This window comes from Anser anser (assembly GCF_964211835.1).
Source record: "Anser anser genome assembly, contig: HAP1_SCAFFOLD_76, whole genome shotgun sequence".
NCBI lineage: Eukaryota > Metazoa > Chordata > Aves > Anseriformes > Anatidae > Anser > Anser anser.
Genome location: NW_028153992.1, coordinates 336817 through 480422, shown reverse-complemented (window position 1 = coordinate 480422; position 143606 = coordinate 336817). Strand labels below are relative to the sequence as shown.

At 41.6% G+C, this 143606-nt stretch overlaps 4 protein-coding genes and 2 pseudogenes across 6 annotated transcripts; 5 read left to right on the top strand and 1 right to left on the bottom strand.

Annotated features, from left to right (window-relative positions):
• Positions 1 to 9708: 9708 nt before the first annotated feature.
• LOC310891007 (uncharacterized protein C6orf52) lies at positions 9709 to 12076 on the top strand. Its single transcript, XM_083853314.1, has 4 exons — positions 9709 to 9906; positions 10088 to 10283; positions 10810 to 10855; positions 11674 to 12076. Exons 1-4 carry the CDS (start codon positions 9836 to 9838, stop codon positions 11808 to 11810), a joined length of 450 nt encoding a protein of 149 aa, XP_083709440.1. The 5' UTR covers positions 9709 to 9835; the 3' UTR covers positions 11811 to 12076.
• Positions 12077 to 17463: 5387 nt separating this feature from the next.
• On the top strand, positions 17464 to 41053 carry LOC310891004 (nuclear pore complex protein Nup153-like; annotated as a pseudogene). The gene is made up of 8 exons: positions 17464 to 17601; positions 20041 to 20251; positions 22070 to 22318; positions 23530 to 23669; positions 23752 to 23874; positions 25710 to 25805; positions 38828 to 39446; positions 40848 to 41053. The product of its transcript is annotated as a nuclear pore complex protein Nup153-like (transcript).
• A 4620-nt stretch (positions 41054 to 45673) lies between these two features.
• LOC310890996 (uncharacterized protein C6orf52) lies at positions 45674 to 47935 on the top strand. Its single transcript, XM_083853307.1, has 3 exons — positions 45674 to 46144; positions 46671 to 46716; positions 47535 to 47935. The coding sequence occupies exons 1-3, from the start codon at positions 46085 to 46087 to the stop codon at positions 47669 to 47671; spliced, it is 243 nt and encodes an 80-aa protein (XP_083709433.1). The 5' UTR covers positions 45674 to 46084; the 3' UTR covers positions 47672 to 47935.
• Positions 47936 to 53285: 5350 nt separating this feature from the next.
• LOC310891003 (nuclear pore complex protein Nup153-like) lies at positions 53286 to 77277 on the top strand (annotated as a pseudogene). The gene is made up of 10 exons: positions 53286 to 53462; positions 55932 to 56145; positions 57957 to 58205; positions 59409 to 59548; positions 59631 to 59756; positions 61938 to 62048; positions 62186 to 62224; positions 62324 to 62338; positions 75044 to 75668; positions 77072 to 77277. The product of its transcript is annotated as a nuclear pore complex protein Nup153-like (transcript).
• Positions 77278 to 81556: 4279 nt separating this feature from the next.
• Positions 81557 to 84145, top strand: LOC310891002 (tRNA selenocysteine 1-associated protein 1-like; the record flags this gene model as incomplete). The annotated part of the gene is made up of 4 exons (XM_083853311.1): positions 81557 to 81585; positions 82160 to 82355; positions 82885 to 82930; positions 83749 to 84145. 4 exons carry the CDS (start codon positions 81557 to 81559, stop codon positions 83883 to 83885), a joined length of 408 nt encoding a protein of 135 aa, XP_083709437.1. The 3' UTR covers positions 83886 to 84145.
• A 5566-nt stretch (positions 84146 to 89711) lies between these two features.
• Positions 89712 to 116629, bottom strand: LOC310891001 (nuclear pore complex protein Nup153-like; the record flags this gene model as incomplete). Its single annotated transcript, XM_083853310.1, has 7 exons — positions 116588 to 116629; positions 116259 to 116312; positions 113843 to 114001; positions 112690 to 112742; positions 109874 to 110000; positions 107774 to 108247; positions 89712 to 89816 (listed from the first exon to the last, which is right to left on the bottom strand). The coding sequence occupies exons 1-7, from the start codon at positions 116612 to 116614 to the stop codon at positions 89712 to 89714; spliced, it is 999 nt and encodes a 332-aa protein (XP_083709436.1). The 5' UTR covers positions 116615 to 116629.
• Positions 116630 to 143606: the final 26977 nt, after the last annotated feature.

Below are 143606 nucleotides of genomic sequence, written 5' to 3'. Positions count from 1 at the left end.
GTTCTTTTCCCTGTTCCACTTGGAGGGAGTGAGCGAGTGGCTGTGTGGTGCTTAGTTGCCTGCAATGGTTAAACCACAACTTTATTTAAGTTATTAAATTAGAGGTAACGTGGTCATATGAGCCTCACATAGAATGAGCCTAGGGTGCAATAATTGGCATATTATTGCAATAAAATAAACATTAATCTGTTCCAGAGTACTTGAAATATTTTTTGTACGGTTTGAAGTAGACAGCTGCTTTAACATGTTGAGGTGTTTGCTGAAGTTCTTGGAGTATCATTGGGCTGAGTTTGCCGTTCTTCAGCTTCCTGGCTTGCTTTTCCGTGCATTTAGACCTAAGTAGCATCTCCAGCTTTTCCTCTCAGTTTCTGGAATTTGGTTTTGAAGATATTGTCCTATACCCACTTGGAAACTTCCCTGTGTTTTATTATTACTTTTATCTGCAAAATAACTCAAACATCAGGTTTTTCGACGTCACTGCGGGACTTCTGTTGGGTAGTGAATTCAAGTAGTTGTTGCTCTTAAATATAAACCTTTAATTCTTTTGAAAATACAGATACAACCAACAAGTACTGTTAGCAGTCCTGAGTTCGCATTTTCATCTCCAGTTGTGAAATCTACTGAGGCAGAAGTGCTACCTACGTCTTCTGTAAGTAAAATAATAAAGGAGCTTGACTTTTTTTCTTAGGCATTTAGTAGGCTGTTGCAGAACACTAAAGCAGAATCTGCCTTGATGGAGAAAAGTATGTAGGCTTCTGGCTTATAATTTGTCATTCAGCATGCGTGCTACAAATGTGAAGAGCAGCTTTCAGATTTGGTTTTGTGTGTGCATTCGATTGAAGTTCCTGTGGCTTGAGAATCTGAAAAACCTCTCTTGTTCATAGCAGATTGGGTTTACATTTAGTGTTCCCGTTGTAAAATCGGCAGAACTTTCTGGACCCAGTGGTACTCCAGTGACGCCCTTTCTTACCCTAGGTAACTGAAACTTTAGCACTTCAGATCTGAAGTGCTGATTTTCCTTTTTTTCTTTATTAAATCTTCAATCTGTCCTGTCTGCGCATGCTAGCAATTCCAGGCAGTGTTGGACTTCTGCAGTATTTTTCCAGTGACAGATCTGCTTTTATAATTTTTGTTTTGTTTTGTTGCTTTTTGTTTTGCTTGTAATCATAAAGCATTGCAAAGTAAGTAGAATTTGTGAAGATTCTTATGTGAGAAGCATGAAAGCTGGAAATTCTTGTTTCTAACAAAAGTGAGTATAATCTGCTCTAACTAGGTCACATTGTGAAAGCTGGTTTTGTTTTCTTTTGTTTCAAAAGACACCACCACCTCAACCAACATCAACACACAGAAAGAGGAGGTCAAAGATTTTGCTGGTGGTCCCTTCACCACTGCCCACGTCTTAAAGGAAGGAAGCGTCTTAGACGTTCTAAAAAATCCTGGTGAGATAATGAACTCCTTTTAAAAAGATGCTGCAAAAAATACGCTAGCATTTTTTATTAAAAAAAAACCAACACACGACTTATGGTTAATAGAGTATCTGCTATAAATATGAATGTAGGAGAGCATTACATTAAGCGCTGCGTTTGTTAGGGTGCATCTGCCCCCTTCTATTCTAAGTGGTGTTTGTTGCTGGAAGTAAAACTGCAAGATGAAAAGCAGATGGGTTGCATCTCCTTTACGTGTTAGGATGTAATTGTAAATGAGGTACTAAGAGAATTAGCCAGATAATCGGTGTTTCATTTTAAGTAAATACAATTTGTGGAATTGAAAAGGAAATGTTTGTAAAACTCAACACTCCTGTCCCACCTTCAGCCCAGGTGAAGAAAGAATAGGAAAGAGCTTCAGTTCCAAATACATGGCGAAAGCTGCGAATCTTTGGGCCTTAGCTTACAATGGCTCCTGTGGATTAAAATTTAAACTGCAAACAGAAGTGGAGTGTTTTACGTTAAAAACCCTTTTCTGAATTTTGTTTTTAAGCAATTGCAATTGTTTTCAACAGTTTCATAAAGTGTGTCTGTGGAAAAGATATCTTTTAAGAAAAAGGGCTTTATTGAGTTTGATCTTTTCCCAAAAGTCTTCTTCTAACTTACATACTTGTTAAGAAGGCAGCACATTTCTCTACTGGAAAGAGCTAAGTGAGAGAAAATACATTGTGCATTTTGTTTAAGGAAAGACCTCTGAGTGAAGTGACATTCACTTTCTTTATCGGTTTAAAAGAAGCAGAATCTAAATCCACATTGTTCAAAGACTTCATTTTTGACTAAAAAAAACCCAACAAACCACAAAACAACTATGTTCAAGGTAGATTTACAAGCAACTTGAGCTGCTGTTTAAGATGCATTTCCTTTAGTCTTTCTGTATTAGTAGCTTGTCTTTCCTGTTAAAATTGCCACCTTTTAAATAAGGAGTTGTCCTGTGTCCGATGCATTTTGAAAAAGATTATAGAAAATTAGACAGTTGTTCAATTGTCTTGAGTTTTTATTATTTAATTAATATTCAGCATCTGTGGGAAAATACCGTACGGATTGCTGCTCCGAGTACAAACTTCTGTACAGTTACTGGAGTAGATTTGAGTCATCTGCTACGGAAGGAGGAGCTTTAGAAATTTGATTCGATTGGGCATCGCGTCTTAATCAAATTGTATTATTTCCATTCCACGTTGGACTGTCAGATTTCAGTCAGCTACTGTCTGTTTGTACTTGTATCGACCAGTGAAAATGTTGATTTAAAGCTTGCTTGGAAACAAAGAGTTAAATGAAGCTTTAACGAAATGTTCTGTTGTGACCCAGTGCAGCAGATGAAATTTCATCCGTTTAGATAAGATTTCTGGGGACTTCCTGTTGCGCTCGGTCTGAATGTCTAGTTGTAACCATTGGCACCTGAGTTGAAATTTTTGCCCTCTAGTAAAGTCACTTAGTTACATGTAGTGAGGTGCTGCGCTAACAGGAAGACTTTTTTTTCTTGCTTCCTAGACTTTGGATTGTTGAAAACACGCTCTTCTACGTCTGCACAACCTACAACAAGCACAGTGGTTTATACTAGGCCTGCAATAACAACTTTTTCTGCAGGTAAAGAGACTTCTAAACAAGCATCGCACTGGCAATCTGATACATGTGACCCTTTTCTGCAAAACAAAGACATAAAGGACAAATGTGTAACTTGTCAAGCTACTAAAGCGTCAACAGTTGAGAGTATGAAACAGACAGTAAGTTCAAGTCAATGCGACACCTCAAAGCCAGCAGCGCCCCCAGCAGGGATGCTGGGCTTTGGAGACAAATTCAAAACAGTACCTGGAACGTGGGATTGTGATACATGTCTTGTCCAAAACAAACCGGAAGCTACAAAATGTATAGCATGTGAGACACCAAAACCTGGAACGGGAGTAATGCCTGCTCTGACATGACCAGTGGTCACAGACAGCTCGGTGACAGTGACATCCTCCTCGAGCAGCACTGACACAACAGCCACTCTGGGCTTTGGAGACAAATTTAAGAAGGCGAAAGGCTCTTGGGACTGTGGAATATGCCTTGTACCAAATAAGACGGAAGATAACAAATGTGTAGCCTGTCAGTCTGAGAAACCAGGTATGGTCCTTTTTTTCCTGTTGTTTCCATCCTAGCCTCTGTGAATCTTGTACAGAATAAAAGTACGTTGCATATATGGAATATTTTAAGCAACACGATTCCCAGGTACGGTTGATGGGTTAGCGGCTGTCTGCAGGATTGGTTTACAGGCACTTCAGAGGTCTCAGCCCAGGTTCCAGCCTGTCGCATAAATTGAACTGATTGTGAAATGTATTAGTACGGAGCTGGATCAATGCAGATACCCCCGGCTTTGCAGCTGGTGAGGGAAGATGGCTGAAGTGGGTGACTTAATTTAAAAACAACATAGTGATTTTTCACTGGCGAAAATAACAACTCCATAGAAAGAGTTAAAAATTAGTGTTTTTCGCTTTCAAAAAATAAGTAAAAAAAATTACAGAATGTGTCCAAAATGCCTCTACTCACCGTTTGTATGTAATTGAGGGGAGATGTGAAGCCAGATTTCAAGACAGTGTAGTCTTAACTAGTCTTAAGCTAAAGCAGAGAGATGCCTATGAAGGTCAGTGGTAGGCTTCAAGAAAGCGAGTGACCCGCTGGGTAACTTCTTCAGGGCAGTACTGGGTTGTTTCCCATTGTGTGTGACCGTAATTGATTTTGAGCGTGGTTGTATTGTTTTTAAAATACGATTCTAATTTTAACTTTGACTCTAAATGTCATTTAACATGCCATTACATCGAAAAACACCTGTGCGAATATATCGTGGAAGAAACAAATTAAGATGGACTAGACCGGGCTTTTGTAATCATCCTGTGCGGTAAGACTGAAATTTCATGAGGTAAGATAATGGATTTCAGACAGAGTTGATTCTCTTGGACTTCCAACCTCTGAGCGGTCAGTCGGCATCTTTGTCTGAGGCTCTTGCCATTGCAAGGAGGAATTTTGGAAATGAGGGGTTTACTGTGACCATGGTGCAGTGAATTGCACGGTTACGTTGCACTTGTCAAGAGGAAGAGCGATGCAAGTAATACTAGGATAAAAGTTTTCTGCGTGTGCTGTGGAAGGGAAGAGCCATTCTTGTCTTTCCGGTTTTGAATTTGAAGCGTTATCTTCTGCTTCTCTCTTAAAAGGCACCTTTTTTTTAAAAGGCACCTGTCAGGCCTCTTTATGGAGGTTACACTGTGGTCAACAGCAGCAGAAGCTTGTGTGCTGAACAGAGTTGTGTGTTGTTTGGAAGCTTTGAGTTCCACTCTGGTTTTTTTGTTTGTTTCTTTGTTTCTTTGTGGGTTTTTTGGTGGCTTTTATTTTCTTCAGGGGCGGGGGGGGGGGAGTTGCGGAGTAGTTTTGAACATTTCTGTGGGATTTGACAAATCAAATTTAAAAGTTAATGTTCATTTTATAGTTCATGTTCAAACAGGATGGTTAACTGTCTTGTTTGTCTCACAGAGGGTCCAACACCTGTGACCAGTAGCAGTGCATCTGCATTTTCTGCTCCTTCTGGAGAATTTCTGGATTTAGACAAATTCAAGAAGCCTGAAGGAAGCTGGGATTGGGAGACCTGCTTGGTTCAAAACAAAGCAGAGGCCACGAAGTGTGTAGCCTGTGAAAGTGCAAAGCCAAGCACCAAAGCAGAGCTCAAAGGTAATACTTAATGATTAAAACGAGGATGCATATTCTGTGATTTATTTTTTGGTTTGCTCTGATTTTTTTTATTTTCTTACCTGTTAAGCACAATTATTTTTTCCTTTGAGGTGTGGCAAAATTATTCGTTTTTCCTGTAGGAATATTGCCTAGATAACATCTGTTTCCACACTTTTCCCCAAGAATAAGTTTATCCTTTTTAGAGAAAAGCTTTCATTAATGACGTGCTTGTTCTTTACATGCCCTACACGTTGTTCATTTGGAGTTCAGACTAAAAACATGATCTTTCAAAGAAGTTCGTATACTTTTTAAAGCCAGGTGGTGGGCAGAAAACACAATTGTGAAAAGTTTTATGTAGAGAGGAAGCATGGGGTTTTCTTGTTTGTTTTACTGTTTGGTTGGTTGTTTGTTAAACAGTTTTGACTGGAAAGATCAGGACTAGAATGTAGTTCAAACCTTCATGTACTGCAGATACACCGTGGGTTACGGACTTGACATTCACTTATTTCTGCAGGTTTTGGTACTGCGACTGCGTCCACAAAATGCTGCCTTGCCATCATTTACATTCGGTGTTCACTCAGAGTGTTCAGGTGCAGAGTCTGCAGCTGCCTCACAGTTTATTTTGGGAAGGACAGAAGAGAAGCAGGATTCTGTCACTACTGCTGCTCCGTTAGTGTTTGGAAAGAAAGCTGACACTGAAGAGTCAAAGACACAGCCTAGCTTTTCAGTTGGGAAGTCCGAGCGTACAAAAGAAGAGAGCACAGCAAAACCTATGTTCAACTTCAGTTTCGTTAAACCATCAGAGAAGGAACCTGAGCAAGCAAAGCCAGCTTTTTCATTTGGGGTCCAAACCAGTACTTCAGGTAAACAGAGTATCTTTTGTCTTCACTTGTGCGCTTATGTCCATCAAGTAAGACCTCTGAAACCATACTAGAAAAAATCTGCGGGATTTGATATGTTCATGTACTAGAGCTTTAGAAAAAGTTTAATTCCTATATGCAGCATGTCTTCTGTCCTGGTTATTGATACGTACGCAATTAGTAGCAATCCCTTTTTTGATCTCAACACTAGGTTTAGACAAAAAATTGCGACACCTTAAGGAACCTGTCCTGCATCTCATACAAGCACAGAAGTTGCAGTGTCTCAATGCTAGCAGTACAGTTGGTGGTAAAATCTTTAGTAGGGTGAAATAGAGGCCTCACACTTTTCAGAGAAAAAAAGAGATGAGAGAGAGTATCTTATTCCCACGTACTTGCAACTATGCTGCAGAGTGTACTGCTGTTACTCTAGTGCTACAAAGGTCCAAAAATCACTGAACAGTTATTAGCCAGTTTTGTATTCCTTTAATTTGTTGAAAGACTGCAGTAGAGGATTGAAGTTTTTATTGAGGATCACTGTGTGGAAAAATTCTGATTGTTAAATGTCATTTGTATGACTTAAGAACCGCGTTTTGGAGTACAGAATTCAGTATTAATTCCAGAAGGGGTAAGGGAAAGGACATTAGCTAGTAATCCCGAACAAAAGCAGTGTATAGAGCTATACTGATTTTAATCGCAGTATTCTTACAGTTGGTCTGTTACTGAACAGATATGTTTTGGGGAGATATGGTGGCCAGGGAGGCGTGTGTGTTTGTGTGCTTCCTCTTCTAGTTAAGGTTCTGGGGTTTGGTTTAGTCAGGAAAATTCGATGAGGCACCTTGTGTAAAAGGAAATGTTAACCAGCATTTTTCAACACGGTGTAGTCCCTTAAAAGTGTCATAGATGAAAAGAGGCCATAACCGCTGGGGGAAAAAGTTAGTGGGAAACTGAGAGCAGGATCACATTCAGTAGTGAGAGAGCAGCAGCCTAGGGAAAGCTGATGAATGACTGTAACAGATAGTTCTATTTTAAGTGTAAAACAACACTCAGTACCTTATAATGGTGGTCTTACCAGAGGGTTCTTCTCCATGGCTCCTAAAAGCACGTCTTGAAGGCATTCGAGTGCAGTGAACTTAAGCTGTAAGAGTTGGGCTGGTAAGCTTGGCCTGATTTGAAGCTGTAGGCACGGGGCTATAATTTCTGAACAGGCTACAAAAGAAACTGTACCACTGTGCTTTTCAGTGCTCCGTTTAGCAAAGCCATCAAATTGTTGCAGGCAATTGATGTTGTTCTTCTAAGAGCACCTGAAAGATATTTTTGTTTGAAGAGTTCAGAGGTACCGGTTAATACTGGTTCAGATAATTACAGCCAGCTCTTGGTGTTTGTGACCAATAAAGTTTGTGGCTCCAAAAGGAGTGGGTTAGTGCTAACTGATTAACTGCTGTATATGCAGAAATATGGAATCTGATTACTTACGCAGAGAGCACTTAAAATGTATTGTTTTGCTGGCTCTCAGTGAGTTGCATCTTAATGCTACCAAGGAATAAGCTTTTTGCTTCTGGCCCAAGTTTTTTAATTTGGTGAAAGCCTTTTCTGTGCACGTGCACATGCCAGAGAGGTTGCTTAAGTAATAGAAGCTATAGTAGCTGCTATCTTCTGTTTTTTGTAGAAGACAGAAACTGAATTCGTTAGCTTTGTAACTGTTATGCATACCAGAATTGGTTTTCTCCCTTTTGAAAATAGTAGAGGGTATGCCTATGACAGATTTGGTGAGGAAGGTGATCAGATGAGGGCACTGCAAGACTGCCAGAACGCACCAGGTCTGGGGGGAAAAGGAATCCGGCTGAGCATAGGAATTTCTAAAAGGTAACCAAGGAGTTGTGCATTGATACAGTTATTCTAAATAATCAGATTCTTGTAGCTCTGCCTTTGGAAAGTCTGTGGCCCTTGCTGTAGTGGCTGTACACAGGATGCAGTCTACAAAACCAGAAATGCAGAAGTCCTATGTTTTGACTCCCTGGATTCATCAACCTGCTTCAGGATGGCTGGGGGAATCCAACTGTTAAGTCTAGCCAGACAGCGCAACTTGGGCTTAGCTGCCATTGCAACCAGCCTTGTTTCTCAACGGTAGCAAAGCTGAATGCATTGGTAAATATTTTCAGGTTTGGGCCTGTATAAGGTAGAAGGGACAACAAGTGGTTTTATATGCTAGGGAGTTCTTGTTCTTAGAGCTTTCCCTCTAGTTTGAGAGAAGCACATAACTAGTTTTACAGTGGGTTGACAGGAAAGAAGTGGGGGGAAAAAATGGGAACGCAGGGAGAAAGCCAAAGGCGTTATTACTAGAACAGGTTTAGAATGCTATTTTTTGCTTTTCATGAGCTTAGGGCAATGGGGAGTTTAAAGCTTAGCACTTCCTGAGAGGGTTTCTTACTCTACCGGCTCAGTTCTATCACTTATTTAAGGCAATTCAGGTCTCTGAACGGTTAAAGAATTGATACCAAATTTGATGAACTTTGATCCAGGATACTGACAAAACAGGACTTCATATAAACAATTTCAGTATGTTCATGAGGTTAGCTTGTGTGTTCTGTTAAATAGTAAAAAATGACACTTCTGTTTCTGTTTACCTAGCATAATTCTGCAAATGTTGCCTCCTTCTGCTTTAGAATGGAAATGCTCTTCTCCAAGAGAGCACTGTCCAAACTTCTTTGCCAAAATTTTTTGATTAAATTAATATTGTTTTATTTTGAAAACAAGAATAAGCCACAAACATGTTTTCTTGCTTCGGCTATCCAGAAGAACGTCAACAGTATTTTCAGATTTTCCTTCCCTACACAACTGTATGTAGGAAGAGTGCAGTTGGAAGCAGAAGACCTAAGATGATGTATCTTCTGTTTGTTTACTACAGTAACAAGACAATGGATTACCTCTTTATTAGAACTTGTGTAGCTTTGCAGTATTGAAACAAATGTAGGTATTAAAATACACATCAGTAATACGTTTCTGAATGGCTGAGTACCGTGCTCTCTTAGCATTGAAATACCCAGCCATTGGATTAGTTTGTCCCTCATGTTTGCTGAGTTTGGAAGCTATTTCAGAATGCCTTCAGCTTGTATTCTTCCCCAAAAGCATAGAACTCACTTCTCTGCATCCCCAATTCAAGTCAGAGAAACTGGGCACTGCAGACACAGGAGGTCTGCCTGTACAGAATCAGTGAAGACAAGTCTAAACAGCGGATTTTTTTGAATATGCAGCTGGGTTATCTGAATGTTCTTTATGCAGTGTACCTCAGTTTTAGTACAGATAGCACTTGTCTTGGTTCTTGTCATTAGTCTGAAGCTGCCCCTGAGAAAATCTTGAAAGGGAAAGTAGTGAAAGCTAATCAGCTGGCCCTTTCTTCTTAAGAACCAGTGTATTTTGTAATTCTCCCACTAATAATAAGGCGTCACGCTGGAGAATCGCGATTGTGTTGTTAAGCAAGACTGACTTCACCTGAGCGGTATAGTTGGCAGCTGTTGAATGTTTAATGGACTTTAAACAAACAAAAAAACTGAGCAGGTGGAGGTAGACATGGCAAACTGACAGGCAGCGTCAGATGCTTCTTTGAAATGGATAATCTGACTCCATTCACTTCTTTCTGGAAATAAGATCTAGTAATTAACCAAACAAAAGATAGAAGGGTTAAGACTGCATCTTTAAAGCAGCTGTGCTTGATAAATGTCTCTGGTCTTAAATCAATCTTTAGCAAAGCACAGAGACTTAGCAGCAGCTTGCTTATGCCAACGCTAAAAATACTTGATGTGTACAGGTAACCATGTCAAGGCTCTGGAGTTAATCCATGACAACAATTCCTTCTGGTATTGGCAAAGGTGAGGATGCTTGCTTCTATAGAAATGAGGTTTTGAGCTGTGACTTAAGCTGTCACTTAGGTGACTGTTTAGGAAAGCTTCCTTTTAAGCTTTGAAGTATGTAAGCTGACAAATTGTTTAAGTTCAGAACTGGGTTTACAGTCTCTTGTTCTCTGACTGTATGCAACTTCTCATGTTTCAGACTGAAAGCAGAATTGCAGCGGTACCAGTCATACAACTATAATGATTATTGCCAAGATTACCAGAACTACCACTCGCAGAGGAGTTACGATGCTTACACTGACTACAACTACAGCTCCTATGCTCCCTATGACAGCATGCAAGCTGTTGGAGACTGCTCTTTAGGAGATTCTTTAATGGCTCCAGCTGTTTTTGAGGTAAAGATAGTGCACGCTTGCTGTAAAGAAAATATTTCACAGATAATATGTTGTACAGATTTGTGTGAATCAGCAAAAAGAATCCGAAGTTGAAAACATGCTTTCTGCTTAGTGTGAAGTTAAAAGAGCAGATTCCATTCAGAGGTGTTTGTATTTAAGTGCTTAAATAGTAAATCCATAGAATTAGTGATTTATACACCATTATTTGTTCACGCATACCAAAGAATGGTTTTGACAGCATAATTGCGTACGCTTCTTCTGTTCCTGTTCTTCTGATTTGCTTTGCTTAAAGCAAATTAAACAGTTGTTGTAAGTGGTCTTATCGTGGTCAATGTATTAGTTGTGACCTCCGGAAGTCCCTTCCAACCTGTACTGCAATATTGGCTTTCTTCTAAAAATAAGTAGATAAAATGCCATCTATCCTTGTAGTTGTAGGAAGAAGGAATGGATTGAGACTGCAGCACTTTGAATCTGTGATGCTTTCTGAAATGAGTTATGATTAAACTTAGCCTTTTCTGTCTTTCAGGAATCTTCAGTTATGACTGCAATCGGTGATGACCTAATTACTGACGGTAATAAGGGTTCTATCATTGTCACTTGAGTTTAGCCATCCTTGTGCCTTTTAACAATACAAGCCAACCTCTACTGGATGAAGAACATCTTGAAAGTTCAGCTGAGGTCAAACCTCTGTGGGGTTGATCTGCAATCAGCTGGGGTTTTAAAGCTGATACAGCATACACTGACCGCATCAAGTAAAACGGGACACTGTCAATGCTTCGCAGCAGGTTTCTTGTACCTGTGCCTTCATTCCCATTTGAAAATGGTCTAAGACAGAATTTTGTTCTTTGTATTGGTTCCGCTAAACAGATTTTATATTAGAAACTCAGTAATATGCAAAAGCTTTGTTCTCCACCCTGAGGTAAAAGCTTATGTTGCAGATTCCAAAAGGAGGATTCAGCTTGCACTTACAAATACGGTACAAAACATATTTGTGTCCTGGAAGGTTTGCAAAGTTCCTCACGTGGAGGCATTTTGTGTTAGTGTTTAGAAACTATCCTATGTAACGTGTATTGCCGTAGAAGTGAATTAAATGACTCTTGGGAGGGTTTCATGGCTGATTATCCTTAAACGTTATCTTTACTATCTTAAACATTGTCTTTGTCTTTATCTTGAAAGACAGTTCTAGTCCCAGCCTTCTAATATACAAATTCCCAAAAGTTGGAGTTGTGAGGCTCAAAATTTTAGAGGACTAAATACCTCACTAAAATTAGTAGATCTAATAGCTTATTACACTTAGCTTAAAATACATTTTATTAGCCATTTCACATGAAGTTTTTTTGTGCGCATGCCTCAGATTTGATACTTGGACTTACCAGGCTTTTATTTTCAGATCCACAGCTCTACTTGGATGTTGATGAAATGAACAGACAATTCACGGAGACAAGCGAAGAACTCTACGATTCACTCATGAATTGTCACTGGCAACCTCTGGATACGGTCACTTCTGAAATCCCCTCTGCTATTTAAGTGTCTTCTAGAGCATGACCGTTAGGACCAAAGTGCTAAAACTACATTTCTTCTACATTATTCTAGCTCATAAGTTTTAAAGCACAATGATAGGTTGGGGTTTTTTTGCTATGCTTTTGACAGTTTCTGTAATCTTTTTGTTCATCACTCTCTTCTTGGAGCATCATGAAGTCATGTAAATATTCGAGAAATGTAAAGAGGTAAATGGGGTCTTATCTTAAAGATAAGACTTGCCTGTGTAAATAAAAGATTTGTTTCTGCAAACCTGCCAGCAAGGGATTTTACTTGTACCTGTGTGCAGCACGTTCTCTTCCGGCTTATGGAATTTAACAAGGTAGTAAGGGTATTTCATCTGTCTTTATTTTTATATGGGCATTAGGACACAAGCAAAATCTAGCTTCCCCTTGTTTTCCTGGTTCCTTAGGTAAGCGACAAGCCAAGCCTTTCATGTGCTTGCTTAGACTGGAAGTATGTATGGGAGACACTCACAGGCCTTGCTATGGAAACACCTGTGCCCACTTTTTCCTGCAGGCTGCTGGCTCTAACTGTACTACTGATACATGCTAGGTCAGCTAAAATTGGCTTATAAATAGGGTATGTTAAGCATATGGAAGTGTAGACTTCAACTGCCATAGCTACAAACATCCCGTGGAATGAGGATGATGTCTGCTGGCACTCTCTGCATCAGCATTCAGTTTTCCCTTGCCCTTCTTACTGTTAGACTTCTCAGCTGACGCTTTACAGCGAAGAAATTGCTACAACATAATCCGTGTTCTTAAACCTAAAAAAAAAAATCTTGGAGAAAACAACTTGCTGGTTTTCCCTCCTTGCTGGCAAGGAGAAAAATAGTCCACCAGGAACAACAAAAAAATCCTAGTAACAGCTCCTTAAGTTATACCCTCTGCTACCCTCTCTGATTGCTCTGGTCTTCCTTCATTCGTGGTAATGAAGTTTTTAAAGCTCTGGTAGAAGGATGACAGCACTCAAGTCAAAGGAGATGAGAGCAATGAGGAAAGCTTTGCTTTAAGCTAGAGCAGTCTTGCGAGTTGCTGCCTTTATGCTGTTCTTATCTTGAAGGGTACAGAGTCTTTTCCAGTCATAGGGACTCCATAACCCTATGAGTATGGAGAAATAGTTGCTAATTAACAGTGTGTATAATAAGTAAGTGAGGCTGGAAACAAAAGAATATTCCTCCAAGAAAAAAAAGGAAGCAGAAATTACTGTACTTAATAGCTGGGGAAGCTGTTAAAGCTAGTTGACACAGTTCTGGTACTGCCGTGTGTGTTTTGGGGGCAACATAAACCATAATTGCTGTGATGGCAGGTAAGAATCCAATTCTTTTTTATGGCTTAGTGTAGTCAGTGAAAGCAGTGGTCCTAAGCTGCATGCTGTTCTTAAATGTAATGCAAATTCTCTTTTGTGACTCCTCAGTACTTCCAGGTTACTTGTAGCTGATCACCAGCAACTGCTTCTGTTAGCTATTAGCTGTTGGGTTTTTGCTAGGAATACTTTCAGTCCTGAATTGAAATGATGACATCCTGAAACAGAAGAGGCTCTTGGAGTATTGTAGGAAGCACATTCTTCCTGGTTCTAGTGCAGGTGTACACGTAGGAGGAGACAGAAGGCAAAGAACCTCACATAGGTGGAGGGGGTGAGATGGCATCACAGTTAGAGCTGTTGCAGTTAACTCTTCCCAAAGCATGAAAGCAACGTGGCTGGGAACAGGGATTTGTTGGGTTGCTTCTTTGTGTGAGCCAGGGAGTCTTTTGAGGGGCAGATTAATAAGAATATGACACAAGGTAGAGGTAGAATAGATGAAGCAAAGAATCTGGGTGTGAAAAGGGTTGCTTGTACGTGTCTATGGAATTGTTTCAGGGGACTGAGCTGGGGCAAATTCAAGATAATAGATGCAGCCTCCTTGAATTTGGATGGCAGTGCTGAAGCTTCAAAACCTTACAAGGTTTGATGCCACTTCAATTGTAGTGCATAGCTGTGGTACTTGAGCTCAGAAGTGCAAACTGCACAGGATTTTTTTATCTATTTTCTTCAACGTGAGCAGCAAAACATCTTCCAGGAATGTGCCTGGGTGCTACGCTGCTTTGACACGGCTTGCTTTGCATCACCAAACACAGTAGTTAGGTTGCATCGAGTACTTTGTGGAAACATTCATTGTGTTGTCACCCAGAAATGGGATGCTACAGATATGTGTTGGCCCGGCAGTATCAGTGCTGGTTTTTGGCCTTTGAGAGGTTGGTCCATAACATGTGACCTGTGTAACGAGAGGCCCACATAGATTGGTGACTTCATTAAGTCTGATGCTGTGGTGGTGTGTGACCCAAGGCCCTGAACGTCAGAAAATCAGGCTGTGGCCACCTATTTTATGCAGACTTTGCCTATTAACAAGGTCTCTACACTGTACGTTAGAGACGTGCGCCTCCTTTTCCGGACTAGATAGTGAAAATACCAGTTTTGTAGTTCAGTGAATGAGATTGGTTGGGCTGTTTGTTCTCCAGAGCTGAAAAATGTTGGGAGTGTATTCTCTTGGAGTCCACAGAAATGAAAATGATGAGAGGAAGAGAACGTTGGTTGCAGCCCGCGTGCTGCTGTTATAAAGTAGTTCTCTGATGTCTTTTTCCCTCTGCTGAGACTTATCAGCCTATCGTCCTTTCCTGTTAGGAGCGCATACCTGGCTTGGGATGGTGTGCGCAGGGCAGATTCTTTACCGTAAGAGCACAGTGAATGCCAGACTTCTTCCTGTACTGCCGTGTTAACCCTGAGTCACAAATTCAGGAAGCAGTGATTGCATCGGAACTGCTAGAATGCTTTGCGGAGTCTTTTTACTGGGTAAACTTCACAGCTGCAGTTACAACTTCCAGCCTGTGTTAGCTGAACACATCGTACTGGTGCCCGCCATCAGTTTGACAAAGATGGGATTGCAGTAGGAACTTGCTTTTTTCCTTCTTTTTAATTAAACAAGTCTTTGAAGCAACTTTTCCAACACCGCCATACTTCACTTCTTCCAGTTATTTTCTGTTTTACTTAGCTGAAATGTTTTTTTTTCTTCCAAGCTTGAGGAAGTTTTCTACAAGAATGTCCCGTAATGATTTCATAAACTCTTTTCGTTGTACCTAGCTGCAACAGAGAGTGCTTTTATTCAAAAACCTGCTGGTTTTCTCTTCCAAGAAGTAGTGGGGTTTTTCCTATCTCTTCACTGATGGGAAAGGCTGTAGGACAGTAGCTTGAGGGGCTACTAATGCTGTCATCAGTGAGCCGGGAAAAGGCAGGAGTCCGAAACGGGTAAAAAGTACTTAAAAGGATACCAAAAGAGTAAATGGTACTTAAGCCGTGGATGTTTCTTTTTGCAGGGATGCTCTGGACTAACCGCTTCTTTCTAGCACTACCTCAAAGTAACTTGCAGATAGAACTCACAGGGAAGGTTGATCAAATGGTGATGATCGCTGTCATTCTGCTGGACACGCAGATACTTGCCTTTCGTTTTGGCTCATTTCTAATACCAATTAACTTCAGTGCCTCGCGTTAATAGACACCGTTTGACTGCATCGGCAAATGTTTCTGAGTCGTGAGTGTCATTAAAGGCCTGTCACCCTATGGAAATCCTTCTAAATAAGAAAAATGGCATTTAAATAAATAAATAAAGCAGCGTTTGAACTTATGAGCAAACCTAGCGTAGCTGCCTTTGACGCTGATCTGGAGGAGAAAAATCACGTTATCACACTACTATGGTTGCCTTAATAGGTTTGGTGTACATGAGGGAGGGAAGTATTATGTGATGTTTGCCTAGCTATTACATGGCCGATGCAGGAGGGGTTTTAGTCAGTTCCCTGAGCACGTATTGTTGCAGAAGTCGGTGATTTCACTGCCCAATGTCTGTTATTAAGGGCACGATTCATGTCCCGTTATCGTTTTTATTCTTTATTTATGTGTTTATTTTCTGGGGCGGCGATCTGTCACGATGCCCATCGTTCCCCTGCCGTGGGGTAGAATTTAGCGTGACGACTGCCTCCCGGACCAACGGGGCCACGAATCCGGCCTAAAACACTGCTTGTGCGTTGGTTGTCGGCGTGGGGGCTGTTGGTTGTCGGTGCGGGGGTATCGGTTGTCGGTGCGGGGCTTTTCTGACGAGCACTGTGGGCTCGGGGCGCCGTCCCACGCCCGGCGCGGTGCTGCGGCACACCAGCGGTCGGCGCCACGGCGCGGGGAGGCTCTGGAGGTGACTCCTAGCCCCGTGCTTACGGTGGCCGGGCCGGGGTTCATTATGGCGGCCGGGTCCTGAGGGCGGGAGCGGGAGGGCGGCGGGACCGGGACGGGACCGGGGCGGGGCGAGGAACGGGAGCGGCAGCGGGAGGGGGGGGCGCGCGTTCCCGTGAGGGGAGGGGGCGCGCGAGGGAGGGAGGGGGAGGGTGTGAGAAACACTCCGTAGCCAATAACTTGGGCTCAGGCGAGGAGCTCGGCGAAGCAGGAATTTATTCGCGATCGCAGTGGCGGGCGTCCCGTCCGTGCGAGGACTACCGCACACCAAATTTCCCTGGTGTATTGCCAAGCACTTCCCCGTGCAAGGGCTTACCATACACCACATTTCCCGAGACTCTTCCTTTCTCTCCCTTATCTCACGCTTCGTCCGTCTCCGGCCGCGCCCCTCGCGGAGCTGCGGAACCGCGGATCAGGACTCCACACTCGCTCCGTACAAAAGTACGTCTCAATCACACGGCACACAGAGTCTCACCCGACCCCCAAGGCAATACTTCCTATTTCTTACCTTGGTCTGTGCACAGAGTTACCGGATCAATTCTCAAAGCCGGAGTGCCTGCCTTCTTCCCTTCCCCACTCCTTCACGGATCCTGCCTCTTTCATCAGTCTCGGGCCCTCTGTCAGCTCTCCGCAGAACCGCCGCCGTCGATGCACAGGACCGCTGAAATCAGCGGGGCATGCCTTCCTGCTGCTGCGGCGGTGGGGCTCCCCAGTAGGCGACTGGCTCCCGGACGAGCCCCCAAATTGTGAGAAACACTCCGTAGCCAATAACTTGGGCTCAGGCGAGGAGCTCAGCGAAGCAGGAATTTATTCGCGATCGCAGTGGCGGGCGTCCCACGAGCAGGAGCGCCCCTGCTGGTTCCAAAACCCAGTTTATATACTTTTTGATGACGGGACCCTCCCCTGTTTCCCCACTGAGGGGGTGATCCAGGCTCACAATCTGTCTGATGCTTCCCAGACAATGCATGGCCTTCAGTTGCCGGCCTGTTAAATTTCGAATTTCTTTCGACTTTTTTACTGGTTGAAGCGGTAATGGTTCTTCACTTACCTGACTTGACTCAACACCGTGATTTTCCCCGAATTGTTCTACGGAGTCTGGTTGTCTGCATTTTACAAGGTCGCCTGCTAAGCGTTCTTATCGCTGCAAGCACACCTCGATACCCCATTCCTTACCTTTAAACAACGTAACTCTGCAAAAACAACATTTTTATTCCCACGAGGGGCAGGGCAGGCCCCGCGGCGCGTGGCGGCGGGGGGCGGGGGGGCCCCGTGACGGCACCGAACGCGGGGGGGGGGCGGTATGGCCTCGGGCGGCGCGACCGGTAGCGGCGCGACCGGCAGCGGCATGGCCGGCGGTGGCAGGGCCGGTGGCGGCGGGGCGCCGGGCGGCAGCCCAGGAGCCCGATCAGGAGGAGGAGGAGCAGGAGGAGGAGGAGGAGGAGGAGGAGCGGCCGGCGGCAAGGTGAAGAGGCGGCGCCACCGTTTGGGCGCCGCGAAGCCCCCCTGTGCCAGGAGCAAGCGGGTGAGGAGCGGCCCCCCCACAGCGGGCCCTTCCCCCTCAGCCCGCCAGTTACCCCCTTACTTACCCCCTTACCTTACCCGCCCCTTTATCCCCTTAGTTACCCCCTACCCACCTCCTTACCCCCTTAGTTACCCCCTCGACCGCTTAGTTACCCCCTTAGTTACCCCCTCAACGGCTTAGTTACCCCCTCAGTTACCCCCTCAGCCCCTTCCTAACCCCCTCAGTTACCCCCTCAGCCCCTTACTTACCCCCTTACCCCTCTACCCAGCCCATTACCCCCCTCCTCCCCCTCCCCTTCACCCCCAGCCCGCTGCCCTCAGGACCCCCAGTGCCACCCCCAGGGCTTTCCCCGCTCCCTGCACCCCTCCTCAGCCCATCATCAATTCTCTGAACGTTACCTGCCAGGCTTTGCTTCTCGTTTGTGCTGTAGGGTACAGCAGGTTGATGGTGAAAGCGGTCCGTCAATTCGGGGTGTGAAAATCCCCGTGCTGGAGGGGGGACGCGCCGAGATCCCTCCCAGCAGCTCTTTGCTAAGAAATGTCAGGACGCCCAGAGAGATGCTCTGGAGATGCCCTCTGCACATGTTTGTTCAGCCAAAACCTCTCCGCTATTAAATGAGCAACGTAGCTGAGGGGATTGATTATCATATGCAAAACCAAGGGAGCGCTACGCATGGATAGCTGCTCATTTAGGTTTTTATCACTTGCAGAAATGCCAAGTCCCTTATACCACATATTGACAATCAATCTTGTCCATCTAAAGCTGGCCTGGAAGGGCAATGCAAACATTCCCCACGCTTACAGAGCAACCGTTGAAACCTCTGGCTTGAACAGTGCATTAATGTTGAAAGTGCCATAGCTTGCGTGTGCCGACACTGTGTAGCTAACTGATAAACCTTACACGTGGATTGAAAATAATCAGTGGAGATGGTTTTCTAACTTTTCCATTGTCTGTTATCTCTGCGTGTTTTCCAGTAGGTTTATTTAAAGAGTGTGCCAGAGCAAACACGTGCGTGGGGATATCTGGGGGATTCTGCACAGAGAATGGCTGCTGCACATCCAGCGCAGATCAAATTAACAGTAACTTATCGGGGAAGAATTTTAATGATTTGATAAATAGACAAACTGATAGGTGTTACATGTGTGCATTTATTATAGCAGTTAGCTTTGTAACCAGACGAATCGTGCAAATGTTCATAACGTAAAAGGACGAGCTTTGAGCAGATAGCTTGCTTAGAGCATTTGTCAATTAATTTCAGTTTATTTTCAATATCATGTCCACTCTGCAGAAGGTTCTGTGGCTTAATGTTAATTGTCTCTCAGTGATGCAATTGGGGAGGCACGAAAGCGACCGATGCGATTTTGTGAGGTTATACCTCTGGTTCTGATCCCTACCCCGCTGTTTTTCTCATCCTTCCCCCTACAACTTTAGTCGATAAGTCGATTCTTAGAAATACTTAAATAGATGTGTTTTGTGTGCTTGTGATCGTAATTACAGCCCACCAAACCCTCTGTCTCTTACCATTAAACTCTGAAGGTGCCTGGGCACTGTAGACAGTATAGTTAGCAGCTTCAAAGTTCCTGGGAACTAGTCCTGGATCTAATTTACTTTTTTTTTTTCCCCCTGCCTGCAGGAGGGATGATTAGCAGGATGCCTAGCTCATGATTGTCAGCTTTCTGGATATTATTTTTTATTATTAATTTTTATTATTAATTATATTCATTTATATTAATGTATCTTTTATTTAACCGTAGTTCCTGGGGCTTTCGGTCAGGTGGGAATTCTCCGATCGTACCCGATGTATGCCGCAGAGTCAGTCTTCTACAAAATACAGCAACAGCTTTAGAAGGCTCTTGCAAGAGGAGGTGCTGGTGCTATAGCTATAGCTGTGTTTCTTGCAGGACATCTTCTGGGTTAGCCTGACTGTTGAGAGCAGAACTGTTTTTTGTGCGTATAGTCACTGCAATTCAGCATTACTAAAATTGAAAATATTTAGATTCACTGATTTTAATGGGTAGTATGGTCCTGACTGTCGCAGTAGATAATTGCTGAACTTCTGGTTTAGTTGGTTTTCACGGGAGGGTGCGAAGAGGAAGAGTCCTGGAACAAGTCTGTAGGTCAGGAGCTGTTCAGGCGTAGAGTTTCCTGATAGCCTTGCAGATTGACGACCTGCTGGTGAATTTTGGCAGAGGTTTCAAAACTTTGAACCTTGCCAAGGTCACTTGGAAGTGCAGACAGTGATAGGTAGTTGTAAATCAATCTTAGGTGAATTTAGGTTTACCAGAAGTGTAGCGATCCTATGCCAGGGATCAACCTCGTCGTCGTCTTCTGAATATTTGCTGTATAATATCTGTCTTCAAGGTCCGTGGAAGGTGGTATCCCAGCATATGCTGTTGACTGCGTTTCTGTAATTAAACAAGTGTTTTTTCTTTCAAGCAGGGAATAATTAGCAGAATGACAGAAACTGTGAAAAATATTGTACCGGCCTGGCTGCAGAAGTATTTCAATAAGCGTGAGGAGGAGTGTGTAGACAGAAATGAATCTGCAAACCAGGAGGAGACTCCGGTAAACTATCACCACGATTATTCAGATGAAGATACCAAAATCGATGAGAGATTCACGCCTGAACCAGCAGGAATTAGTAGACGAGGTATGTGAAAAATCATTTGGAATTCTGGCCATCTGTATTTATTCACAGATTTCTAGTTTTGAATCTGAATTTCAAAAGGAAATTGGAATGAGGGTTTTGACAGAATGAAAAAAAAAAACAAACAATCAAAAAAGTCGAAACAACTGTTTGTGAAACCGTCTTAGCTTTAAACTGTATACACAGTTACGAAGCATACATCTTATGCTCTTGGAAGGCATCAGTTAACTTTAGGTACTCTATTAGCCAGGTGCTAAATGCTGAAAATAAGTCATTTGCAAGTGTGCTGGGTTGCATTTTCCATCTTTTAAAAGATATGGAATGAAAATCTGTCTAATTGCCTAAGGCAATTAAAAAAATTAATTTGTTTTGCAGTCTTCGAAACAAAAGACTAGATGCTAGAATGGCAGAGGAAAATTCCGTCTCGTGTCCTGAGTTTGTTTGTTTTGTTTTGGTTTTTTTTGTTCTGGGCTTTGATCAATTTAGTAAAGTTCCTTGTTAACTTGATGGTGAACTGGGGAACTTGTGCACGGATGTGGTTTATGAGATTATTATCCTTAAAATATTCAATAATTTTAAGGTCTACGCGGGGGGAGGGGGTGTCTTTGAAAAGGTATTTGACCGTTGGCAACGAGGTTTGCAACTCCTTTACCTCATGAAAGATTAATTTGTCTTATATCCAGTGCCTCTCACTGTTCCTGTAGTCCTGTTGTATAAATTTGCATCTATTCTTATTTGAGTTTCTCTTAAATTAGCTGTTTTGGGGAAGTCAGCTTTTAATAAGTAAAGAAGTTTTGTCTGAGCGTGCGTAGGTAACCATAGATAATGTGGAAAGTCAGTTGCTTCTGTTGTTGGCAGAATCAAAAAATAAGGAGGAAATATCTTTGCCTCCAATCTCATCTAATTGTAAACAAGGAGATTGATGGCTTTCTGTGTAGCTGTAGCTTGGGAATGAGTTTGGAGAAAAGAATAGAGAAGGTCTTCGTGACTGAGGAACACATGTTGGCTTTCCTATGTAACTGCGTGAAAGGAGCTTTCATTAAGAACAGCTGCACTGCAAGCTTGCTAACTCCAGGAGATCAGGAGCAGGTGGACACCCTGGAACCTTTTGCAGCTTATGTTGCTGTCCGTGGGTGTCGAATACTATGCTTAAGAATAAGATTTTTTTTAGCAAGATAGACTTCAAGGCCACCTATTCCAGGCCACTGGCATTGTTTGCAGACCCTTTGCTTCAAGAGGGAAAAATGCTCATCTGGTTACTTGGGTCAACATCCTTGTCCCTTGGGTCAAAATCCCAATAGTTAATGGGTAGGAGATGATGTTTTGCCTCTAACGTGAGCTGATATGGAAGAACTTGGGAAAAAAGTACTGCAAACGTTCATTTTCATGTTGTGTATTCAGATTAATGTAACCTTTGTTCCAATATTATGGAAGCTGCAGTGTTATCTGTAATTTACCGTGTAATCTCAAATTTTGTAAAGCTTATTGCAAGCTGTACATGGGAGAAGGAGTATATATGTTTGATTTAGTGAACGGCCAAGTCAGCGTTAGAGCATTTGAGCACGGGGTCAGAATGTGGTGTTGTAAATCCTCATAGTTAACTACTTCTGGATGCAACATTAATACTGTGTATCGCAAGCAGTGTTGTTGTTGTAGCCAGACAGTTAGATGCAACCGTATCTGGGTGAGGAAGAAGTTAAATTTGGCTTCTCTCTTTTTGCGCTTAGAACTTGGCAATAGCATGGCTGTCGATAGGAAACAGGTTTTGGCTTCTGTGAGCTTGTCTATAGCAAAGCTAATTATCTCCCTGTTCTTGTCTAGAACCATCCACAAGTAGATCAGCACTGAACTTCCCAGTTGTGTTAACAAGGCCCTCTCTTCATCGGAGCCGTCTGAATTATACCATGCTGGATTCTCCTGTCCCACCTTGTCAGCCCTCGACATCTTCTATATTTGGCATTGGCAGTCCTAGGCTGTCCTTGATAAAAGAAATAGAAGATTCTACCTCTCAACAAGACGATGATAACATCTCAACAACCAGTGATTCCTCCTCTAGAGCATCTGATGAAGGTGATTTTTGTGTTCTCTGTTTAATTGACTTTTTTTTTAATGTGAAGTACCTTGCGTTCTTTAATATTCCACATCACCTTAGTAAATAAAATAGGTGAATGTCAACTTTGGATGCGAGAATTAAATTGAATTTTTAGTGTTTTAGAAGTATATAATCCTATCACCTTTTTAATAGAAGCGTGCTTTGGAATATGTTTATGATACCCTGATGTTAGAAAGAGTCAATGCTGAAATATACACGTTCAGCTAGGTTATATGTAAATTTTGAACTGGGACGGTAGGAAATCAGGCTGACTTGCCGTAGCTTGACAACTAGGCTGATTGTCTAGAAGGAAGAGTGACTCAGAATATCTAACAGACAGCTGGTTAAATGTGAATAAGTGCAGGTGACAAATAGGAACACGAGATGTTTTCCTGTGTTTCAGCAAGAGAAGATAAAGAAACTACTCTGACATAAGCTATAGGCTGTTTTTTGACCTTTCTTGGTAGAAGGCTTCAGCTGTCAATACTTTTCATGTCTTTTGCCAAATTCATTGAGGAAAGCACACCATTTTAAAATAAAAAATAAGCATCGTGTCGATGTAGGTTGGTACGTAGGTCTTCTCGCTGAAAGGGCGAACAGCAGGTTTGCAGCTTTTTCTAGTCCCCCATATAGACAGGGACTGACGTGTGCTCAGCAGGTTTTGCAGAGAACTTTTGTACAGCTGAGTAGTAGAGTAGAGTTGCTGGGCTTTAGCAATATAACCTGAGTGCACTAGAACTTTCTGGTGTGTCTTCGTAAAACATACATGGGCAGAAGATCGTTAACTCTTAGAGCAGCCTTTGGGGAATCTTCCAGGTTTAAAACCTGTGCGATTATGATCTGTGCTGGCCTCCAGCCTTTTACCAACACAGAAAAAAGCTTTGTCCGTACAAATGCACTGATGTTTATGCGGTCCTCTTTTATCTTAGCCTGAAGGAAAAAAAATATCTGCATTGGAAGCACAGTATTAACTTGGTAAGATTGGTGAAAACTACTTGCAGCTCTGTGAACAGTTTTCAAGTTTGTAGGTGATACTTGGTTTTCAGTCTGTACGTGAAGTTGATCTATTTAAAGAAGCTGAAGTCATGCTTATTTTTCTGTATTGAAGAACTTGAATTAGTGTGATCTTTATTGTTAAAGTTCTGTACGTACGAGAGGCATTTACATCTAGCATACGTCATTTTGGCAGATGTTGCAGTTTTAAAAAATACTTCATCGTCACTGCTCTGGCCCACAGAAGCTGAAAGAACTCATTCCCTCTCGCAGCATTCTGCAGCTAGCTCTAAGAAACCTGCATTCAGTTTATTTGTTTTTGGAGGACTGTGTCCTGTAAGTACTGCACAGTATTTCTTTTAATCAGTTTGAATGTGTACCTGTTTTTCTATCCACTTCTCATACTGTGTTTCCGTAGGTACGTGGAAGCACGTCTGTTTTTAAGCAAAACCAGCTTGGGTTTTCTCCATTTTACCCCGGAAAGACGGCCTATGGTTGTGCAGCTGTAAGATCAAGGCAGCGAAGAACGGAACCTTATCGGGTATGACAAAAGTAGTGTAGTATTAGTAGTCAAATGTAGTAGTCAAACCTGGCTAATATTTATCTGTGGATCTTCTTTTCCAAGCATGCCTACATTCATGCTATGGATATGTTGTATAAACCTGCAGTCTTTGAAAATATCTAAAATCAACTTTGCTGATCCTTTGTTCTTCTGGTACACAGAGGCATGCAGGACTAAATGCAGTCTCAAGATAAGCAGTAACATGCTTTCTGTTTTGAACGATTCATATAGTTCTTGGAGAGAGTTATTTGCCCCCAAGTGTTCTTGGAAATAGCAAATAAAAACTGCTGACAACTCTGATTAGCTAGAGCTGAATCGAAAAGGAAAGTCAAGTCAGGTTTGGTAGGAATGTATTTAAATGAAAGTGACTTTTATCGATAAATCAAAAGGAATTTGAAGAAAATGAAAACGCGGGTTTGCTGGCTCTGTTCTGACAGTCCATTTCTGCAACGGAAAAAGGGCAGTACAAGTACCTCACTTACGGGAAACCTTGAAACCTTGTGGTGCAAAGCTGGGAACCCTCTTTGGTCGGCTATTTTTGTTTTTTACAATATTACTGCATTATGGTAAAAAGAGAAACCAAAATACTAGGCTTTTAAAGGAGAGAGTAGCTTGCTTCTTGCTGCTTGCTGTGAATGACAGCAAGGTACTAGAGAGTCCAGCGAAGGGCCACCAAGAAGATCAAGGGACTGGGAGCACCTCTCCTCTGAGGAGAGGCAGGGACTGCTGGGCCTGTTTAGCATGGAGGAGAGGAGGTTTGGGGGGATCTTATTGGTGTATATAAATACCTGAATGGATGGTGCAAAGAGCATAGAGAGCCATTGTGTTTTCAGCGGTGCCCAGTGCCAGGTCAAGAGGCAACAGGCACAAACTGAAACGTGAGGCTCTGTCTGAGCATCAGGAAATGCTTTTGCACTGTGCGGGTGATGGAGCCCTGGCACAGGTTGCCCGGAGAGGCTGTGGAGTCTCCCTCTTTGGAGGTCTTCAAGAGCTGACTTGACATGGTCCTGGGCAACCTGCTCGGGGTGGCCCTGCTTGAGCGGGGGGGTAGACCAGGCGATCTCTAGAGGTCACTTCCAACCTTAACCATTCTGTGGTTCTGTGAGTCTCACTTGTGTTTTTACATGCTGCGTGGTCTGCTTCCTGTCTTCACATCGTGTGATAAGCACAGTGTGGTTATTTGAGGGGTTTAACCTGGGAAGAAAAAAAGTCACACCAAAGGAAGTTTTTGACTGATATTTGAAGTTGGGTGGTGCAAATAAACAGTTTACTTTTTCAGTGTAATGTTTAGATCTGTTACAGTTTAAATCAGATCTTTATCTTTTAAGACAAAGATTTGCAGCCAACTTTAATCTTGGGGGAAGGGAGGAAGCAAGAGAGAAGTAAAACTAGTTCCTGGTTATGATTGTATACACTGATTTTAAGATGGTACACTTAGACCATCGTGAAACTCTGAGGTCTGTGTTGTTACTGAAAATGCTTTCTGTACCACAAGCCTTTTCTTGAGTTCTGTTTCCCTGATTACTGCTTCGGAGGCCTTAGCAGTCCTAGCATCATCCGTCTTGACCTTTTACAAGTACGGAGTTCTTTTATTGCTCGTGCAACAAGCACGTGCAAGATGCACTGAGGCCCAAGGTAAACTTCATTAAACTCCGAATGTATTCTCTTCTTTATGGCTTAAACTCCCAGTGACTGCATTTTTCTCTGTCATCAGAATATATTGATTGTATCATCAGTGTAGCCTTGGGACGTAAAATACATGCCTCTTTAGCTCAGAATTGACCATTGTAACACTTAAAATGCTAATTTTTCAGGCACAAAAGAGAGCGAAAGCTGGACAAGAAACTGTGTGGTCCCACGCTACCTTAAGTACCTCAGCACGGCGCATCTTGGAGGCAATGGAGAAGCTGTCAAGCCCTTTGTTGGTAAATAGCACTTCTTTTAATCTGTTTTTGCTTCATGTGTTTATAAAACTTAGTAAATGTGCCATCAAAGCATAAAGATAAAACTATTCTTCCTTACGTTGTGGCCGGTTTAATTTATTGCGCTGTTTTTTCAACAGGATGCTAAAAGAATGGCATCTGTTTTGCCGCTGTGTTGTGTAAGTTGACCATGAACCCCCACATTTTTGTTGCAGGGAACCCTCTCTCTCAGGAAAAAAAAAAATGCCCTCTAATATTTATGCTTTGTTTTTTCCCTTAGCCTCCGGACATAGATAAACCGGATATTACTGACTTCCAGTCCAAACGAAGAAAGGTAAGAACCAATAATGTCTTAAGCTGAGGTAGATAACTTTTTCAATGCTTTATCACTATTAGAAAAATTTTCTCAAACCTCAGTGACAACATAGACATCAAATCAAGTTAATATTGGCATGTATCCACAATAGATGATGGGCTGTGAAGATTACTCAGGTTAAGAATTATGTTATCTTTGTAAGTTGAGAGCAACAACTCTAGAACACACCAAGTCGTTTTATCTTGTCCCCCAACTTGGGGTGAAGCTGCATATTAAAATTCCTGTTGAGGCAAGTTTTCTCTTGAAGAAATGATCACAAATAGAAAAATACTGATTGAGTGGTCATATAGACTTTGTACAGACTTCCGTGTTCATTCGGGCACAGAAAACTAGTTTTTGTGCTTTTTATCACCATTCAAAGTAAAGAGGAGGAAAATTGTTAATTTCCGACGCTATAAATCTTACGCTCCTAAATTCCTATTTGGAGGTAGCACAGAACTGGTGATAATGCTGTGGTAAAGCATGATTTCCTTTCATTTTCTTTAAAAAATGAAAACTAGTCATCTTTTTTTGATGACTTTAGTTAGGGGTATCATTAAACTGCAAAACTGTACCAGGCACAATAGCTCTTGGTGTATTAAATGCCTAACTGGGGGAATTAATATTTTTCATTTTTACCTTTAAAACCAGCGATGAACCATCGTTGGAGTCTGATAAATTTTCCATAAAATTAAATGGGCATCTCTTTCTGCGAAAACATCTGTGTTTCCAGTATCAGTCTGAGTGTACAAATGACCACTTGTTAAGTGTATGGGCTTCTTAGGCTGGAAATCAAAGTGGACAGTAATACTGGTTGCTTATTGCTTTTAACTCTTTCAATCTCTGTATTGTTTAGCCAGCACAATCTCCATTTGGTAAAGTTCTAAAATGAATGTAGCAGCAACTGCTTAGTTTTTAGGGGGGTAGAGGTTTTTTTTTTCTTTTTCTTTTTCGACGCTATAAATCTTAACGCTCCTAAATTCCTATTTGGAGGTAGCACAGAACTGGTGATAATGCTGTGGTAAAGCATGATTTCCTTTCATTTTCTTTAAAAAATGAAAACTAGTCATCTTTTTTTGACGACTTTAGTTAGGGGTATCCTTGGGCTTATTAAATTGCAAAACCCTTAAATGACCACTTGAAGATCAGGTGACTGAAGGAAATAACAAGATGTGCAAACTTTTCATCTTCTGTTCTAATGAGCAAAGGGACAGTGTCTCAAGAAGTTTCTGTGCTAATTCCTTGATTGGATGGATGTATAATTAAGTTTACAATCACTTCAGAGTTTACAAACATCTCAGATTTCCTGGACCATCTTTTCACCATCTGCCAAATTACAAGGGCATGGAGAAGTGAAGTATATCATAAATATTATCCAAATAACTAAAACCAAATCTGGTGTGAATTCTCAGTTATATTATAGCAATATACCTGTGATAAGGCATTAAGAAAGATCTGCCAGATTTGCAACAGAGAGCCTGAAATTGTCAGCCACTAAATGAATGTTGCACGCAGCTGTCAGTGGGTGAAAGGAGATAGATTGTCTATTCATAATACTAGAATTCATAATGGTGGCGGGAGAAGGGTAGCCCGCGATGAGAAGCAATTATTTGCTGAGGAGACGATCGTGTGTTTTCCTGCTAAAGTGAACATGCGGTTGACGGAACACTTGTGCACTCAGGCTAAACTTCTGCAGTGGGTAGCAGTGATGTGGTATTTTTCTTATTTCAAGGAACTGTACCAGGCAGAATAGCTCTTGGTGTATTGAATGCCTAACTGGGGGAATTAATATTTTTCTTTTTTACCTTTAAAACCAGCAATGAACCGTCGTTCACTCGAAGTAGATTTGTGAACTTACATAAAACATGTCTTATTCAAGGTTTCAAACTGAATGTAATATTTTTTAGAAAGATGTATTTTTGTATACTTTAGAGAGAGTGTGAATCCTATTACTAAGAGCTGGGAGATACTGTGAAATTAAAGCTGCAGCGTAAACAATTTCCTGTTGGTATTGATTTGAACAATAGCATGCTTCCTAAGACTGTATTTTCTGATCCTTAAGACCGCAGGCGGAGCCATCGGTAAATCTTGTAGCCTTTAGGGTTTGTTTTCTGTCTGACAGTTCAGTTAAGTCAGTTTTGCAGAACACGCAGTGGTCTGTGTTAAAAATTAACTCTGGTCTGTGAAAATGCTTTGAAAAGGGAAGTCAAACCCACTACTTGAAGTGCATCTAATGCACATGTAAAGCATTGGATCATATTTTAATGAATGAGATTATTGTAAGATTGACAAGTTGTTTTTTTTTTGAGTGTGTTCTATTGTTTGTGTAACTTTGAAGAGGGAAAATGTAGGGAATGTGAAGCCCAGAAGCCTGTATAATTAGTTGCTTAACACTTCGAATGTTAAATTAATGAATTAAGCTACTAAAAAAAAAAATCACAGTGTGGGCAGAGGAAAAGATAGGAGCATATTCTAGGAACATGGGTTATTTTAATTATGGTAGCATGAATTATTTTGTCTATGAAGCTAACTGCCAAATTTTGAAATGGAATTCAGTCAGACTTTGGCTACTTATATATAGCTTTATGGATTTCGTTACTGGTTTTCTGGTGATTTCCCTCTACAAGTTGAACGGTCTTCAGAATTTTCAAATTGTATTCACTGAGTGCCAAGACCGATGGGGGGAGGTTTATAGTTCTGTAATTTGTTTTCATCAATAAATATTGGAATTAATTTGGGTGGACGTAAGGATAAATTGATTGCTGTTTCCCTTTCAAAGCTGGAATCCCAGAATGCATTCCAGCCTCCACCTGTTAAGAGACTTGTGACACCAACGGTAAACCGTCAACCGATGCGTTATACGCGGTATTCTGAACCATCACCGACTTCAACTACTCAGTCCAGCAAAATTTGCCAGAGAGGAGACACAAAGTACCAAGTGAGTACATTTTTGAGTCTTTATGTGCCTGTTTTTTTTTCCAGTCTTGGAATGTTTCTCAAACCAATTGTTATCCTATCTTTGCAAAAAGTACTGATAGTATGTTTGAGGCGAGCTTTAAGGCAGTGGGAACCATTGTGAAATAGATTGAGCTTTTATGGATTTAATTCTGTTTTTGGAACACTCAGTGTCTTGTGGTTGTTTTCACGATGTCATGATGTGCTATTGAGTCATCCTGTTCTCAGTGAAAGAATATTAAAAGACAGAAATGTTTTCCTTTTATATTCTCATGTACACAAAGCTGTCACTGATGAAACATGCTCGTGTTCTGTGTAAACTATTCCAGGTGAGCTATGTGCTCCAAGTGAGAGTTCTGACAATGTGCTGAGTTATCGGTTTTGATTGCTTTGGAGTAGATGGAGTCTGATAAATTTTCCATAAAATTAAATGGGCATCTCTTTCTGCGAAAACATCTGTGTTTCCAGTATCAGTCTGAGTGTACAAATGACCACGTGTTAAGTGTATGGGCTTCTTAGGCTGGAAATCAAAGTGGTCAGTAATACTGGTTGCTTATTGCTTTTAACTCTTTCAATCTCTGTATTGTTTAGCCAGCACAATCTCCATTTGGTAAAGTTCTAAAATGAATGTAGCAGCAACTGCTTAGTTTTTAGGGGGGTAGAGGTTTTTTTTTTCTTGTTTGTTGATAAATGATAGAAAACAGAAAAGTATGTCCCTTTTACGGGGCTGGTAAACACAAGTTTTGATGAAAACTCTCCCCCCCCCACACACAATTTTTGTCATTTTGTTTAAAATAATTACTTTCTTTGTTAGAGGATTTGACAAATTTGATTTAGTGTTCTATCAGTTTGTCCTCAATGCTGAGTGAAGCAGTGATGCTTACTTTAGCCCCAAAATTTAACTGAACTGTACCCACAATGCTGAATTAGGGAACAACGTTAAGTAGGTGAGGTGTATTCAGTGCTATAAAATTAAAAATAAATAAATAAAATAAAAACCACAAAAAACCACATGAAGTGGTTGTTGGTACTTTGTGTATGCTGTACATATTCAGCTAAGTCTTGAACTAAACTTAACTTGCAGGGGATGAGAGAGAAGACTTTGCCTGCAGAACAGCGAGCAGAACCATCTGAAAGGTATGACATCTATTAATTTAAAACTTACTTGAAGAAAGAAAGAAATCTCCTTTTTCAGTACGGTCTGCACCTGAAAGGTGGTGACAGTTCTCAGTAAAAGGAATGGGAAATCCAATGAAAATTTTGTATTTTGAGGGAGCTGCAAAGTCTGGATTGTGTTTGAAGATCAATAGAACTTTGAGAAAATTGTTGTTTTTATGAAAGGAAGGAAGATGAGCAAGAATAAAAGTACTGATACACCACTTTTTATCCCAAGTTTATCTTCTGAGTAGGATACGAAGATGGGAAACAAGGCACGTTATAATGCTGTATCCACAGAAAGGATCTTTGCTATTGGAGGCCTAATTTTTTCCTTCTACAGGAAATATGGCTCATTTTGTAGTTTGACTAAATCTGTAGCGTTACAAATTTTGCTTTGACAGATATTTCATGGTTTATAACTCAGTTTACTTATAACAAAATAATTTGTCCCTCCTAATGTTCCCTAGGGGAAAAGCTATTAGTTTTAGCTATTTAATTGCTTGCAGTTTGAAAGCTCTGTCCTAATGGGATGATTCTTTCTGAAGTATTCTTTAGAAGGTGAAGTAGGGGAAGTGAGTTACAGTTCAGGAGGATGTTTATTGATGTGTTTTTTTCTTTATTTTTTAAGCAAAAACATGGAGGAAGATTTATGATTTATTATTCTTTTTTTTAATACTCCTTTCATGATGAAGTTAATTGTCTGCTTTGAGTTCACATGAAGACCATGTGTTCTTTAGGATCATTTGAGGCCAAATGCTAACTCATCTCTAAAATAAAAAAAATCCAGCAGAATTAATTGAATTTCTTCTTGAGGAGACTGCTTTGTGTTATACTGCTTTCTTGGTTTAGGTCAAATGAGTTATCCTCCAGATAATATTGATGGCTTTTCCTTCTGGGCAAATGGTGTTTTGGGTAATAATGCTTGAGTTAAGGGACTTTGCACTCGGTTTTTAGGGGGTCGCTCTTTTCAAAGAACAGTAGCAGGGAATTTTGTTGACTCTATGCTCATCTGCCAAGCAATTCTTATGTGACCATGGGCATTCTTTGGCTTGCAGAAAGAACTCAACACTTTGTTTTGGCATCTAAAAGTTGGACTTCACAACAACCACCTTTTTAGGGGTGGAAGCGACTGGCTTTAAGGTTCTGGTACAGGTGCAATCAGGTGCTGGGTTTTAATTATGTTTTTTTCAAACTGTTCTAAATTGTCTCTGTTAGAACTCCTTTCTACTTCTCCATTTAGGAAGGAGATACAGAAAACTCACACTGCTTTTGATTTCGTTCACAAAGTTTATTGCAGTGCCCTACCTTTTGTTTGTAGAGTAGGTAGTGGTGGTAGTGTTTTTTGTGATGCTGGTCTCTGTTGGGTGCCATGTTCTGGAGCAGGAGCACCACACTGATCTGCTGGCAAGAGTCCCTTTGGACAGTTGAGTTGGAATACTCAGTAAATCTCTGGCCCACCAATGCTATATATCTATGTGTGTGTGTGTATATATATATATTTTATATCCTGAGTCCAATTGTAGATTAGACTTGCTTGAAGGCTGACAACTGTCTTTGCCCCCTTGAAGCTCACAGGTGTTAACAGAAAGAGGAATATGGGCTGTTATGGGCAAGCGATAGTTGTCTGAATGAAGATCTATTTTGATGTAAGACTTTTTTCAGAATTCTAATGGATTGACAGTTCGGATTAGAGAAAAGTCTGAGCATATGCCTTAGGGATCTGTCTTCCTCTATGCAGTTACAGTGCTAAGCAGGCTGTTGTCAAGTATTTGACAAGTTTAGACCAGTTCTCCTCCTCAGTATTGTGGGAGTTTGACCTGGTGTCTTCCAGTGCGATCTAATGCACTTCTGTACTGACTGACTGATTGGCTGCAAGATAAGCTTTGATGTCACGGTTTTTCCAGGCATACTTCATTTTCTTGCCATAGTACTTTTGTTAGAGTTATTCCCTATTCCACTTCTGGTTTGGGTTATTTTTTCCCCATTTGCTCTTGGATTAGGATATCTTTCTGGTTTTGAGCTAGGCTTTTTTAAGTACCAGAAAAACGCCTTTGTATGCCTTACAAAAGGGATCTGTATTCATGTCTGAAAAGACTTCTGGAATGTTGGCATACCCAAACACCTCTGCTGTTCCTGCTGATGGCCACATGAAAGCCAGAGCTGCTTCTGAAGCTTAGGCCATATTACCTTGCCACACAAGTCTAAGGCGTCCCTATTCTATCAGAGCTGTTGGCAGTGTTTCCCATGTGTATGTGTGCATATGTGCACTCTTTCTGTATTTTTGTGAGCTGTTCTTTTATATCCCTGCAAAAGATACACGTGCATCGCAGAATCAGAGAACCAGTCCTATTTAAAGGAAGCACTGGAAAATAACAATCTAAATCAGCTCTTCTATTTCAGGTCTTCTGGCTTAGTCATTGTTCCCGTGTGAACGGTGCACTTATGTATGTCCTTTTCATTGCTGCTGTTAATAAAGTTTTTCCTATTTAGAACATCAAGTATTTACCAGCGTTTAGCAACTTGTGAGACAGCTTTAGTTTTTTTCTGATCAGCAGGTTTCAATTCTAGGACTAATAACAGCTCTAATATCTTGAAAAAAAAATTTGGCTGGTAAGTTTTTTTTCTCTTTTTTCCCCCAACTTCTGTACTGTCGTGTGCTAGCAATGTGACCAGCTACAAATTCAGTACTGCTGCGTCCAGTGGTCTGTCTTCAGGAGTGAGTAGCGGAGGCGGCAAAATGAGAAGGGAAAGAGGAATACACTATTTATCAAGAGCTGTACAAGAACAGGTAAGTGACTCTTAAATTAATTGCTGTCACTGAGCTTACTGAAGTAACTAGCTAAGTGTGTCAGTTTTATTGCATCATAGTAAATTATAACAATACCGCTTTATTTTTGCATTGTTTTTGTTTTCTTGTGGGTTTCAGAGCAGGCTCCAATTGATTTCCTGTGTTTGAATACCTGAACTTTGCTTATGTAATTTTGAAATTTTTAATTCTCTTACCTTGGAGATTCTTCAAACTATAACATTTCTCGTTAGCAATTGAATGAATGAGTCCTAAGAAGAGAAGTTTTGGTGAAGGTTTGTATAGTTTTTCTACAGGAATGATACTTGAAATGAGTGCCAAGTATAAAAAGAAAAAAAAAGCTTAATTTTTGGTTTCATATTTAAGTCGTACAGAAAGATACAGGCCAAGAGTGTGAAAAAGAGTAGTAGAAGAGAGCATTCTGCATGTCTGCTAACGATGACTCAGTTTTTGATACTCACCAAACTCATTGTGAGAGAGTTTTTTTCTCATTTTAATAGGAAAAATCTATTCCATAAAACTATGACCATGAATATTCAGATTATTTTTTCTTTTATTGGATGTTATATAAGCTGCCTGTAAGTTAATTTAAGTATTTATGTTAACATTAAGTATTTAATTAATATTAAGTTAATATTAAGTATTTAAGTTAATTTAAGTTTCAAATCATTAAATGGGACTTCTGGATGATGCAATATAAAGAAATCGTAAACACTGTTGTTTATTCCTGTAACGCAAATAAAATAATGGTCCAAATATCAAAGGTTCCATAAACTTTTCAAATCAAAACTGTGAAACAGATGTAAGCTACAGGATGCACTGAATATGAGTAGTACCAACTTACATCCCTGCCTAGTCATTTCTAAGTAGATCATGATAGTACTGTACAAATTTCGGTCAGATTTTCTATGCCATTTAAAACATAACTCATCCAATCTTAGTAATCAAATAAAGTAAGTGGCAGGGATGAAAATTGAAGTTGTTAAGAGGCTCTCTTCTGATTTTTATATTTGCATCCTGATACATGGTATAGACTGTATTTACCAGAACACAATCTTCAGTGCTGCTAGTCTGACTTTCTTTGGTGCTTTTTGTGTTTAGTTTGGTTGTTGAACCTACCTGCTTCTTTAAACATTACCTTTTTCCACGTTCACTGCTGTAGTGACTTTAGAAACTTTGGCAGCTATCCTGCCTAATTTTGCAAGAGGAACACTTTCTCACTTGTCTTGAGAGTGTACTCTTAATTGAAGCCATGCGAGGGTAGTTAGAAAGGATGATGCTTCTCTAGAGCTTTGATGACTAAAGTATAGAAAAGAAAGAAAGAAAATGTGATCTGTGCCTCTCTGTTCTGCACAGGTTTTGAGTTAACTTTCAGTGTTCTTGCTGTACAGTTGTTGAATAGAGTATAATGTGGAAGCAGGCCTGCCATAAATTAAAATGACGTGGTAGACAGAGGTGGGGAGATCGGTATTTCTTCTGGAAACTTGCTTTCTCTTAATTTGTATGGATTTTTGTTCTATTTAATTTTGTTAATAAATTGGGTGGGATGGGGTGAGAAAGTAGTATGTCTTGTATAAGAAAAATTAAAATTTGCAACTTTAGGAAGTGGAGGAACCAGTGCTACCGAACATACCCCTACCCATCAGTGCTGCATCGCTGCCTCAGTTCAATTCTAGTTTCGTTGGTAGTAGCGCTGTCTCAGCGTCACCGAGCGCTGTTTCAACAGCAGCAATGAGCACGGCAACTCCAGCAGCTGCGACGGGCATGGCAAATCCATCAGAGGTGGAGGGCATGACAGATCCATCAGAGGTGGAGGGCATGATAGATCCATCGGAGGTGGAGGACTTGACAGATCTATCAGAGGAGGAGGTGGAGGACATCATATATACAACGGCGACGTCGGGCATAACGTGTTCAACAGTGCCCTCAGGCTTGACATGTCCAATAATGGCGGCGGGCATGCCATATCTGCTGATGACAAAGGACAAGGCAAAGTCAACAGTGGCAACGACAAGCGTGGCAAATTCAACGGAGGCGGCAGGCATGGCAGATGCAGCAGCGACGGCGGCGGGCAAGGTAAATCTTTATGCTATAAATAATGTTTACAATGAGTATACTGCTTTATTGCGAGTTGACTTTTTCTGTGGTGCTCATGAAACTAACAAATATTAGTTTCTACGCAGCTGAATGAATTGGGGTTGTATGCCAGTTTGGGGAAAAAGGCATAAATGTTTTGATTCTGCTTCTCTCAGTCTTAGAGCCTGCCAACTCCCATTTAACGTGATTGTATAACTGCTTCAAATGCTGTGGAAGTCTGCGGGGGAAGGGGGGTGTGGACTTTATGCCACGTTATTTATAGTGGTTTTGGCAGGGGTAGAGTTAATTTTCTTCGTAGTAGATGATGCTAGATGATGCTGTGTTGCAGATTTGTGAGCAAAACAGTGTTGGTAAGGCACTGGTGTTTTAGCTGTTGCTGAGCAGTGCTTACACAGTGACAAGTCCTTTTCTGTGTCTCACGCTGCCCTGCCAGCGAGGAGGTCGGGGATGCACAAGAGGCTGGGAGGGCACTCAGCCAGGACAGCGGAGCCCAGAGGACCGAAGGGATATTCCACACCATTTAGCATCGTGCTCAGCAATAAATGCTGGGGGAAAGAAGGGGAAGGAGTGGGGAGTATGTACAGGGTTATGGCATTTGTCTTTCCAGGTAGCCATTACATGCGATGAGTCATTAATGCTACCTCAAATTTAACAACTTTACTTCTTTATTTCCAGTTCTTTTCCCTGTTCCACTTGGAGGGAGTGAGCGAGTGGCTGTGTGGTGCTTAGTTGCCTGCAATGGTTAAACCACAACTTTATTTAAGTTATTAAATTAGAGGTAACGTGGTCATATAAGCCTCACATAGAATGAGCCTAGGGTGCAATAATTGGCATATTATTGCAATAAAATAAACATTAATCTGTTCCAGAGTACTTGAAATATTTTTTGTACGGTTTGAAGTAGACAGCTGCTTTAACATGTTGAGGTGTTTGCTGAAGTTCTTGGAGTATCATTGGGCTGAGTTTGCCGTTCTTCAGCTTCCTGGCTTGCTTTTCCGTGCATTTAGACCTAAGTAGCATCTCCAGCTTTTCCTCTCAGTTTCTGGAATTTGGTTTTGAAGATATTGTCCTATACCCACTTGGAAACTTCCCTGTGTTTTATTATTACTTTTATCTGCAAAATAACTCAAACATCAGGTTTTTCGACGTCACTGCGGGACTTCTGTTGGGTAGTGAATTCAAGTAGTTGTTGCTCTTAAATATAAACCTTTAATTCTTTTGAAAATACAGATACAACCAACAAGTACTGTTAGCAGTCCTGAGTTCGCGTTTTCATCTCCAGTTGTGAAATCTACTGAGGCAGAAGTGCTACCTACGTCTTCTGTAAGTAAAATAATAAAGGAGCTTGACTTTTTTTCTTAGGCATTTAGTAGGCTGTTGCAGAACACTAAAGCAGAATCTGCCTTGATGGAGAAAAGTATGTAGGCTTCTGGCTTATAATTTGTCATTCAGCATGCGTGCTACAAATGTGAAGAGCAGCTTTCAGATTTGGTTTTGTGTGTGCATTCGATTGAAGTTCCTGTGGCTTGAGAATCTGAAAAACCTCTCTTGTTCATAGCAGATTGGGTTTACATTTAGTGTTCCCGTTGTAAAATCGGCAGAACTTTCTGGACCCAGTGGTACTCCAGTGACGCCCTTTCTTACCCTAGGTAACTGAAACTTTAGCACTTCAGATCTGAAGTGCTGATTTTCCTTTTTTTCTTTATTAAATCTTCAATCTGTCCTGTCTGCGCATGCTAGCAATTCCAGGCAGTGTTGGACTTCTGCAGTATTTTTCCAGTGACAGATCTGCTTTTATAATTTTTGTTTTGTTTTGTTGCTTTTTGTTTTGCTTGTAATCATAAAGCATTGCAAAGTAAGTAGAATTTGTGAAGATTCTTATGTGAGAAGCATGAAAGCTGGAAATTCTTGTTTCTAACAAAAGTGAGTATAATCTGCTCTAACTAGGTCACATTGTGAAAGCTGTTTTTGTTTTCTTTTGTTTCAAAAGACACCACCACCTCAACCAACATCAACACACAGAAAGAGGAGGTCAAAGATTTTGCTGGTGGTCCCTTCACCACTGCCCACGTCTTAAAGGAAGGAAGCGTCTTAGACGTTCTAAAAAATCCTGGAGAGATAATGAACTCCTTTTAAAAAGATGCTGCAAAAAATACGCTAGCATTTTTTATTAAAAAAAAACCAACACACGACTTATGGTTAATAGAGTATCTGCTATAAATATGAATGTAGGAGAGCATTACATTAAGCGCTGCGTTTGTTAGGGTGCATCTGCCCCCTTCTATTCTAAGTGGTGTTTGTTGCTGGAAGTAAAACTGCAAGATGAAAAGCAGATGGGTTGCATCTCCTTTACGTGTTAGGATGTAATTGTAAATGAGGTACTAAGAGAATTAGCCAGATAATCGGTGTTTCATTTTAAGTAAATACAATTTGTGGAATTGAAAAGGAAATGTTTGTAAAACTCAACACTCCTGTCCCACCTTCAGCCCAGGTGAAGAAAGAATAGGAAAGAGCTTCAGTTCCAAATACATGGCGAAAGCTGCGAATCTTTGGGCCTTAGCTTACAATGGCTCCTGTGGATTAAAATTTAAACTGCAAACAGAAGTGGAGTGTTTTACGTTAAAAACCCTTTTCTGAATTTTGTTTTTAAGCAATTGCAATTGTTTTCAACAGTTTCATAAAGTGTGTCTGTGGAAAAGATATCTTTTAAGAAAAAGGGCTTTATTGAGTTTGATCTTTTCCCAAAAGTCTTCTTCTAACTTACATACTTGTTAAGAAGGCAGCACATTTCTCTACTGGAAGGAGCTAAGTGAGAGAAAATACATTGTGCATTTTGTTTAAGGGAAGACCTCTGAGTGAAGTGACATTCACTTTCTTTATCGGTTTAAAAGAAGCAGAATCTAAATCCACATTGTTCAAAGACTTCATTTTTGACTAAAAAAAAACCAACAAACCACAAAACAACTATGTTCAAGGTAGATTTACAAGCAACTTGAGCTGCTGTTTAAGATGCATTTCCTTTAGTCTTTCTGTATTAGTAGCTTGTCTTTTCTGTTAAAATTGCCACCTTTTAAATAAGGAGTTGTCCTGTGTCCGATGCATTTTGAAAAAGATTATAGAAAATTAGACAGTTGTTCAATTGTCTTGAGTTTTTATTATTTAATTAATATTCAGCATCTGTGGGAAAATACCGTACGGATTGCTGCTCCGAGTACAAACTTCTGTACAGTTACTGGAGTAGATTTGAGTCATCTGCTACGGAAGGAGGAGCTTTAGAAATTTGATTCGATTGGGCATCGCGTCTTAATCAAATTGCATTATTTCCATTCCACGTTGGACTGTCAGATTTCAGTCAGCTACTGTCTGTTTGTACTTGTATCGACCAGTGAAAATGTTGATTTAAAGCTTGCTTGGAAACAAAGAGTTAAATGAAGCTTTAACGAAATGTTCTGTTGTGACCCAGTGCAGCAGATGAAATTTCATCCGTTTAGATAAGATTTCTGGGGACTTCCTGTTGCGCTCGGTCTGAATGTCTAGTTGTAACCATTGGCACCTGGGTTGAAATTTTTGCCCTCTAGTAAAGTCACTTAGTTACATGTAGTGAGGTGCTGCGCTAACAGGAAGACTTTTTTTTCTTGCTTCCTAGACTTTGGATTGTTGAAAACACGCTCTTCTACGTCTGCACAACCTACAACAAGCACAGTGGTTTATACTAGGCCTGCAATAACAACTTTTTCTGCAGGTAAAGAGACTTCTAAACAAGCATCGCACTGGCAATCTGATACATGTGACCCTTTTCTGCAAAACAAAGACATAAAGGACAAATGTGTAACTTGTCAAGCTACTAAAGCGTCAACAGTTGAGAGTATGAAACAGACAGTAAGTTCAAGTCAATGCGACACCTCAAAGCCAGCAGCGCCCCCAGCAGGGATGCTGGGCTTTGGAGACAAATTCAAAACAGTACCTGGAACGTGGGATTGTGATACATGTCTTGTCCAAAACAAACCGGAAGCTACAAAATGTATAGCATGTGAGACACCAAAACCTGGAACGGGAGTAATGCCTGCTCTGACATGACCAGTGGTCACAGACAGCTCGGTGACAGTGACATCCTCCTCGAGCAGCACTGACACAACAGCCACTCTGGGCTTTGGAGACAAATTTAAGAAGGCGAAAGGCTCTTGGGACTGTGGAATATGCCTTGTACCAAATAAGACGGAAGATAACAAATGTGTAGCCTGTCAGTCTGAGAAACCAGGTATGGTCCTTTTTTTCCTGTTGTTTCCATCCTAGCCTCTGTGAATCTTGTACAGAATAAAAGTACGTTGCATATATGGAATATTTTAAGCAACACGATTCCCAGGTACGGTTGATGGGTTAGCGGCTGTCTGCAGGATTGGTTTACAGGCACTTCAGAGGTCTCAGCCCAGGTTCCAGCCTGTCGCATAAATTGAACTGATTGTGAAATGTATTAGTACGGAGCTGGATCAATGCAGATACCCCCGGCTTTGCAGCTGGTGAGGGAAGATGGCTGAAGTGAGTGACTTAATTTAAAAACAACATAGTGATTTTTCACTGGCGAAAATAACAACTCCATAGAAAGAGTTAAAAATTAGTGTTTTTCGCTTTCAAAAAATAAGTAAAAAAAATTACAGAATGTGTCCAAAATGCCTCTACTCACCGTTTGTATGTAATTGAGGGGAGATGTGAAGCCAGATTTCAAGACAGTGTAGTCTTAACTAGTCTTAAGCTAAAGCAGAGAGATGCCTATGAAGGTCAGTGGTAGGCTTCAAGAAAGCGAGTGACCCGCTGGGTAACTTCTTCAGGGCAGTACTGGGTTGTTTCCCATTGTGTGTGACCGTAATTGATTTTGAGCGTGGTTGTATTGTTTTTAAAATACGATTCTAATTTTAACTTTGACTCTAAATGTCATTTAACATGCCATTACATCGAAAAACACCTGTGCGAATATATCGTGGAAGAAACAAATTAAGATGGACTAGACCAGGCTTTTGTAATCATCCTGTGCGGTAAGACTGAAATTTCATGAGGTAAGATAATGGATTTCAGACAGAGTTGATTCTCTTGGACTTCCAACCTCTGAGCGGTCAGTCGGCATCTTTGTCTGAGGCTCTTGCCATTGCAAGGAGGAATTTTGGAAATGAGGGGTTTACTGTGACCATGGTGCAGTGAATTGCACGGTTACGTTGCACTTGTCAAGAGGAAGAGCGATGCAAGTAATACTAGGATAAAAGTTTTCTGCGTGTGCTGTGGAAGGGAAGAGCCATTCTTGTCTTTCCGGTTTTGAATTTGAAGCGTTATCTTCTGCTTCTCTCTTAAAAGGCACCTTTTTTTTAAAAGGCACCTGTCAGGCCTCTTTATGGAGGTTACACTGTCGTCAACAGCAGCAGAAGCTTGTGTGCTGAACAGAGTTGTGTGTTGTTTGGAAGCTTTGAGTTCCACTCTGGTTTTTTTGTTTGTTTCTTTGTTTCTTTGTGGGTTTTTTGGTGGCTTTTATTTTCTTCAGGGGCGGGGGGGGGGGAGTTGCGGAGTAGTTTTGAACATTTCTGTGGGATTTGACAAATCAAATTTAAAAGTTAATGTTCATTTTATAGTTCATGTTCAAACAGGATGGTTAACTGTCTTGTTTGTCTCACAGAGGGTCCAACACCTGTGACCAGTAGCAGTGCATCTGCATTTTCTGCTCCTTCTGGAGAATTTCTGGATTTAGACAAATTCAAGAAGCCTGAAGGAAGCTGGGATTGGGAGACCTGCTTGGTTCAAAACAAAGCAGAGGCCACGAAGTGTGTAGCCTGTGAAAGTGCAAAGCCAAGCACCAAAGCAGAGCTCAAAGGTAATCCTTAATGATTAAAACGAGGATGCATATTCTGTGATTTATTTTTTGGTTTGCTCTGATTTTTTTTATTTTCTTACCTGTTAAGCACAATTATTTTTTCCTTTGAGGTGTGGCAAAATTATTCGTTTTTCCTGTAGGAATATTGCCTAGATAACATCTGTTTCCACACTTTTCCCCAAGAATAAGTTTATCCTTTTTAGAGAAAAGCTTTCATTAATGACGTGCTTGTTCTTTACATGCCCTACACGTTGTTCATTTGGAGTTCAGACTAAAAACATGATCTTTCAAAGAAGTTCGTATACTTTTTAAAGCCAGGTGGTGGGCAGAAAACACAGTTGTGAAAAGTTTTATGTAGAGAGGAAGCATGGGGTTTTCTTGTTTGTTTTACTGTTTGGTTGGTTGTTTGTTAAACAGTTTTGACTGGAAAGATCAGGACTAGAATGTAGTTCAAACCTTCATGTACTGCAGATACACCGTGGGTTACGGACTTGACATTCACTTATTTCTGCAGGTTTTGGTACTGCGACTGCGTCCACAAAATGCTGCCTTGCCATCATTTACATTCGGTGTTCACTCAGAGTGTTCAGGTGCAGAGTCTGCAGCTGCCTCACAGTTTATTTTGGGAAGGACAGAAGAGAAGCAGGATTCTGTCACTACTGCTGCTCCGTTAGTGTTTGGAAAGAAAGCTGACACTGAAGAGTCAAAGACACAGCCTAGCTTTTCAGTTGGGAAGTCCGAGCGTACAAAAGAAGAGAGCACAGCAAAACCTATGTTCAACTTCAGTTTCGTTAAACCATCAGAGAAGGAACCTGAGCAAGCAAAGCCAGCTTTTTCATTTGGGGTCCAAACCAGTACTTCAGGTAAACAGAGTATCTTTTGTCTTCACTTGTGCGCTTATGTCCATCAAGTAAGACCTCTGAAACCATACTAGAAAAAATCTGCGGGATTTGATATGTTCATGTACTAGAGCTTTAGAAAAAGTTTAATTCCTATATGCAGCATGTCTTCTGTCCTGGTTATTGATATGTACGCAATTAGTAGCAATCCCTTTTTTGATCTCAACACTAGGTTTAGACAAAAAATTGCGACACCTTAAGGAACCTGTCCTGCATCTCATACAAGCACAGAAGTTGCAGTGTCTCAATGCTAGCAGTACAGTTGGTGGTAAAATCTTTAGTAGGGTGAAATAGAGGCCTCACACTTTTCAGAGAAAAAAAGAGATGAGAGAGAGTATCTTATTCCCACGTACTTGCAACTATGCTGCAGAGTGTACTGCTGTTACTCTAGTGCTACAAAGGTCCAAAAATCACTGAACAGTTATTAGCCAGTTTTGTATTCCTTTAATTTGTTGAAAGACTGCAGTAGAGGATTGAAGTTTTTATTGAGGATCACTGTGTGGAAAAATTCTGATTGTTAAATGTCATTTGTATGACTTAAGAACCGCGTTTTGGAGTACAGAATTCAGTATTAATTCCAGAAGGGGTAAGGGGAAGGACATTAGCTAGTAATCCCGAACAAAAGCAGTGTATAGAGCTATACTGATTTTAATCGCAGTATTCTTACAGTTGGTCTGTTACTGAACAGATATGTTTTGGGGAGATATGGTGGCCAGGGAGGCGTGTGTGTTTGTGTGCTTCCTCTTCTAGTTAAGGTTCTGGGGTTTGGTTTAGTCAGGAAAATTCGATGAGGCACCTTGTGTAAAAGGAAATGTTAACCAGCATTTTTCAACACGGTGTAGTCCCTTAAAAGTGTCATAGATGAAAAGAGGCCATAACCGCTGGGGGAAAAAGTTAGTGGGAAACTGAGAGCAGGATCACATTCAGTAGTGAGAGAGCAGCAGCCTAGGGAAAGCTGATGAATGACTGTAACAGATAGTTCTATTTTAAGTGTAAAACAACACTCAGTACTTTATAATGGTGGTCTTACCAGAGGGTTCTTCTCCATGGCTCCTAAAAGCACGTCTTGAAGGCATTCGAGTGCAGTGAACTTAAGCTGTAAGAGTTGGGCGGGTAAGCTTGGCCTGATTTGAAGCTGTAGGCACGGGGCTATAATTTCTGAACAGGCTACAAAAGAAACTGTACCACTGTGCTTTTCAGTGCTCCGTTTAGCAAAGCCATCAAATTGTTGCAGGCAATTGATGTTGTTCTTCTAAGAGCACCTGAAAGATATTTTTGTTTGAAGAGTTCAGAGGTACCGGTTAATACTGGTTCAGATAATTACAGCCAGCTCTTGGTGTTTGTGACCAATAAAGTTTGTGGCTCCAAAAGGAGTGGGTTAGTGCTAACTGATTAACTGCTGTATATGCAGAAATATGGAATCTGATTACTTACGCAGAGAGCACTTAAAATGTATTGTTTTGCTGGCTCTCAGTGAGTTGCATCTTAATGCTACCAAGGAATAAGCTTTTTGCTTCTGGCCCAAGTTTTTTAATTTGGTGAAAGCCTTTTCTGTGCACGTGCACATGCCAGAGAGGTTGCTTAAGTAATAGAAGCTATAGTAGCTGCTATCTTCTGTTTTTTGTAGAAGACAGAAACTGAATTCGTTAGCTTTGTAACTGTTATGCATACCAGAATTGGTTTTCTCCCTTTTGAAAATAGTAGAGGGTATGCCTATGTCAGATTTGGTGAGCAAGGTGATCAGATGAGGGCACTGCAAGACTGCCAGAACGCACCAGGTCTGGGGGGAAAAGGAATCCGGCTGAGCATAGGAATTTCTAAAAGGTAACCAAGGAGTTGTGCATTGATACAGTTATTCTAAATAATCAGATTCTTGTAGCTCTGCCTTTGGAAAGTCTGTGGCCCTTGCTGTAGTGGCTGCACACAGGATGCAGTCTACAAAACCAGAAATGCAGAAGTCCTATGTTTTGACTCCCTGGATTCATCAACCTGCTTCAGGATGGCTGGGGGAATCCAACTGTTAAGTCTAGCCAGACAGCGCAACTTGGGCTTAGCTGCCATTGTAACCAGCCTTGTTTCTCAACAGTAGCAAAGCTGAATGCATTGGTAAATATTTTCAGGTTTGGGCCTGCATAAGGTAGAAGGGACAACAAGTGGTTTTATATGCTAGGGAGTTCTTGTTCTTAGAGCTTTCCCTCTAGTTTGAGAGAAGCACATAACTAGTTTTACAGTGGGTTGACAGGAAAGAAGTGGGGGGGAAAAATGGGAACGCAGGGAGAAAGCCAAAGGCGTTATTACTAGAACAGGTTTAGAATGCTATTCTTTGCTTTTCATGAGCTTAGGGCAATGGGGAGTTTAAAGCTTAGCACTTCCTGAGAGGGTTTCTTACTCTACCGGCTCAGTTCTATCACTTATTTAAGGCAATTCAGGTCTCTGAACGGTTAAAGAATTGATACCAAATTTGATGAACTTTGATTCAGGATACTGACAAAACAGGACTTCATATAAACAATTTCAGTATGTTCATGAGGTTAGCTTGTGCGTTCTGTTAAATAGTAAAAAATGACACTTCTGTTTCTGTTTACCTAGCATAATTCTGCAAATGTTGCCTCCTTCTGCTTTAGAATGGAAATGCTCTTCTCCAAGAGAGCACTGTCCAAACTTCTTTGCCAAAATTTTTTGATTAAATTAATATTGTTTTATTTTGAAAACAAGAATAAGCCACAAACATGTTTTCTTGCTTCGGCTATCCAGAAGAACGTCAACAGTATTTTCAGATTTTCCTTCCCTACACAACTGTATGTAGGAAGAGTGCAGTTGGAAGCAGAAGACCTAAGATGATGTATCTTCTGTTTGTTTACTACAGTAACAAGACAATGGATTACCTCTTTATTAGAACTTGTGTAGCTTTGCAGTATTGAAACAAATGTAGGTATTAAAATACACATCAGTAATACGTTTCTGAATGGCTGAGTACCGTGCTCTCTTAGCATTGAAATACCCAGCCATTGGATTAGTTTGTCCCTCATGTTTGCTTAGTTTGGAAGCTATTTCAGAATGCCTTCAGCTTGTATTCTTCCCCAAAAGCATAGAACTCACTTCTCTGCATCCCCAATTCAAGTCAGAGAAACTGGGCACTGCAACCACAGGAGGTCTGCCTGTACAGAATCAGTGAAGACAAGTCTAAACAGCGGATTTTTTTGAATATGCAGCTGGGTTATCTGAATGTTCTTTATGCAGTGTACCTCAGTTTTAGTACAGATAGCACTTGTCTTGGTTCTTGTCATTAGTCTGAAGCTGCCCCTGAGAAAATCTTGAAAGGGAAAGTAGTGAAAGCTAATCAGCTGGCCCTTTCTTCTTAAGAACCAGTGTATTTTGTAATTCTCCCACTAATAATAAGGCGTCATGCTGAAGAATCGCGATTGTGTTGTTAAGCAAGACTGACTTCACCTGAGCGGTATAGTTGGCAGCTGTTGAATGTTTAATGGACTTTAAACAAACAAAAAAACTGAGCAGGTGGAGGTAGACATGGCAAACTGACAGGCAGCGTCAGATGCTTCTTTGAAATGGATAATCTGACTCCATTCACTTCTTTCTGGAAATAAGATCTAGTAATTAACCAAACAAAAGATAGAAGGGTTAAGACTGCATCTTTAAAGCAGCTGTGCTTGATAAATGTCTCTGGTCTTAAATCAATCTTTAGCAAAGCACAGAGACATAGCAGCAGCTTGCTTATGCCAACGCTAAAAATACTTGATGTGTACAGGTAACCATGTCAAGGCTCTGGAGTTAATCCATGAGAACAATTCCTTCTGGTATTGGCAAAGGTGAGGATGCTTGCTTCTATAGAAATGAGGTTTTGAGCTGTGATTTAAGCTGTCACTTAGGTGACTGTTTAGGAAAGCTTCCTTTTAAGTTTTGAAGTATGTAAGCTGACAAATTGTTTAAGTTCAGAACTGGGTTTACAGTTTCTGTTCTCTGACTGTATGCAACTTCTCATGTTTCAGACTGAAAGCAGAATTGCAGCGGTACCAGTCATACAACTATAATGCTTATTGCCAAGATTACCAGAACTACCACTCGCAGAGGAGTTACGATGCTTACGCTGACTACAACTACAGCTCCTATGCTCCCTATGACAGCATGCAAGCTGTTGGAGACTGCTCTTTAGGAGATTCTTTAATGGCTCCAGCTGTTTTTGAGGTAAAGATAGTGCACGCTTGCTGTAAAGAAAATATTTCACAGATAATACGTTGTACAGATTTGTGTGAATCAGCAAAAAGAATCCGAAGTTGAAAACATGCTTTCTGCTTAGTGTGAAGTTAAAAGAGCAGATTCCATTCAGAGGTGTTTGTATTTAAGTGCTTAAATAGTAAATCCATAGAATTAGTGATTTATACACCATTATTTGTTCACGCATACCAAAGAATGGTTTTGACAGCATAATTGCGTACGCTTCTTCTGTTCCTGTTCTTCTGATTTGCTTTGCTTAAAGCAAATTAAACAGTTGTTGTAAGTGGTCTTATCGTGGTCAATGTATTAGTTGTGACCTCCGGAGGTCCCTTCCAACCTGTACTGTAATATTGGCTTTCTTCTAAAAATAAGTAGATAAAATGCCATCTATCCTTGTAGTTGTAGGAAGAAGGAATGGGTTGAGACTGCAGCACTTTGAATCTGTGATGCTTTCTGAAATGAGTTATGATTAAACTTAGCCTTTTCTGTCTTTCAGGAATCTTCAGTTATGACTGCAATCGGTGATGACCTAATTACTGACGGTAATAAGGGTTCTATCATTGTCACTTGAGTTTAGCCATCCTTGTGCCTTTTAACAATACAAGCCAACCTCTACTGGATGAAGAACATCTTGAAAATTCAGCTGAGGTCAAACCTCTGTGGGGTTGATCTGCAATCAGCTGGGGTTTTAAAGCTGATACAGCATACACTGACCGCATCAAGTAAAACGGGACACTGTCAATGCTTCGCAGCAGGTTTCTTGTACCTGTGCCTTCATTCCCATTTGAAAATGGTCTAATACAGAATTTTGTTCTTTGTATTGGTTCCGCTAAACAGATTTTATATTAGAAACTCAGTAATATGCAAAAGCTTTGTTCTCCACCCTGAGGTAAAAGCTTATGTTGCAGATTCCAAAAGGAGGATTCAGCTTGCACTTACAAATACGGTACAAAACATATTTGTGTCCTGGAAGGTTTGCAAAGTACCTCACGTGGAGGCATTTTGTGTTAGTGTTTAGAAACTATCCTATGTAACGTGTATTGCCGTAGAAGTGAATTAAATGACTCTTGGGAGGGTTTCATGGCTGATTATCCGTAAACGTTATCTTTACTATCTTAAACATTGTCTTTGTCTTTATCTTGAAAGACAGTTCTAGTCCCAGCCTTCTAATATAAAAATTCCCAAAAGTTGGAGCTGTGAGGCTCAAAATTTTAGAGGACTAAATACCTCACTAAAATTAGTAGATCTAATAGCTTATTACACTTAGCTTAAAATACATTTTATTAGCCATTTCACGTGAAGTTTTTTTGTGCGCATGCCTCAGATTTGATACTTGGACTTACCAGGCTTTTATTTTCAGATCCACAGCTCTACTTGGATGTTGATGAAATGAACAGACAATTCACGGAGACAAGCGAAGAACTCTACGATTCACTCATGAATTGTCACTGGCAACCTCTGGATACGGTCACTTCTGAAATCCCCTCTGCTATTTAAGTGTCTTCTAGAGCATGACCGTTAGGACCAAAGTGCTAAAACTACATTTCTTCTACATTATTCTAGCTCATAAGTTTTAAAGCACAATGATAGGTTGGGTTTTTTTTGCTATGCTTTTGACAGTTTCTGTAATCTTTTTGTTCATCACTCTCTTCTTGGAGCATCATGAAGTCATGTAAATATTCGAGAAATGTAAAGAGGTAAATGGGGTCTTATCTTAAAGATAAGACTTGCCTGTGTAAATAAAAAATTTGTTTCTGCAAACCTGCCAGCAAGGGATTTTACTTGTACCTGTGTGCAGCACGTTCTCTTCCGGCTTATGGAATTTAACAAGGTAGTAAGGGTATTTCATCTGTCTTTATTTTTATATGGGCATTAGGACACAAGCAAAATCTAGCTTCCCCTTGTTTTCCTGGTTCCTTAGGTAAGCGACAAGCCAAGCCTTTCATGTGCTTGCTTAGACTGGAAGTATGTATGGGAGACACTCACAGGCCTTGCTATGGAAACACCTGTGCCCACTTTTTCCTGCAGGCTGCTGGCTCTAACTGTACTACTGATACATGCTAGGTCAGCTAAAATTGGCTTATAAATAGGGTATGTTAAGCATATGGAAGTGTAGACTTCAACTGCCATAGCTACAAACATCCCGTGGAATGAGGATGATGTCTGCTGGCACTCTCTGCATCAGCATTCAGTTTTCCCTTGCCCTTCTTACTGTTAGACTTCTCAGCTGACGCTTTACAGCGAAGAAATTGCTACAACATAATCCGTGTTCTTAAACCTAAAAAAAAAAATCTTGGAGAAAACAACTTGCTGGTTTTCCCTCCTTGCTGGCAAGGAGAAAAATAGTCCACCAGGAACAACAAAAAAATCCTAGTAACAGCTCCTTAAGTTATACCCTCTGCTACCCTCTCTGATTGCTCTGGTCTTCCTTCATTCGTGGTAATGAAGTTTTTAAAGCTCTGGTAGAAGGATGACAGCACTCAAGTCAAAGGAGATGAGAGCAATGAGGAAAGCTTTGCTTTAAGCTAGAGCAGTCTTGCGAGTTGCTGCCTTTATGCTGTTCTTATCTTGAAGGGTACAGAGTCTTTTCCAGTCATAGGGACTCCATAACCCTATGAGTATGGAGAAATAGTTGCTAATTAACAGTGTGTATAATAAGTAAGTGAGGCTGGAAACAAAAGAATATTCCTCCAAGAAAAAAAAGGAAGCAGAAATTACTGTACTTAATAGCTGGGGAAGCTGTTAAAGCTAGTTGACACAGTTCTGGTACTGCCGTGTGTGTTTTGGGGGCAACATAAACCATAATTGCTGTGATGGCAGGTAAGAATCCAATTCTTTTTTATGGCTTAGTGTAGTCAGTGAAAGCAGTGGTCCTAAGCTGCATGCTGTTCTTAAATGTAATGCAAATTCTCTTTTGTGACTCCTCAGTACTTCCAGGTTGCTTGTAGCTGATCACCAGCAACTGCTTCTGTTAGCTATTAGCTGTTGGGTTTTTGCTAGGAATACTTTCAGTCCTGAATTGAAATGATGACATCCTGAAACAGAAGAGGCTCTTGGAGTATTGTAGGAAGCACATTCTTCCTGGTTCTAGTGCAGGTGTACACGTAGGAGGAGACAGAAGGCAAAGAACCTCACATAGGTGGAGGGGGTGAGGTGGCATCACAGTTAGAGCTGTTGCAGTTAACTCTTCCCAAAGCATGAAAGCAACGTGGCTGGGAACAGGGATTTGTTGGGTTGCTTCTTTGTGTGAGCCAGGGAGTCTTTTGAGGGGCAGATTAATAAGAATATGACACAAGGTAGAGGTGGAATAGATGAAGCAAAGAATTTGGGTGGGAAAAGGGTTGCTTGTACGTGTCTATGGAATTGTTTCAGGGGACTGAGCTGGGGCAAATTCAAGATAATAGATGCAGCCTCCTTGAATTTGGATGGCAGTGCTGAAGCTTCAAAACCTTACAAGCTTTGATGCCACTTCAATTGTAGTGCATAGCTGTGGTACTTGAGCTCAGAAGTGCAAACTGCACAGGATTTTTTTATCTATTTTCTTCAACGTGAGCAGCAAAACATCTTCCAGGAATGTGCCTGGGTGCTACGCTGCTTTGACACGGCTTGCTTTGCATCACCAAACACAGTAGTTAGGTTGCATCGAGTACTTTGTGGAAACATTCATTGTGTTGTCACCCAGAAATGGGATGCTACAGATATGTGTTGGCCCGGCAGTATCAGTGCTGGTTTTTGGCCTTTGAGAGGTTGGTCCATAACATGTGACCTGTGTAACGAGAGGCCCACATAGATTGGTGACTTCATTAAGTCTGATGCTGTGGTGGTGTGTGACCCAAGGCCCTGAACGTCAGAAAATCAGGCTGTGGCCACCTATTTTATGCAGACTTTGCCTATTAACAAGGTCTCTACACTGTACGTTAGAGACGTGCGCCTCCTTTTCCGGACTAGATAGTGAAAATACCAGTTTTGTAGTTCAGTGAATGAGATTGGTTGGGCTGTTTGTTCTCCAGAGCTGAAAAATGTTGGGAGTGTATTCTCTTGGAGTCCACAGAAATGAAAATGATGAGAGGAAGAGAACGTTGGTTGCAGCCCGCGTGCTGCTGTTATAAAGTAGTTCTCTGATGTCTTTTTCCCTCTGCTGAGACTTATCAGCCTATCGTCCTTTCCTGTTAGGAGCGCATACCTGGCTTGGGATGGTGTGCGCAGGGCAGATTCTTTACCGTAAGAGCACAGTGAATGCCAGACTTCTTCCTGTACTGCCGTGTTAACCCTGAGTCACAAATTCAGGAAGCAGTGATTGCATCGGAACTGCTAGAATGCTTTGCGGAGTCTTTTTACTGGGTAAACTTCACAGCTGCAGTTACAACTTCCAGCCTGTGTTAGCTGAACACATCGTACTGGTGCCCGCCATCAGTTTGACAAAGATGGGATTGCAGTAGGAACTTGCTTTTTTCCTTCTTTTTAATTAAACAAGTCTTTGAAGCAACTTTTCCAACACCGCCATACTTCACTTCTTCCAGTTATTTTCTGTTTTACTTAGCTGAAATGTTTTTTTTTCTTCCAAGCTTGAGGAAGTTTTCTACAAGAATGTCCCGTAATGATTTCATAAACTCTTTTCGTTGTACCTAGCTGCAACAGAGAGTGCTTTTATTCAAAAACCTGCTGGTTTTCTCTTCCAAGAAGCAGTGGGGTTTTTCCTATCTCTTCACTGATGGGAAAGGCTGTAGGACAGTAGCTTGAGGGGCTACTAATGCTGTCATCAGTGAGCCGGGAAAAGGCAGGAGTCCGAAACGGGTAAAAAGTACTTAAAAGGATACCAAAAGAGTAAATGGTACTTAAGCCGTGGATGTTTCTTTTTGCAGGGATGCTCTGGACTAACCGCTTCTTTCTAGCACTACCTCAAAGTAACTTGCAGATAGAACTCACAGGGAAGGTTGATCAAATGGTGATGATCGCTGTCATTCTGCTGGACACGCAGATACTTGCCTTTCGTTTTGGCTCATTTCTAATACCAATTAACTTCAGTGCCTCGCGTTAATAGACACCGTTTGACTGCATCGGCAAATGTTTCTGAGTCGTGAGTGTCATTAAAGGCCTGTCACCCTATGGAAATCCTTCTAAATAAGAAAAATGGCATTCAAATAAATAAATAAAGCAGCGTTTGAACTTATGAGCAAACCTAGCGTAGCTGCCTTTGACGCTGATCTGGAGGAGAAAAATCACGTTATCACACTACTATGGTTGCCTTAATAGGTTTGGTGTACATGAGGGAGGGAAGTATTATGTGATGTTTGCCTAGCTATTACATGGCCGATGCAGGAGGGGTTTTAGTCAGTTCCCTGAGCACGTATTGTTGCAGAAGTCGGTGATTTCACTGCCCAATGTCTGTTATTAAGGGCACGATTCATGTCCCGTTATCGTTTTTATTCTTTATTTATGTGTTTATTTTCTGGGGCGGCGATCTGTCACGATGCCCATCGTTCCCCTGCCGTGGGGTAGAATTTAGCGTGACGACTGCTTCCCGGACCAACGGGGCCACGAATCCGGCCTAAAACACTGCTTGTGCGTTGGTTGTCGGCGTGGGGGCTGTTGGTTGTCGGTGCGGGGGTATCGGTTGTCGGTGCGGGGCTTTTCTGACGAGCACTGTGGGCTCGGGGCGCCGTCCCACGCCCGGCGCGGTGCTGCGGCACACCAGCGGTCGGCGCCACGGCGCGGGGAGGCTCTGGAGGTGACTCCTAGCCCCGTGCTTACGGTGGCCGGGCCGGGGTTCATTATGGCGGCCGGGTCCTGAGGGCGGGAGCGGGAGGGCGGCGGGACCGGGACGGGACCGGGGCGGGGCGAGGAACGGGAGCGGCAGCGGGAGGGGGGGGCGCGCGTTCCCGTGAGGGGAGGGGGCGCGCGAGGGAGGGAGGGGGAGGGTGTGAGAAACACTCCGTAGCCAATAACTTGGGCTCAGGCGAGGAGCTCGGCGAAGCAGGAATTTATTCGCGATCGCAGTGGCGGGCGTCCCGTCCGTGCGAGGACTACCGCACACCAAATTTCCCTGGTGTATTGCCAAGCACTTCCCCGTGCAAGGGCTTACCATACACCACATTTCCCGAGACTCTTCCTTTCTCTCCCTTATCTCACGCTTCGTCCGTCTCCGGCCGCGCCCCTCGCGGAGCTGCGGAACCGCGGATCAGGACTCCACACTCGCTCCGTACAAAAGTACGTCTCAATCACACGGCACACAGAGTCTCACCCGACCCCCAAGGCAATACTTCCTATTTCTTACCTTGGTCTGTGCACAGAGTTACCGGATCAATTCTCAAAGCCGGAGTGCCTGCCTTCTTCCCTTCCCCACTCCTTCACGGATCCTGCCTCTTTCATCAGTCTCGGGCCCTCTGTCAGCTCTCCGCAGAACCGCCGCCGTCGATGCACAGGACCGCTGAAATCAGCGGGGCATGCCTTCCTGCTGCTGCGGCGGTGGGGCTCCCCAGTAGGCGACTGGCTCCCGGACGAGCCCCCAAATTGTGAGAAACACTCCGTAGCCAATAACTTGGGCTCAGGCGAGGAGCTCAGCGAAGCAGGAATTTATTCGCGATCGCAGTGGCGGGCGTCCCACGAGCAGGAGCGCCCCTGCTGGTTCCAAAACCCAGTTTATATACTTTTTGATGACGGGACCCTCCCCTGTTTCCCCACTGAGGGGGTGATCCAGGCTCACAATCTGTCTGATGCTTCCCAGACAATGCATGGCCTTCAGTTGCCGGCCTGTTAAATTTCGAATTTCTTTCGACTTTTTTACTGGTTGAAGCGGTAATGGTTCTTCACTTACCTGACTTGACTCAACACCGTGATTTTCCCCGAATTGTTCTACGGAGTCTGGTTGTCTGCATTTTACAAGGTCGCCTGCTAAGCGTTCTTATCGCTGCAAGCACACCTCGATACCCCATTCCTTACCTTTAAACAACGTAACTCTGCAAAAACAACATTTTTATTCCCACGAGGGGCAGGGCAGGCCCCGCGGCGCGTGGCGGCGGGGGGCGGGGGGGCCCCGTGACGGCACCGAACGCGGGGGGGGGGCGGTATGGCCTCGGGCGGCGCGACCGGTAGCGGCGCGACCGGCAGCGGCATGGCCGGCGGTGGCAGGGCCGGTGGCGGCGGGGCGCCGGGCGGCAGCCCAGGAGCCCGATCAGGAGGAGGAGGAGCAGGAGGAGGAGGAGGAGGAGGAGGAGCGGCCGGCGGCAAGGTGAAGAGGCGGCGCCACCGTTTGGGCGCCGCGAAGCCCCCCTGTGCCAGGAGCAAGCGGGTGAGGAGCGGCCCCCCCACAGCGGGCCCTTCCCCCTCAGCCCGCCAGTTACCCCCTTACTTACCCCCTTACCTTACCCGCCCCTTTATCCCCTTAGTTACCCCCTACCCACCTCCTTACCCCCTTAGTTACCCCCTCGACCGCTTAGTTACCCCCTTAGTTACCCCCTCAACGGCTTAGTTACCCCCTTAGTTACCCCCTCAGCCCCTTCCTAACCCCCTCAGTTACCCCCTCAGCCCCTTCCTAACCCCCTCAGTTACCCCCTCAGCCCCTTACTTACCCCCTTACCCCTCTACCCAGCCCATTACCCCCCTCCTCCCCCTCCCCTTCACCCCCAGCCCGCTGCCCTCAGGACCCCCAGTGCCACCCCCAGGGCTTTCCCCGCTCCCTGCACCCCTCCTCAGCCCATCATCAATTCTCTGAACGTTACCTGCCAGGCTTTGCTTCTCGTTTGTGCTGTAGGGTACAGCAGGTTGACGGTGAAAGCGGTCCGTCAATTCGGGGTGTGAAAATCCCCGTGCTGGAGGGGGGACGCGCCGAGATCCCTCCCAGCAGCTCTTTGCTAAGAAATGTCAGGACGCCCAGAGAGATGCTCTGGAGATGCCCTCTGCACATGTTTGTTCAGCCAAAACCTCTCCGCTATTAAATGAGCAACGTAGCTGAGGGGATTGATTATCATATGCAAAACCAAGGGAGCGCTACGCATGGATAGCTGCTCATTTAGGTTTTTATCACTTGCAGAAATGCCAAGTCCCTTATACCATATATTGACAATCAATCTTGTCCATCTAAAGCTGGCCTGGAAGGGCAATGCAAACATTCCCCACGCTTACAGAGCAACCGTTGAAACCTCTGGCTTGAACAGTGCATTAATGTTGAAAGTGCCATAGCTTGCGTGTGCCGACACTGTGTAGCTAACTGATAAACCTTACACGTGGATTGAAAATAATCAGTGGAGATGGTTTTCTAACTTTTCCATTGTCTGTTATCTCTGCGTGTTTTCCAGTAGGTTTATTTAAAGAGTGTGCCAGAGCAAACACGTGCGTGGGGATATCTGGGGGATTCTGCACAGAGAATGGCTGCTGCACATCCAGCGCAGATCAAATTAACAGTAACTTATCGGGGAAGAATTTTAATGATTTGATAAATAGACAAACTGATAGGTGTTACATGTGTGCATTTATTATAGCAGTTAGCTTTGTAACCAGACGAATCGTGCAAATGTTCATAACGTAAAAGGACGAGCTTTGAGCAGATAGCTTGCTTAGAGCATTTGTCAATTAATTTCAGTTTATTTTCAATATCATGTCCACTCTGCAGAAGGTTCTGTGGCTTAATGTTAATTGTCTCTCAGTGATGCAGTTGGGGAGGCACGAAAGCGACCGATGCGATTTTGTGAGGTTATACCTCTGGTTCTGATCCCTACCCCGCTGTTTTTCTCATCCTTCCCCCTACAACTTTAGTCGATAAGTCGATTCTTAGAAATACTTAAATAGATGTGTTTTGTGTGCTTGTGATCGTAATTACAGCCCACGAAACCCTCTGTCTCTTACCATTAAGCTCTGAAGGTGCCTGGGCACTGTAGGCAGTATAGTTAGCAGCTTCAAAGTTCCTGGGAACTAGTCCTGGATCTAATTTACCTTTTTTTTTTCCCCCTGCCTGCAGGAGGGATGATTAGCAGGATGCCTAGCTCATGATTGTCAGCTTTCTGGATATTAATTTTTATTATTAATTTTTATTATTAATTATATTCATTTATATTAATTTATCTTTTATTTAACCGTAGTTCCTGGGGCTTTCGGTCAGGTGGGAATTCTCCGATCGTACCCGATGTATGCCGCAGAGTCAGTCTTCTACAAAATACAGCAACAGCTTTAGAAGGCTCTTGCAAGAGGAGGTGCTGGTGCTATAGCTATAGCTGTGTTTCTTGCAGGACATCTTCTGGGTTAGCCTGACTGTTGAGAGCAGAACTGGTTTTTGTGCGTATAGTCACTGCAATTCAGCATTACTAAAATTGAAAATATTTAGATTCACTGATTTTAATGGGTAGTATGGTCCTGACTGTCGCAGTAGATAATTGCTGAACTTCTGGTTTAGTTGGTTTTCACGGGAGGGTGCGAAGAGGAAGAGTCCTGGAACAAGTCTGTAGGTCAGGAGCTGTTCAGGCGTAGAGTTTCCTGATAGCCTTGCAGATTGACGACCTGCTGGTGAATTTTGGCAGAGGTTTCAAAACTTTGAACCTTGCCAAGGTCACTTGGAAGTGCAGAAAGTGATAGGTAGTTGTAAATCAATCTTAGGTGAATTTTAGGTTTACCAGAAGTGTAGCGATCCTATGCCAGGGATCAACCTCGTCGTCGTCTTCTGAATATTTGCTGTATAATATCTGTCTTCAAGGTCCGTGGAAGGTGGTATCGCAGCATATGCTGTTGACTGTGTTTCTGTAATTAAACAAGTGTTTTTTCTTTCAAGCAGGGAATAATTAGCAGAATGACAGAAACGGTGAAAAATATTGTACCGGCCTGGCTGCAGAAGTATTTCAATAAGCGTGAGGAGGAGTGTGTAGACAGAAATGAATCTGCAAACCAGGAGGAGACTCCGGTAAACTATCACCACGATTATTCAGATGAAGATACCATAATCGATGAGAGATTCACGCCTGAACCAGCAGGAATTAGTAGACGAGGTATGTGAAAAATCATTTGGAATTCTGGCCATCTGTATTTATTCACAGATTTCTAGTTTTGAATCTGAATTTCAAAAGGAAATTGGAATGAGGGTTTTGACAGAATGAAAAAAACCCAAAAAAAGTCAAAACAACTGTTTGTGAAACCGTCTTAGCTTTAAACTGTATACACAGTTACGAAGCATACATCTTATGCTCTTGGAAGGCATCAGTTAACTTTAGGTACTCTATTAGCCAGGTGCTAAATGCTGAAAATAAGTCATTTGCAAGTGTGCTGGGTTGCATTTTCCATCTTTTAAAAGATATGGAATGAAAATCTGTCTAATTGCCTAAGGCAATTAAAAAAATTAATTTGTTTTGCAGTCTTCGAAACAAAAGACTAGATGCTAGAATGGCAGAGGAAAATTCCGTCTCGTGTCCCGACTTTGTTTGTTTTGTTTTGTTTTTTTTTTGTTTTGGGCTTTGATCAATTTAGTAAAGTTCCTCGTTAACTTGATGGTGAACTGGGGAACTTGTGCACGGATGTGGTTTATGAGATTATTATCCTTAAAATATTCAATAACTTTAAGGTCTACGCGGGGGGAGGGGGTGTCTTTGAAAAGGTATTTGGACCGTTGGCAACGAGGTTTGCAACTCCTTTACCTCATGAAAGATTAATTTGTCTTATATCCAGTGCCTCTCACTGTTCCTGTAGTCCTGTTGTATAAATTTGCATCTATTCTTATTTGAGTTTCTCTTAAATTAGCTGTTTTGGGGAAGTCAGCTTTTAATAAGTGAAGAAGTTTTGTCTGAGCGTGCGTAGGTAACCATAGATAATGTGGAAAGTCAGTTGCTTCTGTTGTTGGCAGAATCAAAAAATAAGGAGGAAATATCTTTGCCTCCAATCTCATCTAATTGTAAACAAGGAGATTGATGGCTTTCTGTGTAGCTGTAGCTTGGGAATGAGTTTGGAGAAAAGAATAGAGAAGGTCTTCGTGACTGAGGAACACATGTTGGCTTTCCTATGTAACTGCGTGAAAGGAGCTTTCAGTAAGAACAGCTGCACTGCAAGCTTGCTAACTCCAGGAGATCAGGAGCAGGTGGACACCCTGGAACCTTTTGCAGCTTATGTTGCTGTCCGTGGGTGTCGAATACTATGCTTAAGAATAAGATTTTTTTTAGCAAGATAGACTTCAAGGCCACCTATTCCAGGCCACTGGCATTGTTTGCAGACCCTTTGCTTCAAGAGGGAAAAATGCTCATCTGGTTACTTGGGTCAACATCCTTGTCCCTTGGGTCAAAATCCCAATAGTTAATGGGTAGGAGATGATGTTTTGCCTCTAACGTGAGCTGATATGGAAGAACTTGGGAAAAAAGTACTGCAAACGTTCATTTTCATGTTGTGTATTCAGATTAATGTAACCTTTGTTCCAATATTATGGAAGCTGCAGTGTTATCTGTAATTTACCGTGTAATCTCAAATTTTGTAAAGCTTATTGCAAGCTGTACATGGGAGAAGGAGTATATATGTTTGATTTAGTGAACGGCCAAGTCAGCGTTAGAGCATTTGAGCACGGGGTCAGAATGTGGTGTTGTAAATCCTCATAGTTAACTACTTCTGGATGCAACATTAATACTGTGTATCGCAAGCAGTGTTGTTGTTGTAGCCAGACAGTTAGATGCAACCGTATCTGGGTGAGGAAGAAGTTAAATTTGGCTTCTCTCTTTTTGCGCTTAGAACTTGGCAATAGCATGGCTGTCGATAGGAAACAGGTTTTGGCTTCTGTGAGCTTGTCTATAGCAAAGCTAATTATCTCCCTGTTCTTGTCTAGAACCATCCACAAGTAGATCAGCACTGAACTTCCCAGTTGTGTTAACAAGGCCCTCTCTTCATCGGAGCCGTCTGAATTATACCATGCTGGATTCTCCTGTCCCACCTTGTCAGCCCTCGACATCTTCTGTATTTGGCATTGGCAGTCCTAGGCTGTCCTTCGTAAAAGAAATAGAAGATTCTACCTCTCAACAAGACGATGATAACATCTCAACAACCAGTGATTCCTCCTCTAGAGCATCTGATGAAGGTGATTTTTGTGTTCTCTGTTTAATTGACTTTTTTTTTAATGTGAAGTACCTTGCGTTCTTTAATATTCCACATCACCTTAGTAAATAAAATAGGTGAATGTCAACTTTGGATGCGAGAATTAAATTGAATTTTTAGTGTTTTAGAAGTATATAATCCTATCACCTTTTTAATAGAAGCGTGCTTTGGAATACGTTTATGATACCCTGATATTAGAAAGAGTCAATGCTGAAATATACACGTTCAGCTAGGTTATATGTAAATTTTGAACTGGGACGGTAGGAAATCAGGCTGACTTGCCGTAGCTTGACAACTAGGCTGATTGTCTAGAAGGAAGAGTGACTCAGAATATCTAACAGACAGCTGGTTAAATGTGAATAAGTGCAGGTGACAAATAGGAACACGAGATGTTTTCCTGTGTTTCAGCAAGAGAAGATAAAGAAACTACTCTGACATAAGCTATAGGCTGTTTTTTGACCTTTCTTGGTAGAAGGCTTCAGCTGTCAATACTTTCATGTCTTTTGCCAAATTCATTGAGGAAAGCACACCATTTTAAAATAAAAAATAAGCATCGTGTCGATGTAGGTTGGTACGTAGGTCTTCTCGCTGAAAGGGCGAACAGCAGGTTTGCAGCTTTTTCTAGTCCCCCATATAGACAGGGACTGACGTGTGCTCAGCAGGTTTTGCAGAGAACTTTTGTACAGCTGAGAGTAGAGTTGCTGGGCTTTAGCAATATAACCTGAGTGCACTAGAACTTTCTGGTGTGTCTTCGTAAAACATACATGGGCAGAAGATCGTTAACTCTTAGAGCAGCCTTTGGGGAATCTTCCAGGTTTAAAACCTGTGCGATTATGATCTGTGCTGGCCTCCAGCCTTTTACCAACACAGAAAAAAGCTTTGTCCGTACAAATGCACTGATGTTTATGCGGTCCTCTTTTATCTTAGCCTGAAGGAAAAAAAAATCTGCATTGGAAGCACAGTATTAACTTGGTAAGATTGGTGAAAACTACTTGCAGCTCTGTGAACAGTTTTCAAGTTTGTAGGTGATACTTGGTTTTCAGTCTGTACGTGAAGTTGATCTATTTAAAGAAGCTGAAGTCATGCTTATTTTTCTGTATTGAAGAACTTGAATTAGTGTGATCTTTATTGTTAAAGTTCTGTACGTACGAGAGGCATTTACATCTAGCATACGTCATTTTGGCAGATGTTGCAGTTTTAAAAAATACTTCATCGTCACTGCTCTGGCCCACAGAAGCTGAAAGAACTCATTCCCTCTCGCAGCATTCTGCAGCTAGCTCTAAGAAACCTGCATTCAGTTTATTTGTTTTTGGAGGACTGTGTCCTGTAAGTACTGCACAGTATTTCTTTTAATCAGTTTGAATGTGTACCTGTTTTTCTATCCACTTCTCATACTGTGTTTCCGTAGGTACGTGGAAGCACGTCTGTTTTTAAGCAAAACCAGCTTGGGTTTTCTCCATTTTACCCCGGAAAGACGGCCTATGCCGGTGGTGCAGCTGTAAGATCAAGGCAGCCAAAGACGGAACCTTATCAGGTATGAGAAAAGTAGTGTAGTGGGAAATAGTGATGGAAATAAAAAAAGCAGCACTGCCAAAGGAGCTTTGAGCAGGGAGCTGAATATGTGGTAACAGTTGCTCTTCTGCCCTCTTGGTCTACAAAAATAGACGTCTGAGATTGATTTCTGTTTAAATTCTTTAATGACAGTTTTTACCACAGGTAATACTTGTCAGAAAGAACAAGAATGACAGTTTGGGCTAGTTGTTGGTAGTTGGGGTTTCCTCTGTTGTTAGGTCTTTCAAAAAATTCCATTTAAGTGCCATTGTCTGCCTCTGACTACATTACGTTAAAATAACTTGATGCAAAAAAGCCAATGACAGCATAACTTTGAAAACTTGTGTTTATGGTAGCAAAAGCTACAGTAGTCAAACCTGGCTAATATTTATCTGTGGATCTTCTTTTCCAAGCATGCCTACATTCATGCTATGGATATGTTGTATAAACCTGCAGTCTTTGAAAATATCTAAAATCAACTTTGCTGATCCTTTGTTCTTCTGGTACACAGAGGCATGCAGGACTAAATGCAGTCCCAAGATAAGCAGTAACATGCTTTCTGTTTTGAACGATTCATATAGTTCTTGGAGAGAGTTATTTGCCCCCAAGAGTTCTTGGAAATAGCAAATAAAAACTGCTGACAACTCTGATTAGCTAGAGCTGAATCGAAAAGGAAAGTCAAATCAGGTTTGGTAGGAATGTATTTAAATGAAAGTGACTTTTATCGATAAATCAAAAGGAACTTGAAGAAAATGAAAACGCGGGTTTGCTGGCTCTGTTCTGACAGTCCATTTGTGCAACGGAAAAAGGGCAGTACAAGTACCTCACTTACGGGAAACCTTGAAACCTTGTGGTGCAAAGCTGGGAACCCTCTTTGGTCGGCTATTTTTGTTTTTTACAATCTTACTGCATTATGGTAAAAAGAGGAACCAAAATACTAGGCTTTTAAAGGAGAGAGTAGCTTGCTTCTTGCTGCTTGCTGTGAATGACAGCAAGGTACTAGAGAGTCCAGCGAAGGGCCACCAAGAAGATCAAGGGACTGGGAGCACCTCTCCTCTGAGGAGAGGCAGGGACTGCTGGGCCTGTTTAGCATGGAGGAGAGGAGGTTTGGGGGGATCTTATTGGTGTATATAAATACCTGAATGGATGGTGCAAAGAGCATAGAGAGCCATTGTGTTTTCAGCGGTGCCCAGTGCCAGGTCAAGAGGCAACAGGCACAAACTGAAACGTGAGGCTCTGTCTGAGCATCAGGAAATGCTTTTGCACTGTGCGGGTGATGGAGCCCTGGCACGGGTTGCCCGGAGAGGCTGTGGAGTCTCCCTCTTTGGAGGTCTTCAAGAGCTGACTTGACATGGTCCTGGGCAGCCTGCTCGGGGTGGCCCTGCTTGAGCGGGGGGGTAGACCAGGCGATCTCTAGAGGTCACTTCCAACCTTAACCATTCTGTGGTTCTGTGAGTCTCACTTGTGTTTTTACATGCTGCGTGGTCTGCTTCCTGTCTTCACATCGTGTGATAAGCACAGTGTGGTTATATGAGGGGTTTAACCTGGGAAGAAAAAAAGTCACACCAAAGGAAGTTTTCGACTGATATTTGAAGTTGGGTGGTGCAAATAAACAGTTTACTTTTTCAGTGTAATGTTTAGATCTGTTACAGTTTAAATCAGATCTTTATCTTTTAAGACAAAGATTTGCAGCCAACTTTAATCTTGGGGGAAGGGAGGAAGCAAGAGAGAAGTAAAACTAGTTCCTGGTTATGATTGTATACACTGATTTTAAGATGGTACACTTAGACCATCGTGAAACTCTGAGGTCTGTGTTGTTACTGAAAATGCTTTCTGTACCACAAGCCTTTTCTTGAGTTCTGTTTCCCTGATTACTGCTTCGGAGGCCTTAGCAGTCCTAGCATCATCCGTCTTGACCTTTTACAAGTACGGAGTTCTTTTATTGCTCGTGCAACAAGCACGTGCAAGATGCACTGAGGCCCAAGGTAAACTTCATTAAACTCCGAATGTATTCTCTTCTTTATGGCTTAAACTCCCAGTGACTGCATTTTTCTCTGTCATCAGAATATATTGATTGTATCATCAGTGTAGCCTTGGGACGTAAAATACATGCCTCTTTAGCTCAGAATTGACCATTGTAACACTTAAAATGCTAATTTTTCAGGCACAAAAGAGAGCGAAAGCTGGACAAGAAACTGTGTGGTCCCACGCTACCTTAAGTACCTCAGCACGGCGCATCTTGGAGGCAATGGAGAAGCTGTCAAGCCCTTTGTTGGTAAATAGCACTTCTTTTAATCTGTTTTTGCTTCATGTGTTTATAAAACTTAGTAAATGTGCCATCAAAGCATAAAGATAAAATTATTCTTCCTTACGTTGTGGCCGGTTTAATTTATTGCGCTGTTTTTTCAACAGGATGCTAAAAGAATGGCATCTGTTTTGCTCCTGTGTTGTGTAAGTTGACCATGAACCCCCACATTTTTGTTGCAGGGAACCCTCTCTCTCAGGAGAAAAAAATTGCCCTCTAATAGTTATGCTTTGTTTTTTCCTCAGCCTCCGGACATAGATAAACTGGATATTACTGACTTCCAGTCCAAACGAAGAAAGGTAAGAACCAATAATGTCTTAAGCTGAGGTAGATAACTTTTTCAATGCTTTATCACTATTAGAAAAATTTTCTCAAACCTCAGTGACAACATAGACATCAAATCAAGTTAATATTGGCATGTATCCACAGTAGATGATGGGCTGTGAAGATTACTCAGGTTAAGAATTATGTTATCTTTGTAAGTTGAGAGCAACAACTCTAGAACACACCAAGTCGTTTTATCTTGTCCCCCAACTTGGGGTGAAGCTGCATATTAAAATTCCTCTTGAGGCAAGTTTGCTCTTGAAGAAATGATCACAAATAGAAAAATACTGATTGAGTGGTCATATAGACTTTGTACAGACTTCCGTGTTCATTCGGGCACAGAAAACTAGTTTTTGTGCTTTTTATCACCATTCAAAGTAAAGAGGAGGAAAATTGTTAATTTCCGACGCTATAAATCTTACGCTCCTAAATTCCTATTTGGAGGTAGCACAGAACTGGTGAGAATGCTGTGGTAAAGCATGATTTCCTTTCATTTTCTTTAAAAAATGAAAACTAGTCATCTTTTTTTGATGACTTTAGTTAGGGGTATCATTAAATTGCAAAACTGTACCAGGCACAATAGCTCTTGGTGTATTAAATGCCTAACTGGGGGAATTAATATTTTTCATTTTTACCTTTAAAACCAGCGATGAACCATCGTTGGAGTCTGATAAATTTTCCATAAAATTAAATGGGCATCTCTTTCTGCGAAAACATCTGTGTTTCCAGTATCAGTCTGAGTGTACAAATGACCACTTGTTAAGTGTATGGGCTTCTTAGGCTGGAAATCAAAGTGGACAGTAATACTGGTTGCTTATTGCTTTTAACTCTTTCAATCTCTGTATTGTTTAGCCAGCACAATCTCCATTTGGTAAAGTTCTAAAATGAATGTAGCAGCAACTGCTTAGTTTTTAGGGGGGTAGAGGTTTTTTTTTTTCTTTTTCTTTTCCGACGCTATAAATCTTACGCTCCTAAATTCCTATTTGGAGGTAGCACAGAACTGGTGATAATGCTGTGGTAAAGCATGATTTCCTTTCATTTTCTTTAAAAAATGAAAACTAGTCATCTTTTTTTGATGACTTTAGTTAGGGGTATCCTTGGGCTTATTAAATTACAAAACCCTTAGATGACCACTTGAAGATCAGGTGACTGAAGGAAATAACAAGATGTGCAAACTTTTCATCTTCTGTTCTAATGAGCAAAGGGACAGTGTCTCAAGAAGTTTCTGTGCTAATTCCTTGATTGGATGGATGTATAATTAAGTTTACAATCACTTCAGAGTTTACAAACATCTCAGATTTCCTGGACCATCTTTTCACCATCTGCCAAATTACAAGGGCATGGAGAAGTGAAGTATATCATAAATATTATCCAAATAACTAAAACCAAATCTGGTGTGAATTCTCAGTTATATTATAGCAATACACCTGTGATAAGGCATTAAGAAAGATCTGCCAGATTTGCAACAGAGAGCCTGAAATTGTCAGCCACTAAATGAATGTTGCACGCAGCTGTCAGTGGGTGAAAGGAGATAGATTGTCTATTCATAATACTAGAATTCATAATGGTGGCGGGAGAAGGGTAGCCCGTGATGAGAAGCAATTATTTGCTGAGGAGACGATCGTGTGTTTTCCTGCTAAAGTGAACATGCGGTTGACGGAACACTTGTGCACTCAGGCTAAACTTCTGCAGTGGGTAGCAGTGATGTGGTATTTTTCTTATTTCAAGGAGCTGTACCAGGCAGAATAGCTCTTGGTGTATTGAATGCCTAACTGGGGGAATTAATATTTTTCTTTTTTACCTTTAAAACCAGCAATGAACCGTCGTTCACTCGAAGTAGATTTGTGAACTTACATAAAACATGTCTTATTCAAGGTTTCAAACTGAATGTAATATTTTTTAGAAAGATGTATTTTTATATACTTTAGAGAGAGTGTGAATTCTATTACTAAGAGCTGGGAGATACTGTGAAATTAAAGCTGCAGCGTAAACAAAAATTTCCTGTTGGTATTGATTTGAACAATAGCATGCTTCCTAAGACTGTATTTTCTGATCCTTAAGACCGCAGGCGGAGCCATCGGTAAATCTTGTAGCCTTTAGGGTTTGTTTTCTGTCTGACAGTTCAGTTAAGTCAGTTTTGCAGAACACGCAGTGGTCTGTGTTAAAAATTAACTCTGGTCTGTGAAAATGCTTTGAAAAGGGAAGTCAAACCCACTACGTGAAGTGCATCTAATGCACATGTAAAGCATTGGATCATATTTTAATGAATGAGATTATTGTAAGACTGACAAGTTGGTTTTTTTGAGTGTGTTCTATTGTTTGTGTAACTTTGAAGGGGGAAAATGTAGGGAATGTGAAGCCCAGAAGCCTGTATAATTAGTTGCTTAACACTTCAAATGTTAAATTAATGAATTAAGCTACTGAAAAAAAAAAATCACAGTGTGGGCAGAGGAAAAGATAGGAGCATATTCTAGGAACATGGGTTATTTTAATTATGGTAGCATGAATTATTTTGTCTATGAAGCTAACTGCCAAATTTTGAAATGGAATTCAGTCAGACTTTGGCTACTTATATATAGCTTTATGGATTTCGTTACTGGTTTTCTGGTGATTTCCCTCTACAAGTTGAACGGTCTTCAGAATTTTCAAATCGTATTCACTGAGTGCCAAGACCGATGGGGGGAGGTTTATAGTTCTGTAATTTGTTTTCATCAATAAATATTGGAATTAATTTGGGTGGACGTAAGGATAAATTGATTGCTGTTTCCCTTTCAAAGCTGGAATCCCAGAATGCATTCCAGCCTCCACCTGTTAAGAGACTTGTGACACCAACGGTAAACCGTCAACCGATGCGTTATACGCGGTATTCTGAACCATCACCGACTTCAACTACTCAGTCCAGCAAAATTTGCCAGAGAGGAGACACAAAGTACCAAGTGAGTACATTTTTGAGTCCTTATGTGCCTGTTTTTTTTTCCAGTCTTGGAATGTTTCTCAAACCAATTGTTATCCTATCTTTGCAAAAAGTACTGATAGTATGTTTGAGGCGAGCTTTAAGGCAGTGGGAACCATTGTGAAATAGATTGAGCTTTTATGGATTTAATTCTGTTTTTGGAACACTCAGTGTCTTGTGGTTGTTTTCACGATGTCATGATGTGCTATTGAGTCATCCTGTTCTCAGTGAAAGAATATTAAAAGACAGAAATGTTTTCCTTTTATATTCTCATGTACACAAAGCTGTCACTGATGAAACATGCTCGTGTTCTGTGTAAACTATTCCAGGTGAGCTATGTGCTCCAAGTGAGAGTTCTGACAATGTGCTGAGTTATCGGTTTTGATTGCTTTGGAGTAGATGGAGTCTAATAAATTTTCCATAAAATTAAATGGGCATCTCTTTCTGCGAAAACATCTGTGTTTCCAGTATCAGTCTGAGTGTACAAATGACCACGTGTTAAGTGTATGGGCTTCTTAGGCTGGAAATCAAAGTGGACAGTAATACTGGTTGCTTATTGCTTTTAACTCTTTCAATCTCTGTATTGTTTAGCCAGCACAATCTCCATTTGGTAAAGTTCTAAAATGAATGTAGCAGCAACTGCTTAGTTTTTAGGGGGGTAGAGGTTTTTTTTTTCCTTGTTTGTTCATAAATGACAGAAAACAGAAAAGTATGTCCCTTTTACGGGGTTGGTAAACACAAGTTTTGATGAAAACTCTCCCCCCCACACACACAATTTTTGTCATTTTGTTTAAAATAATTACTTTCTTTGTTAGAGGATTTGACAAATTTGATTTAGTGTTCTATCAGTTTGTCCTCAATGCTGAGTGAAGCAGTGTGCTTACTTTAGCCCCAAAATTTAACTGAACTGTACCCACAATGCTGAATTAGGGAACAACGTTAAGTAGGTGAGGTGTATTCAGTGCTATAAAATTAAAAATAAATAAATAAAATAAAAACCACAACAAACCACATGAAGTGGTTGTTGGTACTTTGTGTATTCTGTACATATTCAGCTAAGTCTTGAACTAAACTTAACTTGCAGGGGATGAGAGAGAAGACTTTGCCTGCAGAACAGCGAGCAGAACCATCTGAAAGGTATGACATCTATTAATTTAAAACTTACTTGAAGGAAGAAAGACATCTCCTTTTTCAGTACAGTCTGCACCTGAAAGGTGGTGACAGTTCTCAGTAAAAGGAATGGGAAATCCAATGAAAATTTTGTATTTTGAGGGAGCTGCAAAGTCTGGATTGTGTTTGAAGATCAATATAACTTTGAGAAAATTGTTGTTTTTATGAACGGAAGGAAGATGAGCAAGAATAAAAGTACTGATACACCACTTTTTATCCCAAGTTTATCTTCTGAGTAGGATACGAAGATGGGAAATGAGGCACGTTTTCTGTATCCACAGAAAGGATCTTTGCTATTGGAGGCCTAATTTTTTCCTTCTACAGGAAATATGGCTCATTTTGTAGTTTAACTAAATCTGTAGCGTTACAAATTTTGCTTTGACAGATATTTCATGGTTTATAACTCAGTTTACTTATAACAAAATAATTTGTCCCTCCTAATGTTCCCTAGGGGAAAAGCTATTAGTTTTAGCTATTTAATTGCTTGCAGTTTGAAAGCTCTGTCCTAATGGGATGATTCTTTCTGAAGTATTCTTTAGAAGGTGAAGTAGGGGAAGTGAGTTACAGTTCAGGAGGATGTTTATTGATGTGTTTTTTTCTTTATTTTTTAAGCAAAAACATGGAGGAAGATTTATGATTTATTATTCTTTTTTTTAATACTCCTTTCATGATGAAGTTAATTGTCTGCTTTGAGTTCACATGAAGACCATGTGTTCTTTAGAATCATTTGAGGCCAAATGCTAACTCATCTCTAAAATAAAAAAAATCCAGCAGAATTAATTGAATTTCTTCTTGAGGAGACTGCTTTGTGTTATACTGCTTTCTTGGTTTAGGTCAAATGAGTTATCCTCCAGATAATATTGATGGCTCTTCCTTCTGGGCAAATGGTGTTTTGGGTAATAATGCTTGAGTTAAGGGACTTTGCACTCGGTTTTTAGGGGGTCGCTCTTTTCAAAGAACAGTAGCAGGGAATTTTGTTGACTCTATGCTCATCTGCCAAGCAATTCTTATGTGACCATGGGCATTCTTTGGCTTGCAGAAAGAACTCAACACTTTGTTTTGGCATCTAAAAGTTGGACTTCACAACAACCACCTTTTTAGGGGTGGAAGCGACTGGCTTTAAGGTTCTGGTACAGGTGCAATCAGGTGCTGGGTTGTAATTATGTTTTTTTCAAACTGTTCTAAATTGTCTCTGTTAGAACTCCTTTCTACTTCTCCATTTAGGAAGGAGATAGAGCAAACTCATACTGCTTTTGATTTCGTTCACAAAGTTTATTGCAGTGCCCTACCTTTTGTTTGTAGAGTAGGTAGTGGTGGTAGTGTTTTTTGTGATGCTGGTCTCTGTTGGGTGCCATGTTCTGGAGCAGGAGCACCACACTGATCTGCTGGCAAGAGTCCCTTTGGACAGTTGAGTTGGAATACTCAGTAAATCTCTGGCCCACCAATGCTATATATCTATGTGTGTGTGTGTGTGTGTATATATTTTAAACCTGAGTCCAATTGTAGATTAGACTTGCTTGAAGGCTGACAATTGTCTTTGCCCCCTTGAAGCTCACAGGTGTTAACAGAAAGAGGAATATGGGCTGTTATGGGCAAGCGATAGTTGTCTGAATGAAGATCTATTTTGATGTAAGACTTTTTTCAGAATTCTAATGGATTGACAGTTTGGATTAGAGAAAAGTCTGAGCATATGCCTTAGGGATCTGTCTTCCTCTATGCAGTTACAGTGCTAAGCAGGCTGTTGTCAAGTATTTGACAAGTTTAGACCAGTTCTCCTCCTCAGTATTGTGGGAGTTTGACCTGGTGTCTTCCAGTGCGATCTAATGCACTTCTGTACTGACTGACTGATTGGCTGCAAGATAAGCTTTGATGTCACGGTTTTTCCAGGCATACTTCATTTTCTTGCCATAGTACTTTTGTTAGAGTTATTCCCTATTCCACTTCTGGTTTGGGTTATTTTTTCCCCATTTGCTCTTGGATTAGGATATCTTTCTGGTTTTGAGCTAGGCTTTTTTAAGTACCAGAAAAACGCCTTTGTATGCCTTATAAAAGGGATCTGTATTCATGTCTGAAAAGACTTCTGGAATGTTGGCATACCCAAACACCTCTGCTGTTCCTGCTGATGGCCACATGAAAGCCAGAGCTGCTTCTGAAGCTTAGGCCATATTACCTTGCCACACAAGTCTAAGGCGTCCCTATTCTATCAGAGCTGTTGGCAGTGTTTCCCATGTGTATGTGTGCATATGTGCACTCTTTCTGTATTTTTGTGAGCTGTTCTTTTATATCCCTGCAAAAGATACACGTGCATCGCAGAATCAGAGAACCAGTCCTATTTAAAGGAAGCACTGGAAAATAACAATCTAAATCAGCTCTTCTATTTCAGGTCTTCTGGCTTAGTCATTGTTCCCGTGTGAACGGTGCACTTATGTATGTCCTTTTCATTGCTGCTGTTAATAAAGTTTTTCCTATTTAGAACATCAAGTATTTACCAGCGTTTAGCAACTTGTGAGACAGCTTTAGTTTTTTTCTGATCAGCAGGTTTCAATTCTAGGACTAATAACAGCTCTAATATCTTGAAAAAAAAATTTGGCTGGTAATTTTTTTTTCTCTTGTTTCCCCCAACTTCTGTACTGTCGTGTGCTAGCAATGTGACCAGCTACAAATTCAGTACTGCTGCGTCCAATGGTCTGTCTTCAGGAGTGAGTAGCGGAGGCGGCAAAATGAGAAGGGAAAGAGGAATACACTATTTATCAAGAGCTGTACAAGAACAGGTAAGTGACTCTTAAATTAATTGCTGTCACTGAGCTTACTGAAGTAACTAGCTAAGTGTGTCAGTTTTATTGCATCATAGTAAATTATAACAATACCGCTTTATTTTTGCATTGTTTTTGTTTTCTTGTGGGTTTCAGAGCAGGCTCCAATTGATTTCCTGTCTTTGAATACCTGAACTTTGCTTATGTAATTTTGAAATTTTTAATTCTCTTACCTTGGAGATTCTTCAAACTATAACATTTCTCGTTAGCAATTGAATGAATGAGTCCTAAGAAGAGAAGTAATGTTTTGGTGAAGGTTTGTATAGTTTTTCTACAGGAATGATACTTGAAACGAGTGCCAAGTATAAAAAGAAAAAAAAAAGCTTAATTTTTGGTTTCATATTTAAGTCATACAGAAAGATACAGGCCAAGAGTGTGAAAAAGAGTAGTAGAAGAGAGCATTCTGCATGTCTGCTAACGATGACTCAGTTTTTGATACTCACCAAACTCATTGTGAGAGAGTTTTTTTCTCATTTTAATAGGAAAAATCTATTCCATAAAACTATGACCATGAATATTCAGATTATTTTTTCTTTTATTGGATGTTATATAAGCTGCCTGTAAGTTAATTTAAGTATTTACGTTAACATTAAGTATTTAATTAATATTAAGTTAATATTAAGTATTTAAGTTAATTTAAGTTTCAAATCATTAAATGGGACTTCTGGATGATGCAATATAAAGAAATCGTAAACACTGTTGTTTATTCCTGTAACGCAAATAAAATAATGGTCCAAATATCAAAAGTTCCATAAACTTTTCAAATCAAAACTGTGAAACAGATGTAAGCTACAGGATGCACTGAATATCAGTAGTACCAACTTACATCCCTGCCTAGTCATTTCTAAGTAGATCATGATAGTACTGTACAAATTTTGGTCAGATTTTCTATGCCATTTAAAACATAACTCATCCAATCTTAGTAATCAAATAAAGTAAGTGGCAGGGATGAAAATTGAAGTTGTTAAGAGGCTGTTTTCTGATTTTTATATTTGCATCCTGATACATGGTATAGACTGTATTTACCAGAACACAATCTTCAGTGCTGCTAGTCTGACTTTCTTTGGTGCTTTTTGTGTTTAGTTTGGTTGTTGAACCTACCTGCTTCTTTAAACATTACCTTTTTCCACGTTCACTGCTGTAGTGACTTTAGAAACTTTGGCAGCTATCCCGCCTAATTTTGCAAGAGGAACACTTTCTCACTTGTCTTGAGAGTGTACTCTTAATTGAAGCCATGCGAGGGTAGTTAGAAAGGATGATGCTTCTCCAGAGCTTTGATGACTAAAGTATAGAAAAGAAAGAAAAAAAATGTGATCTGTGCGTCTCTGTTCTGCACAGGTTTTGAGTTAACTTTCAGTGTTCTTGCTGTACAGTTGTTGAATAGAGTATAATGTGGAAGCAGGCCTGCCATAAATTAAAATGACGTGGTAGACAGAGGTGGGGAGATCGGGATTTCTTCTGGAAACTTGCTTTCTCTTAATTTGTATGGATTTTTGTTCTATTTAATTTTGTTAATAAATTGGGTGGGATGGGGTGAGAAAGTAGTATGTCTTGTATAAGAAAAATTAAAATTTGCAACTTTAGGAAGTGGAGGAACCAGTGCTACCGAACATACCCCTACCCATCAGTGCTGCATCGCTGCCTCAGTTCAATTCTAGTTTCATTGGTAGTAGCGCTGTCTCAGCGTCACCGAGCGCTGTTTCAACAGCAGCAATGAGCACGGCAACTCCAGCAGCTGCGACGGGCATGGCAAATCCATCAGAGGTGGAGGGCATGACAGATCCATCAGAGGTGGAGGGCATGAAAGATCCATCAGAGGTGGAGGACTTGACAGATCTATCAGAGGAGGAGGTGGAGGACATGATTTATACAACGGCGACGTCAGGCATAACGTGTTCAACAGTGCCCTCAGGCTTGACATGTCCAATAATGGCAGCGGGCATGCCATACCTGCTGATGACAAAGGACATATCAAGGTCAACAGCGGCAACGACAAGCGTGGCAAATTCAACGGAGGCGGCAGGCATGGCAGATGCAGCAGCGATGGCGGCGGGCAAGGTAAATCTTTATGCTATAAATAATGTTTACAATGAGTATACTGCTTTATTGCGAGTTGACTTTTTCTGTGGTGCTCATGAAACTAACAAATATTAGTTTCTATGCAGCTGAATGAATTGGGGTTGTATGCCAGTTTGGGGAAAAAGGCATAAATGTTTTGATTCTGCTTCTCTCAGTCTTAGAGCCTGCCAACTCCCATTTAACGTGATTGTATAACTGCTTCAAATGCTGTGGAAGTCTGCGGGGGAAGGGGGGTGTGGACTTTATGCCAAGTTATTTATAGTGGTTTTGGCAGGGGTAGAGTTAATTTTCTTCGTAGTAGATGATGCTGTGTTGCAGATTTGTGAGCAAAACAGTGTTGGTAAGGCACTGGTGTTTTAGCTGTTGCTGAGCAGTGCTTACACAGTGACAAGTCCTTTTCTGTTTCTCACGCTGCCCTGCCAGCGAGGAGGTCGGGGATGCACAAGAGGCTGGGAGGGCACTCAGCCAGGACAGCGGAGCCCAGAGGACCGAAGGGATATTCCACACCATTTAGCATCGTGCTCAGCAATAAATGCTGGGGGAAAGAAGGGGAAGGAGTGGGGAGTATGTACAGGGTTATGGCATTTGTCTTTCCAGGTAGCCATTACATGCGATGAGTCATTAATGCTACCTCAAATTTAACAACTTTACTTCTTTACTTCCGGTTCTTTTCCCTGTTCCATTTGGAGGGAGTGAGCGAGTGGCTGTGTGGTGCTTAGTTGCCTGCAATGGTTAAACCACAACTTTATTTAAGTTATTAAATTAGAGGTAACGTGGTCATATAAGCCTCACATAGAATGAGCCTAGGGTGCAATAATTGGCATATTATTGCAATAAAATAAACATTAATCTGTTCCAGAGTACTTGAAATATTTTTTGTACGGTTTGAAGTAGACAGCTGCTTTAACATGTTGAGGTGTTTGCTGAAGTTCTTGGAGTATCATTGGGCTGAGTTTGCCGTTCTTCAGCTTCCTGGCTTGCTTTTCCGTGCATTTAGACCTAAGTAGCATCTCCAGCTTTTCCTCTCAGTTTCTGGAATTTGGTTTTGAAGATATTGTCCTATACCCACTTGGAAACTTCCCTGTGTTTTATTATTACTTTTATCTGCAAAATAACTCAAACATCAGGTTTTTCGACGTCACTGCGGGACTTCTGTTGGGTAGTGAATTCAGGTAGTTGTTGCTCTTAAATATAAACCTTTAATTCTTTTGAAAATACAGATACAACCAACAAGTACTGTTAGCAGTCCTGAGTTTGCGTTTTCATCTCCAGTTGTGAAATCTACTGAGGCAGAAGTGCTACCTACGTCTTCTGTAAGTAAAATAATAAAGGAGCTTGACTTTTTTTCTTAGGCATTTAGTAGGCTGTTGCAGAACACTAAAGCAGAATCTGCCTTGATGGAGAAAAGTATGTAGGCTTCTGGCTTATAATTTGTCATTCAGCATGCGTGCTACAAATGTGAAGAGCAGCTTTCAGATTTGGTTTTGTGTGTGCATTCGATTGAAGTTCCTGTGGCTTGAGAATCTGAAAAACCTCTCTTGTTCATAGCAGATTGGGTTTACATTTAGTGTTCCCGTTGTAAAATCGGCAGAACTTTCTGGACCCAGTGGTACTCCAGTGACGCCCTTTCTTACCCTAGGTAACTGAAACTTTAGCACTTCAGATCTGAAGTGCTGATTTTCCTTTTTTTCTTTATTAAATCTTCAATCTGTCCTGTCTGCGCATGCTAGCAATTCCAGGCAGTGTTGGACTTCTGCAGTATTTTTCCAGTGACAGATCTGCTTTTATATTTTTTTTTTGTTTTGTTGCTTTTTGTTTTGCTTGTAATCATAAAGCATTGCAAAGTAAGTAGAATTTGTGAAGATTCTTATGTGAGAAGCATGAAAGCTGGAAATTCTTGTTTCTAACAAAAGTGAGTATAATCTGCTCTAACTAGGTCACATTGTGAAAGCTGGTTTTGTTTTCTTTTGTTTCAAAAGACACCACCACCTCAACCAACATCAACACACAGAAAGAGGAGGTCAAAGATTTTGCTGGTGGTCCCTTCACCACTGCCCACGTCTTAAAGGAAGGAAGCGTCTTAGACGTTCTAAAAAATCCTGGTGAGATAATGAACTCCTTTTAAAAAGATGCTGCAAAAAATACGCTAGCATTTTTTATTAAAAAAAAACCAACACACGACTTATGGTTAATAGAGTATCTGCTATAAATATGAATGTAGGAGAGCATTACATTAAGCGCTGCGTTTGTTAGGGTGCATCTGCCCCCTTCTATTCTAAGTGGTGTTTGTTGCTGGAAGTAAAACTGCAAGATGAAAAGCAGATGGGTTGCATCTCCTTTACGTGTTAGGATGTAATTGTAAATGAGGTACTAAGAGAATTAGCCAGATAATCGGTGTTTCATTTTAAGTAAATACAATTTGTGGAATTGAAAAGGAAATGTTTGTAAAACTCAACACTCCTGTCCCACCTTCAGCCCAGGTGAAGAAAGAATAGGAAAGAGCTTCAGTTCCAAATACATGGCGAAAGCTGCGAATCTTTGGGCCTTAGCTTACAATGGCTCCTGTGGATTAAAATTTAAACTGCAAACAGAAGTGGAGTGTTTTACGTTAAAAACCCTTTTCTGAATTTTGTTTTTAAGCAATTGCAATTGTTTTCAACAGTTTCATAAAGTGTGTCTGTGGAAAAGATATCTTTTAAGAAAAAGGGCTTTATTGAATTTGATCTTTTCCCAAAAGTCTTCTTCTAACTTACATACTTGTTAAGAAGGCAGCACATTTCTCTACTGGAAGGAGCTAAGTGAGAGAAAATACATTGTGCATTTTGTTTAAGGAAAGACCTCTGAGTGAAGTGACATTCACTTTCTTTATCGGTTTAAAAGAAGCAGAATCTAAATCCACATTGTTCAAAGACTTCATTTTTGACTAAAAAAAACCCAACAAACAAACCACAAAACAACTATGTTCAAGGTAGATTTACAAGCAACTTGAGCTGCTGTTTAAGATGCATTTCCTTTAGTCTTTCTGTATTAGTAGCTTGTCTTTCCTGTTAAAATTGCCACCTTTTAAATAAGGAGTTGTCCTGTGTCCGATGCATTTTGAAAAAGATTATAGAAAATTAGACAGTTGTTCAATTGTCTTGAGTTTTTATTATTTAATTAATATTCAGCATCTGTGGGAAAATACCGTACGGATTGCTGCTCCGAGTACAAACTTCTGTACAGTTACTGGAGTAGATTTGAGTCATCTGCTACGGAAGGAGGAGCTTTAGAAATTTGATTCGATTGGGCATCGCGTCTTAATCAAATTGTATTATTTCCATTCCACGTTGGACTGTCAGATTTCAGTCAGCTACTGTCTGTTTGTACTTGTATTGACCAGTGAAAATGTTGATTTAAAGCTTGCTTGGAAACAAAGAGTTAAATGAAGCTTTAACGAAATGTTCTGTTGTGACCCAGTGCAGCAGATGAAATTTCATCCGTTTAGATAAGATTTCTGGGGACTTCCTGTTGCGCTCGGTCTGAATGTCTAGTTGTAACCATTGGCACCTGAGTTGAAATTTTTGCCCTCTAGTAAAGTCACTTAGTTACATGTAGTGAGGTGCTGCGCTAACAGGAAGACTTTTTTTTCTTGCTTCCTAGACTTTGGATTGTTGAAAACACGCTCTTCTACGTCTGCACAACCTACAACAAGCACAGTGGTTTATACTAGGCCTGCAATAACAACTTTTTCTGCAGGTAAAGAGACTTCTAAACAAGCATCGCACTGGCAATCTGATACATGTGACCCTTTTCTGCAAAACAAAGACATAAAGGACAAATGTGTAACTTGTCAAGCTACTAAAGCCTCAACAGTTGAGAGTATGAAACAGACAGTAAGTTCAAGTCAATGCGACACCTCAAAGCCAGCAGCGCCCCCAGCAGGGATGCTGGGCTTTGGAGACAAATTCAAAACAGTACCTGGAACGTGGGATTGTGATACATGTCTTGTCCAAAACAAACCGGAAGCTACAAAATGTATAGCATGTGAGACACCAAAACCTGGAACGGGAGTAATGCCTGCTCTGACATGACCAGTGGTCACAGACAGCTCGGTGACAGTGACATCCTCCTCGAGCAGCACTGACACAACAGCCACTCTGGGCTTTGGAGACAAATTTAAGAAGGCGAAAGGCTCTTGGGACTGTGGAATATGCCTTGTACCAAATAAGACGGAAGATAACAAATGTGTAGCCTGTCAGTCTGAGAAACCAGGTATGGTCCTTTTTTTCCTGTTGTTTCCATCCTAGCCTCTGTGAATCTTGTACAGAATAAAAGTACGTTGCATATATGGAATATTTTAAGCAACACGATTCCCAGGTACGGTTGATGGATTAGCGGCTGTCTGCAGGATTGGTTTACAGGCACTTCAGAGGTCTCAGCCCAGGTTCCAGCCTGTCGCATAAATTGAACTGATTGTGAAATGTATTAGTACGGAGCTGGATCAATGCAGATACCCCCGGCTTTGCAGCTGGTGAGGGAAGATGGCTGAAGTGGGTGACTTAATTTAAAAACAACATAGTGATTTTTCACTGGCGAAAATGAGAACTCCATAGAAAGAGTTAAAAATGACTGCGTTTTTCTCTTTCAAAAAATAAGTAAAAAAAATTACAGAATGTGTCCAAAATGCCTCTACTCACCGTTTGTATGTAATTGAGGGGAGATGTGAAGCCAGATTTCAAGACAGTGTAGTCTTAACTAGTCTTAAGCTAAAGCAGAGAGATGCCTATGAAGGTCAGTGGTAGGCTTCAAGAAAGCGAGTGACCCGCTGGATAACTTCTTCAGGGCAGTACTGGGTTGTTTCCCATTGTGTGTGACCGTAATTGATTTTGAGCGTGGTTGTATTGTTTTTAAAATACGATTCTAATTCTAACTTTGACTCTAAATGTCATTTAACATGCCATTACATCGAAAAACACCTGTGCAAATATATCGTGGAAGAAACAAATTAAGGTGGACTAGACCGGGCTTTTGTAATCATCCTGTGCGGTAAGACTGAAATTTCATGAGGTAAGATAATGGATTTCAGACAGAGTTGATTCTCTTGGACTTCCAACCTCTGAGCGGTCAGTCGGCATCTTTGTCTGAGGCTCTTGCCATTGCAAGGAGGAATTTTGGAAATGAGGGGTTTACTGTGACCATGGTGCAGTGAATTGCACGGTTACGTTGCACTTGTCAGGAGGAAGAGCGATGCAAGTAATACTAGGATAAAAGTTTTCTGCGTGTGCCGTGGAAGGGAAGAGCCATTCTTGTCTTTCCGGTTTTGAATTTGAAGCGTTATCTTCTGCTTCTCTCTTAAAAGGCACCTTTTTTTTAAAAGGCACCTGTCAGGCCTCTTTATGGAGGTTACACTGTCGTCAACAGCAGCAGAAGCTTGTGTGCTGAACAGAGTTGTGTGTTGTTTGGAAGCTTTGAGTTCCACTCTGGTTTTTTTGTTTGTTTCTTTGTTTCTTTGTGGGTTTTTTGGTGGCTTTTATTTTCTTCAGGGGCGGGGGGGGGGGAGTTGCGGAGTAGTTTTGAACATTTCTGTGGGATTTGACAAATCAAATTTAAAAGTTAATGTTCATTTTATAGTTCATGTTCAAACAGGATGGTTAACTGTCTTGTTTGTCTCACAGAGGGTCCAACACCTGTGACCAGTAGCAGTGCATCTGCATTTTCTGCTCCTTCTGGAGAATTTCTGGATTTAGACAAATTCAAGAAGCCTGAAGGAAGCTGGGATTGGGAGACCTGCTTGGTTCAAAACAAAGCAGAGGCCACGAAGTGTGTAGCCTGTGAAAGTGCAAAGCCAAGCACCAAAGCAGAGCTCAGAGGTAATACTTAATGATTAAAACGAGGATGCATATTCTGTGATTTATTTTTTGGTTTGCTCTGATTTTTTTTATTTTCTTACCTGTTAAGCACAATTATTTTTTCCTTTGAGGTGTGGCAAAATTATTCGTTTTTCCTGTAGGAATATTGCCTAGATAACTTCTGTTTCCACACTTTTCCCCAAGAATAAGTTTATCCTTTTTAGAGAAAAGCTTTCATTAATGACGTGCTTGTTCTTTACATGCCCTACACGTTGTTCATTTGGAGTTCAGACTAAAAACATGATCTTTCAAAGAAGTTCGTATACTTTTTAAAGCCAGGTGGTGGGCAGAAAACACAGTTGTGAAAAGTTTTATGTAGAGAGGAAGCATGGGGTTTTCTTGTTTGTTTTACTGTTTGGTTGGTTGTTTGTTAAACAGTTTTGACTGGAAAGATCAGGACTAGAATGTAGTTCAAACCTTCACGTACTGCAGATACACCGTGGGTTACGGACTTGACATTCACTTATTTCTGCAGGTTTTGGTACTGCGACTGCGTCCACAAAATGCTGCCTTGCCATCATTTACATTCGGTGTTCACTCAGAGTGTTCAGGTGCAGAGTCTGCAGCTGCCTCACAGTTTATTTTGGGAAGGACAGAAGAGAAGCAGGATTCTGTCACTACTGCTGCTCCGTTAGTGTTTGGAAAGAAAGCTGACACTGAAGAGTCAAAGACACAGCCTAGCTTTTCAGTTGGGAAGTCCGAGCGTACAAAAGAAGAGAGCACAGCAAAACCTATGTTCAACTTCAGTTTCGTTAAACCATCAGAGAAGGAACCTGAGCAAGCAAAGCCAGCTTTTTCATTTGGGGTCCAAACCAGTACTTCAGGTAAACAGAGTATCTTTTGTCTTCACTTGTGCGCTTATGTCCATCAAGTAAGACCTCTGAAACCATACTAGAAAAAATCTGCGGGATTTGATATGTTCATGTACTAGAGCTTTAGAAAAAGTTTAATTCCTATATGCAGCATGTCTTCTGTCCTGGTTATTGATACGTACGCAATTAGTAGCAATCCCTTTTTTGATCTCAACACTAGGTTTAGACAAAAAATTGCGACACCTTAAGGAACCTGTCCTGCATCTCATACAAGCACAGAAGTTGCAGTGTCTCAATGCTAGCAGTACAGTTGGTGGTAAAATCTTTAGTAGGGTGAAATAGAGGCCTCACACTTTTCAGAGAAAAAAAGAGATTATTCCCACATACTTGCAACTATGCTGCAGAGTGTACTGCTGTTACTCTAGTGCTACAAAGGTCCAAAAATCACTGAACAGTTATTAGCCAGTTTTGTATTCCTTTAATTTGTTGAAAGACTGCAGTAGAGGATTGAAGTTTTTATTGAGGATCACTGTGTGGAAAAATTCTGATTGTTAAATGTCATTTGTATGACTTAAGAACCGCGTTTTGGAGTACAGAATTCAGTATTAATTCCAGAAGGGGTAAGGGGAAGGACATTAGCTAGTAATCCCGAACAAAAGCAGTGTATAGAGCTATACTGATTTTAATCGCAGTATTCTTACAGTTGGTCTGTTACTGAACAGATATGTTTTGGGGAGATATGGTGGCCAGGGAGGCGTGTGTGTTTGTGTGCTTCCTCTTCTAGTTAAGGTTCTGGGGTCTGGTTTAGTCAGGAAAATTCGATGAGGCACCTTGTGTAAAAGGAAATGTTAACCAGCATTTTTCAACACGGTGTAGTCCCTTAAAAGTGTCATAGATGAAAAGAGGCCATAACCGCTGGGGGAAAAAGTTAGTGGGAAACTGAGAGCAGGATCACATTCAGTAGTGAGAGAGCAGCAGCCTAGGGAAAGCTGATGAATGACTGTAACAGATAGTTCTATTTTAAGTGTAAAACAACACTCAGTACTTTATAATGGTGGTCTTACCAGAGGGTTCTTCTCCATGGCTCCTAAAAGCACGTCTTGAAGGCATTCGAGTGCAGTGAACTTAAGCTGTAAGAGTTGGGCTGGTAAGCTTGGCCTGATTTGAAGCTGTAGGCACGGGGCTATAATTTCTGAACAGGCTACAAAAGAAACTGTACCACTGTGCTTTTCAGTGCTCCGTTTAGCAAAGCCATCAAATTGTTGCAGGCAATTGATGTTGTTCTTCTAAGAGCACCTGAAAGATATTTTTGTTTGAAGAGTTCAGAGGTACCGGTTAATACTGGTTCAGATAATTACAGCCAGCTCTTGGTGTTTGTGACCAATAAAGTTTGTGGCTCCAAAAGGAGTGGGTTAGTGCTAACTGATTAACTGCTGTATATGCAGAAATATGGAATCTGATTACTTACGCAGAGAGCACTTAAAATGTATTGTTTTGCTGGCTCTCAGTGAGTTGCATCTTAATGCTACCAAGGAATAAGCTTTTTGCTTCTGGCCCAAGTTTTTTAATTTGGTGAAAGCCTTTTCTGTGCACGTGCACATGCCAGAGAGGTTGCTTAAGTAATAGAAGCTATAGTAGCTGCTATCTTCTGTTTTTTGTAGAAGACAGAAACTGAATTCGTTAGCTTTGTAACTGTTATGCATACCAGAATTGGTTTTCTCCCTTTTGAAAATAGTAGAGGGTATGCCTATGACAGATTTGGTGAGGAAGGTGATCAGATGAGGGCACTGCAAGACTGCCAGAACGCACCAGGTCTGGGGGGAAAAGGAATCCGGCTGAGCATAGGAATTTCTAAAAGGTAACCAAGGAGTTGTGCATTGATACAGTTATTCTAAATAATCAGATTCTTGTAGCTCTGCCTTTGGAAAGTCTGTGGCCCTTGCTGTAGTGGCTGTACACAGGATGCAGTCTACAAAACCAGAAATGCAGAAGTCCTATGTTTTGACTCCCTGGATTCATCAACCTGCTTCAGGATGGCTGGGGGAATCCAACTGTTAAGTCTAGCCAGACAGCGCAACTTGGGCTTAGCTGCCATTGCAACCAGCCTTGTTTCTCAACGGTAGCAAAGCTGAATGCATTGGTAAATATTTTCAGGTTTGGGCCTGTATAAGGTAGAAGGGACAACAAGTGGTTTTATATGCTAGGGAGTTCTTGTTCTTAGAGCTTTCCCTCTAGTTTGAGAGAAGCACATAACTAGTTTTACAGTGGGTTGACAGGAAAGAAGTGGGGGGAAAAAATGGGAACGCAGGGAGAAAGCCAAAGGCGTTATTACTAGAACAGGTTTAGAATGCTATTTTTTGCTTTTCATGAGCTTAGGGCAATGGGGAGTTTAAAGCTTAGCACTTCCTGAGAGGGTTTCTTACTCTACCGGCTCAGTTCTATCACTTATTTAAGGCAATTCAGGTCTCTGAACGGTTAAAGAATTGATACCAAATTTGATGAACTTTGATCCAGGATACTGACAAAACAGGACTTCATATAAACAATTTCAGTATGTTCATGAGGTTAGCTTGTGTGTTCTGTTAAATAGTAAAAAATGACACTTCTGTTTCTGTTTACCTAGCATAATTCTGCAAATGTTGCCTCCTTCTGCTTTAGAATGGAAATGCTCTTCTCCAAGAGAGCACTGTCCAAACTTCTTTGCCAAAATTTTTTGATTAAATTAATATTGTTTTATTTTGAAAACAAGAATAAGCCACAAACATGTTTTCTTGCTTCGGCTATCCAGAAGAACGTCAACAGTATTTTCAGATTTTCCTTCCCTACACAACTGTATGTAGGAAGAGTGCAGTTGGAAGCAGAAGACCTAAGATGATGTATCTTCTGTTTGTTTACTACAGTAACAAGACAATGGATTACCTCTTTATTAGAACTTGTGTAGCTTTGCAGTATTGAAACAAATGTAGGTATTAAAATACACATCAGTAATACGTTTCTGAATGGCTGAGTACCGTGCTCTCTTAGCATTGAAATACCCAGCCATTGGATTAGTTTGTCCCTCATGTTTGCTTAGTTTGGAAGCTATTTCAGAATGCCTTCAGCTTGTATTCTTCCCCAAAAGCATAGAACTCACTTCTCTGCATCCCCAATTCAAGTCAGAGAAACTGGGCACTGCAACCACAGGAGGTCTGCCTGTACAGAATCAGTGAAGACAAGTCTAAACAGCGGATTTTTTTGAATATGCAGCTGGGTTATCTGAATGTTCTTTATGCAGTGTACCTCAGTTTTAGTACAGATAGCACTTGTCTTGGTTCTTGTCATTAGTCTGAAGCTGCCCCTGAGAAAATCTTGAAAGGGAAAGTAGTGAAAGCTAATCAGCTGGCCCTTTCTTCTTAAGAACCAGTGTATTTTGTAATTCTCCCACTAATAATAAGGTGTCATGCTGAAGAATCGCGATTGTGTTGTTAAGCAAGACTGACTTCACCTGAGTGGTATAGTTGGCAGCTGTTGAATGTTTAATGGACTTTAAACAAACAAAAAAACTGAGCAGGTGGAGGTAGACATGGCAAACTGACAGGCAGCGTCAGATGCTTCTTTGAAATGGATAATCTGACTCCATTCACTTCTTTCTGGAAATAAGATCTAGTAATTAACCAAACAAAAGATAGAAGGGTTAAGACTGCATCTTTAAAGCAGCTGTGCTTGATAAATGTCTCTGGTCTTAAATCAATCTTTAGCAAAGCACAGAGACATAGCAGCAGCTTGCTTATGCCAACGCTAAAAATACTTGATGTGTACAGGTAACCATGTCAAGGCTCTGGAGTTAATCCATGAGAACAATTCCTTCTGGTATTGGCAAAGGTGAGGATGCTTGCTTCTATAGAAATGAGATTTTGAGCTGTGACTTAAGCTGTCACTTAGGTGACTGTTTAGGAAAGCTTCCTTTTAAGCTTTGAAGTATGTAAGCTGACAAATTGTTTAAGTTCAGAACTGGGTTTACAGTCTCTTGTTCTCTGACTGTATGCAACTTCTCATGTTTCAGACTGAAAGCAGAATTGCAGCGGTACCAGTCATACAACCATAATGATTATTGCCAAGATTACCAGAACTACTACTCGCAGAGGAGTTACGATGCTTACGTTGACTACAACTACAGCTCCTATGCTCCCTGTGACAGCATGCAAGCTGTTGGAGACTGCTCTTTAGGAGATTCTTTAATGGCTCCAGCTGTTTTTGAGGTAAAGATAGTGCACGCTTGCTGTAAAGAAAATATTTCACAGATAATACGTTGTACAGATTTGTGTGAATCAGCAAAAAGAATCCGAAGTTGAAAACATGCTTTCTGCTTAGTGTGAAGTTAAAAGAGCAGATTCCATTCAGAGGTGTTTGTATTTAAGTGCTTAAATAGTAAATCCATAGAATTAGTGATTTATACACCATTATTTGTTCACGCATACCAAAGAATGGTTTTGACAGCATAATTGCGTACGCTTCTTCTGTTCCTGTTCTTCTGATTTGCTTTGCTTAAAGCAAATTAAACAGTTGTTGTAAGTGGTCTTATGTAAGTGGTCAATTTATTAGTTGTGACCTCCGGAGGTCCCTTCCAACCTGTACTGTAATATTGGCTTTCTTCTAAAAATAAATAGATAAAATGCCATCTATCCTTGTAGTTGTAGGAAGAAGGAATGGGTTGAGACTGCAGCACTTTGAATCTGTGATGCTTTCTGAAATGAGTTATGATTAAACTTAGCCTTTTCTGTCTTTCAGGAATCTTCAGTTATGACTGCAATCGGTGATGACCTAATTACTGACGGTAATAAGGGTTCTATCATTGTCACTTGAGTTTAGCCATCCTTGTGCCTTTTAACAATACAAGCCAACCTCTACTGGATGAAGAACATCTTGAAAATTCAGCTGAGGTCAAACCTCTGTGGGGTTGATCTGCAATCAGCTGGGGTTTTAAAGCTGATACAGCATACACTGACCGCATCAAGTAAAACGGGACACTGTCAATGCTTCGCAGCAGGTTTCTTGTACCTGTGCCTTCATTCCCATTTGAAAATGGTCTAATACAGAATTTTGTTCTTTGTATTGGTTCCGCTAAACAGATTTTATATTAGAAGCTCAGTAATATGCAAAAGCTTTGTTCTCCACCCTGAGGTAAAAGCTTATGTTGCAGATTCCAAAAGGAGGATTCAGCTTGCACTTACAAATACGGTACAAAACATATTTGTGTCCTGGAAGGTTTGCAAAGTTCCTCACGTGGAGGCATTTTGTGTTAGTGTTTAGAAACTATCCTATGTAACGTGTATTGCCGTAGAAGTGAATTAAATGACTCTTGGGAGGGTTTCATGGCTGATTATCCGTAAACGTTATCTTTACTATCTTAAACATTGTCTTTGTCTTTATCTTGAAAGACAATTCTAGTCCCAGCCTTCTAATATACAAATTCCCAAAAGTTGGAGTTGTGAGGCTCAAAATTTTAGAGGACTAAATACCTCACTAAAATTAGTAGATCTAATAGCTTATTACACTTAGCTTAAAATACATTTTATTAGCCATTTCACGTGAAGTTTTTTTGTGCGCATGCCTCAGATTTGATACTTGGACTTACCAGGCTTTTATTTTCAGATCCACAGCTCTACTTGGATGTTGATGAAATGAACAGACAATTCACGGAGACAAGCGAAGAACTCTACGATTCACTCATGAATTGTCACTGGCAACCTCTGGATACGGTCACTTCTGAAATCCCCTCTGCTATTTAAGTGTCTTCTAGAGCATGACCGTTAGGACCAAAGTGCTAAAACTACATTTCTTCTACATTATTCTAGCTCATAAGTTTTAAAGCACAATGATAGGTTGGGTTTTTTTTGCTATGCTTTTGACAGTTTCTGTAATCTTTTTGTTCATCACTCTCTTGGAGCACCATGAAGTCATGTAAATATTCGAGAAATGTAAAGAGGTAAATGGGGTCTAAAGATAGACTTGCCTGTGTAAATAAAAAATTTGTTTCTGCAAACCTGCCAGCAAGGGATTTTACTTGTACCTGTGTGCAGCACGTTCTCTTCCGGCTTATGGAATTTAACAAGGTAGTAAGGGTATTTCATCTGTCTTTATTTTTATATGGGCATTAGGACACAAGCAAAATCTAGCTTCCCCTTGTTTTCCTGGTTCCTTAGGTAAGCGACAAGCCAAGCCTTTCATGTGCTTGCTTAGACTGGAAGTATGTATGGGAGACACTCACAGGCCTTGCTATGGAAACACCTGTGCCCACTTTTTCCTGCAGGCTGCTGGCTCTAACTGTACTACTGATACATGCTAGGTCAGCTAAAATCGGCTTATAAATAGGGTATGTTAAGCATATGGAAGTGTAGACTTCAACTGCCATAGCTACAAACATCCCGTGGAATGAGGATGATGTCTGCTGGCACTCTCTGCATCAGCATTCAGTTTTCCCTTGCCCTTCTTACTGTTAGACTTCTCAGCTGACGCTTTACAGCGAAGAAATTGCTACAACATAATCCGTGTTCTTAAACCTAAAAAAAAAAAAATCTTGGAGAAAACAACTTGCTGGTTTTCCCTCCTTGCTGGCAAGGAGAAAAATAGTCCACCAGGAACAACAAAAAAATCCTAGTAACAGCTCCTTAAGTTATACCCTCTGCTACCCTCTCTAATTGCTCTGGTCTTCCTTCATTCACGGTAATGAAGTTTTAAAGCTCTGGTAGAAGGATGACAGTACTCAAGTCAAAGGAGATGAGAGCAATGAGGAAAGCTTTGCTTTAAGCTAGAGCAGTCTTGCGAGTTGCTGCCTTTATGCTGTTCTTATCTTGAAGGGTACAGAGTCTTTTCCAGTCATAGGGACTCCATAACCCTATGAATATGGAGAAATAGTTGCTAATTAACAGTGTGTATAATAAGTAAGTGAGGCTGGAAACAAAAGAATATTCCTCCAAGAAAAAAAAGGAAGCAGAAATTACTGTACTTAATAGCTGGGGAAGCTGTTAAAGCTAGTTGACACAGTTCTGGTACTGCCGTGTGTGTTTTGGGGGCAACATAAACCATAATTGCTGTGATGGCAGGTAAGAATCCAATTCTTTTTTATGGCTTAGTGTAGTCAGTGAAAGCAGTGGTCCTAAGCTGCATGCTGTTCTTAAATGTAATGCAAATTCTCTTTTGTGACTCCTCAGTACTTCCAGGTTACTTGTAGCTGATCACCAGCAACTGCTTCTGTTAGCTATTAGCTGTTGGGTTTTTGCTAGGAATACTTTCAGTCCTGAATTGAAATGATGACATCCTGAAACAGAAGAGGCTCTTGGAGTATTGTAGGAAGCACATTCTTCCTGGTTCTAGTGCAGGTGTACACGTAGGAGGAGACAGAAGGCAAAGAACCTCACATAGGTGGAGGGGGTGAGGTGGCATCACAGTTAGAGCTGTTGCAGTTAACTCTTCCCAAAGCATGAAAGCAACGTGGCTGGGAACGGGGATTTGTTGGGTTGCTTCTTTGTGTGAGCCAGGGAGTCTTTTGAGGGGCAGATTAATAAGAATATGACACAAGGTAGAGGTGGAATAGATGAAGCAAAGAATCTGGGTGGGAAAAGGGTTGCTTGTACGTGTCTATGGAATTGTTTCAGGGGACTGAGCTGGGGCAAATTCAAGATAATAGATGCAGCCTCCTTGACTTTGGATGGCAGTGCTGAAGCTTCAAAACCTTACAAGCTTTGATGCCACTTCAATTGTAGTGCATAGCTGTGGTACTTGAGCTCAGAAGTGCAAACTGCACAGGATTTTTTTATCTATTTTCTTCAACGTGAGCAGCAAAACATCTTCCAGGAATGTGCCTGGGTGCTACGCTGCTTTGACACGGCTTGCTTTGCATCACCAAACACAGTAGTTAGGTTGCATCGAGTACTTTGTGGAAACATTCATTGTGTTGTCACCCAGAAATGGGATGCTACAGATATGTGTTGGCCCGGCAGTATCAGTGCTGGTTTTTGGCCTTTGAGAGGTTGGTCCATAACATGTGACCTGTGTAACGAGAGGCCCACATAGATTGGTGACTTCATTAAGTCTGATGCTGTGGTGGTGTGTGACCCAAGGCCCTGAACGTCAGAAAATCAGGCTGTGGCCACCTATTTTATGCAGACTTTGCCTATTAACAAGGTCTCTACACTGTACGTTAGAGACGTGCGCCTCCTTTTCCGGACTAGATAGCGAAAATACCAGTTTTGTAGTTCAGTGAATGAGATTGGTTGGGCTGTTTGTTCTCCAGAGCTGAAAAATGTTGGGAGTGTATTCTCTTGGAGTCCACAGAAATGAAAATGATGAGAGGAAGAGAACGTTGGTTGCAGCCCGCGTGCTGCTGTTATAAAGTAGTTCTCTGATGTCTTTTTCCCTCTGCTGAGACTTATCAGCCTATCGTCCTTTCCTGTTAGGAGCGCATACCTGGCTTGGGATGGTGTGCGCAGGGCAGATTCTTTACCGTAAGAGCACAGTGAATGCCAGACTTCTTCCTGTACTGCCGTGTTAACCCTGAGTCACAAATTCAGGAAGCAGTGATTGCATCGGAACTGCTAGAATGCTTTGCGGAGTCTTTTTACTGGGTAAACTTCACAGCTGCAGTTACAACTTCCAGCCTGTGTTAGCTGAACACATCGTACTGGTGCCCGCCATCAGTTTGACAAAGATGGGATTGCAGTAGGAACTTGCTTTTTTCCTTCTTTTTAATTAAACAAGTCTTTGAAGCAACTTTTCCAACACCGCCATACTTCACTTCTTCCAGTTATTTTCTGTTTTACTTAGCTGAAATGTTTTTTTTTCTTCCAAGCTTGAGGAAGTTTTCTACAAGAATGTCCCGTAATGATTTCATAAACTCTTTTCGTTGTACCTAGCTGCAACAGAGAGTGCTTTTATTCAAAAACCTGCTGGTTTTCTCTTCCAAGAAGTAGTGGGGTTTTTCCTATCTCTTCACTGATGGGAAAGGCTGTAGGACAGTAGCTTGAGGGGCTACTAATGCTGTCATCAGTGAGCCGGGAAAAGGCAGGAGTCCGAAACGGGTAAAAAGTACTTAAAAGGATACCAAAAGAGTAAACGGTACTTAAGCCGTGGATGTTTCTTTTTGCAGGGATGCTCTGGACCAACCGCTTCTTTCTAGCGCTACCTCAAAGTAACTTGCAGATAGACCTCACAGGGAAGGTTGATCAAATGGTGATGATCGCTGTCATTCTGCTGGACACGCAGATACTTGCCTTTCGTTTTGGCTCATTTTTAATACCAATTAACTTCAGTGCCTCGCGTTAATAGACACCGTTTGACTGCATCGGCAAATGTTTCTGAGTCGTGAGTGTCGTTAAAGGCCTGTCACCTGTTGTGGTTTAACCCGGCTGGCAGCTAAACACCACACAGCCGTTCGCTCACCCTCCCCCCTCCCTCTCTGGGATGGGGGAGAGAAACGGGAAAGTGAAGCCGGTGAGTTGAGATAAAGACAGTTTATTAAGACAGGAATATAATAATAACAATAATAGTAATAATAGTGATAATGGTAATAGTATTAATAATAATAATGTGTAAGAAAACAAGTGATGCACAATGCAATTGCTCACCACCCGCTGACCGATGCCCAGCCTATCCCCTAGCAGCCGGCCCCCCACCCCAGCCAGCCACCCCTATATATTGTTTAGCATGACGCCAGATGGTATGGAATACCCCTTTGGCCAGTTTGGGTCAGCTGTCCTGGGTCTGTCCCCTCCCAGCTCCTGCTGCACCCCCAGCCTGCTCGCTGGCAGGACAGAGCGAGAAGCCGAAAAGTCCTTGGCCTGGTGTAAACACTGCTCTGCAACAATTAAAACATCAGCGTGTTATCAGCGCTCTTCTCATCCTAATCCAAAACATAGCACCCTACCAGCTACTATGAGGGAAAATTAACTCTGTCCTAACTGGAACCAGGACAAACTGCTTCAGCACTTTTGATCTTTTACAAACTCAGCTAAATTATTTAAGTTCTACTTTGGGCACCGTGTTCCTTCATCAGCCAGGATTTTGTGGATAGAGTTGAGTCTTCTTATCACGCGAGGCCAATAAAACAACTGAGTAATTTAAACCTTTGTGGCTGCTCCCACCCCCAACACTTTCCCATTCCCATGACGACTTCTCATCCCCCAAATGACTTCTCACCCCCAGGTCTCACTCGGGGACCCACCACCCGCAGCCGCTCCCCATCAGGAGCAGACATCCCCAAACCAATTGGCGACGCGGGCAGCGGCAGAGGGCTGCGTTCAGCCCCCACCCCCCCCACCCCCCCCCGCTGACCGATGCAGGAAATAAGTGCAGGCAGAGGCTTTGCAGGGTGGAACAGTTTGTAATTTATTCCCGGGGTAATTAATTGTGGCTGCCACCCCCAGCCCGTCCCCAGGTGAGGCCCGGCCGCCTGCTCAGGCGGGGGGCCCGGCCTGCCGGCCCGTGCGGTCTCCGGCCCCCGGCTCCTCCTGCCTGACCCTATGCAGCCAGGACGTGTCCCCGACGTCGTCGTCCTGCTGGGACCTTGGCAGTCTGCGCCCCACCTGCCCCGCGTGCCAGAAGAAGCTCCTGACGAGCTCTCCTGCCATGGAGGGGCTGCGCTCCCTGCGCCGGGGCGAGACGCTGCGGGAGCGGTAGCTGGAGGGGCTCGTCTGGCGCTGCTGCTGCTGCTGCCGCTGCCCCAGCCGTGCGTTGCGCTGGAACCTCCTGCGTGGTCGTCGGGCCAGGCGCACGATGCCAATGATGTGCCCGCGGCACAGCGGGCAGGTGTCTCTTTCGGCAGCCCAGACGTGGACACACTCCAGGCAGAAGATGTGCCTGCAGGGGTCGATGCGAGCCGCGCTGGACATGCGCTCCAAACAGATGGGGCACGTCTCCTCCTCGGGGGCCTCCTCTGGCTGCCGCCGTGGCCGCCAGCTCATGATGCCTGTGGCCGCCGCAACGTGGAGCTGGTTTTCGTCTGGGGGAGGCTGCCCTGGTGCCAGGCACTTAGCAGCAGCCTGGGGTCTTCAGCACCCCCCGGGTCGCCGGCAGGACCTCGATGCCTTGCGTGTCGCTGTCTGGATCTCGACGCTTGGCGTGACACCAGCAGGACTACTGCAGATAGGAGCAGGAAGAAAACATTGCAGCAGCAAAGAGACATCAGCTTTCTAGGTTCAACCAATTGTCTAGAGTACTGTAGCGGTAACTGTTCTGTGTATGGATTGCAGACATTGCCGTTAGAATGGCAAATCTGCTTGTGGTAGGTTATACATGGCAAGACCGCGCTTAGGACAGATGAGGCAGATAGATGTCTATAGATTTGAGAACATTACCGAAGGACCTCGATGGCTCGGGTGCAACAGCAATGGCTTCGCGTGTGCCTCTCGGCACACCTCCGCCTCTCTCTTTCCTTCCAGCCTTAGGACCTCGAGCTTTCGATACCGCCAGCTGGACTGGCCGCAGGCGCGCCGCTCAGGGCATTTATAGCCAGCCACCTCTTGTGAGGCAATAGGGTGACATCACCAGGGTCTCGGGGTGCCCATCAAGCACTGACTTGATGGGAGTCTCACGTATTTGAACGTATTTGAAGTGACACTTTATTCTTGATACCTTAGGGCCCACTCCTTGGCCCACTCTTGGGTTCGGTCTCTTCCGAGATGGCTTTTCTTAATTAGCCTAATACCGCTCTCCTTGCTTGGCTTCTGTCAGCATGGAGCAGCCATCTCACATCAGCATTTTCTCGCAACAGTCAGGTGATCTCTGTCAGTGCTGCCAACAGGGGCACCCCGAGACCCTGGTGATGTCACCCTATTGCCTCACAAGAGGTGGCTGGCTATAAATGCCCTGAGCGGCGCGCCTGCGGCCAGTCCAGCTGGCGGTATCGAAAGCTCGAGGTCCTAAGGCTGGAAGGAAAGAGAGAGGCGGAGGTGTGCCGAGAGGCACACGCGAAGCCATTGCTGTTGCACCCGAGCCATCGAGGTCCTTCGGTAATGTTCTCAAATCTATAGACATCTATCTGCCTCATCTGTCCTAAGCGCGGTCTTGCCATGTATAACCTACCACAAGCAGATTTGCCATTCTAACGGCAATGTCTGCAATCCATACACAGAACAGTTACCGCTACAGTACTCTAGACAATTGGTTGAACCTAGAAAGCTGATGTCTCTTTGCTGCTGCAATGTTTTCTTCCTGCTCCTATCTGCAGTAGTCCTGCTGGTGTCACGCCAAGCGTCGAGATCCAGACAGCGACACGCAAGGCATCGAGGTCCTGCCGGCGACCCGGGGGGTGCTGAAGACCCCAGGCTGCTGCTAAGTGCCTGGCACCAGGGCAGCCTCCCCCAGACGAAAACCAGCTCCACGTTGCGGCGGCCACAGGCATCATGAGCTGGCGGCCACGGCGGCAGCCAGAGGAGGCCCCCGAGGAGGAGACGTGCCCCATCTGTTTGGAGCGCATGTCCAGCGCGGCTCGCATCGACCCCTGCAGGCACATCTTCTGCCTGGAGTGTGTCCACGTCTGGGCTGCCGAAAGAGACACCTGCCCGCTGTGCCGCGGGCACATCATTGGCATCGTGCGCCTGGCCCGACGACCACGCAGGAGGTTCCAGCGCAACGCACGGCTGGGGCAGCGGCAGCAGCAGCAGCAGCGCCAGACGAGCCCCTCCAGCTACCGCTCCCGCAGCGTCTCGCCCCGGCGCAGGGAGCGCAGCCCCTCCATGGCAGGAGAGCTCGTCAGGAGCTTCTCCTGGCACGCGGGGCAGGTGGGGCGCAGACTGCCAAGGTCCCAGCAGGACGACGACGTCGGGGACACGTCCTGGCTGCATAGGGTCAGGCAGGAGGAGCCGGGGGCCGGAGACCGCACGGGCCGGCAGGCCGGGCCCCCCGCCTGAGCAGGCGGCCGGGCCTCACCTGGGGACGGGCTGGGGGTGGCAGCCACAATTAATTACCCCGGGAATAAATTACAAACTGTTCCACCCTGCAAAGCCTCTGCCTGCACTTATTTCCTGCATCGGTCAGCGGGGGGGGGTGGGGGGGGTGGGGGCTGAACGCAGCCCTCTGCCGCTGCCCGCGTCGCCAATTGGTTTGGGGATGTCTGCTCCTGATGGGGAGCGGCTGCGGGTGGTGGGTCCCCGAGTGAGACCTGGGGGTGAGAAGTCATTTGGGGGATGAGAAGTCGTCATGGGAATGGGAAAGTGTTGGGGGTGGGAGCAGCCACAAAGGTTTAAATTACTCAGTTGTTTTATTGGCCTCGCGTGATAAGAAGACTCAACTCTATCCACAAAATCCTGGCTGATGAAGGAACACGGTGCCCAAAGTAGAACTTAAATAATTTAGCTGAGTTTGTAAAAGATCAAAAGTGCTGAAGCAGTTTGTCCTGGTTCCAGTTAGGACAGAGTTAATTTTCCCTCATAGTAGCTGGTAGGGTGCTATGTTTTGGATTAGGATGAGAAGAGCGCTGATAACACGCTGATGTTTTAATTGTTGCAGAGCAGTGTTTACACCAGGCCAAGGACTTTTCGGCTTCTCGCTCTGTCCTGCCAGCGAGCAGGCTGGGGGTGCAGCAGGAGCTGGGAGGGGACAGACCCAGGACAGCTGACCCAAACTGGCCAAAGGGGTATTCCATACCATCTGGCGTCATGCTAAACAATATATAGGGGTGGCTGGCTGGGGTGGGGGGCCGGCTGCTAGGGGATAGGCTGGGCATCGGTCAGCGGGTGGTGAGCAATTGCATTGTGCATCACTTGTTTTCTTACACATTATTATTATTAATACTATTACCATTATCACTATTATTACTATTATTGTTATTATTATATTCCTGTCTTAATAAACTGTCTTTATCTCAACTCACCGGCTTCACTTTCCCGTTTCTCTCCCCCATCCCAGAGAGGGAGGGGGGAGGGTGAGCGAACGGCTGTGTGGTGTTTAGCTGCCAGCCGGGTTAAACCACAACAGGTGACAGGCCTTTAACGACACTCACGACTCAGAAACATTTGCCGATGCAGTCAAACGGTGTCTATTAACGCGAGGCACTGAAGTTAATTGGTATTAAAAATGAGCCAAAACGAAAGGCAAGTATCTGCGTGTCCAGCAGAATGACAGCGATCATCACCATTTGATCAACCTTCCCTGTGAGGTCTATCTGCAAGTTACTTTGAGGTAGCGCTAGAAAGAAGCGGTTGGTCCAGAGCATCCCTGCAAAAAGAAACATCCACGGCTTAAGTACCGTTTACTCTTTTGGTATCCTTTTAAGTACTTTTTACCCGTTTCGGACTCCTGCCTTTTCCCGGCTCACTGATGACAGCATTAGTAGCCCCTCAAGCTACTGTCCTACAGCCTTTCCCATCAGTGAAGAGATAGGAAAAACCCCACTGCTTCTTGGAAGAGAAAACCAGCAGGTTTTTGAATAAAAGCACTCTCTGTTGCAGCTAGGTACAACGAAAAGAGTTTATGAAATCATTACGGGACATTCTTGTAGAAAACTTCCTCAAGCTTGGAAGAAAAAAAACATTTCAGCTAAGTAAAACAGAAAATAACTGGAAGAAGTGAAGTATGGCGGTGTTGGAAAAGTTGCTTCAAAGACTTGTTTAATTAAAAAGAAGGAAAAAAGCAAGTTCCTACTGCAATCCCATCTTTGTCAAACTGATGGCGGGCACCAGTACGATGTGTTCAGCTAACACAGGCTGGAAGTTGTAACTGCAGCTGTGAAGTTTACCCAGTAAAAAGACTCCGCAAAGCATTCTAGCAGTTCCGATGCAATCACTGCTTCCTGAATTTGTGACTCAGGGTTAACACGGCAGTACAGGAAGAAGTCTGGCATTCACTGTGCTCTTACGGTAAAGAATCTGCCCTGCGCACACCATCCCAAGCCAGGTATGCGCTCCTAACAGGAAAGGACGATAGGCTGATAAGTCTCAGCAGAGGGAAAAAGACATCAGAGAACTACTTTATAACAGCAGCACGCGGGCTGCAACCAACGTTCTCTTCCTCTCATCATTTTCATTTCTGTGGACTCCAAGAGAATACACTCCCAACATTTTTCAGCTCTGGAGAACAAACAGCCCAACCAATCTCATTCACTGAACTACAAAACTGGTATTTTCGCTATCTAGTCCGGAAAAGGAGGCGCACGTCTCTAACGTACAGTGTAGAGACCTTGTTAATAGGCAAAGTCTGCATAAAATAGGTGGCCACAGCCTGATTTTCTGACGTTCAGGGCCTTGGGTCACACACCACCACAGTATCAGACTTAATGAAGTCACCAATCTATGTGGGCCCCTCATTACACAGGTCACATGTTATGGACCAACCTCTCAAAGGCCAAAAACCAGCACTGATACTGCCGGGCCAACACATATCTGTAGCATCCCATTTCTGGGTGACAACACAATGAATGTTTCCACAAAGTACTCGATGCAACCTAACTACTGTGTTTGGTGATGCAAAGCAAGCCGTGTCAAAGCAGCGTAGCACCCAGGCACATTCCTGGAAGATGTTTTGCTGCTCACGTTGAAGAAAATAGATAAAAAAATCCTGTGCAGTTTGCACTTCTGAGCTCAAGTACCACAGCTATGCACTACAATTGAAGTGGCATCAAAGCTTGTAAGGTTTTGAAGCTTCAGCACTGCCATCCAAAGTCAAGGAGGCTGCATCTATTATCTTGAATTTGCCCCAGCTCAGTCCCCTGAAACAATTCCATAGACACGTACAAGCAACCCTTTTCCCACCCAGATTCTTTGCTTCATCTATTGCACCTCTACCTTGTGTCATATTCTTATTAATCTGCCCCTCAAAAGACTCCCTGGCTCACACAAAGAAGCAACCCAACAAATCCCTGTTCCCAGCCACGTTGCTTTCATGCTTTGGGAAGAGTTAACTGCAACAGCTCTAACTGTGATGCCACCTCACCCCCTCCACCTATGTGAGGTTCTTTGCCTTCTGTCTCCTCCTACGTGTACACCTGCACTAGAACCAGGAAGAATGTGCTTCCTACAATACTCCAAGAGCCTCTTCTGTTTCAGGATGTCATCATTTCAATTCAGGACTGAAAGTATTCCTAGCAAAAACCCAACAGCTAATAGCTAACAGAAGCAGTTGCTGGTGATCAGCTACAAGCAACCTGGAAGTACTGAGGAGTCACAAAAGAGAATTTGCATTACATTTAAGAACAGCATGCAGCTTAGGACCACTGCTTTCACTGACTACACTAAGCCATAAAAAAGAATTGGATTCTTACCTGCCATCACAGCAATTATGGTTTATGTTGCCCCCAAAACACACACGGCAGTACCAGAACTGTGTCAACTAGCTTTAACAGCTTCCCCAGCTATTAAGTACAGTAATTTCTGCTTCCTTTTTTTTCTTGGAGGAATATTCTTTTGTTTCCAGCCTCACTTACTTATTATACACACTGTTAATTAGCAACTATTTCTCCATATTCATAGGGTTATGGAGTCCCTATGACTGGAAAAGACTCTGTACCCTTCAAGATAAGAACAGCATAAAGGCAGCAACTCGCAAGACTGCTCTAGCTTAAAGCAAAGCTTTCCTCATTGCTCTCATCTCCTTTGACTTGAGTGCTGTCATCCTTCTACCAGAGCTTTAAAAACTTCATTACCACGAATGAAGGAAGACCAGAGCAATCAGAGAGGGTAGCAGAGGGTATAACTTAAGGAGCTGTTACTAGGATTTTTTTGTTGTTCCTGGTGGACTATTTTTCTCCTTGCCAGCAAGGAGGGAAAACCAGCAAGTTGTTTTCTCCAAGATTTTTTTTTTTTAGGTTTAAGAACACGGATTATGTTGTAGCAATTTCTTCGCTGTAAAGCGTCAGCTGAGAAGTCTAACAGTAAGAAGGGCAAGGGAAAACTGAATGCTGATGCAGAGAGTGCCAGCAGACATCATCCTCATTCCACGGGATGTTTGTAGCTATGGCAGTTGAAGTCTACACTTCCATATGCTTAACATACCCTATTTATAAGCCGATTTTAGCTGACCTAGCATGTATCAGTAGTACAGTTAGAGCCAGCAGCCTGCAGGAAAAAGTGGGCACAGGTGTTTCCATAGCAAGGCCTGTGAGTGTCTCCCATACATACTTCCAGTCTAAGCAAGCACATGAAAGGCTTGGCTTGTCGCTTACCTAAGGAACCAGGAAAACAAGGGAAAGCTAGATTTTGCTTGTGTCCTAATGCCCATATAAAAATAAAGACAGATGAAATACCCTTACTACCTTGTTAAATTCCATAAGCCGGAAGAGAACGTGCTGCACACAGGTACAAGTAAAATCCCTTGCTGGCAGGTTTGCAGAAACAAATTTTTTATTTACACAGGCAAGTCTATCTTTAGACCCCATTTACCTCTTTACATTTCTCGAATATTTACATGACTTCATGATGCTCCAAGAAGGGAGTGATGAACAAAAAGATTACAGAAACTGTCAAAAGCATAGCAAAAAAAACCCAACCTATCATTGTGCTTTAAAACTTATGAGCTAGAATAATGTAGAAGAAATGTAGTTTTAGCACTTTGGTCCTAACGGTCATGCTCTAGAAGACACTTAAATAGCAGAGGGGATTTCAGAAGTGACCGTATCCAGAGGTTGCCAGTGACAATTCATGAGTGAATCGTAGAGTTCTTCGCTTGTCTCCGTGAATTGTCTGTTCATTTCATCAACATCCAAGTAGAGCTGTGGATCTGAAAATAAAAGCCTGGTAAGTCCAAGTATCAAATCTGAGGCATGCGCACAAAAAAACTTCACGTGAAATGGCTAATAAAATGTATTTTAAGCTAAGTGTAATAAGCTATTAGATCTACTAATTTTAGTGAGGTATTTAGTCCTCTAAAATTTTGAGCCTCACAACTCCAACTTTTGGGAATTTGTATATTAGAAGGCTGGGACTAGAATTGTCTTTCAAGATAAAGACAAAGACAATGTTTAAGATAGTAAAGATAACGTTTAAGGATAATCAGCCATGAAACCCTCCCAAGAGTCATTTAATTCACTTCTACGGCAATACACGTTACATAGGATAGTTTCTAAACACTAACACAAAATGCCTCCACGTGAGGAACTTTGCAAACCTTCCAGGACACAAATATGTTTTGTACCGTATTTGTAAGTGCAAGCTGAATCCTCCTTTTGGAATCTGCAACATAAGCTTTTACCTCAGGGTGGAGAACAAAGCTTTTGCATATTACTGAGTTTCTAATATAAAATCTGTTTAGCGGAACCAATACAAAGAACAAAATTCTGTCTTAGACCATTTTCAAATGGGAATGAAGGCACAGGTACAAGAAACCTGCTGCGAAGCATTGACAGTGTCCCGTTTTACTTGATGCGGTCAGTGTATGCTGTATCAGCTTTAAAACCCCAGCTGATTGCAGATCAACCCCACAGAGGTTTGACCTCAGCTGAACTTTCAAGATGTTCTTCATCCAGTAGAGGTTGGCTTGTATTGTTAAAAGGCACAAGGATGGCTAAACTCAAGTGACAATGATAGAACCCTTATTACCGTCAGTAATTAGGTCATCACCGATTGCAGTCATAACTGAAGATTCCTGAAAGACAGAAAAGGCTAAGTTTAATCATAACTCATTTCAGAAAGCATCACAGATTCAAAGTGCTGCAGTCTCAATCCATTCCTTCTTCCTACAACTACAAGGATAGATGGCATTTTATCTACTTATTTTTAGAAGAAAGCCAATATTGCAGTACAGGTTGGAAGGGACTTCCGGAGGTCACAACTAATACATTGACCACGATAAGACCACTTACAACAACTGTTTAATTTGCTTTAAGCAAAGCAAATCAGAAGAACAGGAACAGAAGAAGCGTACGCAATTATGCTGTCAAAACCATTCTTTGGTATGCGTGAACAAATAATGGTGTATAAATCACTAATTCTATGGATTTACTATTTAAGCACTTAAATACAAACACCTCTGAATGGAATCTGCTCTTTTAACTTCACACTAAGCAGAAAGCATGTTTTCAACTTCGGATTCTTTTTGCTGATTCACACAAATCTGTACAACGTATTATCTGTGAAATATTTTCTTTACAGCAAGCGTGCACTATCTTTACCTCAAAAACAGCTGGAGCCATTAAAGAATCTCCTAAAGAGCAGTCTCCAACAGCTTGCATGCTGTCATAGGGAGCATAGGAGCTGTAGTTGTAGTCAGCGTAAGCATCGTAACTCCTCTGCGAGTGGTAGTTCTGGTAATCTTGGCAATAATCATTATAGTTGTATGACTGGTACCGCTGCAATTCTGCTTTCAGTCTGAAACATGAGAAGTTGCATACAGTCAGAGAACAAGAGACTGTAAACCCAGTTCTGAACTTAAACAATTTGTCAGCTTACATACTTCAAAGCTTAAAAGGAAGCTTTCCTAAACAGTCACCTAAGTGACAGCTTAAGTCACAGCTCAAAACCTCATTTCTATAGAAGCAAGCATCCTCACCTTTGCCAATACCAGAAGGAATTGTTCTCATGGATTAACTCCAGAGCCTTGACATGGTTACCTGTACACATCAAGTATTTTTAGCGTTGGCATAAGCAAGCTGCTGCTAAGTCTCTGTGCTTTGCTAAAGATTGATTTAAGACCAGAGACATTTATCAAGCACAGCTGCTTTAAAGATGCAGTCTTAACCCTTCTATCTTTTGTTTGGTTAATTACTAGATCTTATTTCCAGAAAGAAGTGAATGGAGTCAGATTATCCATTTCAAAAAAGCATCTGACGCTGCCTGTCAGTTTGCCATGTCTACCTCCACCTGCTCAGTTTTTTTGTTTGTTTAAAGTCCATTAAACATTCAACAGCTGCCAACTATACCGCTCAGGTGAAGTCAGTCTTGCTTAACAACACAATCGCGATTCTCCAGCATGACGCCTTATTATTAGTGGGAGAATTACAAAATACGCTGGTTCTTAAGAAGAAAGGGCCAGCTGATTAGCTTTCACTACTTTCCCTTTCAAGATTTTCTCAGGGGCAGCTTCAGACTAATGACAAGAACCAAGACAAGTGCTATCTGTACTAAAACTGAGGTACACTGCATAAAGAACATTCAGATAACCCAGCTGCATATTCAAAAAAATCCGCTGTTTAGACTTGTCTTCACTGATTCTGTACAGGCAGACCTCCTGTGGTTGCAGTGCCCAGTTTCTCTCACTTGAATTGGGGATGCAGAGAAGTGAGTTCTATGCTTTTGGGGAAGAATACAAGCTGAAGGCATTCTGAAATAGCTTCCAAACTAAGCAAACATGAGGGACAAACTAATCCAATGGCTGGGTATTTCAATGCTAAGAGAGCACGGTACTCAGCCATTCAGAAACGTATTACTGATGTGTATTTTAATACCTACATTTGTTTCAATACTGCAAAGCTACACAAGTTCTAATAAAGAGGTAATCCATTGTCTTGTTACTGTAGTAAACAAACAGAAGATACATCATCTTAGGTCTTCTGCTTCCAACTGCACTCTTCCTACATACAGTTGTGTAGGGAAGGAAAATCTGAAAATACTGTTGACGTTCTTCTGGATAGCCGAAGCAAGAAAACATGTTTGTGGCTTATTCTTGTTTTCAAAATAAAACAATATTAATTTAATCAAAAAATTTTGGCAAAGAAGTTTGGACAGTGCTCTCTTGGAGAAGAGCATTTCCATTCTAAAGCAGAAGGAGGCAACGTTTGCAGAATTATGCTAGGTAAACAGAAACAGAAGTGTCATTTTTTACTATTTAACAGAACACACAAGCTAACCTCATGAACATACTGAAATTGTTTATATGAAGTCCTGTTTTGTCAGTATCCTGGATCAGAGTTCATCAAATTTGGTATCAATTCTTTAACCGTTCAGAGACCTGAATTGCCTTAAATAAGTGATAGAACTGAGCCGGTAGAGTAAGAAACCCTCTCAGGAAGTGCTAAGCTTTAAACTCCCCATTGCCCTAAGCTCATGAAAAGCAAAGAATAGCATTCTAAACCTGTTCTAGTAATAACGCCTTTGGCTTTCTCCCTGCGTTCCCATTTTTCCCCCCCACTTCTTTCCTGTCAACCCACTGTAAAACTAGTTATGTGCTTCTCTCAAACTAGAGGGAAAGCTCTAAGAACAAGAACTCCCTAGCATATAAAACCACTTCTTGTCCCTTCTACCTTATGCAGGCCCAAACCTGAAAATATTTTCCAATGCATTCAGCTTTGCTACTGTTGAGAAACAAGGCTGGTTACAATGGCAGCTAAGCCCAAGTTGCGCTGTCTGGCTAGACTTAACAGTTGGATTCCCCCAGCCATCCTGAAGCAGGTTGATGAATCCAGGGAGTCAAAACATAGGACTTCTGCATTTCTGGTTTTGTAGACTGCATCCTGTGTACAGCCACTACAGCAAGGGCCACAGACTTTCCAAAGGCAGAGCTACAAGAATCTGATTATTTAGAATAACTGTATCAATGCACAACTCCTTGGTTACCTTTTAGAAATTCCTATGCTCAGCCGGATTCCTTTTCCCCCCAGACCTGGTGCGTTCTGGCAGTCTTGCAGTGCCCTCATCTGATCACCTTGCTCACCAAATCTGACATAGGCATACCCTCTACTATTTTCAAAAGGGAGAAAACCAATTCTGGTATGCATAACAGTTACAAAGCTAACGAATTCAGTTTCTGTCTTCTACAAAAAACAGAAGATAGCAGCTACTATAGCTTCTATTACTTAAGCAACCTCTCTGGCATGTGCACGTGCACAGAAAAGGCTTTCACCAAATTAAAAAACTTGGGCCAGGAGCAAAAAGCTTATTCCTTGGTAGCATTAAGATGCAACTCACTGAGAGCCAGCAAAACAATACATTTTAAGTGCTCTCTGCATAAGTAATCAGATTCCATATTTCTGCATATACAGCAGTTAATCAGTTAGCACTAACCCACTCCTTTTGGAGCCACAAACTTTATTGGTCACAAACACCAAGAGCTGGCTGTAATTATCTGAACCAGTATTAACCGGTACCTCTGAACTCTTCAAACAAAAATATCTTTCAGGTGCTCTTAGAAGAACAACATCAATTGCCTGCAACAATTTGATGGCTTTGCTAAACGGAGCACTGAAAAGCACAGTGGTACAGTTTCTTTTGTAGCCTGTTCAGAAATTATAGCCCCGTGCCTACAGCTTCAAATCAGGCCAAGCTTACCAGCCCAACTCTTACAGCTTAAGTTCACTGCACTCGAATGCCTTCAAGACGTGCTTTTAGGAGCCATGGAGAAGAACCCTCTGGTAAGACCACCATTATAAAGTACTGAGTGTTGTTTTACACTTAAAATAGAACTATCTGTTACAGTCATTCATCAGCTTTCCCTAGGCTGCTGCTCTCTCACTACTGAATGTGATCCTGCTCTCAGTTTCCCACTAACTTTTTCCCCCAGCGGTTATGGCCTCTTTTCATCTATGACACTTTTAAGGGACTACACCGTGTTGAAAAATGCTGGTTAACATTTCCTTTTACACAAGGTGCCTCATCGAATTTTCCTGACTAAACCAAACCCCAGAACCTTAACTAGAAGAGGAAGCACACAAACACACACGCCTCCCTGGCCACCATATCTCCCCAAAACATATCTGTTCAGTAACAGACCAACTGTAAGAATACTGCGATTAAAATCAGTATAGCTCTATACACTGCTTTTGTTCGGGATTACTAGCTAATGTCCTTTCCCTTACCCCTTCTGGAATTAATACTGAATTCTGTACTCCAAAACGCGGTTCTTAAGTCATACAAATGACATTTAACAATCAGAATTTTTCCACACAGTGATCCTCAATAAAAACTTCAATCCTCTACTGCAGTCTTTCAACAAATTAAAGGAATACAAAACTGGCTAATAACTGTTCAGTGATTTTTGGACCTTTGTAGCACTAGAGTAACAGCAGTACACTCTGCAGCATAGTTGCAAGTACGTGGGAATAAGATACTCTCTCTCATCTCTTTTTTTCTCTGAAAAGTGTGAGGCCTCTATTTCACCCTACTAAAGATTTTACCACCAACTGTACTGCTAGCATTGAGACACTGCAACTTCTGTGCTTATATGAGATGCAGGACAGGTTCCTTAAGGTGTCGCAATTTTTTGTCTAAACCTAGTGTTGAGATCAAAAAAGGGATTGCTACTAATTGCGTACGTATCAATAACCAGGACAGAAGACATGCTGCATATAGGAATTAAACTTTTTCTAAAGCTCTAGTACATGAACATATCAAATCCCGCAGATTTTTTCTAGTATGGTTTCAGAGGTCTTACTTGATGGACATAAGCGCACAAGTGAAGACAAAAGATATTCTGTTTACCTGAAGTACATGAAGGTTTGAACTACATTCTAGTCCTGATCTTTCCAGTCAAAACTGTTTAAAAAACAACCCACCAAACAGTAAAACAAACAAGAAAACCCCATGCTTCCTCTCTACATAAAACTTTTCACAATTGTGTTTTCTGCCCACCACCTGGCTTTAAAAAGTATACGAACTTCTTTGAAAGATCATGTTTTTAGTCTGAACTCCAAATGAACAACGTGTAGGGCATGTAAAGAACAAGCACGTCATTAATGAAAGCTTTTCTCTAAAAAGGATAAACTTATTCTTGGGGAAAAGTGTGGAAACAGATGTTATCTAGGCAATATTCCTACAGGAAAAACGAATAATTTTGCCACACCTCAAAGGAAAAAATAATTGTGCTTAACAGGTAAGAAAATAAAAAAAATCAGAGCAAACCAAAAAATAAATCACAGAATATGCATCCTCGTTTTAATCATTAAGGATTACCTTTGAGCTCTGCTTTGGTGCTTGGCTTTGCACTTTCACAGGCTACACACTTCGTGGCCTCTGCTTTGTTTTGAACCAAGCAGGTCTCCCAATCCCAGCTTCCTTCAGGCTTCTTGAATTTGTCTAAATCCAGAAATTCTCCAGAAGGAGCAGAAAATGCAGATGCACTGCTACTGGTCACAGGTGTTGGACCCTCTGTGAGACAAACAAGACAGTTAACCATCCTGTTTGAACATGAACTATAAAATGAACATTAACTTTTAAATCTGATTTGTCAAATCCCACAGAAATGTTCAAAACTACTCCACAACTCCCCCCCCCGCCCCTGAAAAAAATAAAAGCCACCAAAAACCCACAAAGAAACAAACAAACAAACAAAAAAACCAGAGTGGAACTCAAAGCTTCCAAACAACACACAACTCTGTTCAGCACACAAGCTTCTGCTGCTGTTGACCACAGTGTAACCTCCATAAAGAGGCCTGACAGGTGCCTTTTAAAAAAAAGGTGCCTTTTAAGAGAGAAGCAGAAGATAACGCTTCAAATTCAAAACCGGAAAGACAAGAATGGCTCTTCCCTTCCACAGCACACGCAGAAAACTTTTATCCTAGTATTACTTGCATCGCTCTTCCTCTTGACAAGTGCAACGTAACCGTGCAATTCACTGCACCATGGTCACAGTAAACCCCTCATTTCCAAAATTCCTCCTTGCAATGGCAAGAGCCTCAGACAAAGATGCCGACTGACCGCTCAGAGGTTGGAAGTCCAAGAGAATCAACTCTGTCTGAAATCCATTATCTTACCTCATGAAATTTCAGTCTTACCGCACAGGATGAATACAAAAGCCCGGTCTAGTCCATCTTAATTTGTTTCTTCCACGATATATTTGCACAGGTGTTTTTCGATGTAATGGCATGTTAAATGACATTTAGAGTCAAAGTTAGAATTAGAATCGTATTTTAAAAACAATACAACCACGCTCAAAATCAATTACGGTCACACACAATGGGAAACAACCCAGTACTGCCCTGAAGAAGTTACCCAGCGGGTCACTCGCTTTCTTGAAGCCTACCACTGACCTTCATAGGCATCTCTCTGCTTTAGCTTAAGACTAGTTAAGACTACACTGTCTTGAAATCTGGCTTCACATCTCCCCTCAATTACATACAAACGGTGAGTAGAGGCATTTTGGACACATTCTGTAATTTTTTTTACTTATTTTTTGAAAGAGAAAAACGCAGTCATTTTTAACTCTTTCTATGGAGTTCTCATTTTCGCCAGTGAAAAATCACTATGTTGTTTTTAAATTAAGTCACTCACTTCAGCCACCTTCCCTCACCAGCTGCAAAGCCGGGGGTATCTGCATTGATCCAGCTCCGTACTAATACATTTCACAATCAGTTCAATTTATGCGACAGGCTGGAACCTGGGCTGAGACCTCTGAAGTGCCTGTAAACCAATCCTGCAGACAGCCGCTAACCCATCAACCGTACCTGGGAATCGTGTTGCTTAAAATATTCCATATATGCAACGTACTTTTATTCTGTACAAGATTCACAGAGGCTAGGATGGAAACAACAGGAAAAAAAGGACCATACCTGGTTTCTCAGACTGACAGGCTACACATTTGTTATCTTCCGTCTTATTTGGTACAAGGCATATTCCACAGTCCCAAGAGCCTTTCGCCTTCTTAAATTTGTCTCCAAAGCCCAGAGTGGCTGTTGTGTCAGTGCTGCTCGAGGAGGATGTCACTGTCACCGAGCTGTCTGTGACCACTGGTCATGTCAGAGCAGGCATTACTCCCGTTCCAGGTTTTGGTGTCTCACATGCTATACATTTTGTAGCTTCCGGTTTGTTTTGGACAAGACATGTATCACAATCCCACGTTCCAGGTACTGTTTTGAATTTGTCTCCAAAGCCCAGCATCCCTGCTGGGGGCGCTGCTGGCTTTGAGGTGTCGCATTGACTTGAACTTACTGTCTGTTTCATACTCTCAACTGTTGACGCTTTAGTAGCTTGACAAGTTACACATTTGTCCTTTATGTCTTTGTTTTGCAGAAAAGGGTCACATGTATCAGATTGCCAGTGCGATGCTTGTTTAGAAGTCTCTTTACCTGCAGAAAAAGTTGTTATTGCAGGCCTAGTATAAACCACTGTGCTTGTTGTAGGTTGTGCAGACGTAGAAGAGCGTGTTTTCAACAATCCAAAGTCTAGGAAGCAAGAAAAAAAAGTCTTCCTGTTAGCGCAGCACCTCACTACATGTAACTAAGTGACTTTACTAGAGGGCAAAAATTTCAACTCAGGTGCCAATGGTTACAACTAGACATTCAGACCGAGCGCAACAGGAAGTCCCCAGAAATCTTATCTAAACGGATGAAATTTCATCTGCTGCACTGGGTCACAACAGAACATTTCGTTAAAGCTTCATTTAACTCTTTGTTTCCAAGCAAGCTTTAAATCAACATTTTCACTGGTCGATACAAGTACAAACAGACAGTAGCTGACTGAAATCTGACAGTCCAACGTGGAATGGAAATAATACAATTTGATTAAGACGCGATGCCCAATCGAATCAAATTTCTAAAGCTCCTCCTTCCGTAGCAGATGACTCAAATCTACTCCAGTAACTGTACAGAAGTTTGTACTCGGAGCAGCAATCCGTACGGTATTTTCCCACAGATGCTGAATATTAATTAAATAATAAAAACTCAAGACAATTGAACAACTGTCTAATTTTCTATAATCTTTTTCAAAATGCATCGGACACAGGACAACTCCTTATTTAAAAGGTGGCAATTTTAACAGGAAAGACAAGCTACTAATACAGAAAGACTAAAGGAAATGCATCTTAAACAGCAGCTCAAGTTGCTTGTAAATCTACCTTGAACATAGTTGTTTTGTGGTTTGTTTGTTGGGTTTTTTTTAGTCAAAAATGAAGTCTTTGAACAATGTGGATTTAGATTCTGCTTCTTTTAAACCGATAAAGAAAGTGAATGTCACTTCACTCAGAGGTCTTTCCTTAAACAAAATGCACAATGTATTTTCTCTCACTTAGCTCCTTCCAGTAGAGAAATGTGCTGCCTTCTTAACAAGTATGTAAGTTAGAAGAAGACTTTTGGGAAAAGATCAAATTCAATAAAGCCCTTTTTCTTAAAAGATATCTTTTCCACAGACACACTTTATGAAACTGTTGAAAACAATTGCAATTGCTTAAAAACAAAATTCAGAAAAGGGTTTTTAACGTAAAACACTCCACTTCTGTTTGCAGTTTAAATTTTAATCCACAGGAGCCATTGTAAGCTAAGGCCCAAAGATTCGCAGCTTTCGCCATGTATTTGGAACTGAAGCTCTTTCCTATTCTTTCTTCACCTGGGCTGAAGGTGGGACAGGAGTGTTGAGTTTTACAAACATTTCCTTTTCAATTCCACAAATTGTATTTACTTAAAATGAAACACCGATTATCTGGCTAATTCTCTTAGTACCTCATTTACAATTACATCCTAACACGTAAAGGAGATGCAACCCATCTGCTTTTCATCTTGCAGTTTTACTTCCAGCAACAAACACCACTTAGAATAGAAGGGGGCAGATGCACCCTAACAAACGCAGCGCTTAATGTAATGCTCTCCTACATTCATATTTATAGCAGATACTCTATTAACCATAAGTCGTGTGTTGGTTTTTTTTTTTAATAAAAAATGCTAGCGTATTTTTTGCAGCATCTTTTTAAAAGGAGTTCATTATCTCTCCAGGATTTTTTAGAACGTCTAAGACGCTTCCTTCCTTTAATACGTGGGCAGTGGTGAAGGGACCACCAGCAAAATCTTTGACCTCCTCTTTCTGTGTGTTGATGTTGGTTGAGGTGGTGGTGTCTTTTGAAACAAAAGAAAACAAAACCAGCTTTCACAATGTGACCTAGTTAGAGCAGATTATACTCACTTTTGTTAGAAACAAGAATTTCCAGCTTTCATGCTTCTCACATAAGAATCTTCACAAATTCTACTTACTTTGCAATGCTTTATGATTACAAGCAAAACAAAAAGCAACAAAACAAAACAAAAATTATAAAAGCAGATCTGTCACTGGAAAAATACTGCAGAAGTCCAACACTGCCTGGAATTGCTAGCATGCGCAGACAGGACAGATTGAAGATTTAATAAAGAAAAAAAGGAAAATCAGCACTTCAGATCTGAAGTGCTAAAGTTTCAGTTACCTAGGGTAAGAAAGGGCGTCACTGGAGTACCACTGGGTCCAGAAAGTTCTGCCGATTTTACAACGGGAACACTAAATGTAAACCCAATCTGCTATGAACAAGAGAGGTTTTTCAGATTCTCAAGCCACAGGAACTTCAATCGAATGCACACACAAAACCAAATCTGAAAGCTGCTCTTCACATTTGTAGCACGCATGCTGAATGACAAATTATAAGCCAGAAGCCTACATACTTTTCTCCATCAAGGCAGATTCTGCTTTAGTGTTCTGCAACAGCCTACTAAATGCCTAAGAAAAAAAGTCAAGCTCCTTTATTATTTTACTTACAGAAGACGTAGGTAGCACTTCTGCCTCAGTAGATTTCACAACTGGAGATGAAAACGCAAACTCAGGACTGCTAACAGTACTTGTTGGTTGTATCTGTATTTTCAAAAGAATTAAAGGTTTATATTTAAGAGCAACAACTACCTGAATTCACTACCCAACAGAAGTCCCGCAGTGACGTCGAAAAACCTGATGTTTGAGTTATTTTGCAGATAAAAGTAATAATAAAACACAGGGAAGTTTCCAAGTGGGTATAGGACAATATCTTCAAAACCAAATTCCAGAAACTGAGAGGAAAAGCTGGAGATGCTACTTAGGTCTAAATGCACGGAAAAGCAAGCCAGGAAGCTGAAGAACGGCAAACTCAGCCCAATGATACTCCAAGAACTTCAGCAAACACCTCAACATGTTAAAGCAGCTGTCTACTTCAAACCGTACAAAAAATATTTCAAGTACTCTGGAACAGATTAATGTTTATTTTATTGCAATAATATGCCAATTATTGCACCCTAGGCTCATTCTATGTGAGGCTTATATGACCACGTTACCTCTAATTTAATAACTTAAATAAAGTTGTGGTTTAACCATTGCAGGCAACTAAGCACCACACAGCCACTCGCTCACTCCCTCCAAGTGGAACAGGGAAAAGAACTGGAAGTAAAGAAGTAAAGTTGTTAAATTTGAGGTAGCATTAATGACTCATCGCATGTAATGGCTACCTGGAAAGACAAATGCCATAACCCTGTACATACTCCCCACTCCTTCCCCTTCTTTCCCCCAGCATTTATTGCTGAGCACGATGCTAAATGGTGTGGAATATCCCTTCGGTCCTCTGGGCTCCGCTGTCCTGGCTGAGTGCCCTCCCAGCCTCTTGTGCATCCCCGACCTCCTCGCTGGCAGGGCAGCGTGAGACACAGAAAAGGACTTGTCACTGTGTAAGCACTGCTCAGCAACAGCTAAAACACCAGTGCCTTACCAACACTGTTTTGCTCACAAATCTGCAACACAGCATCATCTACTACGAAGAAAATTAACTCTACCCCTGCCCAAACCACTATAAATAACTTGGCATAAAGTCCACACCCCCCTTCCCCCGCAGACTTCCACAGCATTTGAAGCAGTTATACAATCACGTTAAATGGGAGTTGGCAGGCTCTAAGACTGAGAGAAGCAGAATCAAAACATTTATGCCTTTTTCCCCAAACTGGCATACAACCCCAATTCATTCAGCTGCGTAGAAACTAATATTTGTTAGTTTCATGAGCACCACAGAAAAAGTCAACTCGCAATAAAGCAGTATACTCATTGTAAACATTATTTATAGCATAAAGATTTACCTTGCCCGCCGCCGTCGCTGCTGCATCTGCCATGCCTGCCGCCTCCGTTGAATTTGCCACGCTTGTCGTTGCCACTGTTGACTTTGCCTTGTCCTTTGTCATCAGCAGATATGGCATGCCCGCCGCCATTATGGGATATGTCAAGCCTGAGGGCACTGTTGAACACGTTATGCCTGACGTCGCCGTTGTATATATCATGTCCTCCACCTCCTCCTCCGATAGATCTGTCAAGTCCTCCACCTCCGATGGATCTGTCATGCCCTCCACCTCTGATGGATCTGTCATGCCCTCCACCTCTGATGGATTTGCCATGCCCGTCGCAGCTGCTGGAGTTGCCGTGCTCATTGCTGCTGTTGAAACAGCGCTCGGTGACGCTGAGACAGCGCTACTACCAACGAAACTAGAATTGAACTGAGGCAGCGATGCAGCACTGATGGGTAGGGGTATGTTCGGTAGCACTGGTTCCTCCACTTCCTAAAGTTGCAAATTTTAATTTTTCTTATACAAGACATACTACTTTCTCACCCCATCCCACCCAATTTATTAACAAAATTAAATAGAACAAAAATCCATACAAATTAAGAGAAAGCAAGTTTCCAGAAGAAATCCCGATCTCCCCACCTCTGTCTACCACGTCATTTTAATTTATGGCAGGCCTGCTTCCACATTATACTCTATTCAACAACTGTACAGCAAGAACACTGAAAGTTAACTCAAAACCTGTGCAGAACAGAGACGCACAGATCACATTTTTTTTCTTTCTTTTCTATACTTTAGTCATCAAAGCTCTAGAGAAGCATCATCCTTTCTAACTACCCTCGCATGGCTTCAATTAAGAGTACACTCTCAAGACAAGTGAGAAAGTGTTCCTCTTGCAAAATTAGGCAGGATAGCTGCCAAAGTTTCTAAAGTCATTACAGCAGTGAACGTGGAAAAAGGTAATGTTTAAAGAAGCAGGTAGGTTCAACAACCAAACTAAACACAAAAAGCACCAAAGAAAGTCAGACTAGCAGCACTGAAGATTGTGTTCTGGTAAATACAGTCTATACCATGTATCAGGATGCAAATATAAAAATCAGAAAACAGCCTCTTAACAACTTCAATTTTCATCCCTGCCACTTACTTTATTTGATTACTAAGATTGGATGAGTTATGTTTTAAATGGCATAGAAAATCTGACCAAAATTTGTACAGTACTATCATGATCTACTTAGAAATGACTAGGCAGGGATGTAAGTTGGTACTACTGATATTCAGTGCATCCTGTAGCTTACATCTGTTTCACAGTTTTGATTTGAAAAGTTTATGGAACTTTTGATATTTGGACCATTATTTTATTTGCGTTACAGGAATAAACAACAGTGTTTATGATTTCTTTATATTGCATCATCTGGAAGTCCCATTTAATGATTTGAAACTTAAATTAACTTAAATACTTAATATTAACTTAATATTAATTAAATACTTAATGTTAACGTAAATACTTAAATTAACTTACAGGCAGCTTATATAACATCCAATAAAAGAAAAAATAATCTGAATATTCATGGTCATAGTTTTATGGAATAGATTTTTCCTATTAAAATGAGAAAAAAACTCTCTCACAATGAGTTTGGTGAGTATCAAAAACTGAGTCATCGTTAGCAGACATGCAGAATGCTCTCTTCTACTACTCTTTTTCACACTCTTGGCCTGTATCTTTCTGTATGACTTAAATATGAAACCAAAAATTAAGCTTTTTTTTTTCTTTTTATACTTGGCACTCGTTTCAAGTATCATTCCTGTAGAAAAACTATACAAACCTTCACCAAAACATTACTTCTCTTCTTAGGACTCATTCATTCAATTGCTAACGAGAAATGTTATAGTTTGAAGAATCTCCAAGGTAAGAGAATTAAAAATTTCAAAATTACATAAGCAAAGTTCAGGTATTCAAACACAGGAAATCAATTGGAGCCTGCTCTGAAACCCACAAGAAAACAAAAACAATGCAAAAATAAAGCGGTATTGTTATAATTTACTATGATGCAATAAAACTGACACACTTAGCTAGTTACTTCAGTAAGCTCAGTGACAGCAATTAATTTAAGAGTCACTTACCTGTTCTTGTACAGCTCTTGATAAATAGTGTATTCCTCTTTCCCTTCTCATTTTGCCGCCTCCGCTACTCACTCCTGAAGACAGACCACTGGACGCAGCAGTACTGAATTTGTAGCTGGTCACATTGCTAGCACACGACAGTACAGAAGTTGGGGGAAACAAGAGAAAAAAAACTTACCAGCCAAATTTTTTTTTCAAGATATTAGAGCTGTTATTAGTCCTAGAATTGAAACCTGCTGATCAGAAAAAAACTAAAGCTGTCTCACAAGTTGCTAAACGCTGGTAAATACTTGATGTTCTAAATAGGAAAAACTTTATTAACAGCAGCAATGAAAAGGACATACATAAGTGCACCGTTCACATGGGAACAATGACTAAGCCAGAAGACCTGAAATAGAAGAGCTGATTTAGATTGTTATTTTCCAGTGCTTCCTTTAAATAGGACTGGTTCTCTGATTCTGCGATGCACGTGTATCTTTTGCAGGGATATAAAAGAACAGCTCACAAAAATACAGAAAGAGTGCACATATGCACACATACACATGGGAAACACTGCCAACAGCTCTGATAGAATAGGGACGCCTTAGACTTGTGTGGCAAGGTAATATGGCCTAAGCTTCAGAAGCAGCTCTGGCTTTCATGTGGCCATCAGCAGGAACAGCAGAGGTGTTTGGGTATGCCAACATTCCAGAAGTCTTTTCAGACATGAATACAGATCCCTTTTGTAAGGCATACAAAGGCGTTTTTCTGGTACTTAAAAAAGCCTAGCTCAAAACCAGAAAGATATCCTAATCCAAGAGCAAATGGGGAAAAAATAACCCAAACCAGAAGTGGAATAGGGAATAACTCTAACAAAAGTACTATGGCAAGAAAATGAAGTATGCCTGGAAAAACCGTGACATCAAAGCTTATCTTGCAGCCAATCAGTCAGTCAGTACAGAAGTGCATTAGATCGCACTGGAAGACACCAGGTCAAACTCCCACAATACTGAGGAGGAGAACTGGTCTAAACTTGTCAAATACTTGACAACAGCCTGCTTAGCACTGTAACTGCATAGAGGAAGAAAGATCCCTAAGGCATATGCTCAGACTTTTCTCTAATCCGAACTGTCAATCCATTAGAATTCTGAAAAAAGTCTTACATCAAAATAGATCTTCATTCAGACAACTATCGCTTGCCCATAACAGCCCATATTCCTCTTTCTGTTAACACCTGTGAGCTTCAAGGGGGCAAAGACAATTGTCAGCCTTCAAGCAAGTCTAATCTACAATTGGACTCAGGTTTAAAATATATACACACACACACACACACACACACACATAGATATATAGCATTGGTGGGCCAGAGATTTACTGAGTATTCCAACTCAACTGTCCAAAGGGACTCTTGCCAGCAGATCAGTGTGGTGCTCCTGCTCCAGAACATGGCACCCAACAGAGACCAGCATCACAAAAAACACTACCACCACTACCTACTCTACAAACAAAAGGTAGGGCACTGCAATAAACTTTGTGAACGAAATCAAAAGCAGTATGAGTTTGCTGTATCTCCTTCCTAAATGGAGAAGTAGAAAGGAGTTCTAACAGAGACAATTTAGAACAGTTTGAAAAAAACATAATTAAAACCCAGCACCTGATTGCACCTGTACCAGAACCTTAAAGCCAGTCGCTTCCACCCCTAAAAAGGTGGTTGTTGTGAAGTCCAACTTTTAGATGCCAAAACAAAGTGTTGAGTTCTTTCTGCAAGCCAAAGAATGCCCATGGTCACATAAGAATTGCTTGGCAGATGAGCATAGAGTCAACAAAATTCCCTGCTACTGTTCTTTGAAAAGAGCGACCCCCTAAAAACCGAGTGCAAAGTCTCTTAACTCAAGCATTATTACCCAAAACACCATTTGCCCAGAAGGAAAAGCCATCAATATTATCTGGAGGATAACTCATTTGACCTAATCCAAGAAAGCAGTGTAACACAAAGCAGTCTCCTCAAGAAGAAATTCAATTAATTCTGCTGGATTTTTTTTATTTTAGAGATGAGTTAGCATTTGGCCTCAAATGATTCTAAAGAACACATGGTCTTCATGTGAACTCAAAGCAGACAATTAACTTCATCATGAAAGGAGTATTAAAAAAAAGAATAATAAATCATAAACCTTCCTCCATGTTTTTGCTTAAAAAATAAAGAAAAAAACACATCAATAAACATCCTCCTGAACTGTAACTCACTTCCCCTACTTCACCTTCTAAAGAATGCTTCAGAAAGAATCATCCCATTAGGACAGAGCTTTCAAACTGCAAGCAATTAAATAGCTAAAACTAATAGCTTTTCCCCTAGGGAACATTAGGAGGGACAAATTATTTTGTTATAAGTAAACTGAGTTATAAACCATGAAATATCTGTCAAAGCAAAATTTGTAACGCTACAGATTTAGTCAAACTACAAAATGAGCCATATTTCCTGTAGAAGGAAAAAATTAGGCCTCCAATAGCAAAGATCCTTTCTGTGGATACAGCATTATAACGTGCCTCGTTTCCCATCTTCGTATCCTACTCAGAAGATAAACTTGGGATAAAAAGTGGTGTATCAGTACTTTTATTCTTGCTCATCTTCCTTCCTTTCATAAAAACAACAATTTTCTCAAAGTTATATTGATCTTCAAACACAATCCAGACTTTGCAGCTCCCTCAAAATACAAAATTTTCATTGGATTTCCCATTCCTTTTACTGAGAACTGTCACCACCTTTCAGGTGCAGACCGTACTGAAAAAGGAGATTTCTTTCTTCCTTCAAGTAAGTTTTAAATTAATAGATGTCATACCTTTCAGATGGTTCTGCTCGCTGTTCTGCAGGCAAAGTCTTCTCTCTCATCCCCTGCAAGTTAAGTTTAGTTCAAGACTTAGCTGAATATGTACAGAATACACAAAGTACCAACAACCACTTCATGTGGTTTTTTGTGGTTTTTATTTTATTTATTTATTTTTAATTTTATAGCACTGAATACACCTCACCTACTTAACGTTGTTCCCTAATTCAGCATTGTGGGTACAGTTCAGTTAAATTTTGGGGCTAAAGTAAGCACACTGGTTCACTCAGCATTGAGGACAAACTGATAGAACACTAAATCAAATTTGTCAAATCCTCTAACAAAGAAAGTAATTATTTTAAACAAAATGACAAAAATTGTGTGTGGGGGGGAGAGTTTTCATCAAAACTTGTGTTTACCAACCCCGTAAAAGGGACATACTTTTCTGTTTTCTGTCATTTATGAACAAACAAGGAAAAAAAAAAACTCTACCCCCCTAAAAACTAAGCAGTTGCTGCTACATTCATTTTAGAACTTTACCAAATGGAGATTGTGCTGGCTAAACAATACAGAGATTGAAAGAGTTAAAAGCAATAAGCAACCAGTATTACTGTCCACTTTGATTTCCAGCCTAAGAAGCCCATACACTTAACACGTGGTCATTTGTACACTCAGACTGATACTGGAAACACAGATGTTTTCGCAGAAAGAGATGCCCATTTAATTTTATGGAAAATTTATCAGACTCCATCTACTCCAAAGCAATCAAAACCGATAACTCAGCACATTGTCAGAACTCTCACTTGGAGCACATAGCTCACCTGGAATAGTTTACACAGAACACGAGCATGTTTCATCAGTGACAGCTTTGTGTACATGAGAATATAAAAGGAAAACATTTCTGTCTTTTAATATTCTTTCACTGACAACAGGATGACTCAATAGCACATCATGACATCGTGAAAACAACCACAAGACACTGAGTGTTCCAAAAACAGAATTAAATCCATAAAAGCTCAATCTATTTCACAATGGTTCCCACTGCCTTAAAGCTCGCCTCAAACATACTATCAGTACTTTTTGCAAAGATAGGATAAGAATTGGTTTGAGAAACATTCCAAGACTGGAAAAAAAAAACAGGCACATAAGGACTCAAAAATGTACTCACTTGGTACTTTGTGTCTCCCCTCTGGCAAATTTTGCTGGACTGAGTAGTTGAAGTCGGTGATGGTTCAGAATACCGCGTATAACGCATCGGTTGACGGTTTACCGTTGGTGTCACAAGTCTCTTAACAGGTGGAGGCTGGAATGCATTCTGGGATTCCAGCTTTGAAAGGGAAACAGCAATCAATTTATCCTTACGTCCACCCAAATTAATTCCAATATTTATTGATGAAAACAAATTACAAAACTATAAACCTCCCCCCATCGGTCTTGGCACTCAGTGAATACAATTTGAAAATTCTGAAGACCGTTCAACTTGTAGAGGGAAATCACCAGAAAACCAGTAACGAAATCCATAAAGCTATATATAAGTAGCCAAATTCTGACTGAATTCCATTTCAAAATTTGGCAGTTAGCTTCATAGACAAAATAATTCATGCTACCATAATTAAAATAATCCATGTTCCTAGAATATGCTCCTATCTTTTCCTCTGCCCACACTGTGATTTTTTTTTTTTAGTAGCTTAATTCATTAATTTAACATTTGAAGTGTTAAGCAACTAATTATACAGGCTTCTGGGCTTCACATTCCCTACATTTTTCCTCTTCAAAGTTACACAAACAATAGAACACACTCAAAAAAACCAACTTGTCAGTCTTACAATAATCTCATTCATTAAAATATGATCCAATGCTTTACATGTACATTAGATGCACTTCAAGTAGTGGGTTTGACTTCCCTTTTCAAAGCATTTTCACAGACCAGAGTTAATTTTTAACACAGACCACTGCGTGTTCTGCAAAACTGACTTAACTGAACTGTCAGACAGAAAACAAACCCTAAAGGCTACAAGATTTACCGATGGCTCCGCCTGCGGTCTTAAGGATCAGAAAATACAGTCTTAGGAAGCATGCTATTGTTCAAATCAATACCAACAGGAAATTTTTGTTTACGCTGCAGCTTTAATTTCACAGTATCTCCCAGCTCTTAGTAATAGAATTCACACTATCTCTAAAGTATATAAAAATACATCTTTCTAAAAAATATTACATTCAGTTTGAAACCTTGAATAAGACATGTTTTATGTAAGTTCACAAATCTACTTCGAGTGAACGACGGTTCATTGCTGGTTTTAAAGGTAAAAAAGAAAAATATTAATTCCCCCAGTTAGGCATTCAATACACGAAGAGTTATTCTGCCTGGTACAGCTCCTTGAAATAAGAAAAATACCACATCACTGCTACCCACTGCAGAAGTTTAGCCTGAGTGCACAAGTGTTCCGTCAACCGCATGTTCACTTTAGCAGGAAAACACACGATCGTCTCCTCAGCAAATAATTGCTTCTCATCACGGGCTACCCTTCTCCCGCCACCATTATGAATTCTAGTATTATGAATAGACAATCTATCTCCTTTCACCCACTGACAGCTGCGTGCAACATTCATTTAGTGGCTGACAATTTCAGGCTCTCTGTTGCAAATCTGGCAGATCTTTCTTAATGCCTTATCACAGGTGTATTGCTATAATATAACTGAGAATTCACACCAGATTTGGTTTTAGTTATTTGGATAATATTTATGATATACTTCACTTCTCCATGCCCTTGTAATTTGGCAGATGGTGAAAAGATGGTCCAGGAAATCTGAGATGTTTGTAAACTCTGAAGTGATTGTAAACTTAATTATACATCCATCCAATCAAGGAATTAGCACAGAAACTTCTTGAGACACTGTCCCTTTGCTCATTAGAACAGAAGATGAAAAGTTTGCACATCTTGTTATTTCCTTCAGTCACCTGATCTTCAAGTGGTCATTTAAGGGTTTTGCAATTTAATAAGCCCAAGAATACCCCTAACTAAAGTCATCAAAAAAAGATGACTAGTTTTCATTTTTTAAAGAAAATGAAAGGAAATCATGCTTTACCACAGCATTCTCACCAGTTCTGTGCTACCTCCAAATAGGAATTTAGGAGCGTAAGATTTATAGCGTCGGAAATTAACAATTTTCCTCCTCTTTACTTTGAATGGTGATAAAAAGCACAAAAACTAGTTTTCTGTGCCCGAATGAACACGGAAGTCTGTACAAAGTCTATATGACCACTCAGTCAGTATTTTTCTATTTGTGATCATTTCTTCAAGAGAAAACTTGCCTCAACAGGAATTTTAATATGCAGCTTCACCCCAAGTTGGGGGACAAGATAAAACGACTTGGTGTGTTCTAGAGTTGGTGCTCTCAACTTACAAAGATAACATAATTCTTAACCTGAGTAATCTTCACAGCCCATCATCTACTGTGGATACATGCCAATATTAACTTTATTTGATGTCTATGTTGTCACTGAGGTTTGAGAAACTTTTTCTAATAGTGATAAAGCATTGAAAAAGTTATCTACCTCAGCTTAAGACATTATTGGTTCTTACCTTTCTTCGTTTGGACTGGAAGTCAGTAATATCCGGTTTATCTATGTCCGGAGGCTGAGGAAAAAACAAAGCATAACTATTAGAGGGCAATTTTTTTCTCCTGAGAGAGAGGGTTCCCTGCAACAAAAATGTGGGGGTTCATGGTCAACTTACACAACACAGCAGCAAAACAGATGCCATTCTTTTAGCATCCTGTTGAAAAAACAGCGCAATAAATTAAACCGGCCACAACGTAAGGAAGAATAGTTTTATCTTTATCCTTTGATGGCACATTTACTAAGTTTTATAAACACATGAAGCAAAAACAGATTAAAAGAAGTGCTATTTACCAACAAAGGGCTTGACAGCTTCTCCATTGCCTCCAAGATGCGCCGTGCTGAGGTACTTAACGTAGCGCGGGACCACACAGTTTCTTGTCTAGCTTTCGCTCTCCTTTGTGCCTGAAAAATTAGCATTTTAAGTGTTACAATGGTCAATTCTGAGCTAAAGAGGCATGTATTTTACGTCCCAAGGCTACACTGATGATACAATCAATATATTCTGATGACAGAGAAAAATGCAGTCACTGGGAGTTCAAGCCATAAAGAAGAGAATACATTCGGAGTTTAATGAAGTTTACCTTGGGCCTCAGTGCATCTTGCACGTGCTTGTTGCACGAGCAATAAAAGAACTCCGTACTTGTAAAAGGTCAAGACGGATGATGCTAGGACTGCTAAGGCCTCCGAAGCAGTAATCAGGGAAACAGAACTCAAGAAAAGGCTTGTGGTACAGAAAGCATTTTCAGTAACAACACAGACCTCAGAGTTTCACGATGGTCTAAGTGTACCATCTTAAAATCAGTGTATACAATCATAACCAGGAACTAGTTTTACTTCTCTCTTGCTTCCTCCCTTCCCCCAAGATTAAAGTTGGCTGCAAATCTTTGTCTTAAAAGATAAAGATCTGATTTAAACTGTAACAGATCTAAACATTACACTGAAAAAGTAAACTGTTTATTTGCACCACCCAACTTCAAATATCAGTCAAAAACTTCCTTTGGTGTGACTTTTTTTCTTCCCAGGTTAAACCCCTCAAATAACCACACTGTGCTTATCACACGATGTGAAGACAGGAAGCAGACCACGCAGCATGTAAAAACACAAGTGAGACTCACAGAACCACAGAATGGTTAAGGTTGGAAATGACCTCTAGAGATCGCCTGGTCTACCCCCCCGCTCAAGCAGGGCCACCCCGAGCAGGTTGCCCAGGACCATGTCAAGTCAGCTCTTGAAGACCTCCAAAGAGGGAGACTCCACAGCCTCTCTGGGCAACCCGTGCCAGGGCTCCATCACCCGCACAGTGCAAAAGCATTTCCTGATGCTCAGACAGAGCCTCACGTTTCAGTTTGTGCCTGTTGCCTCTTGACCTGGCACTGGGCACCGCTGAAAACACAATGGCTCTCTATGCTCTTTGCACCATCCATTCAGGTATTTATATACACCAATAAGATCCCCCCCTGCACCTCCTCTCCTCCATGCTAAACAGGCCCAGCAGTCCCTGCCTCTCCTCAGAGGAGAGGTGCTCCCAGTCCCTTGATCTTCTTGGTGGCCCTTCGCTGGACTCTCTAGTACCTTGCTGTCATTCACAGCAAGCAGCAAGAAGCAAGCTACTCTCTCCTTTAAAAGCCTAGTATTTTGGTTCCTCTTTTTACCATAATGCAGTAAGATTGTAAAAAACAAAAATAGCCGACCAAAGAGGGTTCCCAGCTTTGCACCACAAGGTTTCAAGGTTTCCCGTAAGTGAGGTACTTGTACTGCCCTTTTTCCGTTGCACAAATGGACTGTCAGAACAGAGCCAGCAAACCCGCGTTTTCATTTTCTTCAAATTCCTTTTGATTTATCGATAAAAGTCACTTTCATTTAAATACATTCCTACCAAACCTGATTTGACTTTCCTTTTCGATTCAGCTCTAGCTAATCAGAGTTGTCAGCAGTTTTTATTTGCTATTTCCAAGAACTCTTGGGGGCAAATAACTCTCTCCAAGAACTATATGAATCGTTCAAAACAGAAAGCATGTTACTGCTTATCTTGGGACTGCATTTAGTCCTGCATGCCTCTGTGTACCAGAAGAACAAAGGATCAGCAAAGTTGATTTTAGATATTTTCAAAGACTGCAGGTTTATACAACATATCCATAGCATGAATGTAGGCATGCTTGGAAAAGAAGATCCACAGATAAATATTAGCCAGGTTTATCTACTGTAGCTTTTGCTACCATAAACACAAGTTTTCAAAGTTATGCTGTCATTGGCTTTTTTGCATCAAGTTATTTTAACGTAATGTAGTCAGAGGCAGACAATGGCACTTAAATGGAATTTTTTGAAAGACCTAACAACAGAGGAAACCCCAACTACCAACAACTAGCCCAAACTGTCATTCTTGTTCTTTCTGACAAGTATTACCTGTGGTAAAAACTGTCATTAAAGAATTTAAACAGAAATCAATCTCAGACGTCTATTTTTGTAGACCAAGAGGGCAGAAGAGCAACTGTTACCACATTTTCAGCTCCCTGCTCAAAGCTCCTTTGGCAGTGCTGCTTTTTTTATTTCCATCACTATTTCCCACTACACTACTTTTCTCATACCTGATAAGGTTCCGTCTTTGGCTGCCTTGATCTTACAGCTGCACCACCGGCATAGGCCGTCTTTCCGGGGTAAAATGGAGAAAACCCAAGCTGGTTTTGCTTAAAAACAGACGTGCTTCCACGTACCTACGGAAACACAGTATGAGAAGTGGATAGAAAAGCAGGTACACATTCAAACTGATTAAAAGAAATACTGTGCAGTACTTACAGGACACAGTCCTCCAAAAACAAATAAACTGAATGCAGGTTTCTTAGAGCTAGCTGCAGAATGCTGCGAGAGGGAATGAGTTCTTTCATCTTGTGTGGGCCAGAGCAGTGACGATGAAGTATTTTTTAAAACTGCAACATCTGCCAAAATGACGTATGCTAGATGTAAATGCCTCTCGTACGTACAGAACTTTAACAATAAAGATCACACTAATTCAAGTTCTTCAATACAGAAAAATAAGCATGACTTCAGCTTCTTTAAATAGATCAACTTCACGTACAGACTGAAAACCAAGTATCACCTACAAACTTGAAAACTGTTCACAGAGCTGCAAGTAGTTTTCAGCAATCTTACCAAGTTAATACTGTGCTTCCAATGCAGATATTTTTTTCCTTCAGGCTAAGATAAAAGAGGACCGCATAAACATCAGTGCATTTGTACGGACAAAGCTTTTTTCTGTGTTGGTAAAAGGCTGGAGGCCAGCACAGATCATAATCGCACAGGTTTTAAACCTGGAAGATTCCCCAAAGGCTGCTCTAAGAGTTAACGATCTTCTGCCCATGTATGTTTTACGAAGACACACCAGAAAGTTCTAGTGCACTCAGGTTATATTGCTAAAGCCCAGCAACTCTACTCTCAGCTGTACAAAAGTTCTCTGCAAAACCTGCTGAGCACACGTCAGTCCCTGTCTATATGGGGGACTAGAAAAAGCTGCAAACCTGCTGTTCGCCCTTTCAGCGAGAAGACCTACGTACCAACCTACATCGACACGATGCTTATTTTTTATTTTAAAATGGTGTGCTTTCCTCAATGAATTTGGCAAAAGACATGAAAGTATTGACAGCTGAAGCCTTCTACCAAGAAAGGTCAAAAAACAGCCTATAGCTTATGACAGAGTAGTTTCTTTATCTTCTCTTGCTGAAACACAGGAAAACATCTCGTGTTCCTATTTGTCACCTGCACTTATTCACATTTAACCAGCTGTCTGTTAGATATTCTGAGTCACTCTTCCTTCTAGACAATCAGCCTAGTTGTCAAGCTACGGCAAGTCAGCCTGATTTCCTACCGTCCCAGTTCAAAATTTACATATAACCTAGCTGAATGTGTATATTTCAGCATTGACTCTTTCTAACATCAGGGTATCATAAACGTATTCCAAAGCACGCTTCTATTAAAAAGGTGATAGGATTATATACTTCTAAAACACTAAAAATTCAATTTAATTCTCGCATCCAAAGTTGACATTCACCTATTTTATTTACTAAGGTGATGTGGAATATTAAAGAACGCAAGGTACTTCACATTAAAAAAAAAGTCAATTAAACAGAGAACACAAAAATCACCTTCATCAGATGCTCTAGAGGAGGAATCACTGGTTGTTGAGATGTTATCATCGTCTTGTTGAGAGGTAGAATCTTCTATTTCTTTTATCAAGGACAGCCTAGGACTGCCAATGCCAAATATAGAAGATGTCGAGGGCTGACAAGGTGGGACAGGAGAATCCAGCATGGTATAATTCAGACGGCTCCGATGAAGAGAGGGCCTTGTTAACACAACTGGGAAGTTCAGTGCTGATCTACTTGTGGATGGTTCTAGACAAGAACAGGGAGATAATTAGCTTTGCTATAGACAAGCTCACAGAAGCCAAAACCTGTTTCCTATCGACAGCCATGCTATTGCCAAGTTCTAAGCGCAAAAAGAGAGAAGCCAAATTTAACTTCTTCCTCACCCAGATACGGTTGCATCTAACTGTCTGGCTACAACAACAACACTGCTTGCGATACACAGTATTAATGTTGCATCCAGAAGTAGTTAACTATGAGGTTTTACAACACCACATTCTGACCCCGTGCTCAAATGCTCTAACGCTGACTTGGCCGTTCACTAAATCAAACATATATACTCCTTCTCCCATGTACAGCTTGCAATAAGCTTTACAAAATTTGAGATTACACGGTAAATTACAGATAACACTGCAGCTTCCATAATATTGGAACAAAGGTTACATTAATCTGAATACACAACATGAAAATGAACGTTTGCAGTACTTTTTTCCCAAGTTCTTCCATATCAGCTCACGTTAGAGGCAAAACATCATCTCCTACCCATTAACTATTGGGATTTTGACCCAAGGGACAAGGATGTTGACCCAAGTAACCAGACGAGCATTTTTCCCTCTTGAAGCAAAGGGTCTGCAAACAATGCTAGTGGCCTGGAATAGGTAGCCTTGAAGTCTATCTTGCTAAATGAATGGAACTATTCATGGGTATTTTGCCTGATGAAAGCCTACTGTCTCTCCCAGGAATCTGGGCAATTCAAATGACTTTGAGCCACTATCCTCTTGATACTTGAACTGAAGCTTAAACTAGTTAGTTCAATCTTCATAACCACTGCAGTACCACTAATTAGCTCTCCAAACCATGAGCAGATTTTTAGGACAGCACCGTTTGAGATACAGAAAGTTCTTCAGGCGGAAGGCCACCCAATATAGGCTCCAGCACACTGATACCTCAGAACTGAAGAAACACATTGGTTTCAAAATGTAGTAATAATTAAAAAAAAAAATCTTATTCTTAAGCATAGTAAGCGACACCCACGGACAGCAACATAAGCTGCAAAAGGTTCCAGGGTGTCCACCTGCTCCTGATCTCCTGGAGTTAGCAAGCTTGCAGTGCAGCTGTTCTTACTGAAAGCTCCTTTCACGCAGTTACATAGGAAAGCCAACATGTGTTCCTCAGTCACGAAGACCTTCTCTATTCTTTTCTCCAAACTCATTCCCAAGCTACAGCTACACAGAAAGCCATCAATCTCCTTGTTTACAATTAGATGAGATTGGAGGCAAAGATATTTCCTCCTTATTTTTTGATTCTGCCAACAACAGAAGCAACTGACTTTCCACATTATCTATGGTTACCTACGCACGCTCAGACAAAACTTCTTCACTTATTAAAAGCTGACTTCCCCAAAACAGCTAATTTAAGAGAAACTCAAATAAGAATAGATGCAAATTTATACAACAGGACTACAGGAACAGTGAGAGGCACTGGATATAAGACAAATTAATCTTTCATGAGGTAAAGGAGTTGCAAACCTCGTTGCCAACGGTCCAAATACCTTTTCAAAGACACCCCCTCCCCCCGCGTAGACCTTAAAGTTATTGAATATTTTAAGGATAATAATCTCATAAACCACATCCGTGCACAAGTTCCCCAGTTCACCATCAAGTTAACGAGGAACTTTACTAAATTGATCAAAGCCCAAAACAAAAAAAAAACAAAACAAAACAAACAAAGTCGGGACACGAGACGGAATTTTCCTCTGCCATTCTAGCATCTAGTCTTTTGTTTCGAAGACTGCAAAACAAATTAATTTTTTTAATTGCCTTAGGCAATTAGACAGATTTTCATTCCATATCTTTTAAAAGATGGAAAATGCAACCCAGCACACTTGCAAATGACTTATTTTCAGCATTTAGCACCTGGCTAATAGAGTACCTAAAGTTAACTGATGCCTTCCAAGAGCATAAGATGTATGCTTCGTAACTGTGTATACAGTTTAAAGCTAAGACGGTTTCACAAACAGTTGTTTTGACTTTTTTTGGTTTTTTTTCATTCTGTCAAAACCCTCATTCCAATTTCCTTTTGAAATTCAGATTCAAAACTAGAAATCTGTGAATAAATACAGATGGCCAGAATTCCAAATGATTTTTCACATACCTCGTCTACTAATTCCTGCTGGTTCAGGCGTGAATCTCTCATCGATTATGGTATCTTCATCTGAATAATCGTGATGATAGTTTACCGGAGTCTCCTCCTGGTTTGCAGATTCATTTCTGTCTACACACTCCTCCTCACGCTTATTGAAATACTTCTGCAGCCAGGCCGGTACAATATTTTTCACCGTTTCTGTCATTCTGCTAATTATTCCCTGCTTGAAAGAAAAAACACTTGTTTAATTACAGAAACACAGTCAACAGCATATGCTGCGATACCACCTTCCACGGACCTTGAAGACAGATATTATACAGCAAATATTCAGAAGACGACGACGAGGTTGATCCCTGGCATAGGATCGCTACACTTCTGGTAAACCTAAAATTCACCTAAGATTGATTTACAACTACCTATCACTTTCTGCACTTCCAAGTGACCTTGGCAAGGTTCAAAGTTTTGAAACCTCTGCCAAAATTCACCAGCAGGTCGTCAATCTGCAAGGCTATCAGGAAACTCTACGCCTGAACAGCTCCTGACCTACAGACTTGTTCCAGGACTCTTCCTCTTCGCACCCTCCCGTGAAAACCAACTAAACCAGAAGTTCAGCAATTATCTACTGCGACAGTCAGGACCATACTACCCATTAAAATCAGTGAATCTAAATATTTTCAATTTTAGTAATGCTGAATTGCAGTGACTATACGCACAAAAAACAGTTCTGCTCTCAACAGTCAGGCTAACCCAGAAGATGTCCTGCAAGAAACACAGCTATAGCTATAGCACCAGCACCTCCTCTTGCAAGAGCCTTCTAAAGCTGTTGCTGTATTTTGTAGAAGACTGACTCTGCGGCATACATCGGGTACGATCGGAGAATTCCCACCTGACCGAAAGCCCCAGGAACTACGGTTAAATAAAAGATAAATTAATATAAATGAATATAATTAATAATAAAAATTAATAATAAAAATTAATATCCAGAAAGCTGACAATCATGAGCTAGGCATCCTGCTAATCATCCCTCCTGCAGGCAGGGGGAAAAAAAAAAGGTAAATTAGATCCAGGACTAGTTCCCAGGAACTTTGAAGCTGCTAACTATACTGCCTACAGTGCCCAGGCACCTTCAGAGCTTAATGGTAAGAGACAGAGGTTTTCGTGGGCTGTAATTACGATCACAAGCACACAAAACACATCTATTTAAGTATTTCTAAGAATCGACTTATCGACTAAAGTTGTAGGGGGAAGGATGAGAAAAACAGCGGGGTAGGGATCAGAACCAGAGGTATAACCTCACAAAATCGCATCGGTCGCTTTCGTGCCTCCCCAACTGCATCACTGAGAGACAATTAACATTAAGCCACAGAACCTTCTGCAGAGTGGACATGATATTGAAAATAAACTGAAATTAATTGACAAATGCTCTAAGCAAGCTATCTGCTCAAAGCTCGTCCTTTTACGTTATGAACATTTGCACGATTCGTCTGGTTACAAAGCTAACTGCTATAATAAATGCACACATGTAACATCTATCAGTTTGTCTATTTATCAAATCATTAAAATTCTTCCCCGATAAGTTACTGTTAATTTGATCTGCGCTGGATGTGCAGCAGCCATTCTCTGTGCAGAATCCCCCAGATATCCCCACGCACGTGTTTGCTCTGGCACACTCTTTAAATAAACCTACTGGAAAACACGCAGAGATAACAGACAATGGAAAAGTTAGAAAACCATCTCCACTGATTATTTTTAATCCACGTGTAAGGTTTATCAGTTAGCTACACAGTGTCGGCACACGCAAGCTATGGCACTTTCAACATTAATGCACTGTTCAAGCCAGAGGTTTCAATGGTTGCTCTGTAAGCGTGGGGAATGTTTGCATTGCCCTTCCAGGCCAGCTTTAGATGGACAAGATTGATTGTCAATATATGGTATAAGGGACTTGGCATTTCTGCAAGTGATAAAAACCTAAATGAGCAGCTATCCATGCGTAGCGCTCCCTTGGTTTTGCATATGATAATCAGTCCCCTCAGCTACGTTGCTCATTTAATAGCGGAGAGGTTTTGGCTGAACAAACATGTGCAGAGGGCATCTCCAGAGCATCTCTCTGGGCGTCCTGACATTTCTTAGCAAAGAGCTGCTGGGAGGGATCTCGGCGCGTCCCCCCTCCAGCACGGGGATTTTCACACCCCGAATTGACGGACCGCTTTCACCGTCAACCTGCTGTACCCTACAGCACAAACGAGAAGCAAAGCCTGGCAGGTAACGTTCAGAGAATTGATGATGGGCTGAGGAGGGGTGCAGGGAGCGGGGAAAGCCCTGGGGGTGGCACTGGGGGTCCTGAGGGCAGCGGGCTGGGGGTGAAGGGGAGGGGGAGGAGGGGGGTAATGGGCTGGGTAGAGGGGTAAGGGGGTAAGTAAGGGGCTGAGGGGGTAACTGAGGGGGTTAGTAAGGGGCTGAGGGGGTAACTAAGGGGGTAACTAAGCCGTTGAGGGGGTAACTAAGGGGGTAACTAAGCGGTCGAGGGGGTAACTAAGGGGGTAAGGAGGTGGGTAGGGGGTAACTACGGGGATAAAGGGGCGGGTAAGGTAAGGGGGTAAGTAAGGGGGTAACTGGCGGGCTGAGGGGGAAGGGCCCGCTGTGGGGGGGCCGCTCCTCACCCGCTTGCTCCTGGCACAGGGGGGCTTCGCGGCGCCCAAACGGTGGCGCCGCCTCTTCACCTTGCCGCCGGCCGCTCCTCCTCCTCCTCCTCCTCCTCCTCCTCCTCCTCCTCCTCCTCCTGCTCCTCCTCCTCCTCCTCCTCCTCCTCCTCCTCCTCCTCCTGCTCCTCCTCCTCCTGATCGGGCTCCTGGGCTGCCGCCCGGCGCCCCGCCGCCACCGGCCCTGCCACCGCCGGCCATGCCGCTGCCGGTCGCGCCGCTACCGGTCGCGCCGCCCGAGGCCATACCGCCCCCCCCCCGCGTTCGGTGCCGTCACGGGGCCCCCCCGCCCCCCGCCGCCACGCGCCGCGGGGCCTGCCCTGCCCCTCGTGGGAATAAAAATGTTGTTTTTGCAGAGTTACGTTGTTTAAAGGTAAGGAATGGGGTATCGAGGTGTGCTTGCAGCGATAAGAACGCTTAGCAGGCGACCTTGTAAAATGCAGACAACCAGACTCCGTAGAACAATTCGGGGAAAATCACGGTGTTGAGTCAAGTCAGGTAAGTGAAGAACCATTACCGCTTCAACCAGTAAAAAAGTCGAAAGAAATTCGAAATTTAACAGGCCGGCAACTGAAGGCCATGCATTGTCTGGGAAGCATCAGACAGATTGTGAGCCTGGATCACCCCCTCAGTGGGGAAACAGGGGAGGGTCCCGTCATCAAAAAGTATATAAACTGGGTTTTGGAACCAGCAGGGGCGCTCCTGCTCGTGGGACGCCCGCCACTGCGATCGCGAATAAATTCCTGCTTCGCTGAGCTCCTCGCCTGAGCCCAAGTTATTGGCTACGGAGTGTTTCTCACAATTTGGGGGCTCGTCCGGGAGCCAGTCGCCTACTGGGGAGCCCCACCGCCGCAGCAGCAGGAAGGCATGCCCCGCTGATTTCAGCGGTCCTGTGCATCGACGGCGGCGGTTCTGCGGAGAGCTGACAGAGGGCCCGAGACTGATGAAAGAGGCAGGATCCGTGAAGGAGTGGGGAAGGGAAGAAGGCAGGCACTCCGGCTTTGAGAATTGATCCGGTAACTCTGTGCACAGACCAAGGTAAGAAATAGGAAGTATTGCCTTGGGGGTCGGGTGAGACTCTGTGTGCCGTGTGATTGAGACGTACTTTTGTACGGAGCGAGTGTGGAGTCCTGATCCGCGGTTCCGCAGCTCCGCGAGGGGCGCGGCCGGAGACGGACGAAGCGTGAGATAAGGGAGAGAAAGGAAGAGTCTCGGGAAATGTGGTGTATGGTAAGCCCTTGCACGGGGAAGTGCTTGGCAATACACCAGGGAAATTTGGTGTGCGGTAGTCCTCGCACGGACGGGACGCCCGCCACTGCGATCGCGAATAAATTCCTGCTTCGCCGAGCTCCTCGCCTGAGCCCAAGTTATTGGCTACGGAGTGTTTCTCACACCCTCCCCCTCCCTCCCTCGCGCGCCCCCTCCCCTCACGGGAACGCGCGCCCCCCCCTCCCGCTGCCGCTCCCGTTCCTCGCCCCGCCCCGGTCCCGTCCCGGTCCCGCCGCCCTCCCGCTCCCGCCCTCAGGACCCGGCCGCCATAATGAACCCCGGCCCGGCCACCGTAAGCACGGGGCTAGGAGTCACCTCCAGAGCCTCCCCGCGCCGTGGCGCCGACCGCTGGTGTGCCGCAGCACCGCGCCGGGCGTGGGACGGCGCCCCGAGCCCACAGTGCTCGTCAGAAAAGCCCCGCACCGACAACCGATACCCCCGCACCGACAACCAACAGCCCCCACGCCGACAACCAACGCACAAGCAGTGTTTTAGGCCGGATTCGTGGCCCCGTTGGTCCGGGAGGCAGTCGTCACGCTAAATTCTACCCCACGGCAGGGGAACGATGGGCATCGTGACAGATCGCCGCCCCAGAAAATAAACACATAAATAAAGAATAAAAACGATAACGGGACATGAATCGTGCCCTTAATAACAGACATTGGGCAGTGAAATCACCGACTTCTGCAACAATACGTGCTCAGGGAACTGACTAAAACCCCTCCTGCATCGGCCATGTAATAGCTAGGCAAACATCACATAATACTTCCCTCCCTCATGTACACCAAACCTATTAAGGCAACCATAGTAGTGTGATAACGTGATTTTTCTCCTCCAGATCAGCGTCAAAGGCAGCTACGCTAGGTTTGCTCATAAGTTCAAACGCTGCTTTATTTATTTATTTGAATTCCATTTTTCTTATTTAGAAGGATTTCCATAGGGTGACAGGCCTTTAATGACACTCACGACTCAGAAACATTTGCCGATGCAGTCAAACGGTGTCTATTAACGCTAGGCACTGAAGTTAATTGGTATTAAAAATGAGCCAAAACAAAAGGCAAGTATCTGCGTGTCCAGCAGAATGACAGCGATCATCACCATTTGATCAATCTTCCCCCCACTCTCTGTTGCAGCTAGGTACAACGAAAAGAGTTTATGAAATCATTACGGGACATTCTTGTAGAAAACTTCCTCAAGCTTGGAAGAAAAAAAAACATTTCAGCTAAGTAAAACAGAAAATAACTGGAAGAAGTGAAGTATGGCGGTGTTGGAAAAGTTGCTTCAAAGACTTGTTTAATTAAAAAGAAGGAAGAAAGCAAGTTCCTAGTGCAATCCCATCTTTGTCAAACTGATGGCGGGCACCAGTACGATGTGTTCAGCTAACACAGGCTGGAAGTTGTAACTGCAGCTGTGAAGTTTACCCAGTAAAAAGACTCCGCAAAGCATTCTAGCAGTTCCGATGCAATCACTGCTTCCTGAATTTGTGACTCACGGTTAACACGGCAGTACAGGAAGAAGTCTGGCATTCACTGCGCTCTTACGGTAAAGAATCTGCCCTGCGCACACCATCCCAAGCCAGGTATGCGCTCCTAACAGGAAAGGACGATAGGCTGATAAGTCTCAGCAGAGGGAAAAAGACATCAGAGAACTCCTTTATAACAGCAGCACGCGGGCTGCAACCAACGTTCTCTTCCTCTCATCATTTTCATTTCTGTGGACTCCAAGAGAATACACTCCCAACATTTTTCAGCTCTGGAGAACAAACAGCCCAACCAATCTCATTCACTGAACTACAAAACTGGTATTTTCACTATCTAGTCCGGAAAAGGAGGCGCACGTCTCTAACGTACAGTGTAGAGACCTTGTTAATAGGCAAAGTCTGCATAAAATAGGTGGCCACAGCCTGATTTTCTGACGTTCAGGGCCTTGGGTCACACACCACCACAGTATCAGACTTAATGAAGTCACCAATCTATGTGGGCCTCTCGTTACACAGGTCACATGTTATGGACCAACCTCTCAAAGGCCAAAAAACAGCACTGATACTGCCGGGCCAACACACATCTGTAGCATCCCATTTCTGGGTGACAACACAATGAATGTTTCCACAAAGTACTCGATGCAACCTAACTACTGTGTTTGGTGATGCAAAGCAAGCCGTGTCAAAGCAGCGTAGCACCCAGGCACATTCCTGGAAGATGTTTTGCTGCTCACGTTGAAGAAAATAGATAAAAAAATCCTGTGCAGTTTGCACTTCTGAGCTCAAGTACCACAGCTATGCACTACAATTGAAGTGGCATCAAAGCTTGTAAGGTTTTGAAGCTTCAGCACTGCCATCCAAATTCAAGGAGGCTGCATCTATTATCTTGAATTTGCCCCAGCTCAGTCCCCTGAAACAATTCCATAGACACGTACAAGCAACCCTTTTCACACCCAGATTCTTTGCTTCATCTATTCCACCTCTACCTTGTGTCATATTCTTATTAATCTGCCCCTCAAAAGACTCCCTGGCTCACACAAAGAAGCAACCCAACAAATCCCTGTTCCCAGCCACGTTGCTTTCATGCTTTGGGAAGAGTTAACTGCAACAGCTCTAACTGTGATGCCACCTCACCCCCTCCACCTATGTGAGGTTCTTTGCCTTCTGTCTCCTCCTACGTGTACACCTGCACTAGAACCAGGAAGAATGTGCTTCCTACAATACTCCAAGAGCCTCTTCTGTTTCAGGATGTCATCATTTCAATTCAGGACTGAAAGTATTCCTAGCAAAAACCCAACAGCTAATAGCTAACAGAAGCAGTTGCTGGTGATCAGCTACAAGTAACCTGGAAGTACTGAGGAGTCACAAAAGAGAATTTGCATTACATTTAAGAACAGCATGCAGCTTAGGACCACTGCTTTCACTGACTACACTAAGCCATAAAAAAGAATTGGATTCTTACCTGCCATCACAGCAATTATGGTTTATGTTGCCCCCAAAACACACACGGCAGTACCAGAACTGTGTCAACTAGCTTTAACAGCTTCCCCAGCTATTAAGTACAGTAATTTCTGCTTCCTTTTTTTTCTTGGAGGAATATTCTTTTGTTTCCAGCCTCACTTACTTATTATACACACTGTTAATTAGCAACTATTTCTCCATACTCATAGGGTTATGGAGTCCCTAGGACTGGAAAAGACTCTGTACCCTTCAAGATAAGAACAGCATAAAGGCAGCAACTCGCAAGACTGCTCTAGCTTAAAGCAAAGCTTTCCTCATTGCTCTCATCTCCTTTGACTTGAGTGCTGTCATCCTTCTACCAGAGCTTTAAAAACTTCATTACCACGAATGAAGGAAGACCAGAGCAATCAGAGAGGGTAGCAGAGGGTATAACTTAAGGAGCTGTTACTAGGATTTTTTTGTTGTTCCTGGTGGACTATTTTTCTCCTTGCCAGCAAGGAGGGAAAACCAGCAAGTTGTTTTCTCCAAGATTTTTTTTTTTTAGGTTTAAGAACACGGATTATGTTGTAGCAATTTCTTCGCTGTAAAGCGTCAGCTGAGAAGTCTAACAGTAAGAAGGGCAAGGGAAAACTGAATGCTGATGCAGAGAGTGCCAGCAGACATCATCCTCATTCCACGGGATGTTTGTAGCTATGGCAGTTGAAGTCTACACTTCCATATGCTTAACATACCCTATTTATAAGCCAATTTTAGCTGACCTAGCATGTATCAGTAGTACAGTTAGAGCCAGCAGCCTGCAGGAAAAAGTGGGCACAGGTGTTTCCATAGCAAGGCCTGTGAGTGTCTCCCATACATACTTCCAGTCTAAGCAAGCACATGAAAGGCTTGGCTTGTCGCTTACCTAAGGAACCAGGAAAACAAGGGGAAGCTAGATTTTGCTTGTGTCCTAATGCCCATATAAAAATAAAGACAGATGAAATACCCTTACTACCTTGTTAAATTCCATAAGCCGGAAGAGAACGTGCTGCACACAGGTACAAGTAAAATCCCTTGCTGGCAGGTTTGCAGAAACAAATCTTTTATTTACACAGGCAAGTCTATCTTTAGACCCCATTTACCTCTTTACATTTCTCGAATATTTACATGACTTCATGATGCTCCAAGAAGGGAGTGATGAACAAAAAGATTACAGAAACTGTCAAAAGCATAGCAAAAAAAACCCAACCTATCATTGTGCTTTAAAACTTATGAGCTAGAATAATGTAGAAGAAATGTAGTTTTAGCACTTTGGCCATAACGGTCATGCTCTAGAAGACACTTAAATAGCAGAGGGGATTTCAGAAGTGACCGTATCCAGAGGTTGCCAGTGACAATTCATGAGTGAATCGTAGAGTTCTTCGCTTGTCTCCGTGAATTGTCTGTTCATTTCATCAACATCCAAGTAGAGCTGTGGATCTGAAAATAAAAGCCTGGTAAGTCCAAGTATCAAATCTGAGGCATGCGCACAAAAAAACTTCACGTGAAATGGCTAATAAAATGTATTTTAAGCTAAGTGTAATAAGCTATTAGATCTACTAATTTTAGTGAGGTATTTAGTCCTCTAAAATTTTGAGCCTCACAACTCCAACTTTTGGGAATTTGTATATTAGAAGGCTGGGACTAGAACTGTCTTTCAAGATAAAGACAAAGACAATGTTTAAGATAGTAAAGATAACGTTTACGGATAATCAGCCATGAAACCCTCCCAAGAGTCATTTAATTCACTTCTACGGCAATACACGTTACATAGGATAGTTTCTAAACACTAACACAAAATGCCTCCACGTGAGGAACTTTGCAAACCTTCCAGGACACAAATATGTTTTGTACCGTATTTGTAAGTGCAAGCTGAATCCTCCTTTTGGAATCTGCAACATAAGCTTTTACCTCAGGGTGGAGAACAAAGCTTTTGCATATTACTGAGTTTCTAATATAAAATCTGTTTAGCGGAACCAATACAAAGAACAAAATTCTGTCTTAGACCATTTTCAAATGGGAATGAAGGCACAGGTACAAGAAACCTGCTGCGAAGCATTGACAGTGTCCCGTTTTACTTGATGCGGTCAGTGTATGCTGTATCAGCTTTAAAACCCCAGCTGATTGCAGATCAACCCCACAGAGGTTTGACCTCAGCTGAATTTTCAAGATGTTCTTCATCCAGTAGAGGTTGGCTTGTATTGTTAAAAGGCACAAGGATGGCTAAACTCAAGTGACAATGATAGAACCCTTATTACCGTCAGTAATTAGGTCATCACCGATTGCAGTCATAACTGAAGATTCCTGAAAGACAGAAAAGGCTAAGTTTAATCATAACTCATTTCAGAAAGCATCACAGATTCAAAGTGCTGCAGTCTCAACCCATTCCTTCTTCCTACAACTACAAGGATAGATGGCATTTTATCTATTTATTTTTAGAAGAAAGCCAATATTACAGTACAGGTTGGAAGGGACTTCCGGAGGTCACAACTAATACATTGACCACGATAAGACCACTTAAAACAACTGTTTAATTTGCTTTAAGCAAAGCAAATCAGAAGAATCAGAGCAAATCTGTACAACGTATTATCTGTGAAATATTTTCTTTACAGCAAGCGTGCACTATCTTTACCTCAAAAACAGCTGGAGCCATTAAAGAATCTCCTAAAGAGCAGTCTCCAACAGCTTGCATGCTGTCATAGGGAGCATAGGAGCTGTAGTTGTAGTCAGCGTAAGCATCGTAACTCCTCTGCGAGTGGTAGTTCTGGTAATCTTGGCAATAATCATTATAGTTGCATGACTGGTACCGCTGCAATTCTGCTTTCAGTCTGAAACATGAGAAGTTGCATACAGTCAGAGAACAAGAGACTGTAAACCCAGTTCTGAACTTAAACAATTTGTCAGCTTACATACTTCAAAGCTTAAAAGGAAGCTTTCCTAAACAGTCACCTAAGTGACAGCTTAAGTCACAGCTCAAAACCTCATTTCTATAGAAGCAAGCATCCTCACCTTTGCCAATACCAGAAGGAATTGTTCTCATGGATTAACTCCAGAGCCTTGACATGGTTACCTGTACACATCAAGTATTTTTAGCGTTGGCATAAGCAAGCTGCTGCTATGTCTCTGTGCTTTGCTAAAGATTGATTTAAGACCAGAGACATTTATCAAGCACAGCTGCTTTAAAGATGCAGTCTTAACCCTTCTATCTTTTGTTTGGTTAATTACTATTTCTTATTTCCAGAAAGAAGTGAATGGAGTCAGATTATCCATTTCAAAGAAGCATCTGACACTGCCTGTCAGTTTGCCATGTCTACCTCCACCTGCTCAGTTTTTTTGTTTGTTTAAAGTCCATTAAACATTCAACAGCTGCCAACTATACCGCTCAGGTGAAGTCAGTCTTGCTTAACAACACAATCACGATTCTCCAGCATGACGCCTTATTATTAGTGGGAGAATTACAAAATACACTGGTTCTTAAGAAGAAAGGGCCAGCTGATTAGCTTTCACTACTTTCCCTTTCAAGATTTTCTCAGGGGCAGCTTCAGACTAATGACAAGAACCAAGACAAGTGCTATCTGTACTAAAACTGAGGTACACTGCATAAAGAACATTCAGATAACCCAGCTGCATATTCAAAAAAATCCGCTGTTTAGACTTGTCTTCACTGATTCTGTACAGGCAGACCTCCTGTGGTTGCAGTGCCCAGTTTCTCTGACTTGAATTGGGGATGCAGAGAAGTGAGTTCTATGCTTTTGGGGAAGAATACAAGCTGAAGGCATTCTGAAATAGCTTCCAAACTCAGCAAACATGAGGGACAAACTAATCCAATGGCTGGGTATTTCAATGCTAAGAGAGCACGGTACTCAGCCATTCAGAAACGTATTACTGATGTGTATTTTAATACCTACATTTGTTTCAATACTGCAAAGCTACACAAGTTCTAATAAAGAGGTAATCCATTGTCTTGTTACTGTAGTAAACAAACAGAAGATACATCATCTTAGGTCTTCTGCTTCCAACTGCACTCTTCCTACATACAGTTGTGTAGGGAAGGAAAATCTGAAAATACTGTTGACGTTCTTCTGGATAGCCGAAGCAAGAAAACATGTTTGTGGCTTATTCTTGTTTTCAAAATAAAACAATATTAATTTAATCAAAAAATTTTGGCAAAGAAGTTTGGACAGTGCTCTCTTGGAGAAGAGCATTTCCATTCTAAAGCAGAAGGAGGCAACATTTGCAGAATTATGCTAGGTAAACAGAAACAGAAGTGTCATTTTTTACTATTTAACAGAACACACAAGCTAACCTCATGAACATACTGAAATTGTTTATATGAAGTCCTGTTTTGTCAGTATCCTGAATCAAAGTTCATCAAATTTGGTATCAATTCTTTAACCGTTCAGAGACCTGAATTGCCTTAAATAAGTGATAGAACTGAGCCGGTAGAGTAAGAAACCCTCTCAGGAAGTGCTAAGCTTTAAACTCCCCATTGCCCTAAGCTCATGAAAAGCAAAGAATAGCATTCTAAACCTGTTCTAGTAATAACGCCTTTGGCTTTCCCCCTGCGTTCCCATTTTTCCCCCCCACTTCTTTCCTGTCAACCCACTGTAAAACTAGTTATGTGCTTCTCTCAAACTAGAGGGAAAGCTCTAAGAACAAGAACTCCCTAGCATATAAAACCACTTGTTGTCCCTTCTACCTTATGCAGGCCCAAACCTGAAAATATTTACCAATGCATTCAGCTTTGCTACCGTTGAGAAACAAGGCTGGTTACAATGGCAGCTAAGCCCAAGTTGCGCTGTCTGGCTAGACTTAACAGTTGGATTCCCCCAGCCATCCTGAAGCAGGTTGATGAATCCAGGGAGTCAAAACATAGGACTTCTGCATTTCTGGTTTTGTAGACTGCATCCTGTGTGCAGCCACTACAGCAAGGGCCACAGACTTTCCAAAGGCAGAGCTACAAGAATCTGATTATTTAGAATAACTGTATCAATGCACAACTCCTTGGTTACCTTTTAGAAATTCCTATGCTCAGCCGGATTCCTTTTCCCCCCAGACCTGGTGCGTTCTGGCAGTCTTGCAGTGCCCTCATCTGATCACCTTGCTCACCAAATCTGTCATAGGCATACCCTCTACTATTTTCAAAAGGGAGAAAACCAATTCTGGTATGCATAACAGTTACAAAGCTAACGAATTCAATTTCTGTCTTCTACAAAAAACAGAAGATAGCAGCTACTATAGCTTCTATTACTTAAGCAACCTCTCTGGCATGCGCACGTGCACAGAAAAGGCTTTCACCAAATTAAAAAACTTGGGCCAGAAACAAAAAGCTTTGCAGCAACTTTCTAGCAGCAACTGCTTAGTTTTTTGTGGGGGTAGAGTTTTTTTTTTTTTTCTTGTTTGTTGATAAATGATAGAAAACAGAAAAGTATGTCCCTTTTACGGGGTTGGCAAACACAAGTTTTGATGAAAACTCTCCCCCCCACACACAATTTTTGTCATTTTGTTTAAAGTAATTACTTTCTTTGTTAGAGGATTTGACAAATTTGATTTAGTGTTCTATCAGTTTGTCCTCAATGCTGAGTGAAGCAGTGATGCTTACTTTAGCCCCAAAATTTAACTGAACTGTACCCACAATGCTGAATTAGGGAACAACGTTAAGTAGGTGAGGTGTATTCAGTGCTATAAAATTAAAAATAAATAAATAAAATAAAAACCACAAAAAAACACATGAAGTGGTTGTTGGTACTTTGTGTATTCTGAACATATTCAGCTAAGTCTTGAACTAAACTTAACTTGCAGGGGATGAGAGAGAAGACTTTGCCTGCAGAACAGCGAGCAGAACCATCTGAAAGGTATGACATCTATTAATTTAAAACTTACTTGAAGGAAGAAAGAAATCTCCTTTTTCAGTACGGTCTGCACCTGAAAGGTGGTGACAGTTCTCAGTAAAAGGAATGGGAAATCCAATGAAAATTTTGTATTTTGAGGGAGCTGCAAAGTCTGGATTGTGTTTGAAGATCAATAGAACTTTGAGAAAATTGTTGTTTTTATGAAAGGAAGGAAGATGAGCAAGAATAAAAGTACTGATACACCACTTTTTATCCCAAGTTTATCTTCTGAGTAGGATACGAAGATGGGAAACGAGGCACGTTATAATGCTGTATCCACAGAAAGGATCTTTGCTATTGGAGGCCTAATTTTTTCCTTCTACAGGAAATATGGCTCATTTTGTAGTTTGACTAAATCTGTAGCGTTACAAATTTTGCTTTGACAGATATTTCATGGTTTATAACTCAGTTTACTTATAACAAAATAATTTGTCCCTCCTAATGTTCCCTAGGGGAAAAGCTATTAGTTTTAGCTATTTAATTGCTTGCAGTTTGAAAGCTCTGTCCTAATGGGATGATTCTTTCTGAAGCATTCTTTAGAAGGTGAAGTAGGGGAAGTGAGTTACAGTTCAGGAGGATGTTTATTGATGTGTTTTTTTCTTTATTTTTTAAGCAAAAACATGGAGGAAGATTTATGATTTATTATTCTTTTTTTTAATACTCCTTTCATGATGAAGTTAATTGTCTGCTTTGAGTTCACATGAAGACCATGTGTTCTTTAGGATCATTTGAGGCCAAATGCTAACTCATCTCTAAAATAAAAAAAATCCAGCAGAATTAATTGAATTTCTTCTTGAGGAGACTGCTTTGTGTTATACTGCTTTCTTGGTTTAGGTCAAATGAGTTATCCTCCAGATAATATTGATGGCTTTTCCTTCTGGGCAAATGGTGTTTTGGGTAATAATGCTTGAGTTAAGGGACTTTGCACTCGGTTTTTAGGGGGTTGCTCTTTTCAAAGAACAGTAGCAGGGAATTTTGTCGACTCTATGCTCATCTGCCAAGCAATTCTTATGTGACCATGGGCATTCTTTGGCTTGCAGAAAGAACTCAACACTTTGTTTTGGCATCTAAAAGTTGGACTTCACAACAACCACCTTTTCAGGGGTGGAAGCGACTGGCTTTAAGGTTCTGGTACAGGTGCAATCAGGTGCTGGGTTTTAATTATGTTTTTTTCAAACTGTTCTAAATTGTCTCTGTTAGAACTCCTTTCTACTTCTCCATTTAGGAAGGAGATACAGCAAACTCATACTGCTTTTGATTTCGTTCACAAAGTTTATTGCAGTGCCCTACCTTTTGTTTGTAGAGTAGGTAGTGGTGGTAGTGTTTTTTGTGATGCTGGTCTCTGTTGGGTGCCATGTTCTGGAGCAGGAGCACCACACTGATCTGCTGGCAAGAGTCCCTTTGGACAGTTGAGTTGGAATACTCAATAAATCTCTGGCCCACCAATGCTATATATCTATGCATGTGTGTGTATATATATATATATTTTATATCCTGAGTCCAATTGTAGATTAGACTTGCTTGAAGGCTGACAACTGTCTTTGCCCCCTTGAAGCTCACAGGTGTTAACAGAAAGAGGAATATGGGCTGTTATGGGCAAGCGATAGTTGTCTGAATGAAGATCTATTTTGATGTAAGACTTTTTTCAGAATTCTAATGGATTGACAGTTCGGATTAGAGAAAAGTCTGAGCATATGCCTTAGGGATCTTTCTTCCTCTATGCAGTTACAGTGCTAAGCAGGCTGTTGTCAAGTATTTGACAAGTTTAGACCAGTTCTCCTCCTCAGTATTGTGGGAGTTTGACCTGGTGTCTTCCAGTGCGATCTAATGCACTTCTGTACTGACTGACTGATTGGCTGCAAGATAAGCTTTGATGTCACGGTTTTTCCAGGCATACTTCATTTTCTTGCCATAGTACTTTTGTTAGAGTTATTCCCTATTCCACTTCTGGTTTGGGTTATTTTTTCCCCATTTGCTCTTGGATTAGGATATCTTTCTGGTTTTGAGCTAGGCTTTTTTAAGTACCAGAAAAACGCCTTTGTATGCCTTACAAAAGGGATCTGTATTCATGTCTGAAAAGACTTCTGGAATGTTGGCATACCCAAACACCTCTGCTGTTCCTGCTGATGGCCACATGAAAGCCAGAGCTGCTTCTGAAGCTTAGGCCATATTACCTTGCCACACAAGTCTAAGGCGTCCCTATTCTATCAGAGCTGTTGGCAGTGTTTCCCATGTGTATGTGTGCATATGTGCACTCTTTCTGTATTTTTGTGAGCTGTTCTTTTATATCCCTGCAAAAGATACACGTGCATCGCAGAATCAGAGAACCAGTCCTATTTAAAGGAAGCACTGGAAAATAACAATCTAAATCAGCTCTTCTATTTCAGGTCTTCTGGCTTAGTCATTGTTCCCATGTGAACGGTGCACTTATGTATGTCCTTTTCATTGCTGCTGTTAATAAAGTTTTTCCTATTTAGAACATCAAGTATTTACCAGCGTTTAGCAACTTGTGAGACAGCTTTAGTTTTTTTCTGATCAGCAGGTTTCAATTCTAGGACTAATAACAGCTCTAATATCTTGAAAAAAAAATTTGGCTGGTAATTTCTTTTTCTCTTTTTTCCCCCAACTTCTGTACTGTCGTGTGCTAGCAATGTGACCAGCTACAAATTCAGTACTGCTGCGTCCAATGGTCTGTCTTCAGGAGTGAGTAGCGGAGGCGGCAAAATGAGAAGGGAAAGAGGAATACACTATTTATCAGGAGCTGTACAAGAACAGGTAAGTGACTCTTAAATTAATTGCTGTCACTGAGCTTACTGAAGTAACTAGCTAAGTGTGTCAGTTTTATTGCATCATAGTAAATTATAACAATACCGCTTTATTTTTGCATTGTTTTTGTTTTCTTGTGGGTTTCAGAGCAGGCTCCAATTGATTTCCTGTGTTTGAATACCTGAACTTTGCTTATGTAATTTTGAAATTTTTAATTCTCTTACCTTCTCTTCAGATTCTTCAAACTATAACATTTCTCGTTAGCAATTGAATGAATGAGTCCTAAGAAGAGAAGTTTTGGTGAAGGTTTGTATAGTTTTTCTACAGGAATGATACTTGAAACGAGTGCCAAGTATAAAAAGAAAAAAAAAGCTTAATTTTTGGTTTCATATTTAAGTCATACAGAAAGATACAGGCCAAGAGTGTGAAAAAGAGTAGTAGAAGAGAGCATTCTGCATGTCTGCTAACGATGACTCAGTTTTTGATACTCACCAAACTCATTGTGAGAGAGTTTTTTTCTCATTTTAATAGGAAAAATCTATTCCATAAAACTATGACCATGAATATTCAGATTACTTTTTCTTTTATTGGATGTTATATAAGCTGCCTGTAAGTTAATTTAAGTATTTATGTTAACATTAAGTATTTAATTAATATTAAGTTAATATTAAGTATTTAAGTTAATTTAAGTTTCAAATCATTAAATGGGACTTCTGGATGATGCAATATAAAGAAATCGTAAACACTGTTGTTTATTCCTGTAACGCAAATAAAATAATGGTCCAAATATCAAAAGTTCCATAAACTTTTCAAATCAAAACTGTGAAACAGATGTAAGCTACAGGATGCACTGAATATGAGTAGTACCAACTTACATCCCTGCCTAGTCATTTCTAAGTAGATCATGATAGTACTGTACAAATTTCGGTCAGATTTTCTATGCCATTTAAAACATAACTCATCCAATCTTAGTAATCAAATAAAGTAAGTGGCAGGGATGAAAATTGAAGTTGTTAAGAGGCTCTCTTCTGATTTTTATATTTGCATCCTGATACATGGTATAGACTGTATTTACCAGAACACAATCTTCAGTGCTGCTAGTCTGACTTTCTTTGGTGCTTTTTGTGTTTAGTTTGGTTGTTGAACCTACCTGCTTCTTTAAACATTACCTTTTTCCACGTTCACTGCTGTAATGACTTTAGAAACTTTGGCAGCTATCCTGCCTAATTTTGCAAGAGGAACACTTTCTCACTTGTCTTGAGAGTGTACTCTTAATTGAAGCCATGCGAGGGTAGTTAGAAAGGATGATGCTTCTCTAGAGCTTTGATGACTAAAGTATAGAAAAGAAAGAAAAAAAATGTGATCTGTGCGTCTCTGTTCTGCACAGGTTTTGAGTTAACTTTCAGTGTTCTTGCTGTACAGTTGTTGAATAGAGTATAATGTGGAAGCAGGCCTGCCATAAATTAAAATGACGTGGTAGACAGAGGTGGGGAGATCGGGATTTCTTCTGGAAACTTGCTTTCTCTTAATTTGTATGGATTTTTGTTCTATTTAATTTTGTTAATAAATTGGGTGGGATGGGGTGAGAAAGTAGTATGTCTTGTATAAGAAAAATTAAAATTTGCAACTTTAGGAAGTGGAGGAACCAGTGCTACCGAACATACCCCTACCCATCAGTGCTGCATCGCTGCCTCAGTTCAATTCTAGTTTCGTTGGTAGTAGCGCTGTCTCAGCGTCACCGAGCGCTGTTTCAACAGCAGCAATGAGCACGGCAACTCCAGCAGCTGCGACGGGCATGGCAAATCCATCAGAGGTGGAGGGCATGACAGATCCATCAGAGGTGGAGGGCATGACAGATCCATCGGAGGTGGAGGACTTGACAGATCTATCAGAGGAGGAGGTGGAGGACATGATATATACAACGGCGATGTCGGGCATAACGTGTTCAACAGTGCCCTCAGGCTTGACATATCCAATAATGGCGGCGGGCATGCCATACCTGCTGATGAGAAAGGACATATCAAGGTCAACAGCGGCAACGACAAGCGTGGCAAATTCAACGGAGGCGGCAGGCATGGCAGATGCAGCAGCGACGGCAGCGGGCAAGGTAAATCTTTATGCTATAAATAATGTTTACAATGAGTATACTGCTTTATTGCGAGTTGACTTTTTCTATGGTGCTCATGAAACTAACAAATATTAGTTTCTACGCAGCTGAATGAATTGGGGTTGTATGCCAGTTTGGGGAAAAAGGCATAAATGTTTTGATTCTGCTTCTCTCAGTCTTAGAGCCTGCCAACTCCCATTTAACGTGATTGTATAACTGCTTCAAATGCTGTGGAAGTCTGCGGGGGAAGGGGGGTGTGGACTTTATGCCACGTTATTTATAGTGGTTTTGGCAGGGGTAGAGTTAATTTTCTTCGTAGTAGATGATGCTAGATGATGCTGTGTTGCAGATTTGTGAGCAAAACAGTGTTGGTAAGGCACTGGTGATTTAGCTGTTGCTGAGCAGTGCTTACACAGTGACAAGTCCTTTTCTGTGTCTCACGCTGCCCTGCCAGCGAGGAGGTCGGGGATGCACAAGAGGCTGGGAGGGCACTCAGCCAGGACAGCGGAGCCCAGAGGACCGAAGGGATATTCCACACCATTTAGCATCGTGCTCAGCAATAAATGCTGGGGGAAAGAAGGGGAAGGAGTGGGGAGTATGTACAGGGTTATGGCATTTGTCTTTCCAGGTAGCCATTACATGCGATGAGTCATTAATGCTACCTCAAATTTAACAACTTTACTTCTTTATTTCCAGTTCTTTTCCCTGTTCCACTTGGAGGGAGTGAGCGAGTGGCTGTGTGGTGCTTAGTTGCCTGCAATGGTTAAACCACAACTTTATTTAAGTTATTAAATTAGAGGTAACGTGGTCATATAAGCCTCACATAGAATGAGCCTAGGGTGCAATAATTGGCATATTATTGCAATAAAATAAACATTAATCTGTTCCAGAGTACTTGAAATATTTTTTGTACGGTTTGAAGTAGACAGCTGCTTTAACATGTTGAGGTGTTTGCTGAAGTTCTTGGAGTATCATTGGGCTGAGTTTGCCGTTCTTCAGCTTCCTGGCTTGCTTTTCCGTGCATTTAGACCTAAGTAGCATCTCCAGCTTTTCCTCTCAGTTTCTGGAATTTGGTTTTGAAGATATTGTCCTATACCCACTTGGAAACTTCCCTGTGTTTTATTATTACTTTTATCTGCAAAATAACTCAAACATCAGGTTTTTCGACGTCACTGCGGGACTTCTGTTGGGTAGTGAATTCAAGTAGTTGTTGCTCTTAAATATAAACCTTTAATTCTTTTGAAAATACAGATACAACCAACAAGTACTGTTAGCAGTCCTGAGTTCGCGTTTTCATCTCCAGTTGTGAAATCTACTGAGGCAGAAGTGCTACCTACGTCTTCTGTAAGTAAAATAATAAAGGAGCTTGACTTTTTTTCTTAGGCATTTAGTAGGCTGTTGCAGAACACTAAAGCAGAATCTGCCTTGATGGAGAAAAGTATGTAGGCTTCTGGCTTATAATTTGTCATTCAGCATGCGTGCTACAAATGTGAAGAGCAGCTTTCAGATTTGGTTTTGTGTGTGCATTCGATTGAAGTTCCTGTGGCTTGAGAATCTGAAAAACCTCTCTTGTTCATAGCAGATTGGGTTTACATTTAGTGTTCCCGTTGTAAAATCGGCAGAACTTTCTGGACCCAGTGGTACTCCAGTGACGCCCTTTCTTACCCTAGGTAACTGAAACTTTAGCACTTCAGATCTGAAGTGCTGATTTTCCTTTTTTTCTTTATTAAATCTTCAATCTGTCCTGTCTGCGCATGCTAGCAATTCCAGGCAGTGTTGGACTTCTGCAGTATTTTTCCAGTGACAGATCTGCTTTTATAATTTTTGTTTTGTTTTGTTGCTTTTTGTTTTGCTTGTAATCATAAAGCATTGCAAAGTAAGTAGAATTTGTGAAGATTCTTATGTGAGAAGCATGAAAGCTGGAAATTCTTGTTTCTAACAAAAGTGAGTATAATCTGCTCTAACTAGGTCACATTGTGAAAGCTGGTTTTGTTTTCTTTTGTTTCAAAAGACACCACCACCTCAACCAACATCAACACACAGAAAGAGGAGGTCAAAGATTTTGCTGGTGGTCCCTTCACCACTGCCCACGTCTTAAAGGAAGGAAGCGTCTTAGACGTTCTAAAAAATCCTGGTGAGATAATGAACTCCTTTTAAAAAGATGCTGCAAAAAATACGCTAGCATTTTTTATTAAAAAAAAACCAACACACGACTTATGGTTAATAGAGTATCTGCTATAAATATGAATGTAGGAGAGCATTACATTAAGCGCTGCGTTTGTTAGGGTGCATCTGCCCCCTTCTATTCTAAGTGGTGTTTGTTGCTGGAAGTAAAACTGCAAGATGAAAAGCAGATGGGTTGCATCTCCTTTACGTGTTAGGATGTAATTGTAAATGAGGTACTAAGAGAATTAGCCAGATAATCGGTGTTTCATTTTAAGTAAATACAATTTGTGGAATTGAAAAGGAAATGTTTGTAAAACTCAACACTCCTGTCCCACCTTCAGCCCAGGTGAAGAAAGAATAGGAAAGAGCTTCAGTTCCAAATACATGGCGAAAGCTGCGAATCTTTGGGCCTTAGCTTACAATGGCTCCTGTGGATTAAAATTTAAACTGCAAACAGAAGTGGAGTGTTTTACGTTAAAAACCCTTTTCTGAATTTTGTTTTTAAGCAATTGCAATTGTTTTCAACAGTTTCATAAAGTGTGTCTGTGGAAAAGATATCTTTTAAGAAAAAGGGCTTTATTGAATTTGATCTTTTCCCAAAAGTCTTCTTCTAACTTACATACTTGTGAAGAAGGCAGCACATTTCTCTACTGGAAAGAGCTAAGTGAGAGAAAATACATTGTGCATTTTGTTTAAGGAAAGACCTCTGAGTGAAGTGACATTCACTTTCTTTATCGGTTTAAAAGAAGCAGAATCGAAATCCACATTGTTCAAAGACTTCATTTTTGACTAAAAAAAAACCAACAAACAAACCACAAAACAACTATGTTCAAGGTAGATTTACAAGCAACTTGAGCTGCTGTTTAAGATGCATTTCCTTTAGTCTTTCTGTATTAGTAGCTTGTCTTTTCTGTTAAAATTGCCACCTTTTAAATAAGGAGTTGTCCTGTGTCCGA

What these genes read in the sequence shown, in the direction of transcription:
- LOC310890996 (XM_083853307.1), top strand. Translation starts at nt 46,085, where the DNA reads ATGCAAGCTGTTGGAGACTGCTCTTTAGGAGATTCTTTAATGGCTCCA. An exon ending in TGGCTCCAGCTGTTTTTGAG is followed by an intron (nt 46,145 to 46,670) that starts GTAAAGATAGTG and finishes TCTGTCTTTCAG; the next exon opens with GAATCTTCAGTTATGACTGC. An exon ending in TGATGACCTAATTACTGACG is followed by an intron (nt 46,717 to 47,534) that starts GTAATAAGGGTT and finishes TTTTATTTTCAG; the next exon opens with ATCCACAGCTCTACTTGGAT.
- LOC310891007 (XM_083853314.1), top strand. Translation starts at nt 9,836, where the DNA reads ATGTGTACAGGTAACCATGTCAAGGCTCTGGAGTTAATCCATGACAAC. An exon ending in TCCTTCTGGTATTGGCAAAG is followed by an intron (nt 9,907 to 10,087) that starts GTGAGGATGCTT and finishes CTCATGTTTCAG; the next exon opens with ACTGAAAGCAGAATTGCAGC. An exon ending in TGATGACCTAATTACTGACG is followed by an intron (nt 10,856 to 11,673) that starts GTAATAAGGGTT and finishes TTTTATTTTCAG; the next exon opens with ATCCACAGCTCTACTTGGAT.